Source organism: Sminthopsis crassicaudata, chromosome 4 (genome assembly GCF_048593235.1).
Source record: "Sminthopsis crassicaudata isolate SCR6 chromosome 4, ASM4859323v1, whole genome shotgun sequence".
Classification (NCBI taxonomy): Eukaryota; Metazoa; Chordata; class Mammalia; order Dasyuromorphia; family Dasyuridae; genus Sminthopsis; species Sminthopsis crassicaudata.
Genome location: NC_133620.1, coordinates 279736946 through 279881124, shown reverse-complemented (window position 1 = coordinate 279881124; position 144179 = coordinate 279736946).

Here is a 144179-nt window from a genome sequence, read left to right as displayed (position 1 = left end):
AGCTTAGAGATTGTAAGGGAATTGAACAACTGTTTATAAAGAGATTACAGAGGATGCTTTGTTGACAGTGGCTACAGGTGCTGACTGGCAATTCTATTGCCCATATGTAGTTCTGGATCCCAGTTCCAGGGTAGAGAGGAGCATAGGGCCCTGGCCATAATACCAAAGTAGAAAAGAGAGCTGGCATGTATAGCTGCAGGGGAGCAGGAGTCTTTCCTTGTTAAAAACCAGGATAGTGGTGACCATACCTCTCCCAGGATCACACTGCCTTGGAAGTACTAAAAACTTGCAGACCTCCAAAACTAGCTCTGAGAACAGTAATACCAAAAAAAAAAAAAAAAAAAAAAAAAAAAAAAAAAAAACCTGCTGCTCATCATGTTGTCTTTCCTCTCCCAAGTAAGCAGAACTCAACTTTAATATGATGTTCAAAGTCAAGAAATAGACTGGGAAAATGAAGAACAAAAACTAAAAGAAAAAGAATTTTACAATAAAAAGCTACTACAGTTTAAGGGAAAACTAAGATCAAACTCAGAAGACAATGAAAAAAAGTTGCAAAAAAAGCCTCAAAGACAAATTCTTATCAGATTCAAGCCTAACAAGAATTTCTGAAAGAGTAAAGAGACAAGAATGATTAAAGAAAAATGAGAAAAGAATCAAAGTGATGCCCTTCCCCGCCCCTCAAAATGAAAAGAGAATTAATTAATAGCTTGGGAAAAAAAGGCCAAAAAAATCACTGAAGATAATAGCACTTTAAAAATTGACCCAATAATAAAAGAAGTACTAAAATTAAGTCAACAAAAGAACTCCTTAAAAAGTAGAATGAATCAAATAGAAAGTAGGCACAAAAATTCATTAAAGAAAAGAATTCCTTAAAAAAGCAAAATTGCCAAATGGAAGAAGAAATACAAAATCTCACTGAATAAAATAATTCCCTAAAAATTAGAAAAAGGAAAGAGAAAGCTAATGAATCTATGAGATATAAAGAAACAATAAAATACAGTCAAATATATTTTTAAATGGAAAAAATGTGAAATATCTTATTGGAAAAAACAACTGACCTGGAAAATAGATTGAGGAGAACAAATTTAAGAATTGTTGGACTAACTGAAATTCACAATCAAAGAAATAGCCTAGATTTATCTCCTGAAAAAATCCCCAAATGAAAACTTTCAGGAATATTATCAACAAATTCAAGAGCTTCCAGGCAAAAGAGAAAATACTTCAAGCAGCCAGAAAAAAGAATGTAAATATTCTGAAGTCAACACTCAAGATTTAGTGACTTTCATGTTAAAGGATTAGAGGACTCCAGACATGATATTTCGGAAGGCAAAGGAGCTTTGATTGCAGTCAAGAATAACTTACCTGAATATAACTCTTTAAAAGGGAAAGTGGATATTTAATGAAATAGAAAATTTTCAAGCATTTCTGAAGAAAAGACCAAAGCTAAATAGAAAATTTGACATTTAAACACAAAATTCAGGAGAAGAATTAAAAGGTAAACATAAAAGAGTAATCATGAGGTGGCAGCTAGGTGGTGCAGTGGATAGAGCACCAGCCCTGAATTCAGGAGGACCTGAGTTCAAATATGGTCTCAGACACTTAACACTTCCTAGCTGTGTGACCCTGGGCAAGTCACTTAACCCCAGCCTCAGAAAAGGGAAAAAAAAAAGTAATCATGAGAAACTTAATAAAGTTAAACTATTTACATTTCTATATAGAAGAATAATATTTGTAAAACCTAAGAACTTATTATTTTTAGGGTAGTTAAAAAGAGGTATAGACATAAAGAGCATGGATATATCAATTGTTTGGTAATTATGTCAGCAAAAGTAAATGGATAAGAAAGAAGGATTCACTAGGAGAAGTGGGAAGGTAGAGATAGAACAGGGGAAATTTTTCTCATATAAAAAGAGTTGCATAAGAAATACTTTTACCACTTAGGGTACATACACACAACACAAATTACATATATATATATATGTACACATCTGATTGCAGAGATTATTTTCACTAAACACTGTGTGGTTATATCCAAAACCTAAAAATGAAGGATGAATGAAGAGTTTGCTGATAGGCCTAGAAATAGAATAGACAAATGGAAAAAGTGTTAGTTCTGAAGACAAAGGACTTGGCTTCCATTCTCATCTCTGACACTACCTGTGTCATTTAGCCTTAAATTCTTTATTTGATTAGAAGAGATGGCCTTCGGAGTACCTTCCTACTTTAATCTGTGATTCCTTCTTCTTTCCTTCCTCCCTCCCAGCCTTCCTCCTTCTCTACTTTCTCCCTCCCTCCTTGCTACCTTATTTCTTCCCTCTCTCCTTCTTCCCTTTTTCTTCCCTCCCTCCCTTTTCCCCTTCCTCTTTTCTTACCTTTTTTCCTTCTTTTCTCCCTCCCTCCCTCCCTTCCTCCCTCCCTTTCTTTTTAATTTATGAAATAAAATGAGCATCTCCATAACATAGTATAATTTTAAAATTGCCTATGAAACTGCAAATCTATTATGTCTAATTTGCTATTCCTTTTAAATACATAATTAAGATATCATGCAAATTTCTTTTTCCTCTTTGTTTTCTTTCCTCCTCTTTCCTATAGATGGCTACCATTATGCATATATATCTGTGTACACACTCCCACACACATACACAATAAGTGCATAGATATATATATACACAAACATGTAAAATCATCCTATACATAATTCTATTTATTAGTTTTTCTCTGAATTCAGAGAGTGTTTACATCCTTCATAGCTCCTCTGCAACTAATTTAAGTATTTATTATCAAAATGACTTAGTCTCTCAAAATTTTTCTTAAAACAATATTGTTATCACTATATGTAACCTCTTGGTTCTGCTCATTTCATTCTTCATTATTTTAAGTTTATCTATGTCTTTCTAAATTCAATGTGCTCATCATTTCTTATAGCACAGCAGTATTCCATCACAATTATAAAACTACAGCTTATTCAGTCATACAACTTTTATCCTATGATTCTACAATCCTTATCTTTATGTTAAGCTGGGTCAAGGCTGATAAAAGTATGAGACTGAGTAGCTATAATTTATCTGTTTTTACATAGTTCCTTTCCTAAGCTACATTCACACTGTAGTATGGTAATTTTGTAGCCTAACTAGTTAGCTGTGTAAAATTTGCATGAACCATTAGCAAGGAGAAGTCTATAGAAAAGGTCTCAGCCCTAGGATTAGGGCCTCAGGAGGAACAGGGTTTGATCCATTAGGTGAAAAGTTCTCTGCATGGAGTACCTTAAGAACCTTCTGTTTGGGGATCCCCAGTTCCATTTGTCCCAGCCTGAGGTTATTTATGCAGCTCCTTAGCTGTTTCTAGTCTTTACTGTAAGTTGACAAAGGCTTTGGTGAATAAATACAGAAAGGATTTTTGGATTTTCACAGTTGTTTATAGGGCTCATTGACTTATGTTTTTAAAACTCATGGATATTTGTGCATTTTGCAAAGACTAAGGTTTTTGAAGTTAATATACTTCATGGAGTATGCTGTGGTACTTAGCACAGTATCAGGTACATTATGGGTGATTAATAAATGATTGTTGACTTGGACCACATATATGCAATATTTATCCCTAGGGAAAATATTTAGAGACAACATGGAATAGTGGAAAGAGATATGGGTTATATATGCAGAATGAAGTTTGGGCAGAAAAATATGGGGTTAATGAGTTAGTTCATTGTATTATACTTTTTGTTATGAAGAAAGGCCTAAAGGTAAGGCTATTGAACTGGAAAATGGCAGCCACTTTATAAAAGGAATAAATAAAACATCTATTTTTAATAAAAAAAATACTGTGCATGCACCAAGTGGTATAGCATCTAACTTTCTAAAGGAAAAGTTAGGAGAACTGCAAGAAGAAATAGACAGTAAAACTATAATAGTGGGAGATCTCAACCTTGCACTCTCAGATTTAGACAAATCAAACCACAAAACAAACAAGAAAGAAATTAAAAAAGTAAATAGAACATTAGAAAAACTAGGTATGATAGACCTTTGGAGAAAACTGAATGGCAATAGGAAGGAATATACTTTCTTCTCAGCAGTTCATGGATCCTATACAAAAATTGACCATATACTAGGACATAAAGATCTCAAAATTAAATGTAGGAAGGCAGAAATAATAAATGCCTTCTTCTCAGATCACAATGCAATAAAAGCTACATTCAGTAAAAAGTTAGGGGTAAATAGACCAAAAAGTAATTGGAAACTGAATAATCTCATCTTAAAGAATGACTGGGTGAAAGAGCAAATTATAGAAACAATTAATAATTTCACCCAAGATAATGATAATGATGAGACATCATATCAAAATCTTTGGGATGTAGCTAAAGCAGTAATAAGGGGAAATTTTATATCTTTAGAGGCTTATTTGAAGAAAATTGAGAAAGAGAAGATTAACGAATTGGGCTTACAACTTAAAAGGCTAGAAAAAGACCAAATTATAAACCCCCAACCAAAAATTAAACTCGAAATACAAAAATTAAAAGGAGAAATCAATAAAATTGAAAGTAAAAAAACTATTGAATTAATAAATAAAACCAAGAGTTGGTTTTATGAAAAAGCCAATAAAATAGATAAACCTTTGGTAAATTTGATCAAAAAAAAGAAAGAGGAAAATCAAATTGATAGTCTTACAAATGAAAAGGGGGATCTTTCCACCAATGAAGAGGAAATTAGAGAAATAATAAGGAGTTACTTTGCCCAACTTTATGCCAATAAATTTGATAACTTAAGTGAAATGGATGACTTCCTCCAAAAATATAGGCTCCCTAGATTAACAGAGGAGGAGATAAATTGCTTAAATAGTCCCATTTCAGAAAAAGAAATAGAACAAGCTATTAATCAACTCCCTAGGAAAAAATCCCCAGGGCCAGATGGATTCACATGTGAATTCTACCAAACATTTAAAGAACAATTAGCCCCAATGTTATATAAATTATTTGAAAAAATAGGGGATGAAGGAGTCCTACCAAATTCCTTTTATGACACAGACATGGTACTGATACCTAAACCTGGTAGATCGAAAACTGAGAAAGAAAATTATAGACCAATCTCCTTAATGAATATTGATGCTAAAATCTTAAATAAGATATTAGCAAAAAGACTTCAGAAAATCATCTCCAAGATAATACACTATGATCAAGTAGGATTTATTCCAGGAATGCAGGGCTGGTTTAATATTAGGAAAACTATTAATATAATTGACCATATTAATAATCAAATTAATAAGAACCATATGATCATCTCAATAGATGCAGAAAAAGCATTTGACAAAATCCAACATCCATTCCTACTAAAAACTCTTGAGAGTATAGGAATAAATGGATTATTCCTTAGAATAATCAGGAGTATATATTTAAGACCGTCAGTAAGCATAATATGCAATAGAAATAAACTGCAACCTTTCCCAGTAAGATCAGGAGTGAAACAAGGTTGCCCACTATCACCATTACTATTCAATATAGTACTAGAAACGCTAGCCTCGGCAATAAGAGCCGAGAAAGAGATTCAAGGAATTAGAGTAGGAAATGAGGAAATTAAACTATCACTTTTTGCAGATGACATGATGGTATACTTAGAGAACCCCAAAGACTCTGCTAAAAAGCTACTAGAAATAATTCAAAATTTCAGCAAAGTGGCAGGATACAAAATAAATCCACATAAATCCTCGGCATTTTTATATATCACTAACAAAATGCAACAGCAAGAGATACAAAGAGAAATTCCATTCCAAACAAATGTTGAGAGTATAAAATATTTGGGAATCCATCTACCAAAGAAAAGTCAGGAATTATATGAGAAAAATTACAAAACACTTGCCACAAAAATAAAATCAGATTTAAATAATTGGAAAGACATTCAGTGCTCTTGGATAGGCCGAGCGAATATAATAAAGATGACAATACTCCCCAAACTAATCTATTTATTTAGTGCTATACCAATCAGACTCCCAAGAAACTATTTTAATGACCTAGAAAAAATAACAACAAAATTCATATGGAAGAATAAAAGGTCAAGAATTGCAAGGGAACTAATGAAAAAAAACTCAGAGGAAGGTGGTCTAAGTGTACCTGATCTAAAGCTATATTATATAGCAGCAGTCACCAAAACCATTTGGTATTGGCTAAGAAATAGACCGGTAGATCAGTGGAACAGATTAGATACAAAGGACAAAAAAGGGTACATCTATAGCAATATAATCTTTGACAAACCCAAAGATTCCAACATTAGGGATAAAAATTCATTATTCGGAAGAAATTGTTGTGAAAATTGGAAATTAGTATGGCAGAAATTAGATATGGATCCACACTTAACACCATATACCAAGATAAGATCAAAATGGGTCCATGATTTAGGCATAAAGAGGGAGATAATAAATAGATTAGAGGAACAGAGGATAATCTACCTCTCAGACTTGTGGAGGAGGAAGGAATTTATGACCAGAGGAGAACTAGAGATCATTATTGATCACAAAATAGAAGATTTTGATTACATCAAACTAAAAAGTTTCTGTACAAATAATACTAATGCAAACAAGATTAGAAGGGAAGTAACAAATTGGGAAAATATTTTTAAAAACAAAGGTTCTGACAAAGGTCTCATTTCCAAAATATATAGAGAACTGACCATAATTTATAAGAAACCGAACCATTCTCCAATTGATAAATGGTCAAAGGATATGAACAGACAATTCTCAGAGGAAGAAATTGAAACTATATCCACTCACATGAAAGAGTGTTCCAAATCACTACTGATCAGAGAAATGCAAATTAAGACCACTCTGAGATACCACTACACACCTGTCAGATTGGCTAAGATGACAGGAACAAATAATGACAAATGTTGGAGGGGATGTGGGGAAATTGGGACACTGATACATTGCTGGTGGAGTTGTGAAAGAATCCAGCCATTCTGGAGAGCAATCTGGAATTATGCCCAAAAAGTTATCAAACTGTGCATACCCTTTGACCCAGAAGCGCTACTACTGGGATTATATCCCAAAGAAATACTAAAGAGCGGAAAGAAACATATATGTGCCAAAATGTTTGTGGCAGCTCTTTTTGTTGTAGCTAGAAACTGGAAGATGAATGGATGTCCATCAGTTGGAGAATGGTTGGGTAAATTGTGGTATATGAAGGTTATGGAATATTATTGCTCTGTAAGAAATGACCAGCAGGAGGAATACAGAGAGGGTTGGAGAGACTTAAATCAACTGATGCTGAGTGAAATGAGCAGAACCAGAAGATCACTGTATACTTCAACAACAATACTGTATGAGGATGTATTCTGATGGAAGTGGAAATCTTCAACATAAAGAAGATCCAACTCACTTCCAGTTGATCAATGATGGACAGAAATAACTATACCCAGAGAAGGAACACTGGGAAGCGAATGTAAATTGTTAGCACTAATATCTGTCTGCCCAGGTTGCATGTACCTTAGGATTCTAATGTTTATTGTGCAACAAGAAAATGATATTCACACACATGTATTGCACTTAGACTATATTGTAACACATGTAAAATGTATGGTATTGCCTGTCGTCGGGGGGAGGGAATAGAGGGAGGGGGGGGGGTAATTTGGAAAAATGAATACAAGGGATAATATTATAAAATATATATATAATAAAAAAAAACTTAATTGTTATTTGATTGAAACATTAAAAATCTGACTTTAAAAAAAAAAAAAATACTGTGCTAGAAAGCAAAAGATCTGGGTTCTAGTTTCAGCCATTTCTCTACCTAGCTCCAAAGACCATTAGCAAGTGAAAATTTTTAGAGACTCAGTTTCTTCCTCTGTAAAATGAGGGGGCTGATCTTTAAGGTCTTGTTTATTTCTGACATTCTACACTCTGCACTCCAACTGTTCTAATTGTTCTAATATCACTACCAGGCCTGACATTCCATGTTTCTTATCTAGCATTATATGTTATATACTGCCTTCCAACTCTGATAATCTCAGATTCTATGATTTCCCCTCATGCATGTACTATTTATACAGTACAGCCTACAAAGATAGATTAGCTCCAGGTGCAAAGGTTTGTCACTATATTACAATTAAGGAACTAATTTCCTGGTGTTTTTTCAATTGACCATATTGACAGTGTCTTGAAATTTTGGTTTTTCAGTGACACACACATAAAGCTTTTTTCCATAGTTAACCATTTGAGTTTAATTTCAGTAATATTTCCATTAACAACCTGTAATTAAAGCATCTAATAAAGATCAGTAATTCACTTAGTTGGATTTAGGAAAGGGGAAAAAATAACAGAAAGGAAAAGAAAAAAAAAAAGCCCTCATGGAACTCAAATTCAATTCTCCTGTTAAGTGAACATTATGGTTTTTCTAGGTCTCTTAATTGAACCTCATTTTTTAAAACAGGAATATTAAACAAATTAAATTAAGCAAGTAATTTCCCTTTTTGGGATAAAAAAAAGCACTGGAGTGGAAAAGTGCCTCCAAAATATCCATTAATGTAATGGGGGTGGAGGTTGTGATGTTTTAAAAGGCGTTCCTTGTTTCTGCTTAAACAGCATGATGGTGATAGATACAGCAGGACCCCACATATAACTGAGTAGAGCAAATTCAGGCACTAGGGCAGGAGACAGATGGTCCCTCAATGGCCACAGATCTCAGGGACCACTTAGGGTGAGATGGCAAGGATATCCTAGAATTACTGTAACATCTGTTTCTAAGGCAGCTCAGTAGATAGAATACCAGGCTTGGAGTCAGGAAGACACATTTTCCTAAGTTCAAATCTGGCCTCAGATACTTACCAACTGTGTGTTCCTGGGCAAGTCATTTAACCCTGTTTGCCACAGTTTCCTCATCTGTAAAATCTGTAAAAACTAGAGAAGCAAATGGCAAACTACTCCCAGTATCTTTACCAAGAAAAATCCAAATAGTGTCACAAAGAATCAGACATGACTAGAACAACTCAATAACAATCACAAGGCCCTAAAATGTTAAAGAAAAAATAAGTGACCAAACAAGACAAATATAATACTTCTTCAATCAATCAATAAGTATTTACTGAGCACCTAAATATACTAGGACCTATGTTAACGAGGCTCTGGAGATAGAGATAAAATGAATAAAACAATAACTGGACATGAGAAACTTAAATTGAGTCTTTCACATATTTGAAGTTAACTTACCTTGACCCTTCCTACCTCCCAGTCTTCTCCAGACTAAGTTTTGTTTTGTTTGTTCCCCTCATTAGGCCTCATATCACAATCTTAAGATCTTTCACTAACCTGATTGCCTTAGAATATTCCCATTCTACAGAATAAGAAATTGAGGTAATTAGAGGTCAAATGATTTCTGAAGCTAAATCCATTATTTTTTCCACTATAACACAATTCTTAATCACGGTGTAATATTGGGCACATCAGAAGCAAAGATAGAAAGAAATGAAGGTTGGCTGACTTGGGCCCTTTCCCAAAATGGAGGAAAATAAAATGTTTTGATCATAATGTACTATACAAGTAATTAAGTCCTGATTAACTGGTTGCAGTTGGCAGAGAAAGAATGAAGTATTGATAGAATTGCTTCCTGAGGCAAGCAAGAAGGGCACTTATGGGCATCAATCTAACCTTATGGCCCCATCTTGCTGTGTTCAGCCAAGAAATTCAGGTTATGAAGAATGCTGAGGTCAAATTTCCCCTCTAAATCTGTCCATGGATCACACTATCTTTGCTGAATCCCTCTTGGGGTAATAGCTCACCACAGCACTCTGCTTCATAGTGTCTTTCCCTTCCCTCTCCTCAATGCCATGTGGTGTCTCTCAACTCCAATCATACCTTATGGTTTCTTTCTTCTACTTATAGCTAACTAATTCTTTTAGAATGTTGTCAGCTAAGGGTATACTCCAATTTCATGGAGACTTCCCTTTCTCCTGCCTAATTGTGAGTTCCAATAGGAAAGTTGACTTTTTATCATTTATTATTAAAATCCCTTTCCTCATTAACTATAGTTTCTCCCAATTCTATTTCATATTTATGATTCCTGGTGTCTATTGATATCTCTTCATTTTGTCTGCAACCTCTTCTCCTAAATAAATCTACCTTTTGCCAGAGAGAATGGCCATTGTGAATTCTTCACATGACTGAACCCCAATATTTGGTTTCTCTTCAATATCAACATTTGATGCTTGTGCTTATAATCACATGATAAGTAAAAGCCAAACTTTTTGTTCATACTATTTCATTTCCTCGTCTCAACTTTAAATGTATATAAACCCCTGTTGTGGTACAACAATATAGAGAAATATAGATAATGAGTTTTTGTCTTTATAAAATGTCAAGTGCCAAGAATTATAGAGGAAGTACAGTCTTCATAATAGGTAAACTTTCCCACCTTCAGGAACTCGAAATCTGATAAAAGTAATGGTCTTAGATCTAAGGACCCTACTAGTTTGATAAGGGAGACATATCTATACATTGTTCTCATTGTTACTACATAGCTCCTCTTGTCCCATGCTATATGACTATATATAGTTGGCTCCCACCTGAAGCACATATGTTCCTCTGTGGAAATGTGTCAGTATTTCATTGCCTCTTAGAGATGGATTGGATAAAGTTTGGGGATAAAGAAAAGGGACAAAGAAGGATAGTTTATGTCTTCCCCAATAGGCTCATCATTTCAAGAGAAGAATGTTAGGGACATTCTACTCTTCTGTGCCACAAGTTGATCTTTTTTTCTTCTCTCTCTTTAACATAAAATAATATATGTAGCTAAGTTTTATCCTTTTCCTGCCTATGTTCACATTTCTACTTCTGCAAGCAGCTCTGGGAAGGCATAATAACTCAGTTCAGCTTCTGAGTCTCTATAATCTCTTGTCAACCACTAGGCCCATTGATTATTACCCTTTTATCACAGGCTCGTAAAGTTCCCATATCCCCATGAATCATGGCAACTACACAAAAAGAACAAGGGAAGCTCAACCAACTCTGGAGTATCATCAGGAAAAGCAGCTAACATAGTAAGGTAATGATAGCAAAGGAGTCATTCTTCTCTCTTGCAGTTAGAAAACAATGCCCACCTCTGCCTAATAGAAAAGAAATACTAAAAGACCTTGTATATAGAAATCATATTCTGTTCTTCAGGGAGTACTTGGTTAGTGACTTGATCTTGTATATTATATGTGCAGAGATCCCAGAATTTTGGAGCAGTAAAGAACCATAGATTTTAGTGGATTCAAATCTCTTATTTGACATATGAGGAAAGAAAACATGTCCAAGATCACACTGACAATTCATGATGAAGCCAGAATTAGAACCAGCATCTCCTAATTTTCTGGAATAATAAAAAAAACAAGGTCAAGTTTGCAGTAATATTAAAGGCAAAGTTGATCAAAAGATCTTTGCAGATAGTTCAAAGCCAATTAAAAGAAAATCAAAAGTGAATAGTTAGAAATCAGCAGAAGCTACAATCCAGACCAAGGTCAGACATTTATGAGTCAAGGAGTAATTGAACATGGTAGTTTAACAGGAAGCAGTGAGTCAAAGCCAGATAAGCAGTTGGGAACTCAGGGGTTCACACAGAAACTGGAGGCCAAGACAGAGAAGTGAATCAAGACTTGGAAAGCAGTCAGGTAAGCAGAAATAGAATGGATGTGCCAGACATGATAGAACTTTGAAACTGAAAAAAAGTCAGTCTCAGATAGGAAGGCTTTTATATTTTGCCTGTCATAGAAGAAGCCAGAGACTAATCAGGGTTAGGGCAGAGAAGCTAGGGCTGTCATGATGATGCAAAAACCATATAGGCTTGATAGGTCCATATAGGCCTTTGTTAAGCAAGTAACTGATTGATTCAAGTGTGTGCACACTACCATAAATGGCTTTTAGTGCAAGTTATTTCCACTGAGCAATAAGAGATGTATATCTATAGCTATCATAGACCAACTACAAAAATTATTTATTAGGGTAATTCCAAAGCAAATAGATATAGCAACAGTTCTATTCTATGGCTTAGGGGAAAGATTAATCAATCACTAAACATTGAACTGTTCCCAGTTGGGATACAAAAAGGGGCAAAAGAAAACTAGACTAGCAGTCAAGACAACCAAGTTCTGGTGCTGATACTAACTACCTGCATGACTTTGGGCAAGCCATTTTTTTTTGGGGGGGAGCCTCAGTTTATTTCTCTGTAAAAATGATGCAGAGAATTATATAGCATTATATGATCATTATCCTGATCATATGTTTAAGTTTTTTAGTATTAAAAGAAGCATTTTACAGATGGAACCAAGATGTAAGAGAGTAAGTAGATCTTCCTTTAAGCTTTCCTTGGCTTTCTTCAGAATCAACACCAGATCAAGCCTCTGAATGAGTTTTTCAGCGACAGAGCCCATAAATATTTGGAATATAACAAATTTCTAGCAGAAGATATCTCAGAAGAATTTCAGGAAAGGTCTGTCTCAATTGGACAAGGAAAAAGGTGGCTCAGTTCAGGAAAAGTGCAGGGAAGGCCAGGGAAGCCCAGGGTGGAGAGGCCTCCATGCTGGGGGAATCTACTGGGAGGTTCTTAGTCAAAATACAGCAGCATTGGCAATTCTGTCCTGGTTTAGAAGCTGGTAGATCAGCAGACTAGCTGTCAGTGCAACTACAGAAGGCAAATAGTGAGCCTCTGAACTCCCAATTAACAAGTAGGATTTGCCCAGTCCACCCAGGAGAAGAAGGAAGCCAGCAGCACTATCCCAGGGCAGCATGAAGCCATTGTTGCCTATAGAGAAAGCTTAGGAAAATCTCTCCTTTGCCCTAAGAGGAGACTTCAACTTTTAGATATGAGCAAAAAAGCAAAAAAGAGCTCTTACCATAGATAGCAATCATGGAGACAGGGAAGAATAGACCTCAAATCCTGAGAACACTGAAGTAAAAATGTCTCCAGAAGAAGCCTCTAACTCAAAAAGTTCTCTTAGAAGAATTCAAAAAAGATCTTCAAAGAGAGTTTAGAAGAAAAATGGGGAAAGGAAATGAGAGCTCTAGAAAAGGAAATAGAAATTATCTGAAGAAAATCACTCCTTAAAAAATAGATTTGGTGAAATGGAAAAAGAAAATAACTTTTTAAAAATAGATTTGGTGAAATGGAAAAAGAAAACAATTCCTTAAAAATGGAATTTGCAAAATGGAAGCAGAGAACAACTTCCTAAAAGAAATAGAATTGTTGAAATGGTAAAATAAAATAAAATAAAATAAAATAATCCAACGAACAAAACAACTCATTTAAAAGTTAAATTAGCCAAATGCAAAAGGTGATTTTAAAAAAAGCTAATTAAAGAAAATAATTCATTAAAAATTAGAATTGAACAAATTGAAGTGAATGACTCAGTGAAATATCAAGAAGCAGTCAAATAATCCCCACCACCACCACCATGAAAAAAATAGAAGAAAATATAAAACACCTCATTGTAAAAATAAAATAACTCATGGAAAAACAATAGATCCAGTAGAGACAATCTAAGGATTATTAAACTCCCTGAAAACCATGATGAAAAAAAAAAAAAAAAAAAGAGTCTAGACAACATCTTTCAGGAAATCATCAAGGAAAACTGTTCTGATGTCCTAGTACCCAGAGGGTAAAAAAGCCATTGAAAGAATCCACTGATCGCTTCCTAAAAGAGACCCTAAAGGAAATTGGATTGCAGCCAAAAATCAGCTATCCAACAAAATTAAGCATTATCTTTTAGAGGAAGAGGTGGACATTTAATGAAATATGGGATTTTCATTTATTTTTAATGAAAAAAGCAGAGCTGAACAGAAAATTTGAACTTCAAATACAGAACTCAAGAGGAGCATAAAAGATTAAGAGGAAAGAAAAAAAACTGTTTTTTAAAAATGTTAAAATGTTTATATGTTTATATGAGAAGATGTTGTGTTCAATTCTTGAGAATAGTATCTTTGTTAGAGGTATACTTAAAGAGTATAGCTATAATTTGACTTTATTATGATGATATAAAAAAGAAACTAGGAGTAGAAAAGGGGTTGTACTGAAAGAAAAGGAAAGAAGAGGTAAAATAGAGTAAATTATAGCACATGAAGAAGCAAAAAAGACCTATTACAATTGAGGGAAAGAAGGGAGAGTACTGTGTGAACCTTAATCTCATTGGATTTGGCTCAGAAAAAGAATATCAGACATTTAGTTTGATAGAGAAATTTTCTCACTCTGTAGAGGAATATAAGAGGAAAGGAGAAAGAAAAAAGGGAAGTTAATAAAAAGGAAAACAGAAGTAGAAGGGGAAAGAGTAAAGAAAGGGGGAGGGATTGTAGATTGAGGGAGTTGGTGGTCAGAAGCAAAACATTGAGGAAGAAAGAAAAGGAGAAAGGAAAGAGAAAGGATAACATGGGCAAAATACAGAGCTAGTAATTTTGACTATGAATGTGAATGGGATGAACTTTTTCATAAAATAGAAATGGATAGCAGATTGAATTAAAAGCCAGAATCCTAAAATATGTTGTTTATAAGAAATATATGTAAAGCAGAGTGATACACACAGAGTAAAGGTAAAAAGCTGGAGCAGAATCTATTATGCTTCAGCTGATGTAAAAAAAGCAGGGATAATGATCCTGATTTCAGATAAAGCAAAAGCAAAAATAGATTCAAATAAAAGACATAAGGAATGAAATTAAATTTTGCTAAAGGTTACTGTAGATAATGAAGTAATATCAATACTAAACATATATGCAACAAGTCGTATAGCATCCAAATTCTTAGAGGAAAAGTTAAGAGAAGCTGAAAGAAGGATTATGCTGGAACTCTTATCTTCCCAGAAATCAGCTGTAGTCAGGATCACTAAATGTCTTTATTCTTGATCTTTACCGTCCCCTCCAACGCCAGGTCACGAGTGCAAGAGAGTGTGTTCCACCACCCAAATTTCTCCTCCTACTCCTCCTACTCCTCTCACACCAGTCACTTCCCCCTCTTTGTCCCACCAATCAAGTCAGCACAGAACAGCTGGAGAGGGTCAACTTTCAAACAAGTTAATAGGGAACCATTCAATTGGCAATTGAATGTGCTTCATTATCCAAGTGCATTGCTCAGTTCTAGTCCTTTACAGGATTAGATAGCAAAACTATACTAGTTGGGGAGCTCAATCTTTTCTATCAGAACTAGATAAATCAAACCACAAAATAAGCAAAAAAGAAGCTAAGGAGGTAAATATAATTTTTAAAAAGTTTGGTATGATAGACCTTTGCAGAAAATTGAATGGGGACAGAAAGGAATATACTTTTTTCTCAATAATACATGGAAACTAAACAAAAATTGACCATGTATTAGAGCACTAAAAACCTCACATTCAAATGCAGAATGGTAGAAATAGTACATTTCTTTTCCAAGTCATGATGTAATAGAAATTACATGTAATAAAGAACTAGGGAAAAATAGACCAAAAATTAATTAGAAAGTAAATAAATCTAATTCTAAAGAATGAGTGAGTGAAACAATGAATGATAGACACAATTGATAATTTCAACCAAGTGAATGACAATAATGAGACAACATACCAAAATTTATGCAAAGTAGTTGAAGCAGTTCTTAGGGGAAATTTTATATCTCTAGATACTTACTTGAATCAAAGAGAGAATGAGAAGATTAATGAATTGAGCATTCAACTAAAAAAAAAAAAAGCTAGGGGAAAAAAATTTAAAAACCCCCAATTAAATATCAAATTTGAAATTCTTAAAATAAAAGGAGAGATTAATAAAATTAAAAGAAAGAAAGCTATTGAACTAATAAATAAAATAAAAAAATTACTTAATTTGATTTTAAAAAGGAAAGAAAAAAATGAAATTCCTAGTATCAAAAATGAAAAGGGTGGACTTTCCACTAATGAAAATGAAATTAGTGAGATAATTAAGAAGTATTTTGTCCAACTGTATGCCAATAAATTTGATAATCTAAGTAAAATGGATATATACTTAAAAAAATATACATTGCCCAGATTAACAGAGGAGGAAATAAATTACTTAAATAGTCCCATTTTAGAAAAAGAAATTGAACAAGGTATTAATCAATTCCCTAAGAAAAAATCTTTAGGCCTAGATGGATTTACAAGTGAACTCTACCAAGAATTTAAAGAACATTTAATTCCAATACTATGCAAACCATTTGGGAAAATAGGGAAAGGAGTCCTACCAAAATCCTTTTATGACATAGATATATGGTGCTGATACCTAAACCAGGTAGGGTCGAAAGACAGGAAATTATAGACCAATTTCCTTAATGAATATTAATGCAAAAATCTTAAATTAAATATTAGCAAAGAGATTATAGCAAGTTATCACCAGGATAATACACCATGACCAAGTAGGATTTATTTCAGCAATGCAGGGCTAGTTCAATATTAGAAATGCTATTAACACAATGGACTATGTCAATAACCAAACTAGCAGAAATCATATGATTATCTCAATATATGTAGAAAAAACATTTGACAAAATCCAACACCCATTCCTATTTAAAACACTAGAGAGCATAGGAATAAATGAAGTTTTCCTTAAAATAATCACGAGCATCTATTTAAAGCCATTAGCATGCATCTTATGTAATGGAATACTAATTTCCCAATTGACTCATTCCCAGTAAAATCAGGGATGAAACAAGGTTGCCCACTATCACTATTAGTATTCAATATTGTATCAGAAATGTTAGCTTTAGGAATAAGTTAAACAAATAATAAAGAAATTAAAGGAATTAGAGTAGGTAATGAAACAAAATTATTAATTCTTATATATGATATGATGGTATGCTGAGAGAATCCACTAAAAATCTACTAGAAACAATTTACAAGTTTAGCAAAGTTGCAGGATACAAAATAAATTCACATAAATCATCAGCATTTTTATATGTTACCTGTAAAGTCTGGGCTAGCTCCTCTGAAGGGCTTAGAATCAGTCCTAGTCAGAATAAGCAAAAGTATTTGCCGCACATTGTGGGCACCAAATTGTAATGTACTGTTGTCTCTCAATTGTAATCCTTCTCTTGGAGGAGGTTTCTTTTCTGTATAATCTCTTTCTCTGTGAGCAGGTTTCTTAGGAGGCTTCTAGAGCCTCCAGCCAGAGCGAAGGTAGAATCTTGAATCCTCTTCTTCCTGAATCCTGGCTCTGAATCTCCTCGAGCTTCCTTGAAGTTCTCTGGGGAAGTCTTGTTCTTATCCAAATCTAGACTGACTCTCCAGGCTCAATGTTCCTCTTTTTATCCTCCCAGAGAATGGGCATGTGGGTATTCCAGGGGCTTGTGGGAACTCCTTACTGACCAATGAGCAAGCTCCTTTAAAGTATTCCTTCAAAGATGTAAACTCCCTTAAAGATTTGAACTAAAGGTGTGAACTCTGAGCTAGAGAATTGCCAAGTACCGACTTACCACCTAGTTAGAACCTAACAATTACCAACAAAAGCCAGTAGCAAGAGATACAAAGAGAAATTTCATTTAGGAACAATTGTAGATATAGTAAAATTTTGGTTAGTATACCTGCCAAGAAAAAGTCAGGGCCTATATGAACACAATTACAAAACACTTTTCAAACAAATAAAGTCAAATGCAAACAACTGGAAGAATATCAAGTATTCATAGGTAGGCCAAACTAATATAATAAAAATGACAATTTTACTTAAATTAATCAACTTATTCAGTGCCATATCAATCAAATTGCCAAAAAATTACTTTATTGAGCTTGAAAAAAATAATAATAAAGTCCATATGAAAGAACAAAAGGCCAGGAATTCTAAGGGAATTAATGAAAAAAAGGCAAATGAAGGTGGTATAGTTGTACCAAATCTAAAACTGTATTATAAAGCAGTGGTCATCAAAACCGTTTGATACTGGCTCAGAAATAGCGCAGTTAATCAGTGGAATAGATTAGGCTCACAACACAATAGTCAATGACTATTATAATCTTGTGTTTGATAAACCCAAAGGCTTTCTGGGAGAAGAATTCACTATTTGATAAAAATTATTAGAAAATAGTATGGCAGACACTAGGCAATGACCATCATCTAATACTCTATACTAAGATAAGGTAAAAATGGATTCATGATTTAGACATAAAGAGTGATACTATAAGTGAATTAGAACTACAAAGAATAACCTACTTCTCAGATCTGTGAAGAAGGAAGAAATTTGTGACAGAAGAAGATCTAGAGTAAATTATGAAATGTAAAATGGATAATTTTAATTATGTTAAGTTAAAAAGGTTTTGTACAACAAAGCCAATAAAGCCAATTTTAGAAGGGAAGTAGAAAAGTAGAAAATTATTTTTATATGCAAGAGTTTTGATAAAGGCCACATTTCTAAAATATATAAAGAACTGACTCAAATTTATAAGAATACAAACCATTCTCCAATTGATAAATGGCCAAAAAATATGAACAGACAATTTTCAGATGAAGAAATTAAAACCATCTCTAGTCATATGAAAAAATGTTCCAAATCATTATTGATCAGAGAAATGCAAATTAAGACAACTCTGAGGTACCACTACACACCTCTCAGATTGGCTAATATACAGGAAAAAATAATGATGAATGTTGGAGGTGATGTGGGAAAACTGGGACATTAATACATTGTTGGTGGGGTTGTGAATGAATCCATACATTCTGGAGAGCAATATGGAACTATACACAAAAGTTTATCAAACTATGCATACCCTTTGATCCAGCAGTGTCTCTACTGGGCCTGTATCCCAAAGAAATCATAAAAGAAGGAAAAGGACCCACATGTGCAAAACTGTTTGTGGCACCATCTTTGTAGTGTCAAGGAACTGGAGACTGAGTGGTTGTCTAGCAGTTAGAGAGTGGCTGAATAAGTTATGGTTTATGAATGTTATGGAATATTATTGTTCTGTAAGAAATGACCAGCAGAATGATTTCAGAGAGGCCTGCAGAGACTTACATGAACTGATACTAAGTGAGGTGAGTAGAACCAAGAGAACTTGAGATAAGCAACAAAATTCTGTGATAATTCTGATGGATATGGCTCTTTTCAACAATGACCTGATTCAAGCCAATTCCAGTAAGCTTGTGATGGAGAAAATCATCTGAATCTAGAAAGAGGACTGTGGGTACTGAATGTGGATTACAGCATAGTATTTTCACCTTTGTTGGTTTTTTGCTTGCATTTTTTTTCTTATTTTTTCCCGTTTTATCTGATTTTTCTTTTGCTGCATGATAATTGTGGAAATATGTATAGAAGTATTTCACTTGTTTAACATATATGGAAGGTATGGGAGGGAAGTGAGGGAGAAAAAAAATTAATACACGATTTTGCAAGGGTGAATATTAAAAACTATCTTTTCATATATAGAAAAAGCTATTATTAAAAAAATTTTAAAAAATAAAACAAACCTTTTGGCCTCTTGCCAGTATATTTTCCTTCATTTGTCCTTTTTTCTCAGTAGGACTAGCACTTCTGGGGTAAGGACTTGCTGAGCCCTGAAAGCTGCTCATCTACCTGCGGTGATCACCTGTCACTCAACTACAGCTCAAAGAAGCTGTAGCATGAACAGTGGCTATCCCCCTTAGTCTCAGATGTGCTAAACCAGGTAGAGGGTAACTGACAGGACTTAAACTCATTGGTGAGTTAAGGGGAGTGTCTATTCCAAGCACATGAATACTTTCCTCAACTAAATCAGTGAATGAGAAAAAAATTGTTCCAACAATCATGAAGGCAGCTGAAGCAGGAATTGTGGAGGGATTGAGGCTTGGTCAGACATCAAAGATGACAAGGTCATCCATTGCATCCTGGTCCATTAACAGTCATCATGACTTTTCTCTTGCTCCTGAACTTTGATGATTCTGATAGAGAGAGTGAAGCTAATGACAACTCTGCCTCACTGAAATTCAATTCCCATGCAATTCAAGATATCACCTGTAATATTATTAGTCCTCTTTTTTAAAAATTTTATTTATTTATAATTTTTTGACAGTATATATGCATGAGTAATTTTTTTTGTAACATTATCCCTTGTATTCATTTTTCAAATTATCCCCTTTCTCCCTCAACTCCCTCCCCTTGATGACAGGCAATCCCATACATTTAACATGTGTCACAATTTAACCTAGATACAATATATGTGTGTAAATACCATTTTCTTGTTGCAGATAAGTATTAGATTCCGAAGATATGAGTAACCTGAGTAGATAGACAGTAGTGCTAACAATTTACATTCACTTCCCAGTGTTCCTTCTCTGGGTGTAGTTGTTTCTGTCCATCATTGATCAACTGGAAGTGAGTTGTTTCTTCTTTATTTTGAAGATATCCACTTCCATCAGAATACCTCTTCATACAGCATTGAAGTGTACAGCGATCTTCTGGTTCTATTCATTTCACTTAGCATCAGTTGATGTAAGACTCTCCAAGCCTCTCTGTATTCCTCCTGCTGGTCAATTCTTACAGAGCAATAATATTCCATAACCTTCATAGACCATAATTTACCCAACCATTCTCCAATTGATGGACATCCATTCACCTTCCAGGTTCTAGCCACTACGAAAAGAGCTGCTACAAACATTTTGGCATATACAGGTCCCTTTCCCCTCCTCAGTATTTCTTTGGGATATAAACCCAATAGCAGCAATGCTGGATCAAAGGGTATGCACAGTTTGATAACTTTTGGGGCATAGTTCCAAATTACTCTCCAGAATGGCTGGATTCTTTCACAACTCCACCAACAATATATTAATGTCCCAGTTTTCCCACATCCCCTCCAACATTCATCATTATTTGTTCCTGTCATCTTAGCCAATCTGATAGGTGTGTAGTGGTATCTCAGCGTTGTCTTAATTTGCATTTCTCTGATCAATAGTGATTTGGAACACTCTTTCATATGAGTGGATATAGTTTCAATTTCATCATCTGAGAATTGTCTGTTCATATCCTTTGACCATTTATCAACTGGAGAATAGTTTGATTTCTTATAAATTAGGGTCAGTTCTCTATATATTTTGGAAATGAGACCTTTATCAGAACCTTTAACTATAAAAATATTTTCCCAATTTATTACTTCCCTTCTAATCTTGTTTGCATTAGTATTGTTTGTACAGAAACTTTTTAGTTTGATGTAATCGAAATTTTCTATTTTGTGATCAATAATGAACTCTAGTTCTCCTCTGATCATAAAATTCCTTCCTCCTCCACAGATCTGAGAGGTAGACTATTCTCTGTTCCTCTAATCTATTTATGATCTCATTCTTTATGCCTAAATCATGGACCCATTTTGATCTTACCTTGGTATATGGTGTTAAGTGTGGATCCATATCTAATTTCTGCCATACTAATTTCCAGTTTTCCCAATAGTTTTTTTCCAAATAATGAATTTTTATACCTAATGTTGGTATCTTTGGGTTTGTCAAAGACTAGATTGCTATAGATGTACCATTTTTTGTCCATTGTATCTAATCTGTTCCATTGATCGACTGGTCTATTTCTTAGCCAGTACCAAATGATTTTGGTGACTGCTGCTATATAATATAGCTTTAGATCAGGTACACCTAGACCACCTTCATCTGACTTTTTTTTTTCATTAGTTCCCTTGCAATTCTCGACCTTTTATTCTTCCATATGAATTTTGTTGTTATATTTTTCTAGATCATTAAAATAGTTTCTTGGGAGTCTGATTGGTATAGCACTAAATAAATAGATTAGTTTGGGGAGTAGTCTTTCCAATTATTTAAATCTGATTTTATTTTTGTGGAAAGTGTTTTGTAATTTTTCTCATATAATCCCTGACTTTTCTTTGGTAGATGGATTCCCAAATACTTTATACTCTCAACATTTGTTTGGAATGGAATTTCTCTTTGTATCTCTTGCTGTTGCATTTTGTTGGTGATATATAAAAATGCTGAGGATTTATGTGGATTTATTTTGTATCCTGCAACTTTGCTAAAGTTCTGAATTATTTCTAATAGCTTTTTAGCAGAGTCTTTGGGGTTCTCTAAGTACACCATCATGTCATCTGCAAAGAGTGATAGTTTGATTTCCTCATTTCCTACTCTAAATCCTTGAATCTCTTTCTCGGCTCTTATTGCCGAGGCTAGCGTTTCTAGTACTATATTGAATAGTAATGGTGATAGCAGGCAACCTTGTTTCACTCCTGATCTTACTGGGAAAGTTTATTTCCCAGTTTATTTCTATTGCATATTATGCTTACTGACGGTCGTAAATATATGCTCCTGATTATTCTAAGGAATAGTCCATTTATTCCTATACTCTCAAGCATTTTTAGTAGGAATGGATGTTGGATTTTATCAAATGCTTTTTCTGCATCTATTGAGATGATCATATGGTTTTTATTAATTTGATTATTAATATGGTCAATTATACTAATAGTTTTCCTAATATTAAACCAGCCCTGCATTCCTGGTATAAATCCTACTTGATCATAGTGTATTATACTGGGGATGATTTTCTAAAGTCTTTTTGCTAATATATTATTTAAGATTTTAGCATCAATATTCATTAAGGAAATGGGTCTATAATTTTCTTTCTCAGTTTTCGATCGACCTGGTTTAGGTATCAGTACCATGTCTGTGTCATAAAAGGAGTTTGGTAGGATTCCTTCATCCCCTATTTTTTCAAATAGTTTATATAACATTGGGGCTAATTGTTCTTTAAATGTTTGGTAGAATTCACATGTAAATCCATCTGGTCCTGGGGATTTTTTCCTGGGGAGTTGATTAATAGCTTGTTCTAGTTCTTTTTCTGAAACGGGTCTATTTAAGCAACTTATCTCCTCCTCTGTTAATCTAGGAAGCCTATATTTTTGGAGAAAATCATCCATTTTGCTTAAGTTATCAAATTTATTGGCATAAAGTTGGGCAAAGTAACTCCTTATTATTTCTCTAATTTCCTTTTCATTGGTGGAAAGATCCCCCTTTTCATTTGTAAGACTAACAATTTGATTTTCCTCTTTCCTTTTTCTGATCAGATTTACCAAAGGTTTATCTATTTTATTGACTTTTTCATAAAACCAACTCTTGGTTTTATTTATTAATTCAATAGTTTTTTTTACTTTCGATATTATTGATTTCTCCTTTTAATTTTTGTATTTCAAGTTTGATTTTTGGTTGGGGGTTTTTAATTTGGTCTTTTTCTAGCTTTTTAAGTTATAGGCCCAATTCGTTAATTTTCTCTTTCTCTATTTTGTTCAAATAAGCCTCTAAAGATATATAATTTCCCCTTATTACTGCTTTAGCTGCATCCCGCAGATTTTGGTATGATGTCTCATCATTGTCATTATCTTGGGTGAAATTATTAATTGTTTCTATAATTTGCTGTTTCACCCAGTCATTCTTTAAGATGAGATTATTCAGTTTCCAATTACTTTTTGGTCTATTTACCCCTAACTTCTTACTGAATGTAGCTTTTATTGCATTGTGATCTAAGAAGAAGGCAGTTATTATTTCTGCCTTCCTACATTTAATTTGAGATCTTTATGTCCTAATATATGGTCAATTTTTGTATAGGATCCATGAACTGCTAAGAAGAAAGTATACTCCTTTCTATCGCCATTCAGTTTTCTCCAAAGGTCTATCATACCTAGTTTTTCTAATGTTCTATTTACTTTTTTAATTTCTTTCTTGTTTTGTGGTTTGATTTGTCTAAATCTGAGAGTTCAAGGTTGAGATCTCCCACTATTATAGTTTTACTGTCTATTTTTTCTCGCAATTCTCTTAACTTTTCCTTTTAGAAAGTTATATGTTATATCATTTAGTGCATATATGTTTAGTATTGATATGGCTTCATTGTTTATGCTACCTTTTAGCAGGATATAGTTTCTTTCCTTATCTCTTTTAATTAGATCCACTTCTGCTTTTGCTTGATCTGAAATAAGGATGGCTACCCCTGTTTTTTTTGGCTTTACCTGAAGCATAATAGATTCTGCTCCAACTTTTTACCTTTCCTCTGTATGTATCTCCCTGCTTTAAGTGTATTTCCTGTAAACAACACATTGTAGGGTTCTGACTTTTGATCCAGTATGCTATCCGTCTCCGTTTGATGGGAGAGTTCATCCCATTCACATTTACAGTTAAAATTACTAATTCTGTATTTCCTGCTATCATATTATCCCCAGATTATGCTTTTTCCCTTGACCCCCCTGAACCCTTTCCCTGATATTTAATTTATAGACCCCACTTGTGATGCGCAGCCCTCCCTTTTATTAGTATCCCTCCCCCCTCCTTCCAAGTCCCTTCCCTTATTCCCCTTTTCCTTTTCCCTTTTCTTCCCCCCCCCCTTTAATGAAGTGAGAGAGAATTCTCTGAAAAATAAATATGTTAATTATTTACTCTTTGAGCCTCTCCTGATGAGAGTAAGAGTCACACAATGTTTCTCCCCCTCTCTAAATTCCCTCAGATATGATATATTTTCTATGTTTCTTCCTGGGATGTAGTTTCCCTCTTTTTATCACTCCTTCCCCTTTTTCTGATACTTCCCTTTACTACTCCCCCCTTTTTTATATCAGTAAAATCAAATTATCCATGTGGACTTTCTATATATCCACAACAAGATACAGTTTTTAAGGGTTCTGTGTACCTTTTTCTGTTTCTCTTCAGTCTTGTGGATGTAGATCAAATTTTTTGTTTTTAAGTCTGGTTTTTTTCTTAGAAACAAATGGAATTCCTCTGTTTTATTGAATGACCATCTTCTTCCATGCAAGAAAATGCTAAACTTGGCTGGGTAGTTTATTCTTGGTTACAATCCTTGATGGAATTCCTCTGTTTCATTGAATGACCATCTTCTTCCATGCAAGAAAATGCTAAACTTGGCTGGGTAGTTTATTCTTGGTTACAATCCTTGATCTTATGCCTTTTGGAATATCAGGTTCCAGGCCCTTCGATCTTTTAATGTGGAAGCAGCCAGATCTTGAGTGACCCTTATTGTGGCCCCTTGATATTTGAATTGCTTTTTTCTAGCTGCTTGTAATATTCTTTCCTTTGTGTGGTAATTCTGCAGCTTAGCCACAATATTCCATGGAGTTTTTTTTTTTTTCCTTTTTTTTTTTTTTTAGGGTCTTTTTCAGAAGGTGTTCGATGAATTCTTTCCATGCCTATTTTCCCTTCTGTTTCTATTATCTCTGGACAGTTCTCTTTGATGATTTCCTGTAAAATAGAATCTAGGCTCTTTTTTTGGTCATAGATTTCAGGAAGTCCAATGATCCTCAGATTATCTGTCCTAGATCTATTTTCCAGGTCTATAGATTTTCCCAGTAAGTATTTGACGTTATTCTTCGGCTTTTCATTTTTTTTGTTTTGTTTGACTGATTCTTGGATTCTCAATGAATCATTCATTTCTATTTGTTCCATACTGATTTTTAAGGAGTTATTGTCTTCATTCACAGTTTTTAGTTCTTTTTGTATATGTCCAATTGAGTTTTTAAATGAATTATTTTGCTCTATTGAATTTTTTTCCATTTCCCTAATTTTTTTTAGAGAATTATTTTCTTTTTCCAATTCAGAAATCCTACTTTCTTGAGACTTTTTTTATCTTTTCCAATTCAGAAATCCTACTTTCCTGTGATATTTTTAACCTTTTCTAATTCACAAATTGTGTTTCCCTGAATCTCCTGTGAATTCTTTATTTTTTCCAACTCAAATTTCAGAACATTGTTATTCTCTACCATAGCTTCTCTTTCCTTTCCCCATTTTTCTTCAAACTCTCTTAATTTTTTAATAGTCTCTTCTAGGAGAGAGTTATGTGATGGGGGGCAGGTATCATTCCCCTTTAGGCTGTTATCTGCTGATTCTCTGCTATTAACTTCTTAGGGGTTGGATACCCGCTCTTTCTCTGTGTAGAAGGAATCAATGGTTCTTTTTAGCTTTTTACTCATGGTTAAAAAATCTTTTGGGATCAGTTCTTGGGGTAAGAAATTATTTATTAATTTCTTTACCAGCTTCCTCCCAGACCAGATGGATGCAGCGGCTCCTGTGCCTTAGCTAAGAGAGAGCTCTGGGAGAGAGTTCCCCTCCCTCTCCCTGGAAGTGTCTCAGAGGTGATTAGTACGGCTGCGGCTGCGCTGAGAGGGTTGCCCAGTGAAGGACCCCTCTGTGTGTCCTAGAGACTTCCCTGAGGTTTAAGACTGAACAGTAAAGGCGACACAAAGCCCAGCCAATCCATCCCATGGGGCGTGGATATCAGCAGCTGACTTGAAAAGTCCCTGCGCTCAAACTGGAAGTGTCTGCCCAGAAACCGTGGTCCCTATTTCAAAGGTTCAGCTTCTCTGGGACTTCCGCAGTTGAGTTCCACAGCCTCCAACCAAGCCAGGCACTATGTGAATTATATGTTGCCTTGGGCTGTGTCCCTGCTTTTCAAGCTCTTAACTACCCCAAGGTGAAGCCCCAGACAGCAGATGGAGGCTTTACAGCCTTGCTGAGATCTGTTAGGTCACTTCCAGATTGAGGTAGTTCTAGGATCTGGCTTTATATTTTAAAGTGGCTTGATTTCTCTTCTGTACTGCTGTTTTATAAGCAGAGAAGAGCTATCAACCTATGCCAGATTCTTCTATTTCAGTGGCTTCTCTGATCCCAGAGTTCTTCCCAGCCTGATCGGCTCAATGTACTAGCACCTAACCCTCTCTGTGCTGGCCTTTTTTTTTTTCCTCCCCTGGGAACCAACCTTTTCTGTTGAAACTCCAGATTCTCTTCAGCTGGTAAGTCGTGCTTCCAGTCCTTGTGGTTTCTATCAGTCCAGCGTTATTTTTGAGGCTGATTTAACTAATTGGTATTGAGGGAAGAAGGGAGCTCACTGAGTCGTGTGTACCTTCTCCGCCATTTTGGCTCCGCCTCCTCATTAGTCCTATTAACAAATGAAAGATAAATGACAGATGCCTCCCTATAGCACTGTGAGGATTCATCACTTCCTCTGTTCCCTGACCTGAAAGTTGGACTAGATAACCTTTTAAAGTCATTTTCAGATCTATATCTATGAACCTATAGACTATGTAGTTCTAACTTCTCATTTTACAAAATAAAAACAAACAAAAAAGGAAACCAAAGTTCAATAAATAGAAATGTATTGTTCAAGTCTTATAAATAGTCAATACCAGGCATTTCTAGTTCTGAAAATTTACCAGAACTCTATTGAGACAGCAAGTCACTCTCCTAGTTCCTCTTGACTGACCTTGGGGTAGGGTCAGATTGAAGATTAATATGACTGAGATTCACAATCTTCAGTTTCTGATAAGTTAGGATAGACAAGGTGGCTTGCTTTGGATCGGACTGGTTTTTTCCTTGACATAAACATGCTTTTACTAATTAATTGTTTTTTTTTCACTATCTCAAGAAGTTGGGGTGCTTTGTAGGGGAAAAAATTCTGGACTAAAAAGATAATTAATTGCTACTGAATTTCCCTAATGGTGAGGAAAACAAACTGAGCTTGGAAGGAACAGGAATACAACTCTTGGCACCTTAGAAATCCTCAGCTCTGTTGAATCATCCCATGACTATAGTATAACTCATCATCCCTTGTGATTCACCAGTCTAAAATTCTCTTTCCTTGCTATTATTCCTCCATTACATATTGTTGTTTCTATTAAGATGTAAGCTCCTTTAGGGAAAAGACTGTCTCTCCTTTGCATTCCTGTTCCCAATTCCTAGCATAGTGTTAGATACATAGTAGATGTTTAATAAAGGCTTCCCCTCCCCCTGTCCCTATTCAATCATTTATTCACAAACTGAAGTAGCTTAGAAGTAAGATATTCTATATCTATAGGTATCAGGATTGGTTGATTTTTAATCAATCAATAAACATTTATTGAGAGTCTACTAGGTTCCAAGCATCCCTGTCTTAGTCATTATTAACAAACTCAGAACACAAGATTTAGAGCCTTATCTAGTAAATACTTCAACCCCCTTTGACTTCTACTAGATAACATAGGTACCACTAAGTCCAGTTCTTTTTGTTTATTTCTTTGTTTTGTTTTGTTTTGTTTTACTTTTTAAATTTTTTTTTAAAGTCCAATTCTTTACACTACAATGTAAAGTTTCTTCTTACTGGGTCGAATATTGACAATAGTAGCCACAAGCTTTTGCCTTTGTAATTTATTAAAAACTATTTCATTTTCCTCTTTGTTAAAATAATCTTTCTTTAGGGGCAGCTAGTTGGTGTAGTGGATAGATTACCAGCCCTGAAGTCAGGAGGACCTGAGTTCAAATCTTAATATTTCTTGGCTATGTGACCCTGGGCAAGTCACTTAACCCAAATTGCCTCAACCAAAAAAAAAAATTAATAATCTTTCTTCTATAAAATTGTGAATTGTAGGGTAATAAATGAAGGAGTCATCCTCCATGCATTAGGCCATGCAAAACTCATGTTTTCTTTTATTTTATGAGTCAGAGACAAAAGTATAAATAATCCCCAAAAGAATACCCCATCCCTGTAAGTCAAAAGAACTTTTGTTCCAAGAGCCATATGTCATATCCATAAGGATATATAAAAATTTAATGCCTCACTTTTCTAATTTTATAAGTCTATATCAATTCATATAGATATAGATTAAATCAATTAATCAATAAGCTTTTATTAATTCTATACTAAACAATGTTCTAGGCTTAAGTGATAGTGAACTATGTAGTCATTAAACATTTATTAAGTACTAATTATGTGCCTAGCACTAACCTCTGCAAAAACAAAAGGGGGCAAAAGAAAGTACCTTCCCTCAAGGAGCTTACAATTTAATGGAGGAGATTATATGCAAAAACTATATTATATACAAGCTCTATAGAATGGAGATAATCAACAGAACAAAGGCGCTCACAGTAAGGGGCATGGAGAAATTAAATGCAATTGCAAAAGGTGGTCCCCACCCTCAAGGAAATACATTTTAGTAGACAATACATCATATTCACAGATGTAGAGTGTGTATGTGTGTGTGTGTATCTATGTGTAGAATATATGCCAAAAAACCCCCTATATATCCTGTACATAGTATATTTCTATACATTTGTTTGCATGTTGTTTCCCCTTACATTGTAAGCTCCTTAAGGAAATTGTGTTTTGATTCTTTTTGTGTCTCTGGAACTTAGAATGTTGCCTGGCACATAGTAGGTGTTCGGTAAATATTTGTTGATTGATTTTTAAGCTTCTACAAACAGGAAGAATCAGGAAGGGTCTCTTGAGGGTAGTAACATTTGATTGGTTTTGAAAGGAGATAGAGGTGCCAAAAGAGTGGTAGAAAAGGAAAGCACTGAAGAAATGGGGGAGCCAATCAGGGCAAAGATAAGGAGGGGAAAAAAGATGGAATGTCCTGTATGGGGAATAGCAAGTCTGCTAGTTTGGGTTTACAATGGATATACATTGCAGCATAGGGTTTACAAGGGGGAGTAATGCTCTATCAGCCTTGAAAAATTGTGGAGTCAGACTATGAAAGGCTTTAAGTGCCATAGAGAAACTAAAATTTTAACTTCAAAGCAATAGGTCACCATTAAAACTAGTTGAGCAAATTAATGACAAAGGAAACTCTATGTTTTAAGCATATCAGTTTGGCTTCTGAGGAGGACAGATTGGAGAAAGGAAAGATAAGGGATTCAGGGAGACCAATTGGGAAGCTTTTGGAATAGCCAGGAAGTGATAAGGGGTTGGATGAGGGTGGTTATTATAGGAATGGAGAGGAGACAGACTTATGAGATATTGAGGAAATAGAATCAATAAAACTTGGTAACAGATTGCATATGGGGAGGTGAATGAAATTGAAGTGTTGAAACTGACTTCTAGATTGTATACCTGGGTGATGGAAAGAATGATGTTATGCTCAACAAAAATAAATGAACTAGGAAGAAGAGTGGGTTTAAGAGGGAAGACAATAAGTTCTCTTTTGAACATATTGAGTTTGAAATGTCTAGGGAAAATTTCAGGAGAGATATCCATAAGGTAGTTGATGATGCAGAACTGAAGCAGAGAAGATAGTGAGGTTATCCAGCACTGTGTTTGATTTTTCTTTCATCTCCCTTTCTCTCATTCCACTATTCCATCCCCCATGCCCTGCAGCTACTCAGCAGTTTGAATTCTGAGCCTTTGAGGAATTTATATGCCAATTTTCATAGTAAGAGTATTTTAGTATTATTTTTTATTGTTGCACTTCTAATGCAAATGTCAGTGAACTCTTTCATATTCTAACACAATAAGCAAATGTTTACAATGCATGTGGGGCCAGCTAGGTGGCACAGTGAATAGAGTGCCTGTCTTGGAGTCTGCAAGATTTCTTTTCCTGAGTTCAAATCTGGCTTTAGACAATTGTACTTGGCACTTCTCTTGTCTGTTAGGAGTTGCCCTTTCTTGTGAGATCCTAATAAATCCTTTTTGTTTTTTACTTTGAGAGTCTCTGATTTTAATTTGCATAAGGGTCATTGTTCCACATGTTTATATGTAAAATGATCTAGAAAGGAAATGGCAAACTCTTCCAGTATTTTTGCTTAAAAAAACAAAAACCAAATGGGATCATGAAGAGTTAGACATGACTAAAAATGACTGAATTATTTGGCATATGGAAGACTAAAGGACACAGATGATATAATGCCAGGAGGGAGCAGAAAGGCTTCATGGATGGGGTGGTACTTAAGATAAATCCTTGAAGGAAGATAAGGATAGAGATGAAGAGATCTTGTGAATTCCTGAAGGCAAGAGATTATAGAAAATAGTAGTCAAATGTTAGTAGTCAAGGTTGGTTGGGACTACGACTATATGAGGAGAAATAATATTAATTAATGATAGAAAGATAAACTGTAACCAGATTTGTAAGTGATGGGGTGCTGCTTCTAGGGGAGATGTGACAGTATCCTTCGGCCACCTAGTCAGTAGTTCCACAAAGAATGCTGGTTATCAGACAACAATTTGTTGGTCAGTAATAACAAAGTTTCTGAGACAATAATGAGGTACATACCAGACCACTCCTCAATTTCATTTCTAAGTCATACAATTCAATAATGAGGTGCATACCAAACCATCCTTCAGCCTCACCTCTAAGACCGCTTCTTAATTCTACCTTTAACCATAAAATTAGCATTTCGATGACATGAAGCACCTGATCTCTCTCTCTCTTTTTCCTATAAATTTATTTTCTTTATCCTGGTTCTTTGCTAAAATTTTTTTTATAACTTAGTTCACTTCAATTGGTGTTACAATCATAAGAAACTTGGATAATAAACTCCTTTATTTGGAGATGGGTTTAAGCCTGCAAATTCTTTTGAGATATCTCATGACACTGGTCTGAAAACTCAGCCTTTTGGGATCTTCTTTGAATTTCAACATGCAGATTTTAAATACTAGAGTAAGAAATTTGTATTTATTTGGTTGGTAATTAGAAGTCCCTGAATATTTTTGAAGAAGATAATATGATCAGTTATGGAAGGATACATTGTAATGAGGAACAGAAAGAGAAAGTTAGAGACTGTTTCAGTAATCCAGATGAGAGGACTGATTAAACCTGAATGAGGATTGAGAAAGTATGAGTAAAGAAGGAAAGGATGAAAGTGCTATTGCAGGGTAGCGATAATAGAGTTTGGTAACTTATTAAATATAGAGCATGAGGGAGAAATTAAGAATCAAAGACTCCTTTAAAACCTACGAAGTTTAAAATCTTAGTAACTGAAAGGGTAGTGCTATCATTCACATACATATAGTGATGATGAATAGAAAAATACATTTAGAGGGGAAGATGATGAATTTAGCTTTAAAATGTTAAGTTTGAGGTTCTGACTAGTTGACAGAACTAGTTGAGGTATTGACTAGTAGACAAATGGAAAAATGGAACTGGAATTCAAGAAAACTGGAGATGGAAAACTGTATAATCATAGTTGGTAGCACATACATACAAACACACATATTTGTCATGGAGATTTCAGAGGCTCTTTGAATCGAAGACAGAGGTTTGCTGAACCAGAATATATGCCTTCATATACAATTTGAATATATGCTTTCAATATAAGGACTTCAAGAAACATCTTCATGCTTCTCCTTGCTAGGCAGAGAGTGTGTAGAGAAGAGAAGAGGAGAGTAAGAGAGAAACAGACCTATGTACTGAGCAAACAGCAGCTGAACCTGAGGGGATTGCAACTAAGATCATATCAGGGTGAGCAAGCTGTAGCAATTGATGAGAGTGAACAACATCCAGCTCAAACCTTATTTTTCCTTGTTTTCCCTGAGCACAATGCTGGGAAAAGTTCTGTTCAGAGTTTAAATCTCCATCTGTTCTCTTTGCTTTATTCTGACCAAGTGGGAGGAAGGATAGGAAGAAAAAAAAATTCTATCTTTACTTCACTCCTTTTTTTATAGCACTCTATACACTGTTTTAATCTCTATTTAAATTTTTCAAATTTATTTGATACTGCTAATTAATTACATGATCATTAGCATTAGTCCTATAAATTTTTAGGGTATAAGATTGAGAGAGAAAACCAATCCATCAGGGGAAATATGAGCTTAAGTCAATTATAGAGAGAAAGAACGAAAAGACAAGGAATGAGAAAAGAGGGGACAAGTGAAAGAGAGAAAGAGAGAGAGAGAAAGATGAGATATTTTCATTTTTGGTAATTTGAGTGTATTTCAAAGAATTCTCATTAGGAAAAGTTAATAAGAAGGTGAGCCTACAGGTAGTGTGTGTGTGTGTGTGTGTGTGTGTGTGTGTGTGTGTGTGTGTGTGTGTGTTGAAGATGGAAAGGATTGTCCCCAAATGCCATTGCTCTTAGTCTGATATCAAATGACTTTGTTCTATCCACATTCATATTTCATAATTTCATAAAAATTCAGGATTCATCTGCATACATAATAAGTTAGTTTTTGAGACCACCAGGAGAAAGAGCACAAAGAGAAAGAAGAGAGGAAGATGATGACAATGACTTGAAGGATACTATATTTAAGAGATGATGCAAAGAAGAGGCTTTGAAGGATCAGAATGACAGAGAGGAAGAAAACCAGGAAGCAGGAGTATCAAAGGTCAAGTGGAGAAACAGCATCTAAGAAAGGCATAGTCAACAGTATTAAATATTATAATAAGTTTTGAGAGCATAAGACTTAACAGGAAGGTTATTGGATTTGCAATGTGAATCCTTTGGTTACAAGAAATGAGGGGAAAAAATGGTTGGTGAAAAAGTGGATATTGACAGTGTAGATGATTCTTTTGAGAAGTTTTAACTGTGAAAAGAGGTGAAAATAGGATAATACTTTAAAAAGGAAACTTGGAAGATTGTCCTTTTTCTTTTTTTTCAAATGAAGGAACATAAAAATGCAGACAGAGGGGAGAGGTTAAACATATAAAAGTGAGAGATGAGAAGAGAGGATAGAAGAAAAAAAGAGAAAATAGGAGAGGAAAAGAGAAGAGAGAAAAGAGGAAAGGAGAAGAGAAAGAAAATGAGAGAAAAAGAAAGGATAGGAGAGAAGGAGGAGAGGGAGAGAGGGAAAGGAACAGAGAAAGAGTATGCTAGATTGAGTCAGATTCTGGAAAAGATGAGAAGAGATGTGATCAAGAAAATTTAGCATAGGAGGACAGAGCCAAGATGGCAGAGAGAGGCAAGGAAATTTTATGAATTCTCTTCAGTTTCCCTCAGAAATAACATTAAGTCAAGCCTCCAGAGAATTCTAGGATTACAGAATCCACAGAAAAGATGGAATGATACAATTTTCCAGTCCAAGATAACTTAGAAATATTTCAGAAAAGATATGTCTTACTTGGGTACAAAAAGGAGTCCAGCCTAGTGTAGGTATGTTTGGGAAAGCCAAATGGAGGTTTGTAGTCACAGCACAGATCAATAGTCAAAGGCCTGTAGTTAGGGCAGTGACACAGCAGGTCAGCTGTGAGGCCTCCTGCCCTAATGCAGCAGGAAAACTGACAATTCTGAAATCAGGGACATAACAGACACAATTAAGCTGGGACATTCTAGAAAAGTGAGAAAGCCACAAACACCAGAGGTCTTGGTGGTCCAGAAAGCCAATTACCAGGCCCATGGCCCCAAGTGAAAGTTGCCCTAATTACATGCCAAATTAGAAATTGTGAAAATCAAAGGATTTTTGTGAATTTATGAAAACTATTAAAATAATAATAAAAACTGATAGTTGGTTTTATGGAGGAAGAAAGAATGAAATAGATAAACTTTTGGTTAAATCATTTTTTTAAAAGAAAAAACCAAATTATCAGTAAATTCTACCAAACATTTAAGAACAATTAATTTCAATACTGTGTAAACTATTTGGAAAAATAGGTGAAGGAACTTTATCAACTCCTTTTATAACACAATTATGGAGCTGATACTTAAAACAGTAAGAGCCAAAACAGAGAAATAAGATCATAGAGCAATTATTTTAGTGAATATTACTTCAAAATTTTTAAAGAAAATATTAACAAAAAGATTATCAGAATTTTTTATGAGGATAATATGGCAGGTGAGATTTATGCCAGGAATATAGGGCCAGTTCAGTATTAGAAAAACTATTAGCATAATTGCCATATCAATAAAAAAACAACATAAACCATGATTATCTCAAATGATGCTAAAGCCTCTTTACAAAATACAGTACTCATTCCCATTAAAAACACTAGATAGTATAGGAATAATTGGGGCTTTGCTTAAAATGGTAAGTAGTAGCTACCTAAAACCATCAGCAAACATTATCTATAATAAGGATAATCCCAATGAATTGGAGTGAAAAAAAAATGCCATTACTACCACTATTATTCAATATTGTGCTAGAAATGTTAGCTTTAGAAGTAAGAGAATAAAAAGAATTTGAACAAATTAGACTAGGCAATGAGTAAAGAAAACCATTATTCTTTGCATATGATATGAATGATAAGAATCAATTAAAAAACCTACTTGAAATAATTAACAACTTAAGCAAAGTTGCAGGATATATAAAATATAATTACATAAATCATCAGAATTTCTCTATGTTATCAACAAAGCTCAGCAAAAAGAGATAGAAAGAGAAATTCAATTTAAAATAAATGTAGACTATAAAAATTTGGGGAGTCTATTTGCCAAGACAAACCCAAGAACTATATGAATACAAAATATTTTTCATACAAAGAGAATCAGATCTAAACAACTGGAAAAATATCATGGGTAGGCTGAGTTAATATAACAAAAAATGATGAAATCTAATAATAAAATACCACATAAATTAATTTATTCATTCAGTGCCATACCAATCAAAATGCCAAAAATTAAAAAAAACTTATTTTATAGAGATAGAAAATAACAATAAAATTCATCTGGAAGAACAAAAGGTTAAGAATAATAAGGGAAGCACCAGCCCTAAAGTCAGAAGAACATAAATTCTAATCTGGCCTCAGACACTTGACGTTTCCTAGCTTTGTAATCCTGGGCAAGTCACTTAACCCTAGTTGCCTCAGCAAAATAAGTAAATAAGTAAATAAATAAATAAATTATTTTTTAGAATAACAAGGGAGTTAATAGGGGGAAATGCCAAGGAAGGTAGCCTATTCATGCCAGGTATAAAACTATATTATAAATCAGCAATCATCAAAACTATTTGACTCTAATGAAGAAATACAGTGGAAGATCAGTGGAATTAGATTAGGTAGTCAACACACAATAAATGATTGTAGTAATCTACTGTTTGATAATCCCAAAGACTCTAATTTCTGGGATAAGAACTCACTCATTATTTGACAAAAACTACTGGGAAAACTGAAAAACAGTATGTCAGAAACTATGCATAGACCAAAAATCTCACATTCTATATCAATATTAGGTCAAATTTCTTTAAACATAAAGAGTGATACCATAAGCAAATTAGGAAAAAAGGAATAAATTGCCTGTCAGATCTACAGAGAAAAGAAGAATTTATGACCAAACAGGAGATAGAGAACTTTATGAAATGCAGAATGAATAATTTCAATTACATTAAATTTAAAAGCTTTTGCATAAGCAAAACCAACATAACCAACTTTAGAAGGAAAATAGAAATATGAGACAATTTTTACTACCAGTGTTTCTGAGTCAAATTTATAAGAATTACAAGTTCAAATTGCAAATGATCAAAGTATATGAACAAAAAGGTGTTAGATGAAGAAATTGAAGCTATTTGCAGTCATATGAAAAATGCTCTAAATCATAATTCACTAGAGAAATGCAAATTAAATGAACTCTCAGGAACCAGTTCATATCTAACAGATTTACTGATACGACAGAAAAGATGCATTGTTGGTAGAGTTCTGAACTGATCCAAGCATTTTGAAAAGCAAATTGAAACTATGGCATAAGAGAACAAGGTAGTAAACAAGTTGTATTATATTAATGTAGTGGAATACAATTGTTTTAAGAAATGATTAGTAGGCAGGTTTCAGAGAAGCTTTGAAAGATTTACACGAATTGATGCTGAAGCGATAGAAGCCAGGAGAGCATAGTATATAGTAACGACAACATTGTGCAATGATCAACTATGACTTAGCTCTCCTCAGCAATTCAACAATGCAAGACAATTCCAAATGACCCATAATGGAAAATATTATACACGTTCAGAAAAAGAACTATGGAGTCTGAATGCAGATCAAAACAAACTATTTTCATTTGGGGTGGAGAGCTTTTTTGTGGCTTTTACCTTTTTTCTATTTTTTCTTTTACAACTTATATGATAATGTGTAATGTGAAATGTGGAAATGTGTTTACGTGATTGCACATGTACAACCTGTATCAGACTGTTTACCTTCTTGGGGAGGGGGAAGAGAAAGAGGGAGAAAGAAAAAAGCTTGAAACTCAAAATCATATTTAAAAAATTGTTGAAAAAAAAGTTTAGCATCTGCCTTGTTTGTATCAGGAGCCAAACACCAGGCCTAAGTACACCTTGGGAGACTAGAAAATTTCTCACCAGCTGTTAACACAGCTGTCTCTTTAGGTCTCAGGATGCCTCAGGTTAGGAAATAGAAGGGGGAGGAGGTGGGCCAAGCAGAGATAGAGCTAAGGAAAATAGAGATTGCTTACTTAGTACTGAGTTCCTTCATTCATCATTAATTCATTCATTTACCCTTTATTAAATACCTGCTATGTGCAATTCATTATGTTACTCTTGGGGTGTGAAGAGATACAAAAGCATAAATAAGACATAGCCCCTATTCTTCATATGCTTTCTTTTTAAAATATGGACATCCTTTGCTTTTATATCACCTTTATTTTCAAATACATTTCTCCCCTCTTCCCAAAAATTAAAAAGAAAAAAAATTTATTAAAACAAGCCTGGTGGCTGTGTATATACAACATAGCACTTCCATGGTCTTTCCTCCTCCCCCTTCAAAAAAAAAACAAAGGAAGGGAATGCATTTTCACAACTCTACTCCAAGGTCAAGCTTGGTTATTATAAATATATAGCATTCTGTTTGCATGTATGTGTTTAAATTATTTCCATTTATGTTGCAGTTGTGTGAATTTCCTGATTATGATTACTTTACTTTGAATCAATCTATATGTCTTCCTACACTTCCCCAGAATCTTTCTATTTATTGTCTCTTGCAGAGCAGTAATACTCCACTGTTGAGATGTTTCAGTCCCATCCACCAACCTGTAACCCCATTTGGAGTTTTCTTGGTAAAGATACTAGAGTGGTTTGCCATTTCCTTCTCCAGATCAAGAGGCAAAGAAGATGAAGTGACTTGCCTAGGATCATACAGCTAGTGTAACTGAGACTGGATTTGAATTTAGAAAGATACTATTCAATGTGTCATCTAACTGGTTCATTATTTCATGTTCCATTATATTCAAAAAACATAATTTTCTTAGTTCTATGGCTCCTAACCTCCTCTCTGTGAACTTCTTGCTTTCCTCAATATTTTGATAACTATATCTCAATGTAATTGACTTCCTTTGTAAATCCTATGTATTTTATTTTATACATTTAAAAATATTATTCTGAAAAGGGGTCCATGAATTTCCTTTGACTGCCAAAGGGCAGTCACAAAAATGTTTAAACCACTGGTTTAGGTCCCCAAACAAAAGGTATTTATTTTCCCTTGGCTACTACAAAAATTGCCATTCTCAAGATTTCAAGGCATATAGACCTTTCTATCATTAACTTCCTTTAGCTAGCTTTATGACTAGGAATTGGATGCCTGGATCAAAGACTATGAGTATTTCACTAGTTTTTTTGTTTGTTTGTTTGTTTTTGTATAGAATGTTGTGGGATGATCAGCTGTGAATTACTTTGCTATTCTCAGCAATACAATGATACACGATTACTCTGAAGAACTTAAGATGAAAAATGTTATCCATACCTAGAGAAAGAACTAATTGTGTCTGAATACAGATTAAAGCACATTCTTATTATTTACTTTATTCTTCTTGAGTATTTTTTGGGGGGGAGGAGAAATCTATGTTTTCTTTTGCAACATGACTTTTATGGAAATGTTTTGCCTAACTTCACATGAATCTTCTTAAGGGGAGATGGGAGTGGGAGAAAGGGAGAGAATCTGGAACTCAACATTTTAAAAACAAATGTAAAAAATTGTTTTACATGTAAGTGGGGAAAATAAAAATATTAAATTTAAAAAAATAAAAAACATAATTACAAATTGTTCCTCACAATGGTTGGATCAGTTCTGCAAACTGTTAAGTCTTCCTCTCCAAAGGGCTGAAACCAAAGGAATAGTTGAGGCAATTAGACATAGGCAGCTAGGTGATGCAGTAGATAGAACATGGGGCATAGAATCAGAAAAGCTGAGTTCAGATACAAGATGCCTCTGATACTAGCTGTGTGACTCTGAACAATTCACTTCACTTGTTCTATGTCTGTTTCCTCATCTGTAAGATGGGCGCAGCAATATCACCTACCTCTCAGAACTATTTTAAAGATTAAATAATATAAAGGTGATTAGCACAGTATTTGGAATTTAATAACCCTTTATTACTTTCCTTCCTTTCTTCACAGAGGATTAGTCAGGCATGATTCATGGTCTCTGTAACTGAGGACTTGCAAGTGAAAAATGAGTTGGAACTTCTTGAATTTAGTGGAATGTCAGTGACTAGTAGCCCTACTATCTTGAGGAATCGGAAAAACCTTTACAATACCCTTCATTTCTAACCTTACCAGCAACCCTTTACCAAGTAAAAATTCTCAATTAAAGATAGTCAGATCTCTGATATTTTCAGGTTTTTATTCAATGGAAAGGAAGATCTAATTTGATCTACATAAACTTGTCTTCATGTCAGAATGGATGGGTAGGGGAATGTTGGGAAGGAAAAAAAGACATGGTGGCTATTTTAAATTCTCTGAAAGGCTATTGTTTAGAAATGTGTTTTGTTTGTTTGTTCATTCCAAGAGGATATGATGAGGAACAATTTATGGGGATTACAGAAAGGCATATTTTTACTTAATGCCCAGAAAACTTCTGAACAGTTAAAGTCATCCCCAAGTGATATGAGCTGCCTCCAGGGGCAGAATTTTCTCTTGTTATTGAGTCTGTAACAATAGGTTGAATGGTCACTTGGTATAGACTAGGGATTCTGGTTCCTGTATTTGTTGAACTAGAGAATCCTAAGATTCTATAATTCTTGAAGGGCAGGGCAGGAGAAAACAAGTGGCTCCTTATGAGAAGAACCTGGTTTAGAAGCAAGCTAGCTTACTTTGTTGTAGTCCAGCATTTCATGCCCTAGGCTTACATTAACTAGGATCAATCTTGGGGGTAGACTCCCCTCCATAAATTATTTTGATGTGGGTAAAAGGATCCCCACCTTGTGAAGATGCTAAAGGTAAAAAAAGTCACAAAAATAAAAGACAACTTTTATTTTACTTCAATCCTTAGAAAAGGCAGAATATACGTACATAAATAACTCACAATAGTTCCAAAATAATGAAAAATGTCTCCTTTTGAGTCCTATATTCCTCCCTTATACCAGAGCCTTTTATAGATCTCTAGGTTCATTGAATCACCATGATATTTAGATTATCTTTTGTGGCAAGTGTAAGATAAAATGGCTGAGGAAATAAAAGATCAACCTTCCAAGCACATCTATTTATTAAGCAATGTATGCTAATTGCATAAAAAACCAGAACTAATCCTCCTCAACTTTGGCACTGGAACTTCAGTACAGATGAATTCATATTTTTATGCATTACAGACAATTATATTCAATCAATTGATTAAAAGAAAACAGCTAACTAGGATACAAAACTAAGTAATCTGATTTCTAATTGAAGGAAAGATTAGAGACTTTCCAAGATGGGAGGGGGAAAGTAGACAGGTACAATTCCCTGGAATCCAAAAAAGAAATGCTCCCCAAGTGTTTGTATTCATTCAAAGGAACATGGAAACAAAAATGAATTAACCACTATTGGGCCAATTTTTAGATAAAATCTGAGAGTTGTTTGAGATGTATAATTGGGATAAAAATCCTTGTATCAATCTGTGAATCTGACTAGGTTTCTGGTCAGCATAAACTAAGTTCTCTAAAGTCTCTAAACAGCAAGGAGAGGTGGTCCAGCTTTCCAGCCATGCAGGACTAGGTTCAAAAAATGCAATAAATTTTTTTTCTCAATTGAATACATTTTTCTCACAAGACAGAAATTGGACTGGACTCATAATTGAATAGAAAGGGAACTGAGCTAGCTGTAGAACTAAGGCACAATTGAGTCAGTGTGATTCACTCAATTCCCAATATCACTTGCTGTTTTAATTCCCTCACCTTGGAGGGGAAAGAAGCAGCACTACTGGAGAAGTAATCCTCCAATATTCTGGTTAGTTCCACTTTCACCCAAGGGATGGATAAAAGCTTTTAAGCATTATGATAAATCCTAATGGTTCAGACTAATGAAATAAAATGAACTTGGCATTTCAAGAGAGGCACCTTCTCCACCCCCACTTCCCAGCACCCCTTCCCATCTGGCCTACACTGTCTGAATTACAGTGATAGAAAGAGACAAAATGAAGGTCTTTTCTCCCTTCATTGCGACTTAGTTTCTTGTGTTTTTCCACCTCTGGGTCAATCACATCATCTCTTTGCTACCCAGGAACTCCCTCTACACTTTTCTTAAGAAGGTTGGATCCTAGAACTCTTGAAGTATGAGTCTTGAAGATGTAATTTCAAAGTTGGTGGCACTCAGAAATTCCTGTTTCTCTTTCTAGAAAGTTAGTTACATGGAATTTTCTTGGCAAAAATGCTGTAGTGATTTGCCATTTCTATCTCAACCTTTCTTTGTTTTTTTGTTTTGTTTTGTTTTGTTTTGTTTTGGTTGATTTTTATTTTGTTTTGCTTTGATATTTTTTATTTTATTTTATTTTGTGAGGCAATTGGGGCTAAGTAGCTTGTCCAGGATCATACAGTTGGTAAGTGTTAAGTATATGAGGCTGGATTTGAATAGCTGCCTCTATTATGATTATCGTTTTTTAATAAATGAAGAAGGAAAGCTGGATGGTACCATGCATAGAGCACTAACTGTGGAGACCTGAGTTCAAGTCTAGCTTCAGACACTTGACACTTACAGATGTGTGACCCTGAGCAATTCATTTGATTCAAATTCTCTGGGGGAGGGTGTAGATGAAGAACAAGGGCAAATAGGATTAAGTGGCTTGCCCAGGGTCATATACTAGTAAGTGTCTGAGGTCAAATTTGACTGGGGGTAGGGTGGGGTGGGGTGGGGAAATGAGTCTTCTTGACTTAAGACTTTGTACTCTTATCTACTGAATCACCTAATTATCCCTTATTTCATCTATAACATTAAAAACTGCTATTAGAACTAACAAGCTGGATACTGCATTACCTTTCTCTAAGCTCTGCCAATATCCAGGTAGCCTGGAATGGGGTTAGTTTTGGAAGATCCTGGTTTTTACTGAGAGAGGGGCTAGGTTCCCTTTCCTCACACTATTTGACTCATTAAATCCTCAGTCTGGCCCCTGGGGTAGAAATTATTTAAAACTTAGGACTCATGTGCAAGTCTCTCTTAAGGAAGAGAGGAGGTGAGTAAAAAGATGGGCAATATGTAATGTTATTCAGGTAAGGCAGAGGTACTTATTTCTTACACACAAAAGAAATGCTAAATGACAGAAAAATCACAGCGCATATTGACAGATGACAGGATAGGATTCAATAACAATTTATAACTACTATTACAATATGCTGAGAAACTGATTCTTAAATTCTTAAAGCTCCTCAAGTCCTTGAAAATAAAAAGTTGTTTTTTTCCTTGTCTTTCTCAGTTATCTCTATCTCTTACCTTGAAACACAGTCAATACTTAACAAATGCTGGTTGAGGACTTTATTCATCTATAAATGAAGTGTTTGCAGGACTGTTGATTAAGCATTTTATATTATAATTTTACTTAGTACTATCTCTCAAAGTCCATATCTTCAGTTAATCTAGACCATAGGTTTGAGTTCTTCAGCTTATTGGTGGTTGTATTCTTTATAACAGAAGCTTATCTTGCTTCTTTCCACTAGTCACCTTCGTTCATTGATCAGAGAATTTCCAGACTTCACAAAGTCACTTCTAAACATAAACACATCCAGCTCCAGAATGTTGTCTCATCCCCTAGTCAAGGTTATTCAAAGTGAAAAAGGTAAATAGGGGCACAAGCACAAGCTTGTTTAGCTGAATTTACATGCTATATGAAAGAGATCATAGTGTTGTGCCACAGTTTTCTTTTATTGTCCTGCCTTAGATACCCTAAATGGTCCTGCCTCAGTTTCCCTGAATTGTCCTGCTTAGTTCCTTGAATTGTTCTGCCTCAATCCCCCTGATTTCAACCCCCCTTTCCTGATCATTAGGACTGAGATAATTAGGGTTGTAGAGAGCTGGTATTCCAAAAGATAAAACTCCAGATGTTCTATCTCAGATACCTAATTAGTATCCTCTATCTCTAAGTTCCAGACTTTCTGTCTCTAACTAACTACTCCCAGTTTATCAGAATTTGTAGTTCTCACCCCCGCCCCCCACCCTGTCAGAACCAGATTGATGATCTGTCCTTGGAAATTCCAGCTCACCAGAGTTTGGACTCCACCCCTGCCTTTGGCTACCCTGATTGCTTAGAGCCACATATATAAAAAGCATTGGAATTGTGTGCCAATCCACAGCCTGATCTATCTGCCCATCTTTCAATGGCCACAATTAGACCAACTCACCTGCCTTGGGGCTCCAACCTAGATCACAGAGACAGACTGACCAGGAGGTTGCAAACATTCTGTCTTTATTCAGTCATCCTCTCAGTGGGGGTAGCAGAAGAGTGCAAGAACAAGAGAGTGAATTCTGCTCAGGACTGACTATTTGTGCTGCTTCTCCTGCAGGATTGCCCGTGCCCTGCTCACTCAGAACTGCATAGGTGAAGCCCTCAGAGGGGAGGCTTCTGGAGTTAGTGCTGCGTCCCAGAAGGAGATCTAGCAAGAGGACAAGCTCCTCGCCATCTCAAGAAACCTATTAGCAGTTTCTTAACTCCTGCCTCAGAGGCCAAGCCCCTTTTTACCTCCTGTGCCCACCAGACCAGCTGATGTGGGTACAGGCTCTATGACACATCACAAAGAGAGAGCAGTGCTCATTGCCCCTAATAACTCCCCCTTTTTATTATTAAGACTGAATGTTCTCATGTTGACCAATGTGATGCTCTTCTGATCAGGTGTTCACAAGGGAACCAACAAGTCAGGGCATCAATCAGGGCATTATGTGAGTAGGTATAATAAAGGCTTTTAAGATTACACATGGCTGTTTTTGAATGCGCGACTGGTTATTAAATTATAGATTCAAGAGATAGTGGCCAGAGACCTTTGAAGCCTCAGAGGAGGTGAGCCAGGTAGAGTTGGCACTGCAAAAGTCAGTGGTCAAAGGTGCTCTGTTGGGCCTAGGACAGACTAGTAATTGTAACTGCCAGGTGTGCATGTTACAAATGTAAGCACCTCGATATAATTTCTAAGAATACATATAAAGTATCCTAGCAAAGTAGGCAAAAGCAAAAGAAGCAACAATACAAAAATGGCTGCATAGAGCCCATGATCGGATACAATAGAAAGGGATGGGAAAGGAAGTATGTTGGATCCAATCACTAAGCCCATCCGGCAAGGGTGGTCATCTCTCCTCTATGGCGCTGTCTTGGGCGTTTCCTGGGTCATCTTCTCTTCTTTTTTGGTCCCTGTTTTAACAGGGGCAACTTTCCTTGTTCTTCTTTCTGGAATCCAGTGGCCTTCCCCATTAGGGCTTGCAAGATATAAATATCTCGGCCCTCTCCAAAGTACTAAGCATGGACCTTGCCAATGTCCTTCCTCATCCTTCCAAAGGACCTTTTGTGTGTTCTCTGGCACTTGAAGTACTGTTTTCATGGGGCCTAGTTTTCTGTCCTGTCTATAAAATTGTGCCAAATGTATCATTCCTGGAGAGAGGCCAGTATCCCAGGCACAAAAATTGTAAGTGTATAAGGCCTTATCCACATCTGCCTGTATGAGTCATCGAGGATTCTGTCTGCTTCCTCCCCTTTCTGTTTAATAAGAGTGGCCTTCAGAGTATGATGGGCCCATTCCACTAGGGCCTGACCCTGTGGATTATAGAGAATCCCTGTAACATGTTTAATGGCAAATGTGGCGAGGAAGGTGGCCATCTGCTTAGAGGTATAAGCTGGACCATTGTCGGTCTTTATGGTATTAGGAACTCCATGAGAGGAGAAGCAACTATACAAATATTTAATAACCAAAGGAATGTTCTCACAGGAGGCCACTGTGGTCCAAAGGAATCTAGAAAAGGCGTCAATACAGACAGGGATGGCCACATGGTTCACATGTGTAATATCCGTTTGCCACAAATCATTGGGGAACAAACCCTGGGGATTTACTAGGTGGAGGAGGGAGAAATGGAACACACTGAACACACTGCTTCATTATCTGTTGGGCTTGTTCCCTTGTGAGGCCCTAAAGGCTATGTAGAGAATCAGTGGGTAAGTAGAGAAAGTCACCGTCATGTTTGGGGGTGTGGCGACCCTGAGAAGGGAGCATTGTAAGCATGATCTGCCACCTCATTACCCGAAAATATGCCTCCTGAACTGCACTGGTGAGAGTATGCATGCAGGACATAAATGGGATGTTCCCTAGTCTGTAAAATCAGCTGCAATTAAGCAAGAAGATTAACAACTGAAGAATTCTGAGGTTGTAGGATGTCATCCTCAATGCCTCTGAACACTCGGACTGCATATAAGCTGTCTGACATGATGTTAATGGGCTAAGTGTATCTCTTACAGGCCTGGAGGATAGCAAAGAACTCATTTTTTCTGGGTAGATTCATAAGGAGTCTCTAACACCAGAATCTCTTTTAAGCTCTCATGATAAATTAAGACTTTGCAATTCTTAGTGGTATCAGTAAAAACATTTGCACCTTGCACAGGCTCATCAACAATTGTCTTATGAGGAGGCTGTACCATAATGTGGGACCTCAAAGGAAAAAAGGAGCATGTAAAATGGGGGTTAGCGTAGCCCACTGAGCACAATATGCCCATGGCCAATAAGTTTGCATCATGACTTCTCTAGCTCTAGCAATAAAGGTCTTTTCCCTGATAGATGAAAAGCTCTTTTTACTGCCTCAAGGGCAAGTTCTCCCAGCATTTCAACATGATTTGGTAATACTCTCTGTGGTCTTCTCATGTACACATGTTCCAAAATTTTACTACCTTGATGTAGTACAGTGAAAGGACTTTTTTTGTCTACCAAACAAGACTTCTACAGGACACATGGGGTCCCACCTTGCTATTCCAAATATAGCAGCAAGAGCAATGATCTTATAAATTGCTTCCTTCATGGAGGAGGTCCATTTATGAGGGGAGTTTAGATCAGATTCTCCTTTCAAGATGTCATATAAAAGCTGAATCAAAGAAATAGGAATAGGGGCACAAGCCCTTAAGCATTGAATTTGTCTAACCAGTTTCTGAAATTAGTTCAGAGTATTTACCTTGTCTAATTGTAAGTTAGGTACTGAGTAGTACTGCAGTACTGAGTAGGTAACTGCAGAATTCCCCATGCAAAGTCCCAGGTAAATGATGGGATAGTTATGTTGGATCTTTTCTGCGGCTACCAACAGTCCATGCCATGGTCTCCTTCAGCAGGGCAGAGAGAGCTTTCCCACTGCTTGTTGATAACAGTATATCATCCATGTAATGCAGGATCATGGCACAGAGTCACACCTTCCTTATTGGCTCTAGCACTTTCACTACTATACCTGACACAAAGTAAGGTTACAACATATCCCTTGAGGGAGAACTTTCCATTGGTAGTGAAGATCAGGCCCTGCATTGTTTATAGATTGAATGGTAAAAGCAAATCTTTCTTATCCTCTGGGACCAGAGAGATAGAGAAGAAACAATCTTGTATGTCTATTAATGTAACTGGCTAGCCACTGGGTACTAGGTTAAGAGGTGGCATGCCAGGCTGTAGGGCTCCCATAGGTTCAATAGTAGCATTAATAGCCCTAAGGTCCACTAGCATTCTGAATTTCCCAGATTTCTTCTTTATGATAATACAAGGCTATTCCATGGGCTGGATGTTGGTTCTATACGTCTAGTCTTTGTTGCACAATTTCACATAAGGCTTGGGCTTCCCCTTTACCCATGGACTTCTCAACAGCCTCCTGTAGGTGAGCCACAAAATAAGGAAAATGTTCATCTTGGCCCTGTTTAATTTTAGTCTTTGAAGGCCTCTGCTTTCTAGAACAATGAATTTTACTAAATGCTCATTGGGCACATTGGGGCACAGCTGCATATACTGCAGCATCATATTGCACTTGATCCTCATTTCTTTTATACCTTCCAGCCCCTACTATTTTTTTGGAAATCATCTTGAGGGGTACAGCTCTGCATATCCCTCACAAAGTTTTTTGCCAAATCTGCAAACAGAGCCTCCCCAGGTTTAAGGCAGACTTTAGCAATAGTCTTCTAATCATTCAGGGTTAGCATATTGCTGGAGGCTAGGAGAGCCAACAGCTCCTTAACATATGGAGAGTCAAACCCGTAAGTATTCACTGCCTCTTTCAGTTCTTTAAATTTCCCTGTCCTTCCCTGTTGGCCTTCAAATATGGGGCAAGAATCTAATCAAGTTTTTGCTTCCCCTTCTTCTTCCTCCACGGCTTTCTGTATCATTTGTCCTAAACTTGTCTGAGAATCTCCAAAGCCTCCACAAGGGGGTGGAGAGGAAGTGGACAGGAGACCTATCTCCTCAGAGAGGGCAAGGGATGGGGAAGGATGCCATGCCTCAGAGAAGGAGGTGAACTTCTCTCTGTTCACTTTCTCCTCCCTCATCTTAGCACCGTCTTTTTTCCAAGGTCATATGTCCCTCTGTTTTCTTCCTCATTCCTCATCTTATCCCTGCCTCCTACTATTCAGTCATATCCACTTCTTGCTTCTTGCTCACTACCTCTTCCTTTTTCAACATGTCTACCTTCTTCCTCTTGTTTACTTCTTGATTCTTTACCACAGCAGCTAACTTCTGCCTGCTCCATTTCATGGGCATGGCTGGTCCCAGTGAATGCTGATTTAGGACCTCATTTGTTTTATGACTTTGTTTGTACTTCATTATCTATTTTTAATGGATTGCAACTTGCACCTCTTAAAGTGCCCCCAATCACTTGATAAATGAGGTGATGCCTTTCTGGAATGGCTCCCAGCCTTTCCTTATCATAGGAAGCCATCTGCAGTAGGTAATCACCTACTACCTCCCACTTTTTAAAATCAATTTGCAGTCCTGCTTGCTTTATTATTCTATAGTTGTCTTTCCCTAGAACCTCCCAGTCTGGAACCCTCACTATAGTTTTTCCCATACTGAACATTCTACTCACTAGAGCAGATTTCTGTCTCCCTTCTCACCTTGTAGACCTGCTACACAGTGAAGTCCCTAGTCACATGGTCCCTGTATTGGGCGCCACTTGTCCTGGCCCATAGCCTGATCTATCTGCCCACCCATTGGTTGACAAGACTAGGCCAGCTCACCTGTCTTTGGGCTCCAATCCAGATCACACAAAGACAGACTGACCAGGAGGTCCAAGCATTCTGTCTTTATTCAGTCATCCTCTCAATGGGGGTAGCAGGAAGCAAGAACAGGAGAGAGGAGGGCAAAAGAGCAAGAGAGAGAGAAAGAGAGAGAGAGAGCTCTGCTCAGGACTGACTATGCTGCCTCTCCTCTGGGATTGTCTGTGCCTAGCCCACTCAGAACTGCATAGGCGGAGCCCCAGACTGGAGGCTTCTGGAATTAGTGCTGTGTCCCAGGAGGAAATCTAACAAGAGAACACGCCCCTCACCATCTCAAGAAACTTGTGGCAGTTCCTTAACTCCTGACAGACACGCCCTCCTGCCTCAGAGGCCAAGCTCCTTTTTACCTCCTGGGCCCTCCCTACCAGCTGATGTGGTATACAGGCTCCCTGACACATCTCAGAGAGAGTAATGCTTCATTGCCCCTAACAGAATCTCACATTCGATGCTGCTGCTGCTGTTGAATGCTTTGAGACATCAGCCCTGGGATCAAAATGGAACCTTTGGTCCAAGAAAATCTCTCCCTCTCAGAAATCCAAATAAAATATTAAAAACTTTCTAATCTCTATCTTGCCTCAGTTTCTCTGGCATTATGATAGGATTTGGAATAAGGGATTAGGATTTAAAAAAACAAAAACAAAAACAAAACAAAACTATTTTCTTAAAATGAGTTTCTGAAGCATTTCTCCCTCCCTTCACACAGGCAGTTTAGTGACAGAGACTTGCTATCTACATTGTGGAAGACTAGAAGCAAGAGGAGAATTTGGAAAATGACTCTTCCTTTGACATAGAACCCTGCTTCACTGATGCTGTCATGGAGTGAGAAGAAAGTCATGAAATGATTTGGAGTTTTCTATATCACACCAAAGAGCCAGATGTTTTCAATACTGAGCCACTTCATGGCTAGATATTGCCAGGAACTTAGTCATTCTCAAAATGATCATGACTTTAGCCACCATACCTGTAAGAAGGAATGGAATATCTACCCATACTTTGATCCCTTGCTCACCCCTCCCAGGGAGTCAGGAGTGCTAAAGCTTTTCCTCATTCATCCATTTGGCCCAACTTTTTTGGCTGCAATATGTCAAGCAGAGACTTTAAGCTACTGCCATTGTTTGCTAAAGGAACAGGAATTTACTGTCCAGGAAAGGACAAGAAAACCCTGTGTGCATGCAACAAGGCAAGCTGTTAGCGCTAGTGTGGGGTGAAATGGAAAAGGTGCATATTATATGTTCTTTTGCTCTCTGATCTGTGTCCAAAGCTCTTAAAATCCTTCAGACAATTGTGGGAGGAGGAATAATTCTTCAATTAAGATTCAGCACTCCAGTGCCTTCCACATAGAAGGTACTTAATAATTGTTTATTGATTGATTGATTAACTGATTTACCCCATTTTATAAGCCTATCAACTCAGCATAAGCAAAATGGTGACTCCAAATCATAGCTATCATTGTCAATCAAGTCATTCTCAATTAAAAAAAAAAAAAAAAAAAAACTTAAAAATGTATTCTCACCTTAAATGTATTATTACTGGGGATACCCAAGTACTCTCACCAATCTTACTAACGGGTATGACTAAATCTTCCATTTGAACATTCAAGTAATATTCCAGATTAAGAACTTAGCATCTCAATAGCTCTTCAAGCTAGCCAGGCAACTCCATGATCATGCTGACATCAGAACTAGTCACGGAACAGAACTAGTTAGTGCAAATTTGAACTTGGCTAGAGCAAGCAGCAAAAGTTAATGGTGTGTAATATCAGACTGGATGAATAAGGAAATTTAAACCCAGCAAGCTGAACTGACTTTTTGAAGGTAAAAATGATTATGGGATAATGAGATATTGAGGAAAGGAACTCAGAGATCATTTAGTTTAGCCCCCTCATTTTACAGATGAGGAAACTGAAAATCAGAAAAATTAAAAAACTCATCCAAGATCATATAACTACTAAGCAATTGTGTCAGGATCTTACTCATATCTTCTAACTCAAAACTTCTTAAACTGTGGCTTATAAACACATATGAGGTTGACTGAGTGTAAGGGGTGCAAAATTATGATTTATTATTAGTAAATGTTTGATTCCTATACCTATTTTATATACCTATATATCCAGGTTCATGTAAAAATTTCTCAGGTGAAAAGGAGTCCCAAGCAAAAAAAGCTTAAGAAGCTCTGTTTAACTCTTTCCCCACTACATTGAAGCGTCCTCCCTGAAAAATTGTAAAAGATGATAAGCCAGAGCAGATAACTTGTGTTAGGTATAGGTTCATAATATCTGGAGAAACTATTTGAAAGAAATGAGAATATTTTTCTTGGAAAAGTGACTTCTGAAGGACATAGTAAAATTTCAGGTGTTGGGATAAACTGATGGGAAATATTTTGAGTGGGAAGAATCTGCTGCCAACCCCCAAGCTACACTACATATAGTCAAACCTAATAGATTGGAAAAAACTTTTTTTTTTTTTTTTTTTTTTTTAAGCAGAAGGAAGGACAAGACAGAATGTAGAGGGCCTTGCTTGTTGGGAAAAAAATTTGAGGAAGAATGAAACCCTTGTGGCAACTTAGCCAAAGATAGAATGTTTCCCTGCTCAATATTGATGGTTGCACTCCACATGCTAAGTATTCATTTTAATTTATAACTGAATCTATAAATTTGGGAAAGCACCTGGGAATCCATTTCTATCACTGAAAGGCAAGATCTAAAGATTGGATCACTTTTTTTTTTGTTTCATCTTTTCAAAGATTTTTATGAAACTCATCTTTAAAGGTTGCATACTCATTATGTTTGAAATGTCTTCAAGTATCCTTAATCCAGTGCTAAGAGTCTGGGTTCTTTTTCATAACACTTATAAGAACTTTGCTTTTAAGAGAAATTTAGCAAGCATTGAGGATTGGTTAGCCCAATTTTAGGAAGGCAGAATAAGGAAGGGAGGTGATTCTCATGGGCATGGGTGCCACCCAGGAAAAAGCAGAGCCTTTGGTAGTTTTTTATTGGCATTTACTTTTATTCATTTTTATTCACTCTTTTATTTTTATGCTTTTCAATCTATTCCTCCTAGTTTCCCTTCCCAGAAAGCAATTCCTTACATCAAAGAATAAAGAAAATGGAGGGACAAAAGAGAAAACTAATCAACATATCAAGTGAGCCTAACAGCATATGTAATACTTCCTATTCATAGAGGCCTTAGGGCTAAGAAGACCTCCTGAGTGCAAGTACTATTTCTGCTACATACTGTTTGTGTGACCTTAGGTAAGTCACCCAATAACTCAGTGCTTTAAACCAATGATGTCAAATCCACTTCTGGCAAACAGAAATGAGGGTCACTGAATCATATACAAGAGCATAAAGACTTTGTTGTTGTTGCTGTTTAGTCATGTCTGACTCTAGTTTTCTCGGCAGAGATACTGAATTGGTTTATCATTTCCTTTTCCAGCTCATTTTTTAGATTAAGAAACTGAAGCAAACAGGATTAAGTGACTTGTTCAGGGTCACACTGCTAAATATTTAAGACCAGACTTGAACTCAGGAAGATGAATCTTCTTGACTCTAGGATTAGTGCTCTATCCACTTCATCACCTAGTTACTCACACACCAACTTAGAAAACTACATATTAATATTATCAATATTTTATTGTATTTTTATTTATTTGTTAATTCTCAATTATTTCTTAATCTTATTTGGGTGCATTCAAAAATGTTGGGTGCAATCAAAAGTATATGGTTACATACCACCTTTATTCTAGATGATTCTCCAACACTAGAACTTGTAAAGGAGATGATTGGAATTGGTAGTAGAAGTTCCTTACCAGGAAATTATTACACAATGAAAACACAGACCTTGTTTATTTAAAAAACTGTATGGCTGCTATGTGGTGTAGTAAATAAAGTGCAGACTCTGGAGTCAGGAGGCTGTGTTCAGATTTGGTCACAGACACTATGTGACCCTGGACAAGTCACTTAACCCTGATTGCCTGCAAAAAAAAAAAAAAAAAAAAAAAAAAAATTAAAGGGAACAGTGAAAATGTGAAGCTATATGTCAGAATCTCCATTTTCTCTTCTCTTTTGTACCTCAAATCTCCTCAGTTTCATCCTCAACTGTTCCAATCTCAGGAAAAGTATCTTTTCTTTTTCCTTTCCATTGTCTGTCCCTTGGCCTAATCCTAAATCTTTACTGGAAATATTCTCTTGGCCTTTCTCGGTTCTCATCCATTTTGACTTCTTGGCAGCTTTTGACATTGCTAACATTTTTCTTAAATGAAGGCAGCTAGATGATTCAGTGGATAGAGCATTGAATATAGAGTCAAGAAGACCTGATCTGAGTTCACGTCTAGCCTCAGATGTTTACTAACTATGTGATGCTGGGTGAGTTATTTAATCTCTGTCTACCTTAATCCCCTAGAAAAAGAAATGGCAGACCACTACAATATCTTTGTCAAGAAAACATGGGGTCATGGATTATTGGATGTAACTGAACAATAAGCTATACTTTCTTCTCTGGGTTTTTATGACCCATGAACTCTCCTAGCTCTACTTTTGCCCTCAGTCTCCTTTGCAGATGAGTCCAAAATGCAAGTATTCAGACCTAATTTGCTCAGAAGTTCTGATCCCAAAACACCAACTGCCTTCTGACACTTCCACCCTATAGGAATCTCAGAACAAGAATGTTCAAAAATAGAACTCATTAAATTTCTTGGAAAAACCCACTCCTCTTTCTAACTTCTCTATTTCTGTCAGATTTCTTCATTCCTGCTCACAACCTTGGAGTAAACTCTTTTATCTCTTCATCATCCACTTCCCATATCTAATCAATTGTTAAGTCTTGTTGATTCAACCTCTACAATATCTCTCATGTCACATCCATTCTTAATCTTAATCACCCAATCATCACATCCTCATAACCCTGCATTCAGACTTGTATAAAAATAAAACCCTCCTAGTTATTCTTCATATATGCATTTTTTCCCTTCACCAATCCATTTTTCATTCAGCTACCAAACTATACCAGTAGTCAATAAACATTAAGTTCCTAATATGTACCAGGAATTATGCTAAACTCTGGAGATTAAAAAAAAAAAAAAACCAGTTCCTGCCTTCAAGGAGTTTATGCTCTTACAGGGGAGACAATACACACACACAAAAGTACAAACAAGCTATATACAGGTTATATAGGAGATAATTAATAGAAGAAAGAACTAGAATTAAAAAGAGTTCTCACAGAAGATGAAGGATTTCCCAGGAAGTTTGAGTGGCTCTTTGTTGTATCAAGGCTAAACTGAAAGCTCCTCTGTTGGCATTTAAAATTGTCCTTTCACTTATCTTTCTAGAGCAATTGTACATTCTTCTCCTTTACACTCTTATCTTATAGCACAGAACCTCCTTCCCTCTCTGGGTCTTTGCACAAGTTATTTCCTATGCCTAGAATGCTATCCATTCCTCTTATCTTTACATTTATGAATTTAGCACCCCCCCAGGGAATAGAGTAATGGTGGCTCCTATAAGAGCCTTTTCTGGATTCTCCTAATAGAACTCTCCATTACTTTGCATGCATTCTGCATTTTTTCTATGCATTTGTTGTTTCACCCCAGTAAAATGTAAGCTCCTTGAGAGCATTTTGTTTTGTTTTGTTTTTTGGTCTTTTTATCCTCAGTACCTGGCACATAGTAACTGCTCCATTCATGCTTGCTGAATTTAATTAAATTGAGGAAAGCATTTTATGTGATTTGAGGAGGAAAAGTTATCATTAATAGGAGAATTGGGGAAAGCTTCACCAAGCAGGTAAATTTTAAATTGAGGCCTTAAAAAAATAAGTAATAATCCAACAGGCTATGAAATATAAACTTCTTTCAAATGTATACATCATAGCTTTCCCACTAACAGTCTCCTGAGAACCTCTAAAATTGAACTAAAGATATAAGAGTATCCACCAGAGGCTGAATATCGGGAAGAGAGAGAAGTAATTTGCAGGCATGGGACACTTTGAGGGAGATCAGGTCTGCCTGGGTAGAGCAATTCAATAGAGGATTTCTGACAACTAAAGAGGTAATAAGAGAACTCAGTATGCTTGGGAAATGGAGGAGTGATGTGTTATATTAGGTAAGTCACTTTCCCTTTCTAGGTCTCATTTTTCTCATTTGCAAAATGAAAGTTTTGACCAAATGATCTCTGAAATCCCATATGGTACTGCAAATTCTGGGTGTTAGAAGTAAGAAGAGAATAAAAAAGCAAGTGGGACAGTACCTGGAACACCCTTCACCTACTTCCCAATTTGGTCAGTTTGTCCATGGGTATGAATGATAAGTAAACTTCTCAGCCATGCAGAAAAGTAAATAACAAGCTAAATTACAGCATTACTTGTGTAGTGTTTTTGAAAGTGATCAGGGAATGATATGATTCAATGATCAGTATCTTTCTACATTAGATAAACTATTATAATTCATTTTCCCAATACAATAATTTCAGTTTTTCAGTCATTTTTCAGTTGTGTCTAATTCTTTATTACTCCTTGAGATTTTCTTGGCAGAGATACTGGAGTGGTTTGCCATTTTCATATTGGTCTGATCAACTACAGTCACACTGTAATTTGACCTTAACTCTAATATAGTGATGTCATTCTTATCCTCTTCTAAAACAAAGGACAATAATCAACTACTAACTACTATAGATAATTTTTAGATGTGGTGAAGTGACTTGTTGAGGATCACATAGCTAGTTAGTACCTGAGACCACATTTAAATTTGCATCCCCTTCGCACTAAAGCAACTAACTGGCTCAAAGGATTCATTTTTCCTGAGTTCAAATATGGTTTCAGACACTAGCTGTGTGATCCTGGGAAAGTCCCTTAACCCTGCTTATCTCAGTTTCCTAGTCTGTAAAATGAGTTAGAGAAGGAAGAAGCAACCCCTCTATTTTTGTTTTAATGGAGTTTATTAAACAGCTCAACAACAAAAATAACTACTTTAAATGAAAAATCTCCTCTAAAACTGACCCTGATATGTTTTGCCCTCTCATGTTCTCTGAGCCGTTCCTAAATTCATAGAGAAAAGTGTACAAGAAGAACTGACCATATACAACAATCAATCAATATCTATTTTTAAAGTATCTGCTTTGTTCCAGCCACCATGCTAAGTCTTGGGGTTCCAAAGAAAGATAAAAATAATCTGTGCCTTCCAGAAGCACTTATTTTAATAGGGGAAACAACATGCAAAATATACCAAGTACCTAGAAGATATAGATAAAGTAGATGGAGAGTTATCTGAGTGGGGAAGGCATTAATAAATAGCTTGGGGCTCTGGATAAGGCTTCCTGTAGAAAGTGGGATTTGAGCTGATCCCAAAGGAAGTCAAAACCCCAAAGAAGTAGTAACAAGCTTGAAATAGAAAATGATTTAGAGACTAAGAAGAGATGGAACATTCTTCTTGGTCCCCAAAAATTTGTTCTCCGGATCTCAAAGTCAAAGACAGCAGGGGGAGAGAGGAAGCATCAGGATGATGTAAGTAGAGGTTCTTTCCTGCCCTATCTGGCATTCCTGAGTGATAAACTACCTGTAGGAAGAAGAGGGTGGAGATCTCTGAACAGAAAAGTCTCAGCTACAAAAATCTTCATTTGGTTCTGAATCCCAAATTTTGAGAGGAATTGTATATCTAGAGTTCCAGAGTTTTCACTTAAAGACTGACCCGACTACAAACATGAGCTGAATTATCTGGAGATTGTGTTTTGCTTCTGACCCTCTTCTAACCATTAAAAGAAGGAACAGTCATGAGGGACTAGACAAACCAACTTATGTTTTTCCAAGGACTTCTTGGGTTTGGATAGATCCATCAATTCACTTGCCTAAAGGTTTTCTGGGTTTGGGAGACGCTGCATACATGCAGTCATACAGCAGGTGTTTTATTACATATTATTTTATTACTTTTATTGATTCTATGCCAAGAGTAAAACACCATGTACAGTAAAGCATGTTTTGTTCATTCCTATGGGAAGTTGCATCCATCATGCCAAAGTCAGTCTATCAGGGCTCTGTGAAATTTATTGAATTCAGGGAGAAGGTGGGGTTTGGCTAGTTCAGAGTTGATTTTTGATGGGTTAAATTCAAAATAACCTACCCCCTAAGGCAACTAGGTGGTACATTATTATAGAATGCCATGCCTGGAGTCAGGAAGATTTGAGTTCACATCCATCCTCAGACACTTACTACCTATGTGGCCCTGAGCAAATCACCTAACCTTGTTTGCCTTGATTTGCTGATCTGTAAAATGAACTGGAGAAGGGAATGGCAAAATCACTCAAACATCTTTGCCAAGAAAACCCCAAGGGTGATCATAAAGGGTCAGATATAACTGAACAACAACAACTCTCTTTACTAATGAGTTTGTAAGACTATCCAGAGAAAGACAGAAATGGGAGAGAATGTCAACTACTCCCTGAAAATCATAGAGAGCTCAGTACTTCTGCTTAGTGGATTAAAATCTGCCACAGTGAATCTGGGATTCACCCAGCTTTTTATTCTTGCTTAGGATCAAGATACTAGTTAATACAACCACCTGATGGCTAAATAGTACTTTAAATTTTACAAGGCATATTAGATCCTTTATCTTATTTAATTCCTGGAACAAAAATTTGAGATTAGTAGTACAAGTATTATTATCTTCACTTAATAGATGTGAGGAAACAGGCTTACAGGAACTCATTCAAGATTATACAATAAGTCTGCCTTGAACTTGAAATTTCCAATAAGATTTGTTGCTGTTTTTCAGTCATGTCTAACTCTTCATGATCCTGTGGACCATAGTATGCCAATACTGTTCATGGGATTTTTTTTTTTTTTTTTGGCAAAGATACAAGTATGGTTTGCCATTTCCTTCTCTCTTAAATTAAAGGCAAACAGAAATTAAGTGACTTGCCTAAAGTCATACCACTAATAAGTGTCTGAGGCTGGGATTGAACTCGGATCTTCTGATTCCAGGCACAGTAATCTATTTATTGAACATTCAAGTGTTTCAAGGCAAACAAAGGTGAAATGATCTTGCCAGGGTCACATAGCTAATAATAAACTGAGATCACATTTGAACTCAAGTCTTCTTGACTTCAAATCTGGCACTCTATCTACTGAGCTGAATAGTTGTCTCATAAGTCAACTGGTTGACTTTCCCAACAAGACAAGCTTTTTAAATGATTTATTTCATTCATTTAGTTATATTATATTCAATCTCAACTGATTGTTCATTTCAATCCAATTCTTTAACTGTTATTCTTGTGGCCCTACACTAGGAAATGGGTACACAAAGACAAATATACATACATATATATATGTATTTATGTATTCATATAGCCCTTTACTAAAGGACCTTATATTTTATCTTATTGTATATGTATATTTTTCTTTACCTCCCACATCAAACAGATTGTAGACTCCTCCTTGTGAGGGAGGAATGTGAGAGATTGTGTTCAGTGTTTTCATTTCAATTCAATAATCATTTGTTAAGCATCTAGTATGATTAAGGCATTATACTAGGTTCATAGAAACACAGATATGGAGCTTAATGAAGCTCAAACCATTTAGTCATAGATGAGAAGTAGAGGAAACCTTAAAAGTCATTGAACCCAATAGCCTCATTTTACCAACAAGGAAATTCAGACCTAGAGAGATTTTAAAAAACTAATCCAAGATCACAGTTAGTTAGTGACACCAGTAAGTAAACCTATGTCTTACTGACTCCAGATCCACTCATTTTCCCATTAAATCATGATTCTGGACTTCCACATATACAGATGTTCCAGTGATACAAATTGGAACCTGCCTGTTCTAGGTAATTCCATGTCTTCTCAAAAGTATGCTTCAGGGGGAGCCACCCAATATCCTGGGGGCTCTCCTCAACTTCTTTTGAGATAAAAAAGAGATTACATAGATTATATAGAACACTCAACAGTTATATATCATTCTTACCACAAGATTAGCCTTTTGTTTTTTTGATATGTTTTTACTCTATCACAACCCTAGAAAGAATGGGTTCGAGACATAAAGAGTAACCCAAAATGATCCCTAACTTCAAAGAGCTTACAATCTATAGGTTTGAGTGGGGAAACAGATATGAAAAATCAACAGGTAAATAAATATAGAGTAACTTTAGGGAAGAGAAAATACTAGATATGCGAGGCATTGGGATGAGGTCTTCTAGAGGAAAGAAAGTAGACATTATAATAAACAGAGCTGAAAAGGGAATAGATTCAAGACATAAAAATGTCCCATGCTGAGACACAGAAATAGGGGGTGGAATGTCAGAGGTTAAGGATCGGTAAATAGTTCAATTAGGCTAGCATATAGTGTCTGTGAAGAACAGTAATGAAGTAAGCCTGGAAAATTAATTGAAGTCAAATTGTGGAGGGCTTCAATTGAAAGTATGAGATGTTCGTGTGTTATCCTAGTGGAAATAGGAATCTTCTGAAGATTTTGACTAGAAAGAGTGAGGTAGTTAGATTTGGGTTTATGAAATATTCTTTGACTATGAGATGGATGATAAATAAAATATAGGAGACACTGAAGTAAGGAAATCAATTAGTATTCTGTTATAACAGTCCAGGTAAGAAATGATGAGGGTCTGAACTAGGATAATAAGGCTGTGAATGGAAAGAAGCAGAAAAAGGCAGGAGATATTGTGGACGTGAAATTAACCACTATATATTAAAAAGGGGGAAGTTTGGAGGAGAGATTTGGAGGGGTTGTTGTTATTGTTTTTCTTTTTATAAGTCAATCGGGGTTGTGACAAATTTTGTCTCAGTTACTTATTAGCTATATGATTTAGAGAAAGTTGTATCTCTGTCTACCTCAGTTTCTTCATCTATAAAATGAGGATGAAAAAATTAGCATCTGCCTCTTAGGTTGTAAAACAATGTTGATAAAAGTACTTTGAAAAATTTTAAGTGCTTTAAATTCTATCTATTATTACTGTTCCAATGGGTCCTGCAATTTTCTCCTTTATAGTAAAGGCCTCAGGGACCATTGTAGCAATAGGTTCAATTCTCAGATAGAGGAACACCCTGTCTGACAAGCCAAGTGAGGAAGCAATAGCAACTGAAGATAATAATGCAATCAGGGGTCACTAGAGATAGAATAATTAACATGTGGAGTGTGTCAGTATCTATATATTGCTAGACATTAGAATGGGAAACTGCCATCAGAGAAGGGGAGAGGGGGAGAGAGAAAGAGATGGAGGAGACAGAAATGCTGAGATTGAAAGCATTCCTACACACGCTCCATTTGAAACCCAAAGGAGAATATTATTCCAAGTTAGATATCAGAGTCCAATATCTAACAGGTGAAACCAAAGGTTAGCCAGATCTTGTTTACAAAAGGAAGAGATTCAGTAGTGTTCTTTGTATTTGTTAAATGATTTGGAAATAAGAATGGGAGATAGAGAAGGGGGAAAGGATTTATAAAGTGCCATATAGTGCATACTTGGATAGCCAAGTGACACAGTAGATTGAGTATTGGTCTTGGAGCTAGGGAGACTAAGCTTCCTGAGTTCAAATCTGGCCTCAGACCAGTTTCTTCATCTGTAAAATGAGCTGGAGAAGGAAACAGCGAATCATTGCAGTGTCTTTGTCAAGAAAACCCCAAATGATATCCCAGAGTTTGAACAAATGAAACAATGAAACATAGTTATTATTTGTTTATAGAAACTCTTCTTGTGATGGCAAAAAAATGGAAAATTAATAGATGCCCATTAATTGGGGAATGGCTGAATAAGTTATGGTTTTTGAAAGTAATGGAATATTATTGTTCTATAAAAAATGATGAATAGGCTGATTTTAGAAAGGCCTGAAAAGATTTACGTGAACTAATGCTAAGTGAATCAAACAGAACCAGGAAAATATTGTACATAGCAATAATAAGATTGTGTGATAATCAATTATGATAGACTTGAGTCTTCTCAGCAGTTCAGTGATTCAAGATAATCCCAATAATCTTTGGATGAAAAATGTATTCAAAATCACATCCAGAGAGAGATATATGGAGATTGAATGTGGATCAATTTAAACCATTTTCACTTTTTATTTTCTTCTTCTTTCTCATTTTCGCCCTTTGGTCTGATTTTTTTTTCTCCCAACATGACTCATATGGAAATATGTTTAAAAATGGATATACAAATATCACCTTAAAATTAATTTTAAAAATCTATGGGGGTGTTCAGATCTGGCATCAGATATTTGACATTGTGTACCCTGGGCAAGTCATTTAATCTCTCTTGCCCTCACTAAACAACAAAACAAAACAAAACACCAAAAAAAAAAAAAAACTCTGTGGGCTATAATTAAAGTTATAATATGAAAAATGGACTATTTGTCAATGGTATATTTAATATATCCAGTGTGATGAAAGTGTGGTTTTGTGTGTGAAAATTTTTTTAACTCAGTGCCAAATCATGTAAACAAATGACTATAGCAAAAGGAGAGCATATTACATATTTTTTTTAAAAATTTAAGATATAAAATAAAAAAAAATTATTATTTTGGAGAAAATCTGAAGCTTCTTTAATGTAGAGAGTTCCACAGAGGAAATTTTCTCTATTAAAAAAGAGTAGCAATTATTATGAAACTTTTTGTCTGAGAGAATCTTAAGGTACAAGTAATTGTCCTCGGGTCATAGAGGAATTGTATAAGAGGCAAGACTTGAACTTAGGCTTACTTGTTTCTGAGATCAGTTCTCTATCCATTGTACCACATGGTGGTGATCATGGTCACGTTGATGGTCATCATCATTATCATAGTGTCCACATCCATTGTCCTCACCATAATGGTTTCCTAATCCAGGAGTTCCTTTGGTGAAATCACAGATCTGGAACCCATCCTACTCAAGATTATTGGTTTCATTGTCATTATCATTAATATTAATATCTTTATTATGAGTTAATTTTTCCTTCCTTTTCCAATAGAATTGAGTAAGACTATTCCCAGGGCATATCACTCTACTGCTATTTTCTTTTTAAGTCAATGTTCTGTGACATTGGTGGATAAAATAATTGCTTTTGTTATTTCAACAAAAGTATTGAGGTTATAAGCTCACCTTATCTAGAGTTAATGAAAGCATTTTCTAGACAAAGCTAGTAGCATAGAAGATAACAGTACCTAATTTAGCATGACAATATTTATTAAATGTTGATTCACCTAGAAATAATGCTGATCCATTAAGATTTTATAAATCAATATTATTTCCAGGTAGTTGTGGACCATGACTTATTATAATGATCCAGTTCCCATACATTTAATCATTGAGTTTAAATCTCAATGATATTTTAAGATCTATTTGGGGACTTATCTATCAGTTCACAAAAGACAGTAAACTTCTAATGTAGACTTCTGTCCAGTAGGTTATGTCTTGCTGGGTGTTCAGAAGGTGCTAATTTTTTGCAGTTTCTAATGATGTGTGATATAGTTTCTGCTATTTTTTTGCATAATTTACATCATTTCTAATATTCCTTCAGAATAATCTTTTCATAAATTTTGATGCTGGTGATTTTGGTACTGAACTACTACTATAAAACCTGACTAAGTTCAACACATTTTTAGGACCTGAATTCAACTATCCCCAAAAAGCTATCAAATCCTTTCATCTAGCAGTGTCTCTACTGGGCCTATATTCCAATGAGATCATATCACATGTGCAAAAATGTTTGTAGCAGCCCTTTATATATGGCAAGGAATTGGAAACTGAGGGGATGCCCATCAGTTGGAAAATGGCTGAATAAGCTATGGTATATGAATGTTATTGAATATAATTTTTCCATAAGAAATGATCAGTAGGATGATTTCAGAGAGACCTGGACAGACTTACATGTATTGATGCTAAATGAAGTGAGTAGAACAAAGAGAACATTGTACATGACAAAAAAAGTATGTGATTATCAATTCTGATGGATGTGGCTATTTTCAACAGCAAGATGATTCAGGCCAGTTCCAATAGTCTTATGATGAAGGGAGCCATCTGCACTCAGAGAGGATTGTGAGGACTGAGTGTGGATCAGAACATTGTATTTTCACTTTTTTGTTGTTGTTCCCTTAATATTTTTCTCACTTCCCCCCTTTTTGATTTGGTTTCTCTTGTGCTGCATGTTAATTGTGGAAATATGTATAGAAGAATTGCACATGTTTAACATATATTGGATTATTTGTCATCTAGAGGAGGGGAAGGGGAGAAGGGAGGGAAAAATTGGAACACAAGGTTTTGCAAGGGTGAATGTTGACAACGATCTATGAATATCTATGAATGAAAACACCTATGAATGTATTTTGAAAATAAAACAACTTTATACATATGTGTGTATATATATAGGATCTGAGTTCAAATTTGGCCTCCACTATTTATTAGCTATGTGACTTGGACAAATTATGTAATCTCTGCCTACTTTGGTTTCTCCAGTTGTAAAAGGAGATCATTATAAAAGCATTAACTTACTAAGATTGTGATGAGGATCAAATGAGATATTTGTAAAACACTTAAAACAATGCCTGGCTGGCACTTAATGGGTGCTTAAAAATGCTTGTTCCCTTCCCTATTGACATATTATTGCCTCAGTGTATGTGGATATCAACCATGGAGGATCTTTAAATTCCATTCTTGGATTTTAGTTACATTGGAGATTCCATGTAGAGGAAACCACTTTCAGTTGCATTCAACACACCCAATAGAATATACCTATTATCTGCTTTTGCTATTGCTCACTGAAGTCTAACATTTATTTATACAAAAATATTTATAGCAGCTCTGTGTGTGTGTGTGTTTGTGTGTGTATGTGCTGATAATGAATTGGAAACCAAGAGGGTGTTCATCAATCAGGAAAATGGCTGAGCAAAGTATGAAGTTTATGAATATATGAAGTATATGAAAATAATGGAATACTATTTTGTTTAAGAAGTGATGGAATGGATGATTTCAGATTTCAGAAACACCTGGGAAGATTTATATAAATTATATAGAGTAAAGTGAGCAGAACCAAGTGAATATTTCACATTATAATAACAGCATTATATAAAAAAAAGAATAACTCCGGAAAACTTAAGAACCTTAATCAATACAGTGAACAACCATAATTCCACCGGAATAATATGAAAAATGTTAACTACCTCCTGAATATCTCCCCTAGAGAAGATGGAATACAGAATAAGATATACAGTTAGGGATATAATCAAAGTGAGAATTTCTTTTGCTTAACTGTATAAATTCATTACAAGGAACTCACTTTTTTTTTGTTTTGCTTCCCCCTTCCCCCCCCCCCTGGCAATAAGTAAATTATTGACAGAGCATTATACCAGATTCCTCTCAGATTAAATCTGAGAAATGGGGTTGGGGGAATGAGAGAGAAAATAAATTTTTTATATTTTTAAAGTAAAATCTGTTTGTTCCAAAAATATTTCTGGACATCTTTTACCTCTTTATCATATGTTATGAAAATGTCACATTCCTTCTTCCTTTTTGGCAAAGAATTTTAATGTCTATAACTACCTTATCATGTAGTTTCTGTATTTCATTAATATTGTGTAGGTTTCTTTATATTTTTTAATTTATTATGGTCCACTTCCAAAAAGTGTGTACATTTAAACTAGCATTACACAGGAGTTAATTGCTTTAAATATGTTATTCTCATTAAGCTTTGATTTTAGGAAAACAGTAAGCATCTTAACATATTCAGTAACAGCTTTCTCCTTAATAGCTAAAAGCTCTATATTTCTTGCCTAGAGGAGACCAAAATATTTGTAGGTACCACCTTCTTCTATTCTTTCAACCTGAACTATAGATTAAAGCTCAGAACAATTATTTTTTATGTGTTTCTAGCATGAGTTAAGAATTTTATATTTCTCAAGTCCAAATGACATTTTGATAGCATTAAAGATTCCATTAGATGAAGGAGCTATGTAACATAGTATAGAGAGAAGTATCTTCACTCCATCCAAGTATATCAAGTAATTAATGGGTAGTTTTTGTTCTACTCTAATTTGGAAACCTTAGTTAATTCTCCTGGCAGTGCTTTTGGGGCTGAGCTGATCCATAATAGCTCTGCAAAAAATGTCATATTTCATACCAATTGTTCTTGACATTATTGGGCTGGCATCATGATTTAAGTAGTAAACACTTCTTTACATGGATATGAAACATTCTGAAGTTTATATATATATATGCACACACACACAGGAGAAGTCACCTAATTTTCTATGCTTCTAACCTTCTGCTCTGTAAAATGATGATGATAATTTCCCCTACCTTCCAAGATTGTTATAAAGATTAAATAAAATTTTTATATATAATGCATATAAATACACACACACACACATATATATATGTGTGTGTATATATATATATATATATATATGAAAGTCTATGTAAATAATTTTGCAAATCTTAAAACATTATTTCTTAATTGCCAAATTGCTAATAAGTGTCTTTTTTTTTACACCCATTGTCCTTTATGGCGCATCTTTTTATTCTATAGCCAATACATAGTTTATTGTTGCTGTTTCCTAATATCCAATTCTTCGTGACCCCATTTGGGGTTTTCTTGGCACAGATACTGGAGTGGTTTATCATTTCTTTCTTCAGTTCATTTTATAGATAAGAAAACTGAGGCAAGCAAGGTTAAATGACTTATCCATGGTAACTCAGATAGTATTTGAGGCCAGATTTGAATTCAGGAAGATGAAGCTTCCTAACTCCAAACCCAGCATTTTATCCATTATGCCATCTAACTGCCCAGTAATACATAATTATCTACAAATATTTATGATTTTTTAAGTAATATAAGCTTTGATTGCTTCTATAATATACATAAAAAAAGTGTAATTGGCTTTTATTGAGTGTGCTCACTGATGGCCTTAGATATGGAAAGCTTTCTATTAAACTAAATATATATGTGTGTGTATGTATATATATTCAAAACACATGCATAGTTTTCAATATTCACTCTTGTAAAATCTTGTATTCCATTTTTTTCTCCTTCCCTTCCCTCTACCCCTTCCATAGATGGCAAGTAATCCAATGTATGTTAAATATGTGCAATTCTTCTATACATATTTCCACAATTATCATACTGCACAAGAAAAATCAGATCAAAAAGGAAAAAAATAAGAAAGGAAACAAAATGCAAATGCTTTCTATTAAGAAAAATAGGATGAGAATTTAATGTGAGAGGAATCTAGCAGTGTTTTGCCCACACTGCCTGTATCACTGTGAAATATCTGAGTCAGTAATTATGTATCTTCTCCAGTGCCATCATTTTGTAGCTTTCAAAGAAACTAGTTTCAATCACTTTCCTTGAAATAAATGTTGTGCCATTCATTATGTTAGCAATACTAACATTTTCTGTTTCTCATTTAATTTGACTTTTAATTATGTACAGGTTTTATAAATAATTTAGATGATGATAAATTTTCCATATCTTTCTACTTATTTCTGTTCTCTGCCCTTTCTATAATAAAGATTTTTAATTGATGGTAAATTATTTTGTTTTTTTATACTCTCTTAAACTTTTACTTTCAACTGCTGAGTGAATCACTTTAGAATTTCTAATATAATTCTGTTGTCTGGATTGAATTCTATTTCTTTTAGTTGTCTTCAACTGGATGCTATAGAACTCAAGGTTTTTGTTGTTGTATTGTTGCTGTTATTTTATTACAAATACCAGCAAAATTTTGATGCAATTTCTCAGTGCCTTTGCTTATATTAGTAGGTCCTTCTGCCCATGATAGTGCCACAATTGTGTTTCTTGAAAGCTTTAGTAGTACCATATGGTTTTGGAAAGACAGTTTATAGTTTTTGCCATAATAACTAACACCATAATATATTATGGTGAGTACATCCTAAAATATTTTTAAGCCTTCTGTCAAATATCTGAGAGGTAGAATGTGTTAATTCATAATTTTTATAGTCAATGTCAGGTTTTAATTTCCAGAACACAGACAATCCTTTCAGTCCAAGTAGTCTTCTCATTGGATTCATACCATGAAACGTTAAAATGACTTTTTTTTTTCAAAATTCCAGTCTAAGTATGCCTATCCCCTATTCAAAAATCATCTTTTATTATTAAAAATAATTTCTGAGTATTAAAGGAAGCAATGATCTTCAACAAGCTGAATTTTTTCAACTTTATTGTCTTTGTATTTTATTAATCTTTTGATGCTAATTTTTATTTCATCTCATCTAAAGTCGGGAATCAGGTTATTTCTTGCAATTGTCTTAAATTGGTCTGCAAAACATTGATGAGTTACTGAGTAATTTGGAACTAAGAACACTACGGATCAAAAGCAGTAAGATTTCCTGTAATTGTAGTGGCATATGTTTAAAATATTCATATACTCCACTCTATTTTATGCACACTTGTCTTCTACTTGGTTTCATGATTAGCACCATTAGCAATGAATCATTTTTAGTCAGTGGGGTAATAGTATTTCTCATTTGTTCTTATGTATTTTGCCTCCTTTTGGTCTTGAATCACAAAACAATTACATTTGTTCTCTTATCCTTTGGGCCAAATTGATTATCATAACAGTTTCAAGTAGAAATGTCCATCACTCTATGCTACCCCATTTACTGGCTTCTAGGAGCTGTTGGATTATAATAACCAATTCAATCAATAGTATTGGCAGAGTATAATTTGCCAATATTTCAGGGAATCAAGAGTCACCATTATGTATATTACCTTATCTGGCATTCTCTTACTTTATCTTTGCTCTCTGTCCCCTTCCATTCCTCCTTGGAAAGTATACTGTATTTTGAGATGGAGGTATTATCGTTGCTGCCGTTTGTATTATTATTACTCCATAGGATTGTTATAATGTTTTATACAAGCACCAAGGAATAGTGGAAAGAACTGCTGTCAGAAAGTGTAGGTTCATTATGGTGACTCTGCTACCTATTACCTGTGGATCTTAAGTCATTTAATCTCATTTTCCACATCTGTAAAATTAAGAAGCTGGCCTAGAGGGATCTCTAAAGTTCCTTTCAGCTCTAAATGATCTTTAAATCACTATAGAAATGTGCATTGATATTAGTATTGCTACAAAGAATAAAAATTTGAAAATAATTATTCTAAATGCTCTCATTTCTATAGCACTTATTGATTTACATTCCACTTTCTTCTTAACAACTCATGAAATAGGAATATTAAGTATTCTTATCTCTTTTATAGAGACAATTGAACTAATTGTAAACAGTAATCAAAATAGTAAAGGGACTAACATTAAGGTTACTTATTTACTAATGGTCAGAAATTGGACTCAAGCTCAGTTCTCCTGAATCCAGTCCTGGTGCCAGTTCTATCATACCACCACACCTCTTCACTAAAACTGAAGGAAAAGCCAGGATTGTGTGTCCAAGATTTTAAACCAAATTTAACAGCTGAATTAGGCAAGATGGAATGAAGATGACATATGGAGAAAAAGTAAGGAAAACTAGCACAGTTACCAAGACAATGGATCAAAACAAGGTATATACAAAACTTAAGAGAGCTGGGAAAAAAAGGAAGAAAAATGTTTACCAGCCCATACTTTCTTGAGATTTTTTTCATAGCTATGAATTGATGCATGACAGGCACAAACCCTTTATTCCCTTAAAGCAGATAGGTTTCTGAGATTTAGAAATTGGTTGTATAAAATGATTCATCTATTAAATCCTAGCACACAGATTCTAGGAAACAACTTTTCTTTAAAGGGTTGCTCTCCCCGCCCCCCCCCCCATGCCCAGAAGAAAAGTGACTAAGATGTCCATAGTCTTTGATCTAGCATTGTTACTGCTGGAATAAATTTCAATATGGTTGAATATAAAGGGAAAAGATCCATACAGCATGGAGCAAAGAAAAGAGTTCAAATGGTTTCTCTATATAGAGAAACATGGAAAGATTTAAATGAACTGATGCAAAGGGAAGTAAGTATTGCCTGGGAAACAACATAAACAATGACTATAACTATGTAAATGGAAAGGATGGCCACAAAATCACTAAAAATGAATGTTATAAATTTATAAAGTATAAAAATGACTTGGTATGAGAAAATAGTTCCACTAGATTCTTTTGCAGAAGTGGGAGATACATGGATGTCATACAAAGAATCTATTTTCAGACCTAACATTTTTTCCAGACATTTTCAGTGTGTTGATTAATTTTCCTGAATTTTTTCTATTTTTTTCTTTAAAAACAAAATTAATATTTAATATGATTCTCAAAGAGAGAAAGATGAAAGGATACTAGAAGAAATTTTAATTTTTCTTTGCTGAGGCAATTGGGGTTAAGTGATTTGCCCAGGGTCACACAGATAGGAAGTGTTAAGTGTCTGAGGCTAGATTTGAACCTCAGTTCTTCCTGACTTCAGGGCTGGTGCTCTATCTACTGCACCACCTTGCTTTCCCATTTTAATGATTTTTTAAAAGACAGCAACAAATTTTTATAGAGAGAGACAGAAAGGCAGAAAAAGTGTGTGTGAGAGAGAGAAAGTGAGAGAGAGAATGAGAGAGAGAGAAACTTTCTTCTTCTCACGTTCACTCCCTGCTAGAAAAGCTAACAGAAAAAAAATTTCATACATGGGTAGAAGCTATGGAATTTTGAATCCTTAGTGGTGACCAAATGATGGATACAGATGGGCTCGGCCCATTCTTCTGATGGAATGGACCCTTTCCCATCAGTAGAATGAGTTCTGGCCTCCTATGTAGGTTTGCAGTATCTCTTGGAGCTCATGAGAGTTAGGCTGTGGTGGTGATTGATTGCTTCTGAATGTTGCTTGTGTTGTTGCTCCTTCCAAGTGTGTAATTAGGGGCAGTGGAAGAGAAACAGAATCCTGCTCTCATATTAGCTTTTATGAGTTTCATATTAAAGGAAAAGGGGTGGACATGATGCACAGCTGTTGTTTATAACCTTGAAATTTGGGGACAAAATGAAATGGGGAAGTGACTTAAATGACAAAAGAAGGTATTAAAGCTGGACTTCAGGAAGAACTTTCTTCTTGAAGTTCCAGATCAAAGGATGTAGAATCATATCCTGACTGCTTCTCCTGACTTCTGTGATCTTAGGCAAATCAATTCTCTTCTCTAGTGTGGGGCTTGAAGTCAAGGCTGATGAGTTTAAATCTGGCCTCGGATACTTATTAGGTGTGTCACCTTGTGCAACTCACCTAATCTCTGTTTGCCTCAACTATAAAATGGGGTGATAGTAGCACCTATCTCAGGGTTGTAGTGAGATTCAAATGAGATAATTTTAAAGCATTTAGTACAGTCTGACACATGGTCAGAGGAATGGGGCATGGAGAGAGGCAGTAACAAGAAGGCAGCAAATGTCCCATCAGCTTAAAATCCTGTGACTCAGTGAGCTTGATAGGGCAAATAGGTGGACAGTAGAGCAGAACTACCATATTGAAGTCGGGTAAACCAGAAATAGGGATATGAATTGAATGACTCCTAGAAGGCTGTGTATTCCTAGCTCTAAAAGAAATATGCCTATAGTAAATAGTTTTTTTCCCCCCTTCTTATTATTTGTTTGTTTTTTTCCCCCCTTCTTATTATTTTGTTTGTGTGCTGAGTTTAGCAATAGCATTGCCCCTGTGATTGCAGTAGCAGCGATGGGGGGGGGGGGGGTGCACAAAGGCTCGGTTAATGGCTCCTCCCTCTTGAACTTCAAATACGAACAGTATGGAAGTAGTTTTCAGAGGCATCTGGCTTGACAGAAATGATTCTGCAAATCACTCCCAGCATCCCCAAATCCTATCCTCAAAGCACAGGGTTAACAACTTCTCTCCACCCTCCCCATGCAACCCCCCCACACACACTTTTCTGTCTTAGAATGTTCACATAAGCCATGTGTGTGTGTGTGTGTGTGTGTGTGTGTGTGTGTGTGTGTGTGTGTGTGTGTTTGCTTTGTCAGTTTGTGCATTGGGTAGTAGAACTGTCACTATTCACATGTTTGTATTTAGTTTCTTTGGCCCTCAAAATCCCCTTCCTATATCAGAGCTCAATGAAACCTTTTTCCTGGTCTCTATAGCTCAACTTCGGATACTCATCTCAGCCACAAGGATTTCTTATCCAGACTTATCCAGGCAGAAGTAAAAAAAAAAAAAAAAAAAAAAAAAAAAAAAAAAAGGGGGGGGGATGAGGGAAGGGGTAGGTAGAAATAGGAGAGAAAGAAAAGTAGGGCAAGGAGGAAGAAGAGAAGCTAGCTTTTAAATAATTCTTTAAGATTTGCAAAATGATTAACATATATTATCTCATTTGATCAGGTAAGTGCTATTTTTACCCCAAATTTACAAAGAAACTGATTCTGAAAACAGTTAAGTGACTTGCCCAGAGTCACACTGTCCACAAAGATCTGAAGCAAATTTTAAACTTTCTGATTCTAGATCCTTCACTCTATCCAGGGTGCCACCTAGTTTGCTAACATCTGATAGTTAACTGGATGAACTTGATTTGGGAAAAGAAGGATAGAGAGCCCATAGTGATTATAGCCTCTACCTTTCATCCCATGGACCTGCTATTGGTTCTATCTGAAGGCAGGTCTGCTTTGTAGCTTCTGATCCAGTCTCAAGACTCTTTGAATCCTGCCTGGTGTTCAGTTACAATGAATAATTCTTAAACTTTCCCCTATGCATTAGCTACTAATTGATTCTCACATGCCCAATGGTTTTCCCCAAAGATGCAACTATAAATTATCAGGGAAATCTGATGGTATAGATGGAAGTATAAATTACTCCTTTTATTACTACCTGACATACTGCCTCTCCCAAGGTTACCTAGATTTTTCCCAAAGGAATCTTCTTGCTAATCTTTCCCTTGGTGCTTAGTACTCATCCCCTACTCTTCCCCTACTACTTCTACCTTATAAAATCCCCAATCCCCATCAGCATCAAGAAGCATCATTTTCCTTTCTTTAGATCCTTTATTCTTTCCAAAAATCCCTCAACCTTGACTTTATTCCTTTACAACTCTGGAGTCACAAGCTCACCTAGTCAAGCCCACAAGTTCCATGACATCTCCTTGTCCACATGATCAAACCTATGCAGGATTCGCATAGGTTTAGAAAACTCCCAGTAAAAACACCTGTCAGTATTTACTGTTAAATTTGCCTTGTTGCTTTTGGCCTGTCAAATCTACAGAGGTTTTCAGAGTCAGTTCTAAGACATAACTAATTTTTCTGCTGGAAACTATATTTGGGCACTATTGGCTTCTAATTACTATTTCTTTTTATTTTATTTTATTTTTTTAATTATAGCTTTTTATTTACCAGATAGATGCATGGGTAATTTTACAACATTGACAACTGCCAAACTTTTTGTTCCAATTTTTCCCCTCCTTTCTTCCACTCCCTCCCCAAGATGGCAGGTTGACCAATACATGTTACATATGTTAAAATATAAGTTAAATACAATCTATGTATACATGTCCAAACAGTTATTTTGCTGTACAAAAAGAATCAGACTTTGAAATAGTGTACAATTAGTCTGTGAAGGAAATCCAAAATGCAGGCGGACAAAAATAGGAGTATTGGGAATTCTATGTAATGGTTCATAGTCATCTCCTAGAATTCTTTTGCTGGGTGTAGCTGGTTCAGTTCATTACTGCTCTATTGGAACTGCTGTATCTCATTGTTGAAAATGGCCACATCCATCAGAATTGATCATCATATAGTATTATTGTTGAAGCACACAATGATCTCCTTGTCCTGCTCATTTCACTCAGCATCAGTTCATGTAATTATCTCCAGGCCTTTCTGAAATCATTCTGTTGGTCATTTCTTATAGAACAATAATATTCCATAATATTCATATATCACAATTTATTCAGCCATTCTCCAATTGATGGACATCCACTTTGTTTCCAGTTTCTGGCTACTACAAAGAGGACTGCCACAAACATTCTTGCACATACAGGTCCCTTTTCCCTTCTTTAAGATCTCTTTGGGATATAAGCCCAGTAGTAGCACTGCTGGGTCAAAGGATATGCACATTTTGATAACTTTTTGAGCGTAGTTTCAAATCGCTCTCCAGAATGGCTGGATGTATTCACAGTTCCACCAACAATGCATCAGTGTCCCAGTTTTCCCACATCCCCTCCAACATTCTGCATTATCTTTCCCTGTCATTCTAGCCAATTTGAAAGGTGTGTAGTGGTATCTCAGAGTCATCTTAGTTTGCATTTCTCTGATTAATAATGACTTGGAGCATATTTTCATATGACTAGAAATAGTTTCAATTTCTTCATTTGAGAATTGGCTGTTCATATCCTTTCACCATTTATCAATTGGAGAATGGCTTGATTTCTTATAAATTAGAGTCAATTCTCTGTATATTTTGGAAATGAGGCCTTTATCAGAACCTTTGACTGTAAAAATGTTTTCCCATAATTACTATTTTTTTAAATCAGATTACTGCCACTAGATAGACAGTAGTGTCTTGGTTAGGACCCAATAGGTTAGATACAACACAAAGTATAAAGTAGTTTCTCCATAATCTGCTCTGTCAATATGATCCCAGAAAAGAACTCAGTCAAAATATTAGTTGGCTCATACTATTTCTGGACTATTAGTGCCTCTATGGAACCCCAGGAAAATAAGACCTCAGTGACTGATCACATCAACTAAAGGGACAGTGTGACAATTGCCAGTTACTGATCTCCCATTAGCTAAGACTCAACAACCTTGCCTGGACAAGAGCTTGAACTATCAAAAAAAAAAAAAAAAAAAAAAAGGCTCCACCACTGCAGCATCATAAATTCCATCAGCAAAAGTTCTCTGATTCTCTTGGTACTTTGCATCTTTAGATCTAATGTTATTCAACACAACTGCCTCAATTGACTAGACTCTGTTAACTTACTTAAAGTCACATAGGTAATCAGCAATAAGACCAAAATTAGAATCAAGATCCTTTTTTCTTGATCCAAGATTATTTCCAGGGCACCATACTATCTTTTAAAGTGAAAAATCTCTTTACCAAAACATGAGTGACTCTTCTGATACACAGTCTTAGAGAGCTGCTTCAAAAACTGAAGGATAGCAGAGAAATATTATGGACAATCTGTAACAAAGATGGGATTTGAACTCAGGTCTCTTTACTCCAAGCCCAGATCTCCATCCACTGGGCAATTCTGCTTGACATTATCATTTCCACAACTATTTAAGATATATAAATACTTTTATTAATATTGATATCGTATTTGTAACCTGATGATTATAACATTACTTTAAAAAATCTCTGTAAAGATCTAGGAAATCTTGTGTGGAAGTAGAAAACAGAGTCTGTGAGACACATCACAAGAAATTAAACTGGTCGGACTCATTACAGGATAAAGAAAGGAGAGTGGAATTTCTACTATACCAAGTATACTCAGGTTTGCTAATCAAATATCATGACCTTAAATGGGGTAATAAAGAGTCAGACATGACTGAAAAATGACTGAACAGCAATTATTTTATTAAATTATGTCATGATATATTTAATGTTTTGATGCATATTGTCTAGTTATGTTTTATGATATGTTTGTTATATTATAATTATGTCATTATATTTTGCTTCTGGACTTCCTTAAACTACAGAAGATTAATCCTACAATCCTACTTTCTCTAATATTTCATCATTCCCTATCTATTGTTTCCTTTCCTCCTGCTAACAAACTTATCCTGATCTCTTCCATCTTCTAAAAACAAAAATTTCACTTGACTCTGTCATCTATCATTATCTCTCCCCTAATGCATCTTTGCAATCTCCAAGCCTTGCCTATACTATCTCTGTAACATTTTTCACATCCATCCTCTTCTCTCTATTTACACAGCTGCCACCATAATTTAGGCCTTCATCATCTCTCATCTAGACTATTGCAATAACTAAGATACTCCATCTCCCATTTTCTATTTTTCTTTCCATGCCCTTGCATGAGTCATATTCCATAAACTGTGAAACTGGAGTTTCAGGCTTACAATGAACTCCTTCATTTTTCAAGCTCTAGAATTCTTAATTTCCTTAAAAACTTAGCTCAACTTCTTTTCTGACTTTTCCAGTCTCTGGTGCCTTTCTTCTCTCCCTCTCCCATACCCCCTCCAATCAAAAATTTCCACACTCTATAGATGGAATTTCAGCAAAAGATCCTGTCTTGAACAGGCTTCCCTTGGTATGTTTCTATCTGCTAATCAGAAAGTAGATCTGGTTGATCTAGGACTTAGAACATTGCCATCTCCTATCTTCAGTCCATAGCAATGATTGGATTTACTTATGATACAGTTGGCTGTTGCTACCATTAATATTCTCAGGCAATGTCTCATTAAAATGATTCAGAGTGTCTTTTTTTTTTCCTTTTCATGCATGGTCCATTTAGCATTTCTCAAAATATTACATTTTCCTTTAATTACAAATAAAAACAATTTTTAACATTCATTAAAATTTTTGACTTGTCAGTTCTCTCTCTTCTCCCTTCTCATTGAGAAGGCAAGCAATTTTATATAGGTTATTCATGACAATCATGAAAAAAAAATTTCCATATTAGTCATGTAAAAGAAAAAAGGCCAAAAAATAAAAACAAAGATACAATACAACACAATAACCACAATTCCAAAATAAAAACAATTTTTAAAAAGTTTTCTTCTATCCGCATTCAGACTTCATAAGTTCTTTTTCTGTGGTGGACGACATTTTTCATCATAAGACTTTCCAAACTATCAGGGATCATTGTTTTCTGAGAATAGAAAAGTCATTCACAGATGATCATCCTACAATATTGCTGTCACTATGTATATTGTTATTCTGGTTCTACTAACTTTGCATCAGTATATGTAAGTCTTTCTAAATTTTTCTGAAAATATCCCAGTTAGTTTCTTGTAGCACAATAGTATTTCTTCACAATCATGAAATGTATGTTCAACCCTTCTCCAATTTATGGGCATCCCCTTAGTTTCAATTTTTCCCACCACTTCTGATTTTTGTATGCATGCATCCTTTTTCTTTTTTCTTTTTCATATCTCTTTAATATACAGACCTAGTAGCCCCAAAGTCAAGGGATATTCAAGATTTTATAGTCCTTTGGATATAGTTCTAAATTGTTCTCTAGAATGGTTAGATCAATTCACCACTCCACCAACAGTGTTTTAATGTCCCAACTTTGTCACATCTCCTCCATTATATCTCATATTCTTTTCAGTCATGTTAAACCAATCTGATAAGTATGAGGAAGTATCTCAAAATTGTTTTAAATTTCATTTCTCTAATCAATTGTGTTAGGTATTTTATGATTATAAATAGCTTTGATTTATTCATTTGAAAAAGAAGAGCCTGTTCATATCCTTTAGTCATTTATCAACTAGGAATGACTTATATTTTTAAAAATTTGACTCTGTTGTTTACACATTTGAGAAATGAGGCCTTTCTCACCCTTTTATTTTTTATAGCATCCCACAATCTCATGTCACACTTATATACTCTGTCTATGTATATTGCTTCTAATTGTCTTAGCAGTGATAAAGTTCCTAAGAGTCATAAGTATCATTTCCCTGTGTAGAAATGTAAACAGTTTAACCACACTGGGTCTCTTATGATTTCTCTTTTATATTTACCTTTTTATGCTTCTCTTGAGTCTTTTTTTTTAAATAGTTTTTATTTACCAGATATATGGATGGGTAATTTTACAACATTGACAATTGCCAAACCTTTTGTTCTAATTTTTCCCCTCCTTCCCCCCTCATGGCAGGTTGACCAATGCATGTTAAATATGTTAAAGTATAAATTAAATACAATATATTTATACATGTCCAAACAGTTGTTTTGCTGTACAAAAAGAATCAGACTTTAAAATAGTATACAATTAGCCTGTGAAGGAAATCCAAAATGTAGGCGGACAAAATTAGGGGGATTGGGAATTCTATGTAGTGGTCCATAGTCATCTCCCAGAGTTCTTTCGCTGGGTGTAGCTGGTTCAGTTCATTACTGCTCTATTGGGACTGATGTGGTTCATCTCATTGTTGAAAATGGCCACAGCCATCAGAATTGATCATCATATAGTATTGTTGTTGAAGCACACAACGATCTCCTTGTCCTGTTCATTTCACTCAGCATCAGTTCATGTAAGTCTCTCCAGGCCTTTCTGAAATCATCCTGTTGATCATTTCTTACAGAACAATAATATTCCATAATATTCATATACCACACTTTGTTCAGCCATTCTCCAACTGATGGGCATCCACTCAGTTTCCAGTTTCTGGCCACCACAAAGAGGGCTGCCACAAACATTCTTGCACACACAGGTCCCTTTCCCTTCTTTAAGATCTCTTTGGGATATAAGCCCAGTAGTAACACTGCTAGGTCAAAGGGTATGCACAGTTTTTGAACATAGTTCCAAATTGCTCTCTTGAGTCTTATTTTTGAGAATCAAATTTTCTGTTCAGCTTTTCTGTTTCTCTGATCTTTTCATCAGGAATGCCTAAATGCTCCCATTTCATTAAATGTCTGTTTTACCCCTGAAGGATTATATTTAATTTCACCGAGTAAGTGATTCTTGGTTGTAATCTCTTTTGCCTAACAAAATATCATATTTCAAGCCCACCTAGCTTTTAATGTAGAAGCCACTAAATCCCATATTATCCTGATTGTTGTTCTAAGATACAAGAATTGTTTCTTTCTAGCTGCTTGAATTATTTTCTTCTTATCCTGAGAATGCCAGAATTTGGTTATAATATTCCTGAGAGTTTTCATTTAGAATCTTTTTCTAGAGGTGACTGATAAGTTTTTCAGTTTCTATTTTACCCTCTGGCTTTAGAATATCAGGGCAATTTTTCTTAATATCTTTTTAAAAAATATCTTGATTCAATATTTACTTTTCCACAAATTTCATATAAAAATAATTTTTTACATTCTTTTTATTAAAACTTGAGTTCTAAATTCTCTCCCTTCCTCTCCTCCCCCTCTATTGAGAATGTAAGCAATTTGATGTAGGTAATATATGTGTAGTCATGCAAAACATTTCCATATTAGTTATGTTGTGAAAGAAAACACCGACCAAAAAACAAACAAAAAAGCAAATTAAGGATTTTTTGAAAAGTATGTTTCAGTCTATATTTAGACTTCAGCAATTCTTTCTTTAGAGACAGATAGTATTTTTCATCATAATTCATGAATCCTTCATGATTGTCTTGGATCATTGTATTGATGAGAAAAGCTAAGTGATTCACACAGTTGATCATCATATAAGACTGCTGTTACTGTGTATAATTTCTCTTTGTTCTGGTCACTGCATTTTGTCTTTCTAGTTATTTTGTTTCGTTTTGTTTTGTTTTTTCCTGGCAGCATCCTGCTCATTACTTTTTATAATACAATAGTATTATTGTGCTATATTAGTATATCAACTACAACACCTTCAGCCATTCTCTAATTGATGTAAATCCCCTCATCTTTCAATTCTTTTTGATCACAAAAAGAGTTGCTATAAATATTTTTGTAATATATGTTATTTTTCATTTGTTTTTTTTTTTTTTGGTTTATAGATGTAGTAGTTATGGCACCAGATCAAAATGTATTCAAGGTTTTATACCCCTTTGCACAAAGTTCCAAATTGCTCTCCAGAATGGTTGGATCAATTCAATTTTTTCACCTTACTACCAGCATTTGTAATTTTCCATTTGTAACGTGGGAAAGTACCTCAGAGTTATTTTAATTTGCATTTATCCTATCTATAATTATTTAGAGCATTTTTATGTGACTATAGCCACTTTCAATTTCTTCAGTTGAAAACTATTTGTTGATAATACTTTTACCATTTATCAATTAGAAAATGGCTATTTTTTTTTACAAATTTGATACAGTTCTCTCTCTCTCTCTCTCTCTCTCTCTCTCTCTCTCTCTCTCTCTCTCTCTCTCTCTCTCTCTCTCTCTCTCTCTCTCTCTCTCTCTCACCACTTCTCCCACTGCATTTCCCTCTCATCTCTTAATTTTATTTTTTGAAAATCATCCCATTATATTCAACTCACTCTCATGCCCTCTGTCGATATACACTCCTTCTAACTGCCCTAATAAAGAAAAAAAATTCTTAGAAGTTACAAATATCATCTTCCCATGTATGAATGTATATTTTAACTCTATTGAATTCCTTATGATTACTTTTTGATTTTTACCTTTTTCTGCCTCTCTTGGGTCTTCTGTTTAAATGTCAACATTTCTATTCAGCTCTGGTCTTTTGATTAGGAATTTTGAAAGTCCTCCTGTGTATACCCCTGAAGTGGGGTATACTGAATACTCAGTTTTGTGGGGTAGATAATTATTGGTTGTAATCAAAGCTCCTTTGCTTTTTGAAATATCATATTCCAAACTCTCTGATTCTTTGATATGGAAGCTGCTAAATCTTGACCTTGGCCCTTGAATTATTTCTTTCTCACTACTTGCATTATTTTCTCCTTGGCCCGAAGACACTGTAATTTAACGATAATGTTCCTGGAAGTTTTCATTTTAGAATTTCTAATGTACCTAACCACTCCATCCCCCAATATGCCCTCCTTTTTTTAATCACCCTCTCCCCTTCACATTTCTCTCTTCTTTTCCTGCAAGGTAAATTAGATTTCTATGTCCTTTTTGAGTATGTATGTTATTTCTTCTTCAAGCCAATTCTAATGATGATAAGGTTCACACACTTTCCCTGTTCTCCCCCTCTACCTCTCCATTGTAAAAACTTTATTCTTGCTTCTTTTTTAATGGCAGATAATTTGCACCATTACCTTTTTCCCTTTCCCTTTCTCCCAATACCTTCCTTTCTCACACCTTAATTTCATCTTTTTAAAAAGACACTTGGATCTCTGTCTATATATACTCTTTCTAATTGCCACAATAATGAGAAAGTTCTAATGAGTTATAAATATCATTCTCCCATGTAGGAATGTGAATAGATAAACCTTATTAAATCCCTTATAATATCAGTTTCCTGATTATCTCCTTATGCTTTTCCAGAGACCTGTATTTGAAAATCAGATTTTTCATTCAGCTCTGCTTTTTTCAATCCAAATGCTTGAAAATCCTTTATTTCTTTAAATGATCACCTTTTCCTCTGAAGTATTATATACAGTTTTGCTGAGTAGGTGATTCTTAGTTGTAATCCTAACTCTATTACTCATCAGAATATATATTTCCAAGTCTTACAGTCCTTTAAGGTAGAAGCTGATAAATGTTGTGTTATTTTGACTATAGCTCCAATATACTTGAACTGCTCCTTTCTGGATGATTTGCAATATTTTCTCCTTGACCTGGGAGTTCTGGAATTTGGCTATAATATTCCTGGGGGTTTTCATTTTGGAATCTCTTTCAGGAGGTGATTGGTGGATTCTTTCACATTCTATTTTACCTTCCAGTTCTAGAATATCAAGACAGTTTTCCTTGATAATTTCTTAAAAGATGATGTCCAGATTATTTTTGATAATGACTTTCAGGTAGATCAATAAATGTAAAATAAATTTTCCTGCATCTCTTTTCTGGGTATTGTTTTTCCAATGAGATATTTCACATTTTTTCTATATCTTTTTTTTTCATAAAGTCATTAGGACATATTTGCTGAATTATGTTTTTTAAGGAATTATTTTCCTCAGTGAGCTACTGTACCTCCTTTCCTAATTGACCAATATTATTTTTAAATCATTCTTCTCATTAGCTTTTTGTATTTCCTTTTGCACTACTCTCCATTATTTTCCTAATTTTTCCTCTATCTCTTTTACTTGATTTTCAAAGTCCCTTTTAAGCTTTTCAGTGACCTGAGCTCAATTCTCATTTTTTCTTGAAGGCTTTGGATAGAGGAGCTTTGACTTTGTTATCATCTTTTGGATGTATGTTTTGATCTTCCTTGTCAGCATAATAACTTTGAATATTCAGAAATTTTCTGTTGTCTGCTCATTCATCTAGCTTATTACTTGGCTTTTAACTCTTTGTTAAAATAGGGCTCTGTTTCCAGGGTGGACAGTGCACTATCCCAAGCTTCAGGGATTTTGTGCAGCTGTTTTCAGAGATCCTCTTAAGGACCTGACCATAAGCATTCTTTTCTGTCCTGGCGCTATTAGAGGTGTCTCTGCCTCATTGTAGCTGTAAAATCTAGTGTGCTAAAGCAACAGAGACCTGCTTTGCTGACACTGGGGTCAGGGGTGGAGCAACCAGAGCTGGGGCAGCTGGGGCTGAGGCTGCATTGTCATGGCTTATGCTGATATCATAAATTGGGCGCATAGTCTTTTTCTGTTGACCTTTCAAGTTCTCTTTGGTGTCTCTGGGCTGAGAGGTTTGGAAGCCACCAGCACTGCCATTGATTCAGAGGTGAGCTGGGGCAGGCTGGGTCTGGTCCAGGGCTGGGTCTGGATCCAGGATTTCTCTGGTGTGGCTTGCACTGGGCTCCCACCCTGTTTCCACAGACATTTGCTGCTGACTTTCTAAGTTGCCCTCAGCTGGAAAATGTACTCTGCCTTTTTGTGTGTGTGTTCAAATGCTCTAAAATTTGTTTAGAGTCATTATTTAAAGGAGTTTAGGGGAGAGGTTGGGTGAGGTCCTGCCTTTACTCCACCATTTTTGCTCTGCCTCCCTTTTTTTCTCTTTTTAAAAATCTCTTTGGGATACAGATTCTATAGAGACATTCTGGAATTAAAGGTTATTCAAGTTTTTATAGCCCTTTGGGCATAGTTCCAAATTGCTCTCCAGAATAGTTGGACAGTTCACAACTTCACCAATGATGTATTAGTTTCCCAGTTTTCCCACATCCCTTCCAACATTTATCACTATTTTTTCCTGTCATCTGAACCAGTATGAGAGGTAAGAGGTACTTTCCAGTTGTCTTAATTTGCATTTCTCTAATCAAGAATGACTTAGAGAATTCTTTCACATTACTAAAAATGGCTTTAATTTTTTCAATCAACTTTACTTTTTAAGGCATTTTTTCCTCGTTAAATTTTGGTGACTTTTACCTTTTGGCATATTTTGTTTTTTATGATGTTATTTTCTTTTATTTTTTTGTGCCTCCTTTTCCAAGCTATTGATTTTTTTCATTATTCTTTTGCATCACTCTCATTTTTTTTTGAATTTTCCTCTACCTCTGTTATTTGAGTTTTAAAATCTTTTTTGAGCACTTTCAGGAACTCTAGTTGGGCCTGATATCAATTTATATTTTTCTGTGAGGTTTTGTTATGTAGCTATTTTGACTTTTTTTTCTTCTGCCTTTGTGTTTTGAGCTTTCCTGTTACCATAGTAACTTTCTATGGTCAGTTTCTTTCTCTTTTTAAAATTTGTTCTTTTTTTAGCCATTTCTTAACTTTTACTTTTATGCTAAAATTGGGTTATGCTCCTTAATTGTAGAGTACACTGTAAACAAAGTTTCAGGAGTTTTTGTGCTTCTATTTTCATAACTAGTAAATGGGATCTGTAAATTTTTAGTTTTCCCAAGTGGTATGATCTAAGTAGAGGTGTGGCCAGGGCTTTACTGGCCTGTACTCTTGTCTGTGAGTAACCATGAGCACTGTTTTTTACCTATAAATTATGACCAGGGTCCCTACTTTCCTCCAGTTACAGATTCTAGTGTGCACTTAGTGCTCCTCCTCACTCTGGAACTGAGTATCAGCAATGTAATGCACCCAGTGTGTTTCCTGTAATCTCCTTATGAACAATTGTCTTATCCTTGTATCATCTGTGGGCTGAAAGCTCTACTGACTATTCAATAATTTCCAATACATACTCTTGGTTTGCTAGTACAGAGACTATTCTGAACTATGCGCCATTCCCAACCCAGTAAGACAGACCTTTCCTGCTGACTTTCTAAGTTGCCTTAGACTTGAAAATAATTTCATCCCATCTTTTGGTTGTTTCCGCTGTTCCAGAATTCATTTTGAAACTATTTTAAAGTTTTTTGTTAAAAATTTTGGGAAATCTCAAGTGTCTTTTCTCTACCATCTAAGATCATGGTCTTGAAGAAAGAAACAACCAATGTTCTAGTTTCTTCATTTGGCAGAATAGGCTTCTGTCCTGTGTTTCAAAGACTTTCTCAGAGCTCAATATCTTCCTTCTCAGCCACAGCTCTCATAAAATAGCCTATTTGCTATAATGGTTGTTACGATTTTATTTATTAAACTAATAACATGATAATAACTCTTTTTGGCCACAAAATGTTTTGTTGGCATTTCTGGAGAATTAAAGATGTATCTCCACTTTGAGGGACATATAAATAAATTGAAGAGATACACCATTCAGTGAGCTGAAGGAATCACAACTCTCTTTAGATTTTTTGCCTTTGTATTAAGAATGTTGTCACAAGTAGTTTGGATGGGAGAATGAAATTATAGCCTGCCAAATGTTGATTAATTAAACTGATGTTTGGATTAGTTCTGCCAGAGAGTTTCATTAGGGAAAAATGAGTGAAAATGTAGAAGAAAAGGAGTAAGGAGGAATATAACAGGATTTTCACTTTAAAAAGGTCAGAGAAACAAAAGCTGAACTTAAATTCATAGCTCTGCACTTATTACATGTGTCTGAGTATGCATACATCTGTGTGAAATTGCCCGTCAGTTTTAGGATATGTGTGTGTGCCTATATGTGTATGTTTGTATGTGCATTGATTTGATACATTCATATGTGTTTTGTTGGGGCTTTGGTTATCTCAAGCCAACATTACAGCAAAATCAGACTATACCTGATATGATAGAATGCTATTGTACCTTAAGAAATGATGAAGGGGAGGAGCGAGCTAGGTGGTGCAGTGTGCACTAGTCCTGAAGTCAGGAGGACCTGAGTTCAAATCTGGTCTCAAACACTTACTTCCTAGCTGCGTGATCCTGGGCAAGTCATTTAACCCTAATTGCCTCAGCAAAAATAAAAAGAAAGAAAGAAAGAAAGAAAGAAAGAAAGAAAGAAAGAAAGAAAGAAAGAAAGAAAGAAAGAAAGAAAGAAAGAAAGAAAGAAAGAAAGAAAGAAAGAAAGAAAGAAAGAAAGAAAGAAAGGAAGGAAGGAAGGAAGGAAGGAAGGAAGGAAGGAAGGAAGGAAGGAAGGAAGGAAGGAAGGAAGGAAGGAAGGAAGGAAGGAAGGAAGGAAGGAAGGAAGGAAATGATGAAGGGGAAGATTTCAGAGAACCTTGGGATGACTTCTATGAATTGATGCAATGTGAGGTGAGTAGAATCTGCAGAATAATTTATACAATGAGACATCGAAAAACTTAGCAAGTATTGTAATGCTGGAGAAACTCAGGCAAAATAGAGATTAGAGAGTATTTAATAATTTATTAAATGGGAGAGATTTACTAGAACCAAATGGATCCATGGTTGGTCCCAGGGCTGAATCTGACTATCATTTCCAGACAACAATGTGAACTCTCAATGACCTATATACACATGGCTCAGACTCAGGAAGTAGATTGAGGCAAGGTCAGAATCTGGGTGCTGAGAGCAGGAAAGGGATTCTGACAGGGTAGGGTGAGTCACTAGAGATGGGGATGACATAATGGGGGGAGGCACCCTGGACATGGGGGGAGACATCTTGATAAGACAGCATCTGACATTCCGATAGCTTGGGATGGGGAGAGGCATTCTGATATTCTAAAACATAAGATTTTTAATCATTATCAAATATTCTGATAAAGAGGGAAGGGAGGCTTTTCAGGACTGAGCTTTGGGCTGATAAACTGAAGCAGAACAATTAGAGAAACTGAGTCAGGACTGAGTCAGAATAATTAGAGAAAGTGAGTCAGGACAATAAAAGAGAACTGCAGCATAATATTCCACATTCTCTTTCTTCTGAATTATTCAAATCATTTCTCTAGAAGATCTTAGCACTATAATTTTGACCAACCCTATGTAAAGCAAATAAACCAAAATAAAACTTAGAAAAATGCAAAGACAAATCTCTCCCTGATAACCCCAGAGTTATTAGCATAAAAACAGCATTCTTCATTTAGGGAGACACACAGGCCTCTCTGTTGCAGAAATAGCAGATCCTCTGCAGCTGGGGAGCATCTCAGCTTGAGATGGACAGTTCACTTTGAGTTAGGTCTGTGGTCATTTGTGCATTTAACTCAGCTTCTGCTTATATAAGGAGTGGCAGTGCTCAGGACATTCCTGCTGCCCATCCTAAGAGGGCATCCCAAGTCTATCAAGGACTCCAAATGGGGAAAAAGTGGGGCCTGGAGTAGCTCCACCTGTTCTCTCTGATAGAACAGGAGCTGCTACTTAGGAAACAGATTTCTGAGCAAATTATGCAGTTAGACCAAGGCAGGCAACCTCGAACTATTAGAGGCCTGATACCAATACTGCAAGGTCTTTTTAAGTATGCTGAAATAGTAATTAAGGAACTGGAGTAATAGGAATGGAGAAACAGATCAGAGAGCCAACCTGGGACTCCACCCATAAGCCCCGTCAGCTTGTCCAAACCCCATAATAAACCTCTTTTATCAATCTAGGTTTTCGGGTCTGTAAATTCCTTTACAGAGGACTCTTGTGCTTCAACTCGACATCATTTAACTCTGTATCCTTGCACCGAATCCAAAGGGTTGCAGGGGAGCTCTATTTGACTCCCTGTACCCCAAACCTGCCACTAGAACTCAATTAATCCTAATTTCATTTAGGTACCCCTTATCTAGTTCTCATCATTAGCAGATTGGAAATAGCAAGGTATGACATAATTGAATTGCATTAACAGTTTCTTATTGACCATTGCTGTGATCATAGAAATTAGTTACAGAAGGAAAAAATGCAAGGACATAACTATAACATAAGCAGTTAAGTTTTAACTTAGCAAAACAGGATAAAATAGCTTTAATTCATTTTTACTCCAGTTAATTGTCCCACTAACTGGGGATAGTTAACTGTGGAGCTTTGAAATTCCCAAATAGTATTAACTATAAGCTCAAAGAATTTTACTTCTAATAACAAATTCTATTAACCAAGTTTCAGACAAGTCCTAAACAGATATTGACCATAACCTTATATTTATAACAGCAAGAATTTGTCTCAGTATGTTCCCTTCTTTCCTATCTAAGTAGATGTTTCCAAAAGTGAACATTATACAAACAAATCAGTTTGCTTTTAAAAATACCCAATACATAGACAAATATTTCAAATTATATATTTTCCATAAAAGAAACATTTTCAAAAGGACAAAAAAATTATTTTCAGAGGTTCTTCAAATGACCTTAGGACGACCCAATACAATTATTAAAACTTAGAATATCTTATACAGAATATCCTAATATCATATAAAAGAATCCAAGAGGTTCTTAAAAATATTAAACTTTTAGAAATACCATAACCTCATATTGATAATAAATTGGTTTCAGTAAGTTCACAAATTATCTTTCATATTTAACAGAAACATTTTCAAAAGGACAAGGAAAACTATTACTTTCAGAAGTCCCTTAAATTATGGGCATAACCTTAATATACAATCAATTAAACTTATACAGAATACCCAATTCTACAGAAAAGAATCTGAAAGATTCTTAAAAACATCATTTAAATCTTTAGAAATAGCCCTACCAAATTATACATTACTCAATTAACTTAAAATCAGGCCTTTCTCTTGAAATCTTTTGCCAAAGCCAATCCTCTGCAGAAAGAGGCTAGAACACACTTAGTGGGGAGGGAGAGAAATTCCTCAAAAGAGGCAGGGGGGAGGGAAGGCAAAGCTAACTAGGCGGTCAGTAGCTGGAGTAGCAGAGAGCAATGGGGGGGTGAGTTTAATCTTCACCTTTGAAGACAAAAGATCCCTACTCCACCCATCCTTTAAAGTAGCAGAAAGTAGTGGGGTGGGGTGGGGGAGGCCACCCTTCCCAATGGACTTTTCCTAAGCTCCAACTTTGGCCAGAGTTGGAGCCTTTAGAAAAGTCAGACCCTTCTTTACTTAATTAGAGGCACATTACCCCTTTCAGGTAAGTTAACAGAACTTCACTCCAACAAGTTATTAAGATCTTACATTCAAAGATAACTAAATCTAACCTGCATAGGCAACAGTAAAATTATTTCCCACAATTTCAGAATCAACCTAAGATTCCTAATCAGATGTTTTCTCCAGCCTGAGTTTCAATCAGATAAGATTTTATTGCCATTTACTCTAGCAGGCTCTGAAAACTTGTTTCAAGGAAAAACCATCTGCCTTTTTCTTCCTTTTACTCACAAATTAGTACAACAGGTTAAAAAGTTTAAAATCACAAACAAATTTTAACCAATTCCCAAATTTCTTAATTTAGCAGAGCTCTGAACCAAACAAGTCATAAACAAGTGACAGAGACAAATAAGTTACACAAAACACACTGACATGACTGCACAGTCAAAAACATATAACACACAAATCAAGAGCTATATGGAAATCTTAGAATAGCCCTGAGGGAAGTTGTCAGCTCCAGAGTCTTCCCTCCCAGTTTCCAAATGGAGCCTTTTTTTTTTAGCCAGATGGTGTCTTTAAAAAAAGACACCCAGATTTATACTATGGAATGCCCAGAGTTGTGCCAACTGGCACACAGAAACAGATGTGTCTTAGACGCCAGATAGTAACCCCTGCGTCCAGAATACACCACTCCCAGAATTTATGTCCGTCAGTATTTCATTATTCTGGGAATTCAGATGCTAGCACAGACAGAACAGAACAGAACAGGTCTTAAGACATCCAGACTTACTCTCCCGTGGCCAAAATGGAGTTTCCACCATTGGGCTTCAGGCACAGTTGTGGCTGGAAACTGTTCTTTCCTGAAGGCTCTGGGAAAAAATCCAGAGGGCTGTATCCCAGATCCCTAGCTGCCCTGAGGCCACAGGGAGACCCAAATGTCTAATCCTCTAATCCTGTTCATTTTCTAACATCTCGGTGGGACCTCCAAAATGTAATGCTGGAGAAACTAAGGCAAGACAGACATTAGAGAGTATTTAATAATTTATTAAATGGGAGAGACTTACTGGAATAGTTAATATTTTATTCGAAAGGGAGAGATTTACTGGGACCAAATGGATCCATGGTTTGGTCCCAGGACTGAATGAGACTATCATCTCCAAGAATCCAGCCAACAATGTGAGTTCTCAATGACATATATACACATGGCTCAGACTCAGGGAGCAGATTGAGGGAGGGGTGGAGAGCAGGAATGGGACTCTGAGAGGGTGGAGGCATCTTGATAAGACAATATCTGACATTCTGAGAGCTTGGGATAGGGAGAGGCATTCTGATATTGTAAAACATAGTATTCTGATAAAGAGGGAAGGGAGGTTTTGCAGGACTGAGCTTTGAATGAAGCAGAGAAACTTGAGACAGGACTGGGTCAGGATAACTAGGGAAACTGAGTCAGGACAATAAAAGAGAGCTGTGGCATAACCTTATGATCAATGCAATGACCATCCATAACTCAAGAAGTTTCATGATGAAACATCCTGCTCACCTCCTGAAAGAGAAGTTATTGACTCAGAATGCAGATAGAGGCATATTTGTTTCTAGGCATGGATAATGTGGGAATTTGTTTTGCTTGACTATACATGTTTGTAATGGGTTTTGCTTTTCTTTTTCTTTGCCAAATGTTTGTGGACTGATTGAGTTTGGAAGAAAATTTGGAGTAAAAAATAAAATAAAATAAAATTGAATTTTTAAAAAGAAAGAAATTTACCTTCTAAATTCAGGAACTTAAGAGTGAAAAATTCTAAAATAAACAAGTTTTGTGATGGTGAGAAAACCACTAAGGACTTCTTAAAGGACTTTTCAAGGTAAAGAAGAATAAAACGGGAATAGACCTTGCCTGGAGGCACATAGTGTAATATTTACAGATAAAAGAGAAAAACAGAGCTATTCAATTCTGATTTTTCTTCCATTTTCTCTATCAAGGAGAGTGATCTTTAGACTGGAAAAGATAGAATAAACTTGGTTAAGATAAAGAGCAAACATCTAGCTAAGCTAAATATATTCTAGTCTCCAGGCCCATACAAATTGTACCTGAGAGAAATTGCTGATACAATTACTGAAACATGATATATAATCTTCTAAATATCCCAGAGAATAAAAAAGATGCTGGAAATCTAGAGATGAACAAATATTAGAGCAGATTTTTGAAACAATAGGACTTGGGGTTTTGTCTTTCCAAAGTTTTTAGAATGTTTTAAAGTGATGACTTGGGGTCACTTAGAAAGAGAAGTGGTGAGTACTAGAAGCCAATATTGACTCATTAGAAATATGGCTTAAAATGTTATTGTAGAAAGATTTAATGTATAAATTGCATAGATATAATGCATGTTAACTTTAGCAAATTAGTTAATAATTTTTTATGATATCCTGTTGATTTTTCTTTATCTTGTTCAAAAAATAAATGGATTCATTATTAGCTGAATCTCCAGATTCAAGGAGTGATCCTTTGTTTGCTAGTGTCATCAGGAATACTTAGGAGTGACTCAAAGAATTTTAGCTCACTTAATATCAATGATCTGTATGAAGATATATAAAGCAAATTATATATGAATAAAATGGAATCTTAGAATATATTACAATGATGGAGAGAATATAGCTAAATTAATAATTTTTATCATCTAGGAAATGCTTTAAAGTTTGTAAAGCTATCTCAGTAATGTACAAAAATACTTTCATGTGAGCCCTCAATACATTCTGTGAGGTCAAAACTATTTTCATATTACTATTAAAATATTTTAATTGGGGTCAGGGGATGGAGCCAAGTGGCAACCATCCAGCTGAACTCTCCCAATATTACCCTCCAATTTAAAAAATAACACCTAAAATCAAATTTTGAAGCAACAGAGCTAACAAAAAGGCAGGGTGAGAATTTTTACAGCCTAAGACAACTTAGGAGATCAGTAGGAGAAATCTATAGCATCAGGGTGAAGCTCTGTCCACAGTCAACACATGCAATTTGGCAATAGCATGCAGAAGCAGAAACAACAGAAGCAGCAGAAACTTTGGGAACTCCCAGCCAGAGATGATAAGGGAGTTAGACAACTGTTCATAAAGAGATTACAGAGGAACTTTTGCTGGCTCTGGTACATTTGGTACCAACTGGCAACTCTATTGTCCATACTTCTGAGTCAAAGTTTCAGGACAGAGAGGAGCATTGTTGGTCACTCACAAGAAATCATGGACCGTGGTCACAGTAACAAAGCAAAGAAGAGCTCTAGCACTTGTGGCTATAGGGTAGCAGATAAAATACCAGAGTACAGAATAGGAAAGCAAAGACCATCCCTCTCCCAGGATTATGCTACCCAAAAATTTGTAGGCTCCCAGAAATAGTTCTGAAAATAACATCACAAAAATATTCAAGTGTGGGACAGTACCTCCTCAGTTCAAGTGAGTAAAGGCCAAGTTTAACATAAAGTTCAAGTCAAGTAACAGTCTGGATTAATGGCTGGCTTCTCATTTGTATCTATTTATTTTGTCCCCTAAAAAATGCAAACTTCTTTTTTTAAATTTTTTTTATTAATTTTACAATTATAACATTTTTGACAGTACATATGCATAGTAATTTTTTACAACATTATCCCTTGTACTCTCTTCTGTTTGGAATTTTCCCCTCCTTCCCTCCACCCCCTCCCCTAGATGGCAGGCATTCCCAAACATATTAAATATGTTATAGTATATCCTAGGTACAATATATATGTGCAGAACCAAATTTTATTGTTGTTGTTGTTGCAAAAGAAGAATTGGATTCGGAAGGTAAAAATAACCTGGGAAGAAAAACAAAAAATGCTCACAGTTTACACTCATTTCCCAGTGTTCCTTCTCTGGGTGTAGCTGATTCTGTCCATCATTGATCAATTAGAATTGGATTAGATCTTCTCTTTGTTGAAGATATCCACTTCCATCAGAATACATCCTCATAGAGTATTGTTGTTGAAGTGTATGATCTCCTGGTTCTGCTCATTTCACTCAGCATCAGTTGATGTAAGTCTCTCCAACCCTCTCTGTATTCATCCTGCTGGTCATTTCTTACAGAACAATAATATTCCATAACCTTCATATACCATAATTTACCCAACCATTCTCCAATTGATGGGCATCCATTCATTTTCCAGTTTCTAGCCACTACAAAAAGGGCTGCCACAAACATTTTGGCACATACAGGTCCCTTTCCCTTCCTTAGTATTTCCTTGGGATATGAGCCCAGTAGTAACACTGCTGTATCAAAGGGTATGCACAGTTTGATAATTTTGGGGGCATAATTCCAGATTGCTCTCCAGAATGGTTGGATTCTTTCTCAACTCCACCAACAATAAAATGCAAACTTCTTTAAAAGATTTCTGGGACAGATAATTGACCTCACAATCAGGAAGACTTGAGTTCAAGTCCCACTTCTTACCTATGTTAACTGTGAAAGCCTGTTTTGTTTAACTTTTCAGAAAGGAAAGAAAAAAATCTTTACTAAGCATTTATTATGTGCCAGGTGCTTTATAGATATTATCTCATTGGATCTTCACAAGAATCCTGGGAGGTAGACACAATTATTATTTCCATTTTGAAGTTGAAAAACTGAAGCAGACAGAGGTTTGGTGACATTCAGAGTCACATAAACATTGAGCATTTGACGTGGTCCATGAACTCAAATCTTTCTGACTCCAGATCTAGTATTCTATCTACTAGATTACCTAACAGCATAGATGCTTCAGGATCCGTGGCAAGTCTTTTAAGAATTATTAGTTGCCATGAACAGAGTAGGAAAAGATATGAAAGTGATAAAAGAAAATTATGAAAGATAAGTTAGCAGCTTGATGAAGGATATATACATACATGTACACATGTACATGCACACACACACAAGCTGAAGAAAATAACATCTAGCAAACATAATTGGTCAAATGGTAAAAGACACAAAAATCCATTGAACAGAACACTTTAAAAACAAAATTAGTCAAATAGAAAAAGAAGTATGAAAATTAACCGAAAAAGAGAACTCTTTAAAAAGTTACAGTTGGTTAAGTGAAAAATAATGACTACTGGGGCATCAAGAAAGAAAAAAACAAAGTCAAAAGAATGAAAAAAATTTGAAGAAAATGTGAAATATTTCAGTTTTCGAGTGTGTCTGAAAAACAGATCAAAGAGAGAAAATTAAAGATTAGATTACCTGAAATTCATGATCAAAAAAAGTCTAGACATCATATTTCAAGAAATTATCGAGGAAAATACCCTGATATTTTAGATCCAGAGGGTAAAATTAAAATTGGAAGAATCTACCAACCACCTACTGAAAAAGATCTCAAAATCAAAACTTCAAGGAATATTAGAGCCAAATTCTAGAGCTTGCAAGTCAAGAGAAAATACTTCAAACAGTCATAAAGAATTCAGCATAATGGAATCACAGAATAAGATGAAATTTAGTGACTTCCATGGTAAAGGAGAGGAAGGCATTACAAAAAACAAAGGAGCTATCATTGCAACCAAGAATCTTCTAATCAGCAAAACTGAGTGTAATCCTTCCAGGAGAAAATGGATATTTAATGAAATAGAGAAATTTTAAGCATTCTTGATGAAAAGACCAAAAATAATTAGAAAATTTGATATTTAAACATAAGACTTAAGAGAAGCAAAGAAAGTATATATGAAAGAACAATCATAAGGGACTTAATAAAGTTAAACTATTTATATTCCTATATGGGAAAATGATACTTATAACTCCTAAGAACTTTATCATTATTAGGACAGGTAAAGAAAATTTACATAGATAGAGAACTTGGCTGTGAGTCAATTATATGGGAATTATCTTTCCCACAAAAAAAAATTAAGAAATGAGAAAGAGAGGTACACTGCTAAAAAGGGAAAGGAAGAAATAAAATGGGGAAATTTTTACCACATGAAAGAGCTGCATAAGAAAGAACTTTTATAACAAAGGGGAAAAAGTAAGGTGGTGACAAGAAATGCTTGAATCTCACTCTCAAATCTCAATCTCAAATCTCAAATCACAATCTCAAAGATGAAAGAATATATATATATATATATATATATATATTTATGTATATATGTGTGTATGTATATGTATACATATATGTGTGTATATATATGTATATATGTGTATGTATATGTATACATATATATGTGTATATATATGTATATATGTGTGTACGTATATGTATACATATATATGTGTGTATATATATATATATATATATATATATATATATCTTTATATATATATATATATATGTATATATATATATATATATATATATGTATTACCCAAAAGAAGAATAGGAAGGGAAAGGCATAAAAAAGGAGGATAAAGGAGAGGGCAGATTAAAGGAAGTGTTGATTAGCAACAAAATAGAGGAAAAATTGAGGAAGGACAGGAAAAAATGGGAGAGAGAGAAAGAAATAAAAGATAAGAGTATGAAGGGAAATACACAGATGGCGATCATATGTATGAATGTGAATGGGATGAGTTACTCAAAAAATGAAATAAGAAAAAAGGGAAAAGGACCACATGCACTAAAAATGTTTATGGCAGCCTTTTTTGTAATAGTAAGGATTTGGATGTTCATCATTTCAGGAATGGCTGAATAAGTTATGCATATGAATGTAATAGAATATTATTACTCTATAAGAAATGATGGGCAAACTGACTTCAAGAAGCCTGGAAAGAGCAGTACCAAGAGAACATTATATGCAATCACGACAAGATTATGTGATGATCAACTGTGATAGACTTGACTCTTTTTTAAACAATGAGGCAACTCTAATAGGCTTGGATGAAAAATACCATTGGCACCCAGAGAGAAAACTATGGAGATTGAATATCAATCAAAGCATAGAATTTTCAAATTGTTGTCATAGTTATTTGTTTGATTATTTTTCTCATGTTTTTCCCCTTTTGATCTGATACTATTTTTCTTATGAAGCATGAAAAATATGGAGCTATGTCTAGAAAAATTGCACATGTTTAACCTATATTGGATTGCTTGCTGTCTTGGGATAAAGAGATGAAGAGAAAAAATTGCAACAGAAGATTTTGCAAGAATTAATGTTGAAACTATCTTTGCATGTATTTGGAACAATTAAATACTATTTTTTCAGTGGAAGCAGATAAAAGAATGGATTAAAAGCCTGAATCCCACTATACATTGCCTATAAGAGGCACACTTGAAACAGAAAGCCACACAAGGAATTAAGATAAAAGACTAGAGCAGACTCTAATTTGCTTCAGCTGAAGTAAAAAAGGCAGGGATAGCAATCATTCTCTCAGATTAAAACAAAATCAAAAAAGCTAATTAAAAGAGAGATCAGGGAAACTACATTTTGCTTAAAAAAATAAAAAAACACCAAAGATGTAGAAGTAACATGAAAAGATTTTATATAAAGTTTCTTTGAGAAAGACCTCACTTTTCAAATATATACTATTTCCTAATTGATAAGTGGTCAAAGGATATAAATAGGCAGTTTTCAAAAGAATAAATCAAAACTACAGTTATATGACAGAAATGCTTTATATCGTATATATATATATATATATATATATATATAATTATAGTAATAAATTCATTTTATTTTGTTTTTAATATATGCATACATATAATATGGAAATATGTCTTGTATTATTTCACATGTGTAATTGATTTCATATTGCTTGACTTTTCAGTGGATGAAGGAAGGGTATAAAGGAAAGAGAGAATTTGAAACTCAAAATTGAAAAAGAAAAGATTATTAAAAATAAATAATAAATTGAAATGTTTTTAAATTTCCCAAAAACATTTTAATTTAAATACTATAATAACTATAAGTATGATCCACATATACCAAGAGTTTTTGAAAGAGTCACCAATAAGATTATAAAGAGATCCCAGAATAAAGCATTTCAAATACCCTATGAAGTAGGTGCTATTATTATTTCCATTTTATATGTGAGAAAACTGAGGCTGAGAGACTGAAGTTCCCAGCATCATACAAGCAGCAATTAAGTATCCAAAAAAAAGTTTTGAACTCATCTCTTGCTAACTTTTCATCTAATGCATTAACAGTAGCAGGATACAAAGAATATGGCCAGTTTGGAAGGATTATTCAAAGCTGATAAGATAAAATTTAATAGCATAGAATCTCTCTGGTAGAAATAACCTTGGAGGTCCTGTAGTCCAAAGTGTCATGCAAAGTAGGAATTGATTCTTCAATCTTCTGGTTGTCAAACATTCAGCTTTTATTTGAACATTTCCAGTGACAAAGGCTACTATGTCTCTCAATGCAGCCTATTTTATTTCTGGACAATTCTAATTTCTATATAGAGCTGAGAAAACAATGTCCTTTACATTTATACAAATTGGTCTTAGTCATACCTTCTTTACAAAACAAATTTATTACAAAATAAATAAAATGTCCCCTTTAAGAGATAATCTTCAAATATTTGAGGATGACCATCAATCATGCTAAATATATTCATTTATAAATTAAATCTTGTTAGTTTCTTCAAATATTCCTTGTGATATAGTTTTCAAGCACCTCACCTTATACACCTTATACCTATAATCCTAGTCATTCTCTCTATTTCAGATGGTTCTAAGCTGAAGAATTTTCACATAACTATCCCAGACTCTATTTTGACTGCTCTTAGAAATTCAGTCAGTTTGGATTCAAGATCCAATATCACAAAAGTCTGTAACAGCTGGAAGAATAGTTTCACCAGATTGAAAATTAAATTAGTTTTATAACATAACTTTTTGAAGGCAACCAATTTGTTGACACAGTTCACTCTTTTAAAAAAAAAATTCTTATTAGTGCAGTGCATCTGGGTGAATGACTGTCCAGTGATAAACTCTAATCAATAAATTATTTGCAAAGAAGCAAGGTAAAATCCCCCCTTAAGTAAAATTGCATACCTGAATGTTACAAGCCAAGGCAACAATAGAATCTAAGTTATGAACATTAAAGTAAATGAAATTGAATTGAAAATATTGAAATTGAAATATATTTCTAATAAATAACTAAGCTATCCTTAATTAATTCAAGTCAATCAGTTTTGAGAGAATTCTACCAAGATATTGAAAAGAATTGGCAGATATGTTTGCTAAAGCATAGTCAGTGATTGTTGCAAGACAGGGAAAAGGAGAGATATCACATGACTGAAAATGGATGAATGTATCAATTTCCAAACAAGCAAAAAGGGTCCCAAATTATAGACCAATGAATTTGACTTTAGGGTATGACAAAGTTCTAACTTGCATTGTCAAAGAGATGATGACAAAGCTGTCTCTTTGACAAAATTGTCAAAGAGATGAAGATGTTAGTGAGCATGTAGAAATGGAAGTGGTGACCGCAAAGATGATTTCATAAAGAACAGGTCACGTCAGATTAACCTCACTTCTTTTTATTTCCTTTTTTTGACAGAATTGTTAACCTGTCAGCACTGTAGAAAGTTATAAAGAAAGCTCACCTAGGTTTTTCCAAGTATTGGATAAAAATTTCTTCTGCTAGTCTTATGAAAAGAATGTGTAGACAGGCTACTAAATGGGACAATTAGGTGGATTCAGAAATAGTAAGAACAAAGAATAGTCATTGAAAACCCAATGTCATATTGGAAAAAATACTCAGAGAGCACTACTCAGGGAGAGCCCTTTCTTACTATTTCCTTTCTTACTATTTAATATTAGATAAATGGTTTTAGTAAAGGCATAGAATTTATGCTAAATTTTATGTTTACTAAAATGTAAATGGCACAAACTTAGAGGACACAGCTTGTGTGTTGGATGACAGCATCCAAAAAGATTTTGGCAGGATAAAACATTGGGCAAAATTTAATACAGCAAACTTTAATAGGGACAAATGTAAAGTTCCTTACTTAGATTAAAAAAAATTACTTCACAAGTATAGAATGAAAAGAATGAAAGAAGGAAGGAAGACAGGAAAGAAGCAAAAAAGGAAGGAAGCAAGAAAGGAAGGAAGGCAGGGAGAGATAAAGAAAAGGTGGAAGGGAAAGAGGGAGGGAGAAAGAATTTACTAAGTGTTTACTAAGTGCCTGTTTTGTGCCAAATACTGTGCTAAACATTTAACAAATAACAATTTAGGTCTTTCAAAGTTCCTTCCTTCCTTCCTTTCATTCCAATCTTATTCTGAAGTAAGATTTTTATCTACTCATGCTTCCTCTCAGACTCAGGGATAAATCTATCTATCATCTCTCTCTCTCTCTCTCTCTCTCTCTCTCTCTCTCTCTCTCTCTCTCTCTCTCTCTCTCTCTCTCTTCTCTCTCTCTCTCTCTCTCTCTCTCTCTCTCTCTCTCTCTCTCTCTCTCTCTCTCTCTCTCTCCCTATCTATTTAGTCATTCATGTATTTACATGTTTGTCTATTTGTTAATTAATTCATTTACTTCTACTTATTTACTCCTATGCTTTTGTCTATTTTAATTCATTCATTTGTTTATAAACCCATTTATTTATTTACTTGTCTTTATGTATTTACTTACATGTTTAAGTATGTATTCATTCATGTTTATATATTCATTCTTTCATTTATTTATATTTGTCTTTACCAATTCATTTATTTACTTAATATTTCTTTACACTTGTATATATGTATTCATTCTCTTTTTTCTCCATTTATTTTAATTAATTCATTTATTTGTTTACATTTTGTCTATTTATTTGTTCATTTATATGAGTTATTCTTATTTACTTGTGTATTTGTCCATTTATCTATCTACTGTTTTTTCATATATTATGACTTTGGATTGAAGTTACTATTGATGAAAAACAATATGAAGTTCTTGCCTATAACTAATAAGATATGTTTCCAGTTTCATTACAAAGCATTGACACACAATAAAAATATTCACATCTTCAGTTCATTTCATATATACTTAGGGTGTGGTCCATTCCAATGCTTTATAACATCTATCTGCATTGAGCCCAGTAAATGGGATATTGATACTTCTTATTTGTTTTAATATCTTGCCTTTGTGTAGAAAGAGGAAAACAGTGGATAAAGTAATGGGGGTGAAGTTAGAAAGACTCATGTTTATAAGTTCAAATCTGACCTGAGACATATCTTAATTATGTGACCTTGAGAAAGTCATTTAACTCTATTTCCCTCAGCTTCCTCACCTGTAAAATGGAATGGAGAAGGAAATGGCAAATCATTTTAGTATCTTTGCCAAGAAAACTCCAAATGGGGGTCACAAAGAATCAGGTACAACTCAAACAACGATAAGAAGAAAAGAAAGAGAAGGCCCAGAGCTGCCTTTCTTTCCTCTGCTTTCTGTCAGCTGTTCCTCACAGTGATTTTGAGGAGAGCCATCCTGTAATACCATGTTACTCCATATATTTCTTAGATTCATGGTAGTGGTGTCATTTCACTGCCTGGGATGCTAAATCCAATCAGTGGCATTGCCAGAGATTTACTGGCAAGGTCCCCACCAAGTCTTCGTAGCAACTATCATTGTCTCTGAGCACAGAAAGTCTTCACTATACATCACTCTGCATAGAGTTCCTTCATTTTTTTCATTACCCTGTCTTGCAAGTCCCATGACATGGAAAATGGGCTGTATTTTAAGAGAAATTATTATTATTATTATCATTGCTTTCATGATTATTAGAAGTCCATCAAATACACAAATACTTAATCATCATGTACCATGAACATACCCACCTCTCAGTTGCTTCATTGTGACAATGTCAATTCATGGGAGAGAAGGGAGTATGCTCTCCATAAATTCCAGAATGTCACAGAAATGCCAAGCAAGCAAGAAGATTTTTAGAGTTACATGAAGCCATTTCTCCAACTTCCAGTGAACCAATGTTGGTGTAAATATAAGTTTATTTCAAATGTCATACACTTTTGAAAAATTGGCTTTTGATAATACATATTATAAGCAATAAAAAATTCCTTCTTTATTTTTATTTGTAAAAAAATATCTTGGATTTTTAAACTCACAAAGATATTCATTCAGTTAAGTAATAATAACTACCCACATTACTACTCTGAGATTTGACTTTAAGATTGGTAAAACATTTTCAGTGTAATTTCAACTAAATGCTTTTAGATAGTAAAAATGTCATTATTCTCTTTTTAGAAACCAGAAAACTGAAGTTAATAGAAATAGTGTGACTTATTTGGGATTATACAGCAAGAATTTGAAACCAAGTTTCCTAATATCAAATCCACAATTATGTCACGTATTTTCTGTACTTATCAGTGTTCTAGGCACTGAGGGGAGGTAGTAGACACTGGGGAGGCAGTGCAGAGAGCATTGAGCTAGGGATAAGGACTCATCTCCCTGAGTTCCTATCTGGCTTCAGATACTTAATATCTGTGTAACCTTGGTCAAGTCATTTAATCCTGTTTGCTTCCATTTCCACATCTGTAAAACATGCTGGAGAAGGAATTGGCAAACCACTTCAGCATCTTTGCCAAGAAAACTTCAAAATGAGGTCCCAAAAAACAGACAAATAGATGCTATGGAAGACAGAACAGAAACAAAAAATAAGGTCTTTGGCCTCAATGACTTTGCAACCTACCAGATATGACAGTACATATTAATTTGGCATTGTGGAAAAAGCATTTGCAAATTATCAGAATACAAAGGAATTTGAGATGAAAAAATAAAGCAATACAGAATAAAGAAAGCTGAATCAGGACAAAAATAAGCATAGACTCAACTATATAAAATAATAATGGAAATGATATATAAAAAAGATTATATATAAAAGAAAATAATTCAGAATGGACTTTTCTTGCTGACATTCTAAATTATCTTCAACTGGAAAAGGTTCCACTCCACCTTTCTGTGTGTTCTAATGTTCTAAAATTTATTTAGAGTCATTATTAAAAGGAACTTGGAGAACATGGATAAGTCCCTGCCTTTATGTTACCATCTTGACTCCACCTATACTAAATATTAATTTAAATTGAAATTTAAATTCTGATAATTTTATCTCAGTATCATTGTTTTTCTTTGTAATTGTATGTATGCTATCTTATGCATTTAAAAACATTATTCTGAGAAAGGGTCCATAGGAATAGAACAAGCTATTAATCAACTCCCCAGGAAAAAATCCCCAGGGCCAGATGGATTCACATGTGAATTCTACCAAACATTTAAAGAACAATTAGCCCCAATGTTATATAAATTATTTGAAAAAATAGGGGATGAAGGAGTCCTACCAAATTCCTTTTATGACACAGACATGGTACTGATACCTAAACCTGGTAGATCGAAAACTGAGAAAGAAAATTATAGACCAATCTCCTTAATGAATATTGATGCTAAAATCTTAAATAAGATATTAGCAAAAAGACTTCAGAAAATCATCTCCAAGATAATACACTATGATCAAGTAGGATTTATTCCAGGAATGCAGGGCTGGTTTAATATTAGGAAAACTATTAATATAATTGACCATATTAATAATCAAATTAATAAGAACCATATGATCATCTCAATAGATGCAGAAAAAGCATTTGACAAAATCCAACATCCATTCCTACTAAAAACTCTTGAGAGTATAGGAATAAATGGATTATTCCTTAGAATAATCAGGAGTATATATTTAAGACCGTCAGTAAGCATAATATGCAATAGAAATAAACTGCAACCTTTCCCAGTAAGATCAGGAGTGAAACAAGGTTGCCCACTATCACCATTACTATTCAATATAGTACTAGAAACGCTAGCCTCGGCAATAAGAGCCGAGAAAGAGATTCAAGGAATTAGAGTAGGAAATGAGGAAATTAAACTATCACTTTTTGCAGATGACATGATGGTATACTTAGAGAACCCCAAAGACTCTGCTAAAAAGCTACTAGAAATAATTCAAAATTTCAGCAAAGTGGCAGGATACAAAATAAATCCACATAAATCCTCGGCATTTTTATATATCACTAACAAAATGCAACAGCAAGAGATACAAAGAGAAATTCCATTCCAAACAAATGTTGATAGTATAAAATATTTGGGAATCCATCTACCAAAGAAAAGTCAGGAATTATATGAGAAAAATTACAAAACACTTGCCACAAAAATAAAATCAGATTTAAATAATTGGAAAGACATTCAGTGCTCTTGGATAGGCCGAGCGAATATAATAAAGATGACAATACTCCCCAAACTAATCTATTTATTTAGTGCTATACCAATCAGACTCCCAAGAAACTATTTTAATGACCTAGAAAAAATAACAACAAAATTCATATGGAAGAATAAAAGGTCAAGAATTGCAAGGGAACTAATGAAAAAAAACTCAGAGGAAGGTGGTCTAAGTGTACCTGATCTAAAGCTATATTATATAGCAGCAGTCACCAAAACCATTTGGTATTGGCTAAGAAATAGACCGGTAGATCAGTGGAACAGATTAGATACAAAGGACAAAAAAGGGTACATCTATAGCAATCTAATCTTTGACAAACCCAAAGATTCCAACATTAGGGATAAAAATTCATTATTCGGAAAAAACTGTTGGGAAAACTGGAAATTAGTATGGCAGAAATTAGATATGGATCCACACTTAACACCATATACCAAGATAAGATCAAAATGGGTCCATGATTTAGGCATAAAGAGGGAGATAATAAATAGATTAGAGGAACAGAGGATAATCCACCTCTCAGACTTGTGGAGGAGGAAGGAATTTATGACCAGAGGAGAACTAGAGATCATTATTGATCACAAAATAGAAGATTTTGATTACATCAAACTAAAAAGTTTCTGTACAAATAATACTAATGCAAACAAGATTAGAAGGGAAGTAACAAATTGGGAAAATATTTTTAAAAACAAAGGTTCTGACAAAGGTCTCATTTCCAAAATATATAGAGAACTGACCATAATTTATAAGAAACCAAACCATTCTCCAATTGATAAATGGTCAAAGGATATGAACAGACAATTCTCAGAGGAAGAAATTGAAACTATATCCACTCACATGAAAGAGTGTTCCAAATCACTACTGATCAGAGAAATGCAAATTAAGACCACTCTGAGATACCACTACACACCTGTCAGATTGGCTAAGATGACAGGAACAAATAATGACAAATGTTGGAGGGGATGTGGGGAAATTGGGACACTAATACATTGCTGGTGGAGTTGTGAAAGAATCCAGCCATTCTGGAGAGCAATCTGGAATTATGCCCAAAAAGTTATCAAACTGTGCATACCCTTTGACCCAGCAGCGCTACTACTGGGATTATATCCCAAAGAAATACTAAAGAGCGGAAAGAGACATATATGTGCCAAAATGTTTGTGGCAGCTCTTTTTGTTGTGGCTAGAAACTGGAAGATGAATGGATGTCCATCAGTTGGAGAATGGTTGGGTAAATTGTGGTATATGAAGGTTATGGAATATTATTGCTCAGTAAGAAATGACCAGCAGGAGGAATACAGAGAGGGTTGGAGAGACTTAAATCAACTGATGCTGAGTGAAATGAGCAGAACCAGAAGATCACTGTATACTTCAACAACGATACTGTATGAGGATGTATTCTGATGGAAGTGGAAATCTTCAACATAAAGAAGATCCAACTCACTTCCAGTTGATCAATGATACACCCAGAGAAGAAACACTGGGAGGGGAATGTAAATTGTTAGCACTAATATCTGTCTGCCCAGGTTGCATGTACCTTCGGATTCTAATGTTTATTGTGCAACAAGAAAATGATATTCACACACATGTATTGTACTTAGACTATATTGTAACACATGTAGAATGTATGGGATTGCCTGTCATCGGGGGGAGGGAATAAGGGAGGGGGGGTAATTTGGAAAAATGAATACAAGGGATAATATTATAAAATATATATATATATAATAAAAAAAATTTAAAAAAAAAAAATGTTAAAACACTTTAACTTAAGGGGAAGGAAGGATTAATGCCAAGTAGCTCTTACTAAGACATACACACTATAAAAGTCAATTTAAAAAATATATACTTTGACCTAACTTCTCACCCTACTACAATCTCATGGAGACTTCCTGATCAACATTTTTTTCCCAAAATAAATAAATAAATAGATACATGATAGATAGATAGATAGATGATAGATAGATAGATTAGATTCTTGTCCATATTCCTTCAGTCCACTTGATGCAGTGCTAGTGGTAATTGAGATGTGAGAATTGAGATGGGGAATCTTCTAGTTGGCACAGGTCCAATGTAAAGGAATCACAAATCTGAAAAGTCTGAGTGGCAGAAAAGAGATTTATTGTTCACTTAAGAAGGAGGCTTTCTTAGTGGGCAAATTCATCATTAGGAATTTGGCAAAGTGGGCCAACAAACCCCTAATTATAATGGGCAAATGTTGGCCTGGGTTTAGGAGCTGTCTGGACTAATCAATAAAGAACCATCAAACAGACCAACTGAATAAAATCGCTTCACTGGGAATCTGGAAGGCTTTTCCCAGGCAGAGTCTGGGAACCCCTGAAGGGGATTCGGGCCACTCCCAAAATATCTGCTTCAATGAGGGTGATTTAATCAAGATCTCCAATTGAATGAAGCCACTTAACTTGGGAAGGGCTGTCTGGGAAGGGATGCTTTCCCAAGGTTTGGGAGTATCCACCCACCCACCAAAAGTTACATCATTTTCCCCAAAAAGATCTCAATTTACATCACTTATAAATAAGCATCCACCTGAGTATATAAAAAAAGCTTTACTAATTGTCAATTATAACATGTAAAATACACATACAAGCATTTCTATAGCACTTTAAGGCTTTATAGAGTACTTTACACAGATTCTCATTTCATCCTCAAAAAAATAAATAAAACACTACTAAGTAGCTGCAGCATCATCTCCCATTTTACAGATGAAGAAACTGAGGCTCATCAATAAGTTTAAGGCCTGTTGATTACCCTCAAACTGGTTTAGCTTGTCTGCCAAGGGGATTTTAGCAGGGTGTGGCCTCTGCACCTGCTACAGCTTCTTACAATCACAAGTGAAAGTTGGGTGGCTATTTGGTTACCAAGAGTGGATGAGGAGTCCTGAAAAGGATTCAGGGAGCCCTCACTACCAGAGGTACTAGTACTCCATTAACATCCCATATTTGCTGCTCTTTCTGAACATATAAAAATATTCCCTGCTTAGTTCCAATTTAGTACATGGAACTTTGGGGAGACATTTCTGGTTGTAATTGAGGGACTGATGTAGTATAATAAATCTATTGACCAGAGAGACAAAATAACTACTTACAGATTGAGTAGGTATTGAACCTGAACTAAGTTCACATATAAATGGGACACAATCATGATTTCCCAATATCTTTTCCTTCCTGGAGATGTGAGGAAGAATTGCTTTGTATTTCTGAGTGGGAAAGTTACAGTAAAATGCATTTATATCCACCCAGATACCATGTGTTCATGTTCTTCCCTGATCCCACACCAAGTATCTAGAGATTGAATTGGAGCTAGTAGCAGTGACTGAAGATAGAAAGACAGATGTGAAAGCATAATCACTCAGGAATAGCAATAAATCCAGGAATCACGATCATGCGACTGAAACGGGATCAACACAGGTAATGGGTCCAGCAGAGAACTACTCCCAAGAAGACTCATAATGATTCCATAAAATAAGAAAAAGACTTCCAGGACCTCTATCTTTGACCTCTATCTGTTTTAGAGACACAACTGGGTAGTACAGTGGACATAGCATTGGCCCTAAAATCAGAGACATGAGTTCAAATTTAGCCTCTGAAATTAGCTTGTGTAATCCTAGCTATGTGAACCAGGGGAAATTCATTCAACAGCTGTCTGCTAAAGTTTCCCCCACCGTAAAATAGTGATGATAATAGCATGCATCTCACAGGGTTGTTGTGAAAAATCTAGCAACATATTTATAAAGTACTTAGCACAGTTCCTGGCATTTATAAAGGTTTGTTCCTTTCCCCTTTTCCCAACATACTTCACTATGCTTATATTTTGATTTTTATCCCACTCTCCTTATTTATATTACTTTCTCACTGATTATCTCATTTGTTACAACAATTCTTTCTTAGGAAAGTAGTGAATAAATGTGAAATCTGAGAACCTGAACAGTTAATGGTACTCAACCACTTACTGCTACTTACTCAAATGAGTAAGTGATAGAACAGGGACTAATAGTATGCTTGACCTGAAAAAAAACATAAGAAATCACCTTATCCACATCCTTCATTTTACATGTAAATATCTACTTGATCCAGGGGTCTGGAATATCACTTTCTTTCTTTTTTTAAACCTTTTTATTTTCAAAATATAGCATAGATAATTTTTCAACATTAAACCTTGCAAACCTTTGTGTTCCAATTTTTCCCTCCCTTCTTTCCTACTCCTTCCCCTAGATGACAAGTAATCCAATATATGTTAAACATGTCAAAATATATGTTAAATCCAATATATGCACACATATTTATACAATTGTCTTACTGTATAAGAAAAATTAAATCAAAAAGGAAAAAATGAGAAAGAAAATAAAATGCAAGCAAACAACAACAAAAAGATTAAAAATGCTATGTTATGATCTATACTCAGTTCTCAAAGTTCTCTCTCTGCATGTAGGTGACTTTCTTCATCACAAGATCATTGGAATTGACCTGAATCATCTCATTGTTGAAAAAGAATCAGATCCATCAGAATTGATCATCATATAATCTTCTTGTTTCCATGTACAATGATCTCCTAGTTCTGCTCATTTCACTTAGCATCAGTTCATGTAAGTCTCTCCAGACCTCTCTGAAATCATCCTGCTGATTGTTTCTTATAGAACAATAATATTCCATAACATTCATATACCATAATTTATTCAACCATTCTCCAACTGATGGGCAACCATCCAGTTTCCAGGTTCTTGCCACTACAAAAAGGGCTGCCACAAATAGTTTTGCACATGTGGGTTCCTTCCCCTCCTTTAAGATCTCTTTGGAATATAAGTCTAGTAGGAATTTTGATAGCCCTTTGGATATAGTTCCAAGTTGCTCTCCAGAATGGGTGGATTCTTTCACAACTCCACCAACAATGTATTAGTGTCCCAGGTTTCCCACATCCCCTCCAACATTCTGCATTATCTTTTCCTGTCATCTTAGCCAATCTGAGAGGTGTGTAGTGGTACCTCAGAGTTGTCTTAATTTGCATTTCTCTGATCAATAGTGATTTAGATCACCTTTTCATATGACTAGAAATGGTTTTAATTTCTTCATCTGAAAATTGTCTGTTCATATCCTTTGATAATATCTTGAATTCTTATAAAGTTGAGTCAATTCTCTATAAAATTTAGAAATGAGGCCTTTATCAGAACCTTTGAATATAAAAATATTTTCCCAGTTTCTTAGTAATTTGGCAATTCCAATAAACTTTTGATGAAAGACACTATCCTCATCTAGAGAGAGTAAACTATGGAGACTGAAGGTAGATCAACACAGACTATTTTCACCCTTTTCTTTGATTTTTTTTCTCAGGTTTTTTTCTTTTTGTTCTAATTTTTCTTTCCATATGACTCATATGGAAATATGTAAAAAATGAATGTACATGCAAAGCTAAAATAAGTTTTAAAATGGATGAAATTTTAAATTAAATTAAAAGTAATATGTCAATAACTTAACATAGATCTACATCTTATATCCATACCAAAATAAGGTCAAAATGGGTACATGATTTAGGCATAAAAAGTGATACTATAAGTGAATTAGGAGAACAAAATTAGTTTGCATATCAGATTAAAAAAAAAAGAAAGAAGAAAAAAAAAGTATATGACATACTTTTCTTTTTATGACCAATATAGGATTTTACCACTTCAAGAAAAGAGGGGAGGTGGTGAGGAGACAATATGAAAGGACCCAGAGTTGGACACAGGTATAATTAAACTGATAGGAAATGAGGCCTTTAATGATATATAAAAGAACATTAGATTTGATACTTTAGTGATGAAAAATTCTGAGAACACACACACAAGCACACACAGATTTTTTTAAATGTCAGGATTTATAATATGACTAAGCAAGCCACTTATTTTTTGTGTATATAACATATTATATACATATATATATATATATATATATATATATATATATATATATATACATAAATATACATATATATCTGTGTGTATATATATATATATATGTATATATATATACATATATATATATATTGCTGGTACATAGAAAGTACTTAATAAATGCTCTTTGAGATGATTAAATTAATCCCCCATGGGATTAATTTAGTTTCCTCTGCTATAAAAAGAGGTAGATGGATTACATGATTTTAACGTTCTCTTTCAGCTCAAACCTATTAGTCTATGATACTATGACCTATCTCTCAGAGAAACAAAGACAAACCTATAGTATGAGGAAGATAGTATAGTTTAGTGAGAAGAATCAGGAGTCAGGGAAAAGGAAGATATAATGGAAAGTATACTATCTCTGAAATGAGAAAACTTTAATTGAAATCCAACAGTGACATTCACTACCTTGAGCGAATCATTTCACTTTTTCTGAACCTCAGTTTCCTCATCCATAAATGAGGGAGTTCAATTAGATAACCTCTAAAGTCCCTTCTAGTTCCACATCTATGAATCTATGAGTTCTGGAACTAGAGTCAAGAGATCTGGGTTCAAATGTCCTTTAAGACATTAATAGATGGGTAATTGATTTTAAAAAATCATTAAGCACTTATTTTGTGACAAATACTATAGTAAGTTTCAGAAATACAAAGATTTTTTTAAAGTCCTCATTCTAAAGGAGCTCACAAGCTAATTGGGAAAATAAAATAGAAATAATGAGGTACATACAATATATATATGGAATGGATGAGAGGCAATGTCACACATGGGCAAGTCACTCAACTTCTCAAGACACTCAGCTTCCTTACCTGTAATAGGATATATTACCTACCTTGCTGGGTGGGTGGGTAATATATCTATGTATTTACATTTAATATATAAAATTATAAACAACAAAATTGAATTTATATAATTTTATATACATTTTCTATATCCTCAATAAATGTTTGTAAATTAAATAATATTCCACAAACATGAATTATTCTTCTTAGCAGAAGGTTAGATATCAGGGAAAACTTCCTGACAGTGCAAGATATGAAGCACTGAGACTTGGAAGCATGTGTGATAAGAATCTCCTTCCCTGACATTCTGGAGAATAGGAGGAACACATAAATCTTCCATCCAAACTGACTCACAAAGGCACCCAACCCATAATATGTTGAAACAGTTTTCTTTCCTTTACTCCCTTACTCATCATTCTAAGACATTATCCTTTGACTGCCACCTGCTGTCTTGATATTCTTGCCTAGTCCTAGCAACAAGTGCAAATCAAATCCTCAGTAGGAAGGCACAGAGACCCCCATGTGTCCTCATGCAAGGTGACAAACTGCCAATTATCCAAGTGTCTGTGGATTCCTGAGAACAACCCTGCCAGGGAGCCAAGCAACCAAGCATGATAAATGACAGAGCTCAGGGCAGGGACATTTGGGGACTGCTCTAGCAGAGCAGTGTCAAGCTGAGGAAGTCATCAGGACGATGTGTCTCTGGGGCTCTGCCTTGTGTCATTTGCCTTCCGTGTTTTCATTCTCAGAGAGAGCTAAATCATGCCCAGTAGTAACCTGCAAAGATCTGGTATCCAAGAGATATACTAGGACTGGGAGTTGGAACTTCTTACTTTTCATCACTGAATAAACCACCTCCCTCCAAGTCCTCCCCAAATGCTGCTTAGCACATCATCCAGACATCTCCTTTGCATCACTTCATTCTTCCCTATATCCCCATTATTTTCATACATATCTTTCCCCTGATATTAGAGACCAAAGAAGTTCCATAAAAACAAGGTCTGTGTATTTATCCCTGAACAAAAGAGAATGTAAATTCTTTATCCCCAGTAAATGGCCATGCAGGGCTGTATACTTGGTTTCCTCCGCCTATCTTTCTACCCAGAATGTTCCAGATAGCAGTCTAAAGGCAATTTCAATAGCTCATCAAGTTGATTCCAGTGAAAAATGGGGGATTCAAGGGACAACTGGAAAAATTGAAGGTTTTTGTTGTTTTCTTTTGTTTTAAAGTTTCCACCCTATGGAACTGGCAACACCAATGGAAACATTCCATCCTAGAAGTAATAAGACAGAAAATTTTGAATTTCCCCTATCCAACCTGGTATCAGTGAAGGATACCTGCAAAAGAATAAGAATAATTTTTGTTCTTAGCTTTTGGGAACATTTTTGGAAAGTGTAAACCCAGAGAGCAAGGGAGACACTTCTATCTCTGCCATTTATAAGTTCTATGCTTTCAGGTAGACTACAAAAATTATTGGGCCCTTTTTATTATCTGTTTCTTATTCTGTTAAATGGGAATAATAATATTTGCCCTATTTATTCCCAAGGTCATTATGAAAATTGAATGAGATAGTGTATTTAAAGCATTTTGAAATACTTAAGAATTAATTAGAACATTAGCAGTGACTATTATTATAATATCTCTTTATGTCTCTTGCAGGTTTAATATACATATCATCTCAATAAAAATTCTCTAGTTATTTTTTCATCTTCTGTCTTTAGTCCCTTAAGTGATATGTTGATGTAATTTTGTTTCTTTTCTAAAAAAATCTTTTTATATTAAAATCAATTCAAGTATAAATTATGCTTTCATCATGAGAGCCTTTAATATCTTATCATGGGAGTAGAGATGACACTGAATACTCAAAGGCTATATTAATGATGTAACAAGCTCTAGAAGGTTCTACCATGCAAGAAAGTCTTCAATAATAGTTTTGTTACCAAAATATAATTGCATTCCAAGAACAAGGGTAATGGAGTAGAGAGGTTCAGCAGCTCTAGACTAACCATTTGATAATGACATCTTTAGACTCAAATTCGTGGAATTTAGAAAATAAAAATGGCTCTCCATCATTTGATACCATTTTTATAATGTTAATAAAGATAGCCTAGCAATTATTATTCTGTATATGAGACCTTTGACAATGATTGATGTATATTATTCATGGAAAAGAATTATATAAATTTTTATATACTTGCTATAAACAAAACTAGAAAATAGAAAGAAGAGGCAACTAAGTTTGAAGGATGGCTCACAAATTTCTCCTGAAGATGCAAATGAAAGGTTTTATGGAATTAGCTATATTGTCCATAACATTTAACCACTTTACATGACTCTGTTCAGAATAAGCATTTTTATAATGCTTAAAGGTTTCCTATAAAGATAATTGCACTTTTTGAATCAGCATATATTGTAGAGAAAAAAAAGTTAAAGAACATAATAAGTAAGTCAACATCTATGTTTGATGTGTTAAATGAATGCATATCTTAGAAAAGAGGAAGATAGAGAAATGTGTATTGGAAAATGGTTCAGAGGTAAATAACATGAGCAAGGATAAAGACATGTAGATTACACAAACATATATATTAATGACAACTTGGACCAACTTATGAGAGCCAGTTGTTCAGTTTTCCATGTGGGCATTCATATCTCTGAAATAGACAAATGCTACCAATAATGGCTTAATATATTGTTTTGTTGGTTTCTAGATTTTAGAAATTTATGGAGAAAATGTTAATAATGCTGATTAAACTAAAAATTGTATTGTGCATATATTTTTCTTAGACGGCTGGCTGTTAAACCTTTACCATCACATCTCTGCATAGAAGTCTAAGAGAAAAAAAAAGGTCAAGTATTAAATACAGTGAGCACTATAGTATTAGATAACCTCATTAAAAAAGTAAAACTAATTACAATTTCTATAATTTAAAATATATAACAAAATTTATATACCATAAATCTATAAATTTATATTCATATTAAAATATATAAAACTTTATTAAATGTAATAAACACAATAAAATTTATATAATTTAAATTATATAATAAATCTATTACTTAATAGATTATCTGGATGCAATCAGACTACTGAAAGTAAAGATCAATATTTCATAAAAAGTTAGAAAAGAGAATAAAAATGAGAAAACTGTATGGCATCCAATGAACATAACTTCAAAAAGACCTATTTAAATAAGTCATTGATGACCTTGAAATAGGAAATGGACAGAGGAAAGGACATCAACCCATTTGCAAATAACTTTATAAAGAAGTTTGATCAATTTAAATCAAGTGCCATCAGGAGATTAGGAGAGCCTACAAGCACTCCATTGAACAAAGCTTTGACCCACCTGCCAAACTGAAAGTGAAGGCAGTCAAGTTGAAGTCAAATTGAATAATGTCTCATCAGTTGTATCCTTCACAGAAGAATGGCAGGAGATTATGAGCATTATCATCTCATAAAACAGAATGGAGCAAATCAAGGAGAAAATCAAGTTTCAAGAAAGCTTAATAAGAGATTAATAAGTTATCAAAATCACCCTGAACCCATTTAAAAATAAAATAGAAAAAAAAATCAAAATGTAAAAAAAAAATATATATATATATATGTATATATATATATATATATATATATATATATATATATATATATATATATATATATAAATATTTTGTAACAAACTTTTTTCACAATAGAAATGCTATATTAGGATGCCACTATTTGGTATAGTGGAAAGAATATTGGTTTTTGATCTCAGGTCTTGCTGACTCTAGGTCCAGTGCTTTAGCCACTGTGTTATCTGGATGGCTGTTTATGTCTGTCCCAGATTTAAAATTGTCATTTCATAGTAAGCTGAAGTAATGGAAAGAGGAGCTAACAGAAAAGAATCAAGGAAAAAAAAAACTTCAAGTCTTCTTGACCTGAATTTAAATTTTACTTCTGATCTATTTTTTCTGTGTGACTCTGTGCCAGTCTCTTAATTACTCTGTGTGATTCCTGGCAACTGATTTTTAAACAATGCTGAGTTTGAAGAAACTCAAAACATATACACATAATTCTCTTTTCATGCTAGTCATAGATTCAGAGCTCCCTACATAAGTGAAGTCACGAATCCAGAAAAGAAAAAAAAAAAAGATATAATACAAGATGAGGACCTCTCTGCCTCACTGCTGCTACTTATTGTCTGTGGAATTGGAGAAAAATGATTTAATCTCTCTCTCAATCTCACTTTCATAATCTGTAAAGCATCAGGTTTGAACTAAATGCTTCCAAGGTGCCTTCCAACTCTAAATCTGTTATCCTCTGATGGTGTTTTCCATCATGGTATGCTTTTACCCATGACTCCAATAGACTTCCCTCTGTCCCCCCTACCTCTGAACCATTGATAACTTTCCCCTTTAAGGTTTAGCTGGATGCCCACATTCTCAAATAAGTTTTTCCTGATCCTTCCCAGGAAGAAGTGTTTGAGCCGCTTCCTTTCTTTTAATTCTCAGATAACTCTATTTGATTTCTCTTTTATCCTCAATCATTTTCTAGTTTGTATTATAGACATTAATATTCCCATGGAAGGGAGAAGGGGATGAAATAATTCTATCTTGCCTAGGATGTACAAGTGCCTTCCTTGACCCAGCTCAGCCTGTTGGGAAGAAAGTTCCACTTAGGCTATTCCAATGACTGACAACTCACACTTTTATCTCATTGTTGGAAAGAGCCATGTCCATCAGAATTTATCATTGTATAGTCTTGTTACCGTGTATTGTGATCTCCTGGTTCTGCTCATTTCACTTAACTTCAATACACATAAGTCTCCCTAGGCCTCTCTGAAATCAGCCTGTTAGTCATTTCTTACAGAACAATAATATTCTATAACATTCATATACCATAATTTATTCAGCCATTCTCCAATTGATGGGCATCCATTCAGTTTCCAGTTTCTATCCACTACAAAAAAGGCTGCCACAAATATTTGTGCACATGTGGGTCCCTTTCCCTCCTTTAAGATCTCTTTGGGATCTTGCTTTCATTTTTAAAACAATAAAAAGATATCAAACAATTAAGTGCATCTCTTGATTTGAGAGATTGTTGTTCATTTGTTCAAATGTTACAATTTCAGGAGGTTGCTCTAGTAGGTTGAAATAATAAAAACAACAATGTTAATTATGTCTGTGTCACATTTTTAGTTTACAAATAATTTTTCTACATCTATTATCTCATTTGAGTCTCTCAACAACCATGTGAATTAAGCAGGTTGGCTAAGGATCATTGTCCCTTTCATAGAAATGGACAAACTGAGGCTCTTAATGAGATTAAATAATCCATCAAAGATTAAACAATCCAACTAGTGAATAGAGAGCTAGGATTCCAGTCCAGGTTTTGATTCCTAAGCCCAAGATCTTCTTGTGAATCAATTAAAGAATGTATTAAGTACTTACTGTATACCACTCACTCTGTTAAGTTCTTGTGTTATAAATATAAAAATAAGATATGTTCTTCTTTCAAGGTGATTTTGTTTTAATTGAAGAAGATTTATAAATATATACTCATAAGTATATTTTAATTGAAGAAGATTTATAAATATATACTCATAAGAATGATGAATGGAGTCACACCAATTAATATATCTCTTTAAGGAAGAATAGTGTTGATTTGATTTCTCTTTCCAGAGCAGGAGATACAAATTTGTTTTAATCTGCACTATTCCTCTATGGAAGCCAATTTACCCAGCAGACTAGATTTTTAAAATGTTCTCCCATTCATTTATTTATACAGGCCAAAAAGATGCTGGGATAATAGACATCATCAATCTCTACAACATAATTTATATATCATTATATTAAAATCATGGGAGGAGGTCATTGAATTGTCTCCATTATCACCATCATCATCATTATCATCATCATTTGTGACTTAAAAGCATTCCATTGTAATCACCCTATAAGAATGCAATGAATACATATTATCTCAACATGATGATCAATATTGATATTATTTTATAGATGAGAAAACTGTGGCTCAGAAAGGAGTCAAGTGATCTGCCCACAGTAATCTTGCTAATAAGTGATGGAAATTAGATTATAATAAAAATTCTTTCATCAGTAAGTTCATTGCTTCTTTCACATCAAGAAGATGCCTTTCTTTGAATCATAGAATTGTAGAGATAGAAGAGAACTTTGACATTATCCCGTCCAACCTCCCATCCAACACAGGAATCCCCTCTATACACTATCAACCCTGGGTTTGTCGTAACACTATGCCTGGATCCAGATGAATCTAATTATATTATTTTATACTTGCCATTCAGGAGGTAAGAATGCTGTTAAAGTCATTTTAGTCATGTTAGGACAACTTTCTATCCACCCTACTATAGTGTTTCCTTCCCTATATGAAAATGCAACATTTGAGCCAAAGATTAAGCCTCCCTTCTTTGCTGGCTCTAAGTTATATGCATCACGTTCTTCTACTTCAGACACCATGAGACATTTTATCACTCATCCTAATTTGGCAGAACAAATCTTTCTCCTAGAAACTCCCTCCCCCCCCCCCCTCTCTCTCTCTCTCTCTCTCTCTCTCTCTCTGCTTCTTCCTATTTCTCTATCTCTCTCATTGTGTATTGCTCGCTCTTTCTGTGTCTATCTCTGTCTCTATGTAACTCACTGTCTCCTTCTCTGTCTCTATTTCTGTCTATCTCTGTCTCTCTCTTTCTCTATCTCTCTTTCTCTGTCTCTCTCTGTGTCTGTCTCTGTGTGTGTCTCCCTCCCTTCCCCTCTTTCTCTCTCTCGCTCTTTCTCTCTCTGTCTCTCATCTCTTGCTTTGGGAACAATAATCAAATTGTTTATTTTACATGATTCCATTCATCATTCCTATTATCTAGACAAACACCTCCCCACACACACTTCTCATCATCACTACCTTGGTAGTGGTAGATAACAGGGAGGTGGGAAAAAGTCATGTTAGAACTCCACTTGTGCTGATGATTGTCTAAAATTGCCACACTTTTTCTGAAAAGGGTATATTTTGTGGATAATAGGTTGATATGAAGCTGAAGGACTAGCCTAGCTTCCAGTGCCTTGGTGGTTTGAGCCTCCATTCCTTTTTTAGTGGTGATGATGGTGCTTTCCTGTTTCTATCTATAAAATTAATTGAACAGGGTAAGTACTTTTAAAATTTTTCTCTAAGAGACTAAAGGTCTCAAAGGAGACTCAAAATGTCATCTTCTCTTCAGCTGCAATCCATACTTTTTCTACCATGCTATTGTATATCACTACCTCCTCAAAACCCCATTTTTCACATTTCCTGGAGGTGTTGTTTTAGAATGTAAGCTTCTTTAGGGAGCAATTGTCTTTCTTTCTACTTGTACTAATATTTCCAGTGTTTGGTAGAATTTGGTACAGTTTGACACATACTAATGCTTAATAAATACTTGTCAACTGATTGGCTGTCTGAACACCAGTCAAAGATTTAAGCTGGGGACTTAACTTTCTTTCTTGTTGTTTTGTTTTCAGGTAAAATATCAATGAAATTCATATAAGAGGATATTTGAATCTAGGCTTCGTTGGTTAGAGAGTCCTTGTGGGAGTCATCTGACTCACTTCCTCTAGGTAAAAGAATAATAACATGAAAAAGAATTTCTCAGCTCATGCAGTATTCCTAATAGCAGATCCTTGACAGGTGCCAGGGCAGGCATCTCCTCCCATTTATAACCTATTGTCATAGTCGAGCTATTAGTCAGGAAAATTCATCATCTTGAGTTCAAATCTAACTTCAAATACTTTCTAATTGTTTGACCCTCAGCAAGTCACTTCCCCTGTTTACTTCAGTTTCCTCAATTACAAAGTGTATTGGAGAAGGAAATGGCCAGTATCCTTGACAAGAAAATCCAAAATAGGATCATGAAGAGACTGACATGACTAAACAACAACAATAACTCATTATACTAGTTCTTTACAGAGCTCTCAAACTCCTAAGAAAATCCCATACATAATGGCAAATACCCAAAATGACTGAAAAGCCACCTCGGGTCTTATGGTTTGAAGCTATCTTTATATTACTTAAAGTGCTTTTGGTGACCCTAACAAGATAAAACTGGACTCTTTAACCATTCTAGGCAACTTTTTAAAAGACAGCACAATGTATGTTAGAGTTCTGGACTTGGCGTAAAGAAGATGGAGGCTCATTCAAATCCTACATGAGACACTTCCTAGCTGTGTGGCTAGTTAAGTCATTAACCTTTCTTGGCCTCAGTCCCTCATTTGTCAAATTGGGAGAGAGAATTCGATGTTCTCTTCTAAAAATAAGGTCCTGTGGCCATACCCTATTCCAAAATCTTACAGCAACTTGTGCATTTCAGCATTCATCACAGGGTACTGTAATGCTATTTCTGTTCATTTGTATAGCTCTCCCATATTAAACTATAATTCTTTCAAGGGAAGGGATTCAATCTTGTAATGTTTGCCATAGTTCAGTCATGTCCAACTCTTTGTGACCACATTTTTGGGTTTTTTTAGAAGAGAAGTAGAATAATTTGTCATTTCCTTCTCGAACTCATTTTTTTAACAGATGAGAAAACTGAGGCAGATTCTGAAGAGCAATCTGGAACTATGCCCAAAGAGCTATCAAACTGTGCATACCCTTTGATGTAGTAGTGTCTCTATTGGGTTTATATCCCAAAGATACATTAAAAGGGAAAAGCACTCATATGCAAAAAATGTTTGTAGAAGCCCTTTTTGTAGTGGCAAGGAACTAGAAACCGAGTGAATGTCCATCAATTGTGCAATGGCTGACTAAGTTATGGGATATATATATATATATATATATATATATATATATATATATATACATATATATATATATATTATATATATATTATATATATATATATGTTATAAAATATTGTTGTTATATAAGAAATGATCAGCAAGATGATTTCAGAAAGGCCTGGAAATACATATGAATTGATGCTAAGTGAAGTGAGTAGAACCCCCCCAAAAAAAACATTGTACATATCAACAAGATTATGTGATGATCAACTTTGGACCATGTGACAGTTTTCAATGAGGTGATTTGGGCCAATTCCAATAGATTTAGATAGAAAGAGACATCTGCATTCAGAAAGAGGACTGTGAGAACTGAATGTGGATCACAACATAGTATTTTCATCTTTTTATTGTTGTTTGCTTGTGTTTTGTTTTCTTTCTCATTTTTTTCCCTTTTTGATTTGGTTTTTCCTTGTGTAGCATGATAAATATGGATATCTATCTACATATATGTAGATAGATAGATAGATAGATAGATAGATAGATAGATGAATTGCACATGTTTGACATGTATTGGATTACTTGCTGTATGGGAGAGAGAGAAGGAAGGGAGAAAATTTTGGAACATGGAGTTTTGCAGGGATAAATGTCAAAAATTATCTGCATATATTTTGAAAATAAAAAGCAATTTTTTTTTTAAAAAGAGAGAAAACTGAGGCAGACAGGGTGACTTGTACAAGATGATACAGCTAGTAAATGTCTAAAACCAGATTTAAACACATGAAGATGAGTCTTCCTGATTCCAATCTTAGTGTTATATCTACTTTGCCTCCTTCTTATAATATACTTTTTTTTTCTGAACTTGTGACTTCATCCTTACAGAAAATTCCCTCTACTAAAGCAGGCTTGCTCCTTGCAATTATGGCTAGGGTGCAGAGGGAATGATATGTATATTTCTTAAAGTCCTTCAAACTGAGCATTGTTTAAAAACCTCATAGTTGCCTAGAGTTGCACAGAGTGGTTAATAGACTTGCCTGAAGGCACACACAATAGTTAAGAGACTTGACCAGAGTTCACAATAAAACCACATCAGAGGTGAAACTTCAATCCAGCTCTTCTTGACTTCAAGATTTGAAGTGTCTTTTTGATTCTCCTATATTTCCTGGTTCCTCAAGATGTTAGCCCCTCTTTCCCTTGATAGTTTTAGAACTAGAAGAGACTGAAGAGCCCATCTAGATAGTACCGTGGCTAAAGTGCTGGACCAAGAGTTGGAAGACCTGAGTTCAAATCTCAGCTTTTGACAAACCCTAGTTTTGTGACCCTGAGAGAACCATGTAACCTTTGTCTACTTCAGTTTTCCCCCCTTTTCTAAAAAAAGTGTAAGCTTCTTGTAGACTTTTTATAATTGTCAGTATCTTACACAGTTTCCTGCACACCAAAATAATTTAATTAATATTTGTTGAAGAAATGAAAAAATGAATCCTGCCCTCAAAAAGGAGGCAGTGTGGTATAGGGAAAAGGTGCAATAGATAGAGCACTGGGCTTGGAGTCTGGAAGACTCATCTTTGTTAGTTCAAATCTGACCCCAGATGTTTCCCAGCCCTGTGAGCCTGATCAGTCAACCTTGTTTAACTCAGTTTCCTTATATACAAAATGAGCTGGAGAAGGAAATGGCAAACCACTGCAGTATCTCTGCCAAGAAAACCCCAAAAGGGCTCACAAAGACTCAGACATTAATTGAAAGGATTGAACTACAACAATAACAATGAAATTTGGTTTAGAGACTCTAGAGTTAGAGGACTTGGGCTCAAATCCTACTTCTGGAATTTCCTACCTTATGTAACTTTGGTCAGGTCATTTAAATCCCTGGATCTTAATTTTTTCATCTGAAAAAGGAGACAGTTGGATGAAATTATTGAGATTGGGAAAGAGGGACTGGTGTTGGAAGGTGACTCAAAAGAATTTGTACGCTTGAAACCATCTCCTTAGCCAAGGAGCAAAGTTTAATTGTAATTGTAACACCATTACAAAGTGAACTGAATTGTAAGGGAATTCAGCAGAGAAACAGAAGCAAGGAGATATATTTATGCAGCTTTCAATCATAGATATGCTAATTCCATGGCTCATAGGTAGGAAGGAGTGATCTCCAGAATTTGGTTCTTGGTTGGCCAGATTATTACTGACAAGACTACCAGTCAGCAATGAACTGAGGAGTGGTCTCCAGAATCAGGTAGACTTTAGAACAATAGCATTCCTAGATTGGGTGGGGTGGGGAACAAAGCCAGAGGATTTTGTAATTAGATAGATTGCCAGAATAGAAGCACTAAGGTCAAGGGATCCCAAAATCACTACTATATATACATACATATATATATATATATATATGTATGTATATCATATTGAAATGTCTTCAGAGATCTTTTCCAGTTTTAAATGTACTGATGTCAGGGTGTTTGGGGATTATTATGATTCAGAAAGGAAAAAATAATAAAATATAAAGGGAAGATTCTATTATTAGCTTAGAAGTCTCAGAAAAGAGCTCCAAGCTTTCTGATTGTGGCAGAAAAACTGACCCTCCAAGTTCTTCCATTTCTAGACTTCCCTACCTTCCTCACAGGAAATTCAACCTTTTGTAACAGATCATTGGAGTGGGAGGATTGGGCACTGGAAGGGAATCAAGCAACAGTCTTTTCACATAGGAATTTTCTGGCCAGACTGGAGGAGTTGGAGCCCAGGCTCACCAAGCAGGGAACCAACTGACTAGGGGTGATGTGTGGTGAAGGAGGGGTGGTCTGTCATCCTGCCTTCTGTGATGTACTAGGGCTGCCTGAGGGTGAGATGTGTCACTTCCCCATATCTACAGCCAGGCTGCAGAGGAAATGATCTGTGGATCTCATGAGGCTCCCCACATACAGTAGTGTTTAAAAGCCTTAAATAAATTCCCATCTAATTTCAACTGGTTCTCATTTCTTGTTTGAGTTCTCAGTCAGGGCATGAAATGAACAGGCGGAGCTGCTCCTGTTGCTTTTCCTCTATGGGCCTCAGGGGACACACTAGATGACCTAATGGATCTCTTCCATCTCTGATATCTATGACTGGAGCTCCCTCCCTCTTCTTTCCATAGCCCCCTGTATTTCCTGACTCTCAGGTAAGATCATTCTGTCACTGCCCCAAATCTCCCTTGGGCTTTCCACCCCCTTGGGCCTCTCCCCACAAATATGAAAATATTTCAAAGTAAGAGACAGTTTTAAAAATATTGGTCAGCTTCATATTGCAGCTACAACCAAATTGAATGTTTGATATTCATTCTAATGTGCTTTCAAGATGGGAAAAAACCCTAGAAAGCATCTAAACCAAAATCTTCATTTACACATGAGAAAACTGAGGACTCAGATAGGACAAATAGCTTGCCTAAGGTCACACAGGTAGTTTCGTACCTGGGAGTAAGAATTTGACCCCAGGTCTTTGTATTTGTTTATGCATTTATAAAATTATCATTTGAACTACAAGGTTTCCAAGGTTTCTCTGATTTCAGAGTCACTATTCCTCCTAATAGGCCACATCACTTCTGCTATCTTTGACTTAAACTATTCAAAATCCTCTTAATAGAATCAGAGGAAAATAGACTCTCAAAGAGGGAAAGGACCTTCTTTACAGGACACCTATTGCAACCTCATGGCCTTGCCCTTGAGTGGTTACAAGGGAAAATCTTCTATGGGACTTGAAGTCCAGGTTCATTACCAGAAATGAGTTACAGATGGGAGGCAGTGGAAGAGTAAGGATTAGTCTTCAATTTCCTAGGAGAATGAGGAAAACATAATACCAAAGTTGTAATTATCAAAGAAGACATTTAGTCTTTGCTTCGGGACACTTTGAGGAGAGTTGAAAAGTAAGCTCCCTGAGGAGAGAGATTGTTTTAATCTTTTTGTTTGTATTCACACACAGTTAAGCACAAGGTCTGTCAGTAAGCATTTAATAAATAATATTTTTAATATTCAATATTTTATTTTAATAATAAATTTATTAATTGATTTTTGTAGAGGGACACTTCCTTTCTGCAGTGACTATTACCCCTACATTTTAGCTTATGGTTCTTGATCATTCCCCTGCCAAACAATCAGCAAACATTTGTCAAGCACCTATTTGTGCCAGATGTTATGTTTAGCTTTAGGGATACAAAGAAAGGTAAATTCCTATCCTCAGGGAGCTCACAAACAAAAAGTAGAAAAACTGTGCAGGCGGTCCAGGAGGTGCCCAGTGTGGAAGCATCTGTATATAGATGTAAAGCAGTGTGGGAAGTGAAGAAACCATAATAACAATAGTTAGTATTTATCCAATACTTTAAGGTTTGTAAAACACCCTATATATGAAACCTTCTTTGAGCTTCACAACAATTTTGTGAGGTGGGTGCTATTATTGTCCTCATTTTACAGGTGAAAAACTGAGATGAGACTAAAAGTGTAGGAGGCAGGATTCAAAGTCACATCTTCCTGATTCCAAACTCTAGCATTGCACCCAGTTTACTACCTAACTGACAGCCAGTCTACCATCTAACCTACCCTAGATTCTCATTACTTTATCCATCCTCTCTAAAAGTGTCTTCATAGTGATGAGGACTGGATTGTGCCCCTCTTTAAATGTGAGTGCACCTCTAGTAGATCTCTAGTCTGTTTATTACCCAAGTCTCTCTTTCAAAAAATGTTCCAGAATTCCAACCTACAATTCTTCATGATATAAAAAAAAAAAAAAAGCCTGCATGAAGCAAATCATCATTTAGCTTTGCTTCCTGTTACTCTCTGATATCATGCTTTGAACACTAACCTTTCTCCCCAGGAAGATTCTTTTCCCAAGCTTCATTTTAACCATCTTTAATCACCACTTTCTTTAATCCTTTTAGGAGATAAGAATATAACAGATTATAGGCCACTAGCCTACTGGCTGACATGGACCAGAAGTGGGTAGAGTGTAAAAAGCTGATACAGTTTGCTAGCTTTAGTGTAGAATAATCTAAAGGAGGCAATGCTAATTAGCATTTTTTAAAAAAAAAGAATCAAGCAGTTATCTCAGGAAATAGCTATCTTAAAGCAGGACTATATTCATTTTTAAAGATTTATTTTTTTTATTTGACTTCCTCAGTTCATAGAGACAGTCCTCCATTCTATTACTGGGCCATAATTTTAGAGTTGCAAGCAATCTTAAATATCATTTAGTCCAACCTCCTTATTATATAAAAGACTAAAATGAGACACAGCAAATTTAAGTGACTTGCCCAAAATCACATAGGTGGTAAGTAGCAAAACTGGGATTTGGATCAGGTTTTCTAAATCCAAATCCTATGCCCTATTCCCTGTATCACACTTCCTTTTCATTCCCTTAGAATGTATAACATGATAGGATATGGAACATAAAACATCAGTTGTTGTTTTTTGTCCATTGTTCTCAAAGAGGACTTCAGGAAGGTGAGTCCATGACCTGCAACTAAACTGTATTTGAGTGAGACAGGGCTCTGCAAAGTCACCAGCCTCACTTTCTCTTCCAGGGCCACTTGGGTCCAAGGGCAAGATATAGATAAGAATGACTCGAAATGGACTGAATAGTAGGAGACCTTGGTTTTTTAAGCAAACAGGTACAATCAGTGATTAACACTAAGTAAGAATTGAGGCACAGAGGCAAAGAATAGCCTGTTAAAATAAAAAAAAAATAAATTTAGGAGGAAAATACCTTCAAATTTTCTGGCCAAAACCAGAAATAATTGCTATTTATATTTGCTCTGAGCCAATTAGAATCCAGATAATGACCAAATGGAGCTTGGCTTCAGACCTATTGTTGGTCAATCAATGAAAGTCAGAGTGATTTTGATTCAAGTCATGGTCCTTTAGAAATTTGCAGAGAAAGGGAAAAATAAAGAACTTATAAGAGAAGTGGGGAAATAGAGAGCTCTTGGCCAGTGTTTTCCATTTTCTCATTACTCTTAGATAAGTTCCTTCACCGGGAGGATAAAGAGAGGAGCAAGGTTCAGTGGGAGTCAGAATGATTTGGATTAAAGGCATAGCCAAATAATTCCATTTGAATCCCAATGGGCTTTATTAAATAATTAATTGTCTTAGAGGCAGAGCCAAGATGGTAGAGTAAGGGCAGCCTCTATCTCAAACTGCTCTAAATTCCTTTAAACAAAATTGAGAGCATCAGAAAACTCAAAAAGATGAAATAAAACAATTGTCAGCTGAAGGTAACTTTTAAAAATCAGCAGAAAAAGTCTGTGACACCAGGGTGGTAGTCCAGCATGCAGTCCCAAGTGCAGGCCACATCATGGCAGCCCCAGCCCCAAACAAGCATCAACAAAGCAAAAGTCTGTTGATTTAGCATACAAGATCTTACAGCACCAGTGAAGGAGGAATATTCCTAATACCTCCAGGGCAGAAAAGAGTGTGCTTGGAGTCAGGTTCCCAGAAGGATCTTTGAAAACAGATGCACAAAGAATGCTTGTGGCAGTCCTCTTTGTAGTGGCCAGAAACTGGAAACTGAGTGGATACCAATCAATTGAAGAATGGCTGAATAAATTGTGGTATATGAATGTTATGGAATATTATTGTTCTGTAAGAAATGACCAGCAGGATGATTTCAGAAAGGCCTGGAAAGATTTGCGTAAACTGATGCTGAGTGAAATGAACATGATCAGGAGATCATTATATACTTTAACAACAATACTATATGATGATCAATTCTGATGGACATGGCCATCTTCAACAATGAGATGAACCAAATCAGTTCCAATAGAGCAGTAATGAACTGAACCAGTTACACCCAGCAAAAAAACTCTGGGAGATGACTATGAATCATTACATAAAATTCCCAATACTTCTATTTTTGTCCGCCTGCATTTTTGATTTCCTTCACAGGCTACTGGTACACTATTTCAAAAGTTGATTCTTTTTATACAGCAAAATAACTGTTTGGACATGTGTACATATATGGCATTTAATTTATACTTTAACCTATGTAACATGTATTTGTCAACCTGTTTCAGAGGGAGGGGGATGAGGGGAAGGAGGGGAAAAATTGGAACAAAAGGCTTGGCAATTGTCAGTGCTATAAAATTACCCATGCATATATCTTGTAAATAAAAAGCTATAATAAAAAAAGAAAAAAAAAAAGAAAGAAAGAAAACAGATGCATAGAGCCCTACTTTAACAGAGTTAAAATCTGAGTGATAAGCTAGGAAAATAAACAGACAACAAAAAAGTTTCTGAACATTGAAAATTATTATGGTGACAAGGAAGATCAAAATGCACACTCAGAAGATGATAATAAAGTCAAAGCTCCTACATCCAAAGCCTCCAAGAAAAATAAGAATTGGGCTCAAAACATGGAAGAACTCAAAAGGGATTTCGAAAATCAATTAAGAGAGACAGAGGAAAAATTAGGAAAAGAATTGAAAATGGTACAAAATGAAATACAAAAAGCTAATGAGGAGAAGAATGCCTTAAAAAGCAAAATTGGCCAAATGGGAAAAGAGCTCACTGAGGAAAATAATTCCTTAAAAAATAGAACTGAGCAAATAGAAGCTAATGACTTTATGAAGAACTGAAATGCAATAAAGCAAAAACAAAAAAAAAAGTGGAAAAGAATTTTCAAAATGTGAAATATTTCATTGGAAAAACAACCAATCTGGAAAATAGATCCAAGAAAGATCAATGCCTGAAAATCATGATCAAAAAAAGTGCCTATATATCATTTTTCAAGAAATTATAAAAGAAATTGTTCTGATATTATACAACCAGAGGATAAAATAGAAATGGAAAGAATCTGATGATTACCTACTAAAAGAAATCCCAAAATCTGAACTCTCAGGAATAGTGTAGCCAAATTCCAGAACTCCAACGTCAAGGAGAAAATATTGCAAGCATACAGAAAGAAACAATTCAAGTACACTATAGCCAAAGTCAGTATAACACAAAATGTATCAGCTTCTACATTAAAGGAGAGTAATGGAGCTAGGATTACAACCAAGAATTACCTACCTGCAAAACTGAATATAATCCTTCAGAGGAAAAGGTGGTCATTCAATGAAATAGAAGATTTTCAGACATTTGTGATGAAAAGACTAGAGCTGAATGGAAAATATGATTTTCAAATACAGGACTCTGGAGAAGCATAAGGAAATTGATAACATAAGGGACTTACTAAGATTTATCTATTTACATTCCTACATAGGAGGAGGATACTTGTAACTCATTAGAACTTTCTCATTATTATGGCAGTTAAAAGGAATATAAAAAGGCAAAGGGCACATGTTGAATATGAAGGGCTAATTTTTTTTTTAAAGATGAAAGAGAAAGGAATGTATAGTGAAAGAGAAAGAGAGAAGTAGAATGGTGCAAATTATCTGTCATAATGGAGGGGAAGACGAGGAAGAGATGATGAGGGAGTGAACTTAACCATCCTCAGAACAGGCTCAAAGAGAAAAAAACATACATACTCAATAGGATAGAGAAATCTATCTCACTCTGCAGGAAAATAAGAAGGGTATAAGACATGGGAAAGGGGGAAGGTGATAAAAGAAAGGCCATATAGGGAAAAAGAGTGGTCAGTACCAAAACATTTTTGAGTAGGGACAGGGTGAAAGGAGAGAATAAATGGGGGGGGGGGAATACAGTGAGCAATAATAAGTATAAAAAAATTTTTCAAGCAAGTTTCTCTGGTAAGGCCTCATTTCTCAAACATACCAGGGAACTGAGTCAAATTTATAAAAATAAGAGATATGCCCAAATTGATAAATGATAAAACTATATGATGTGTCAAAAAGGCTATAAATTTAAATATATCATTTGACCTAATAATACCACTATTTGGCATGATTTCTAAAAGTGATATAGAAAAAAAAACAGGAAATGACCTATATGAACAAAAAATATGCATAGCAACTCTCTTTTCAGGGCAAAAAAATTGAAAATTGAGGGAATGTTCATTAATTGGGGAATAACTCAATAAACTGTGATGTGTGTTTATGAAAAAATATTGTTATTCTATGGGGAATCCTGAGCAGGATGCTCTCAGGGGGAAAAAAAAAACAAAAAAACAAAAAAAACCTTGGGAGTCTTCCATGAACTCAAGCAAAGTGAAATGTAATAGCAATGTTCTGGGATTACTAACTGTGAATGACTTTGGTAATATCAATGGTACAATTATCTACAACTTTCTCTCTCTCTCTCTCTCTCTCTCTCTCTCTCTCTCTCTCTCTCTCTCTCTCTCTCTCTCTCTTCTCTCTCTCTCTCTCTCTCTCTCTCTCTCTCTCTCTCTCTCTCTCTCTCTCTCTCTCTCTTTTTCCCTCTCTCTCTCTTCTAAATTTTCCTTAAGGATTTTATCATTTTAGGATGTAAGATCTATATATATTTTTTACAACATGACTTTTATGGAAATGTTTAACATAACTACTGGTTTCTTAATTGTGAATGGGGATAAGGAAAAGAATCTAGAATTTGAAAATTTTAAAAACAAAATTAAAAAAATTTCTTTTCAATATAACTGGAGAAAAATATGTTAAATAAATAAAATAAAGCAGAAAAAAGGAGTTAATTGTCCCATCAATCCTAGAACATGAGATGTTAAAACACAACACAGGTTGGAACTTTAGATGCTAACTAAGCAGAGGTCACCAAATTATAGCCTATCAGCCAAATCCAGTCTATTGTTCTTGTATGGACTGGTGGCTAAGAATGGTAGAAACTGCTTCTGTCTGACCCCTTCATTTTACAGATAAAGAAATTAATACATTAGTAAGAGTAATAAGAGTTAGTGAAGTGAGCAGAAGCAATAGAACACTGTACACAGTAACAGCAAGATTGTGTGATGAGCAACTATTATAGACTTATCTCTTCTCATCATTATATGCTCCAAGACAATTCCAATAGATGGAAAATGTCATCTGCATCCAGAGAATGAACTATGGAGACTGAATGTGGACCTAAGCATACTATTTTTGTATATATATAACCTATATCAGATTGCTTACTATCTTGGGGAGGGAAGAGGTAAGAGAGGAGAGAGATAAAAAATTAGAACTTAAAATCTTACAAAAATGAATGTTGAAAACTATTTTTACATGTAATTGGGAACAATAAAATTTTGTTAAATGAAAAAAATGTTATATGTATACAAAAAAGAACTACAAGTACAAAAAGAAACAAACCCTTCTCAAAAAGCTTATTTATCTTCTTATGGGGGAAACACAAAGTATATACATATATGCACAAAATAAATAGAAATATATATGTGTATTATGGATATATATACTACTTATATATAAGCTAATTTGAAAGGAAGAATAATTTCATTTGAAGAGTTCAAGAAAGGCTTCGTGGGAAAGATGGTGCTTAAGCTACTTTTTTGCTCTTTATCCCCCCACTCCATCCTTCAAAAAAAGTGAGATAATATAGGGAAGAATTTGCTTTAGAGGGGTTAGGGAGAATGTATATTCTTAACATGCTTTGAAGTAAATCTACTTTTATAAAAGATTTAATGTTGCCATTAAAAAGCATTAGGGTGCTAGTCACTGCCTTATAATTGAGGCAACATAGCTAGTAAGTGCTCATTTGTTGTCAATAGAAAGAAGATATATCCCCAGTCCCTCAGAGAACTTGAGAATCTTGAGGGTGAGGTCTAGTAAGCCTGGCTCTAGGAAAGAGAGTGAAGGCATTTATGTTACACAGAAGAAACCAGAGTTCATAGATGTGCAGAATTTTACTTACGATCATATAATTCATTAGTGATCAAATGAATCATAGAACTCATGCTACTCATTATTTGTCCCATTATCTTGGCTCTACACAATAAGTATTATGTACTACTTGTTCAACCCTGATGATATTCCCCAAAACTCACTGTTGATTAATTCTAAACTGAAACAGTGGGAAATGTAAATATCAACCTTAAAGAAGGAAATATTATAACTTCAAATATTATATTTGTTATAATTTTCAAATATTATAACTTCAATTTTAGAATATTCCCAAATAGGATATATGAATTAAATGCATTTCTTAGCATATTAATCTGCTTTTCACATATGAGATAGGTACCATACAAAGAGAATGGAGATCCATGGTGGAAATTCTAAAGATCCAAGCTACCATTCAGGTGGGTTAGTGAGCCAGAAGTCTGTAATTGTAAGTAGGATTGAATTATTCTGTACTACTATAGGGTAAAGATGAGTTGAGTAAGAATGTAGACTTATCTCTGGAAAAGTGAGAAAGGTGCTGAAAGTAAAGTTTGATTGGGGAATTTCTATGAGTGGTATAGTATGAGTGGAAGTATAGATGATGTGGCTATTGGTGATTACAATTTTTATGTATGGTATGGTAATGATGAAAGATTCATATTCCAATTCTGTGTCATCTTATTTGTATAAAGTTGAGTGACTTCATCTCACTCTCCCTATCTGTAAAATGGGGATAATTGTACTTATACCACCCATCTCATTAGTTGGTTGATTGGTTATTGTCCTTCACTTTCAAAGAGGACCAAAACAGCATCACTATGCTGGGGTCAAGGTATAGTGTGTCTGACTGTGGTTGATCAGAATAATGAACTCAGAGGGCTCTACCAAAGATCAGGCACAAATAGTCTATGTAAACATTTGGAGTAAATTTATATATCTCATCTACTTTGTCATATACTACAAATAACTCCAAAGGTCTTAAAGTTCTATGACAATGTAAGTCTTGGTATGGTTATCTTTTAGTAGTAGTGGTGAAACTGATCCTGGAATTTCTGGTGCATATGTCAGCCTTTCAATTGTTATTCAGTCAGACAAAAAAGTATTTATTTATTGAGCCCTTGTTGTGAACCAGGCACTGTGCTAAGTGCTGAAGATACTATGAAAAGTACTGTCCTTAAAGTGTTCATATTTCAGTAAGAGAGACAACAAGCAAATAGCTATGAGTATATAAGATATATTCAATGTATTTGAGAAGGTAATTTTATAGGGAAGACAATGGGAGAGGATGGAGGAAGGGAGAAAGGAACAACTGTCAAAGACCTCTGGTAATTTTACTCTAAAGCTATAAAATAAATCTTTGACGCACATAGATGAAGACAAAGCTTCCCCAATAATCAAGAGAGCCAAGACATGGAATCAGAAACAATTCAAAGAGACAGAATGAGTATTCATTCTTAGTTTAGGCTTACAGGAATGAAATTAGAAGTCATAAGAAAGAACAAGGACTGCGAAAGTTAGGGTTAGAGAAGTCAGATTCTGGTAGGGAGCTAAAAGCAAGAAGAGCAGGAAAAGTGTTGATTAACATTTTCATTAAAATTAATAGGATTAAAGAAACCTATTCCAAGTTGAGTAGTGTGAAATTATGCATGTATTACATATTCTACTGTATGAAACTTTTTGGTTTGTTTGTTTTTTTACCATATGACTTCCCCCTACCTCCCATTAATAAAAAAGATTTGTGGATTAACAAGAGCTGACCATGTGCCCATAGTAGGGGAAAGCATTTACAAAACAAGGAAAAGGAAATCAAATTAGGAATCTCATGGACCTGAGATTTGGGATCCTACAATCCTTTGAGTTGTATCAAAAAAAGAAAAAAATATATATATGTTTTTTTTAAATCACAGAATTTCAGACTTGTAGTGGATTTCAGCATCCAACAAATCCAACCAACCCTTACCTCCCCCTTCAAAAGCCAACCTGGCAAGTGATCTTCCATCCATGAAACTAGCATTAATTAAATGTCTATTATTCCCAGAATAATAGAGAACAACTGAACAATTGATGATATATGACTATGATGAAAGACTATTATGCTTTAAGAAATGATGGAGATATTTCCAGAAATGTCTGGGAAGCCTTTATAAACTGATTAAGAATGAAATGAACACAACCAGAAGGACAATTTCTATAATAAGAACAACACTATAAAGACAATTTTGAACAATATAAGAAATTTGATCAAGGCAGTAACTAACCATGATTCCAAAGGATTGTAGATGAAGAATGATCCTCAACTACCTCCTGACAGAAATATGATGGACTCAGGGCACAAATGTATATGCGCATGTGCATGCACACACACTATATATCTACGCATGCATGTTTATGTGTATGCATGCATTTGAGTATCTATATTTATAAGCATTTATACATGCATATATAGGTGAATATATATATATGCATATTGCATATATATTCTGGATTTACACATACATATACAATCCATATATGTATATGTGTGTGAATATAAATTTTATCTGTGTGTATGCATATATATAGTATATATTTATCTATGAACATAAACACATATATTCCTTAACACACATACACACATACACACACACACACACACACACACACACACACACACACACACACCATTTCTCTCAACACTTCCAGGGCATGCTGTCACCTAAATTGCCTCAATCCTTTTTCTTTGTATTATAGCTCAATTCCTATATGGCATTGGTCCCACTAGGTTCATGTCCAAAAGCAGCACCTTTTTTTTCTTTTAGTTTCTACTGTACTAGAAATCCAAAGGCCTTCTCAAAGATTACTTCTTAATCCTCAAAATATTAATGCTATTTTCCAGAAGTATAGATAGATTGATAGGTAGACAAATAGGCACATGTATGTGTGTGTATACACATCATATATATTTATATGTGTGTATATATATGCCTGTGTGTATGTATAATTTATGTAATGGCTTAGATGACAGCATGGCCTGGAAATGTGAAGAATATTTATTTTATATATACATACAGACATAATACATACATACACAAATGTATAGATACTTAGATATAGATATATATGAAGACATGAAGACATAGATATATATTTACTTCTATATGTAATTCATATGCATGTGTTTATATGTATGTATATACATACATACATACACTATGTTGGATATAACCAATATGGGGGTTGCTTGATTTTTCATATTTGTTTAAAAAAAATTTGTTTTTCTTTTCCCAGATACCTAAGTGGTAAAATGGATAAAATAGAAGACTTGGATTTAGTAAGAACTAAGTTAAATATTGCCTCACATACTTCTATGTGACCTGAGGCAAATCACTTAATTTCCTTTTCAGTTTCCTCCTGATACATTCTCCTAGGGCTATTGTGAGGAACATCAAAAAGAGCTTTGGAAGCTAGCTATTATTATTAATTAGGGAGGCAAGAGGGAAACAAAGAATTTTTGTTCATTGAAAAACTGAAATTCAGGTTAAAAATTCAAAACAACACAAAAAATAATGACCTCTCAGCTACTGTGGGTACAAAAATAACATGAAATAGTCCCTGCCTTTAAGAAGCTTACATTCCATTGCAGAAAAACAGCAGAGGCAGAGATAAGTAAATGCATGCAAACTAAATGTAAAGTTATTTCTGAAGGAGAGAGTACTTACATCTGGAGACATCAGACAAGACCTCCTGTTGAAGAAAGCACTTGAGCTGGCCCTTGAAGGAAGCTCAGGATTCTGAGAAACAGGTGAGGAGGGACCACATACAGGTTAAAAGATTATCTGAAGGGGGAAAAAAGGCATATTGGTAGGAGGAGGCATATTTTGTATAGAAAACAGAAAGTAGGTTAAAGGAATAAAGTATATAAACAAATATAATGTGCAATAAAACTGGAAAGGCTGGCAGGGGCCAGACTGAAAAGAGTTTTAAAAATCAAGTCAAAATAACATTTATTAAGTTCCTATTATGTTAAGGACTTGTAATACAAAGAAGAAAGAAAGAAAGAAAGAAAGAAAGAAAGAAAGAAAGAAAGAAAGAAAGAAAGAAAGAAAGAGAAAGAAAGAAAGAAAGAAAGAAAGAGAGAGAGAGAGAGAGAGAGAGAGAGAGAGAGAGAGAGAGAGAGAGAGAGAGAGAGAGAGGGAGGGAGGGAGGGAGGGAGGGAGGGAGGGAGGGAGGGAGGGAGGGAGGAAGGAAGGAAGGAAGGAAGGAAGGAAGGAAGGAAGGAAGGAAGGAAGGAAGGAAGGAAGGAAGGAAGGAAGGAAGGAAGGAAGGAAGGAAGGAAGGAAGGAAGGAAGGAAGGAAGGAAGGAAGGAAGGAAGGAAAATAGAAAGATAAAGATAGCCTTTGCTTTCAAAAGAATTTATATTTAATGGGAGGAGAGGAATAAGATAATATACAAAAAGAAACTGAAAAGCCAGGAGGAAGGTACCCTATCTAGGGGCAAAGAAAAGAAATCAAAGAAGTTCCAAGTCATTCAAAAGGTGAAACTAGATGTCTTTATTGAGCTCCCTCCTTAAATGGAAATTTGGCAGTAGATGGCTCTGTCCTTCAATCAGAGGGGCAGACAGTAGTGATGAAGTATAAGTACCAAGGCTGATTGAATTTCAGAAGAGAATAAGGTTTTTCCCAATGATGAGATTCCTGAGGCATGGTGGGAAATCAGAGAAATACCAAACTAGTGGTCAAGTGGGAAATGAGTCTAACAAAGGAACCTGGAGGCAAGTGAAAGTCATTGGAGCTTTTGAGCAGGGGCAGAGCTGTGGAAGGTGATATTAGACCTCTGTTTTAGGACAATCAATATGTCAGATATGTGGTAGATGGATGAAAAGGGGGGAGGGATTTGATACATGGATGCTAAATAGGAAGATATTGCAATAGTCCAGTTGGGATGTGATGAAGGCCTGAAGGAGGATAGTGACTATATACCTGAAGATAAGGAGATGGAAAAGAGAAATGATGAAGCTCTAAGTTTGATAAGAGAGTGGCTAAATGGATTACTGAGAGGTGAGAGAGAGAAAAAATGTCAAGGATGATTCCTAGATTAATGTTAATAACCTCAATGAGGGGAGGGGGGTAAAGGGGGGAGAGGGAGAAAAACAAATTGGAATACAAGGTTTTGTAAGGATGAAAACTATCTAAGTATATGTTTTGAAAATAAAAAGCTTTAAAAATTAATTTCGATGATAGGAAGGAAAGTTATAGAACAACATGAAAGTTATGTAGAGGAGAAGGGATTTTTTTGGACTGAAAGATAACAAGGTCTTCTTTTGGAAAATTGAATTTGAGGTACCTGAAATTTATTATTGGAATATTATTATTGGAAATGTCCAGGAAGCAGTCAATGATGAGGGACTGACACACAACCCTGAAACTAGAATTGAATAAATAAACCTGTAAATCATCTGCCCAGACATGGTAGTTAAACCCAGGACTCTGAAGAAGTCATTGAGAGAATATAGGGAGAGATGAGACGAGGACCTAGGAGAGCGTGTAACCTAGGTTACACTCCCACAGAGAAGTCAGGACAAGAATGACAATCCAGGAAAGGAGTCTGATAAGGAGTACCCAGATGGGGAGAAGGAGGAGCAAGAAAGAGCAGTGTCATGAAAATCCAAGTGTACACACACATCAAATACCAAGATAAACTCAAAATTGATATGTGATTTAGATATAAAAGGTCACATCATTAAAAAATTAGAGGATCATTTTTCTTTAAAAAAAAAAAACCAAACACCTTTTATAACTATGGATAGGGAAAGAGTTCATGACCAAATAAAAGAGGGAAGATCATGAAGATAAAATGAACAATTTTGATTATTTAGGACCTTTTTTGTACAAAGAAAACCAATGCAATTAAAATGAAAAAAGTGACAGTTACTCAAAAAAATCATTGTAGCAACATTCACTAATAAAATTCTTATGTTGAAAATATATTTTAAAAATTCAAATTTATTAGATTAAAGTACATTCCTAAATTGATAAATGATTAAAGAATATAAGCAGGGAGTTTAAAAGGAAGAAACCTAAGTTATCAACTATATGAAAAAATTTTCCAAATAACTTGTAATTAGAAAAATTAAAATTAAAATAACTAAAGTTAAACTCACATCTATCAGATTTCCAAATGTGATAAAAAGGGAAAATTACTATTGTTCAATAGACTATCAGAATATAAGCACATTCTTGGTGAATTTGTTCAGTCTTTCTGATTGAACTTCAGCACTTTGCACCCCAAGTCATTTAAGTTTAACTGTGCATACTCAAGCAATACCACTACTAAGGCAAAGAGAATAAAGGAAGAAGAAAAAGATCATATGTACAAGAATAGTTACACCAGCTTTTTGTGACAGGAAAAACCTGGAAACTAGAGGGGTATCCATCATTTGGGAAATGTATGAACAAATAATGTCATACTAATTCTATATAATATTTACCATTGTCTAAGAAATGATAAAAGTGGTGGCCAGATAAACCTGGAAAGATTTATGTGATTTAATGTAGAATGAAGCAGCTGAACAATTTCTATAATAAAATTATATAGATAAAAGACATAAGAACTTTGATCAATGCAATGACCAGCTATAATTCTACAGGGATGATAATGAAAAAATGCAGCCTACATACTGGAAAAAAGATGATGGATTAAGAGCAGATTGAGATATATGTGTTGTTTTTTTTTGGGGGGGGTGAGGTGGGGTAGTATATAACCCATATGGGAATTTTGTTTTGCCTGACTATGAATATTTAATACAAGATTTTTTTCTCTTTTCTTTTCAGTTTGGTTGTACATGGAGAGTCAGAATAGGACTAAGAATAAGGTATCCCCCAAAAGAAAGCAAGAGAATCATCGTAAATAAGCAAGATGGTTTTAAAAGTCACATATTGTATTTATTACATATTGGAGGAAACAATATTTATGTTATACAGATTCCCAGTTTCATGTGCAATTGTATTTTTCTTCTACTATGTATATGGAAATGTTCTTTCTATTTAATATTAAGTTCAGAATACAAAATGAAAAAAATTCTAAACCAATCCAAAGAGAGAGTTTACAAAAAGCCCCCAGCCCTTGAATCTCCAGAAAACAGCTGTCAGCTGAGGAGGGAGGAGCTGTTCAGCTAACACAGGCAGGAAACTAACTGTGTCTGGATGAATTGTTGGTCGATACTGAGCCTCCAAGAACAAGAGGAGAGACAGCCTATGAGACAGCAGGATACCCAGGCGGGATGCATTTGCTCAGGAGATCAATATGTAATTCAAACCAGATTGTTCCCTCCCTCTCTCTTTCTCTTCAGAGAATTTGAAGGAGAGAAAAAAGAAATCTACAGTGTGAGTGAAACTAAAGGTCAAAGCTGTGCATCTGAAAATCCTCCATCAAGGGAGGGAGTGGAGCCAGAAATCTGGAGTGGAGACAGAGGGTTGATGAAGAAAGGTTAAGGGACATCAGATAAAGAAAGGGAGGACAAACAGAAGTGGTGGGAGAGAGTATACATCATAAGAAGATCATAGATCTCTTAAAAGATCTGTGAAAAGAGCACTAGACTTTTGTCATAAAACCTGTATTTGAATTCCACAGTACTTCACACTACTTATGTGACCTCAGGAAGGTCAATTTAACCTCTAGGAACATCAATTGCTTTATCTATAAAATGATTAGACTAGATTGGAGGGTTTTAACCTGATAGATTTTGGGGGGGTCTATGAATGGGGAAAAATATATTTCTATTTCAACATAAACATTTCAATATAAAATATATCTTTATTTCAATATAAACAGTTTCCTTTGTAATTGTTTGTATTTTATTTTATGCATTACATGATTCTCAGAATGGGTTCTGAGGTTTCACAGAAAAACCTCTGAAAAGAGAGAAAGAACTCCAGAGCCAATTGGAATCTCCTTCAGTCACTTTTAGCTTAAAATCCATAATCCCAGGATCCTATCCCAATCCCTTTCCTATTGCATATGAATCAGATGCCTACTTTTGGCTAAAAACAGAAAGACAGTATTTGATTGACTTGCCAAGAATTCTGTAGGAGGGATATTCATTTTAATGTGAGTTCTTTATGGAAAGGGACTGTCCTGTTGTTATTGTTCTATCATTAATGCCTTGCATATAGTAATTGTTTATAAATGTTTGTTGGATGAAATTGGCTTTTTTCATAGAAGTTTTTTGGTGTTTTTTTGTTTGTTTGTTTGTTTGTTTGTTTGTTTAATAAAGATAAATGGAGTAAATAATGTGTGGGCTGAGGGGATATCTAAACAATGCACCATGTTAGATGGGGAGTGGAGAGAGAATGGGTAAAAATGCTACTCTTTGTCATGCTGTGGGCAGTTTGCTTACCCCAAGTTTTGCTATAATGCTGGGTCCTTGAAAACTAAGAAGTCTTGCTCTTTAGCCTCTTGCTACTTTTATTAAATTCAGTATAAATTTCACTAACTAATCAGTTCTATAAATTATGGCCTGAATCACCATAAATGAAATATTATCTGTTTACAGATTGTGTAAGCCATAAATCTAGTAGCAATTATATTTAATTAAGCTATCAAAGCAATGTAAATAATAAAAAGTAATCAAGTAACAAAATCAGTTTATTCCCATCTATAAGTGGGTTTGATTGTTTATACAAGGGAATTATAACTACACAACTACTAAATGTTTAATGCAAATTTTGAACACAGTCTTTTTGACTATAAGTCCAGTGCTGTACCAACTACATTATACTTCTTTCACCAAATCCCTGTCCTATCCCCATGAAGCACAAAATATATTTGGTTAAGGATTGGATAAGGAATACTAGCCTCAGAACTCATAGTCCACTCACCAAAGCTTGAAGTTTCAGTGCTGTATGACTTTTGGAAATCTTCAGAAGCCTTTTTGGGATAGGATGCCATGTATTGAAACCTCTCTAACTCAATTCTAAGATATCTTTTTTTTCCCCAATACTCCTAAATTTCTACTTATGCCTCTGTCTCTCTCTAGCAAATTGGCTTTTGATACCACCATCTGTTTCTCCCTCTCTTCTTTCTTTTCCAAGTATGTTCCATTGATTCAATTCTTCATTCTAGAGATTTTGATGAAATTCATCAATAAACAGGAATGCCTTTGTCTCAGCATTGTGAGGACCTAAAATCAAGTTGGTCAGCTCCACTATGAAGAAAAAGTAATTCTTGAGTGTATTACATTGATTTAGGTAATCCTACTTAGGAGACTGACTTCTTACCTGAGGAAATAATTTCTCTCTGAAACCCAGTTATTTCATCTGTAAAATAAGAAAGTTGAACTAGATAATTTCTAAATGTTCTTCTATTTCTAATATTCTATGATCTGGATTCAATTCAGTTAAAAAAAATTGATTGTAAGAATCGTTGATGTAGTTCTATTTCTTTCTCTGAGATTGCATTATTTAAGCTTCTTTTTGGTGTTCTGTTAGCCAGGATATTTTACATTGTTGATCTATTTTATGTGTAGGTTCCAACTTTTTAAAAATTTCTTCTGGTTTCATTGTGATTTTGCCTTTTTAAAAATGTTTATTAATTTTTCTGCTCTCTTTTAACAGGTTTAATAAAAGAGCTTAATTTTGTCTTTTTTAAAAAAAGCATTGATTGCACTCAGTATGTGTTAGCAACTATGTCGTGTGTTTGGTAAATATAAAGATAAACATGTAATAGGATCTGCCCTCAAGTTGTTTTGATTCTAAGGGAAGGATACAACATATACACCGAGAAAACTGAGGATGGAGAATGGATTAAAGCTACAGCATGAAGTTTGTGGATGTAAAAAATAGATTCATGCCTTTGAACTGAGCATATAAAGAAGCTAAGGATTCTAAGACTTCTGAGACACTTAGTGGAGAGAGTTGTACCTGACGTCACAAAGCCCTGAATTTGAATCTTGTCTCAGACATTTATTAGACATGATGTGCTAGGTTAGTCACTTAATCTTCTTTAGCTTCAGTTTGTTCTCCTTTAAAATGAGAATAATAATAGTACCTATCTCCCAGGGTTGTAATAAAGATCAAGTGAGAGAATAATAGTAACAATAACTAGCATTTATATAGCACTTCAGGGTTTGCCAAGTACTTTACAAATATCATTTCCTTTATGTTCACCATAACCCTGAGACATAGGCACTATTATTATTTCAATAATGAGGAAACTGAGGCAGAGAAGTCTTAAGTGACTTGTTCAGGTTCACATATTAAATATTTAATCTCATATCTTTTTTTTTACTTCGGGTCCAGAGATTTATTCACTCCATCTCCTAGATGCTTAATAGTAGTAAAGCACTGTGCAATCTTTAAAGTGCTATATAAATGTAGCTATTATTGTTATATTTAAGAGGCAAGGGCAATACTCATTTCAGGCATGAGAGCAGCTTGATATGAAAAAAAATAGGTGAAAAAATTAAAAGGGGAGAGAGAAGAAGCTGTGGCAATTTTAAGCAAATGCAAAAAAATTCTTGCTAGGTGCTTCTGATTTCCTTAAAGTAGTTCTGACCAAGTATAGGATGGATTGGATTGGAGAAAATTTGAAAGCACTGATATTATTAATGAATCTGTTGTAATACTCCAAATAAAGGATAATGAGAGGCTGAACCAGGAAAGTAGAAGTTTAAATGGGGGGAAAAGAGGTTATATTGGGAGATAATACATTACAGAATTGACAGGCCTCGAAACTGATTGGGAAGGCTGATACAAAGAAGAAGATTCATAAATTACACAGAGATTTTAAATTGGGATAGCTGGGAGAAGGGTTGTATTATTAGCAGAAATGGGGAAATTTGGAGGAGAATATGACTTTGGGGAGGGGGTGATAAGTTCTGTATGAAACATGTTGAGTTCAAAGTGTTAGTAGGATAAAGGCAGTTGAAAATGCAGTCAAGAAGATCATAAATTTAGAGCTAAAAGAGATTTTAGTGGTACTCCTTCATTTTACAGATAAAGAAACTGAGATACAGAAATATTATATAAATTCCCCCAAATCATATAGATACAAAAAGTTGATACAAGGATTGAACCAAGTCTTCTGCCTCTAAATCCATTGGTTTTCCCACTACAATATAGTGCCTTACTGAGAAAATAATACTGAAGATATGAATTTCAAAGTCATCTCCAGAGAGGAGATTTTTGAAGTTGTGAGGATGAATAATATTTTTACAGAAGAAAGTTCAGGGAGAAGAGAAAAAATGTATGAAAAAGAAAGTTTGGAGGATATCTGAGAATTCAGAGAAATGAGAACCAGAGAGGATGAATATGATTTCTTCAAAAAGACAAAAAGATCAGTCAATGAAATGAATAATCTTAATTCTAGAACAGTCAAATTCAAATAGAAAGGGAGGGCACTAATCCCTGTATAAGGATCTCTGCCAGACTACATATTGACTTAGATTTAAAATGTAATGTTCTTGAAGAAAACCAAAATGTCAGTATCAAAAATGAAAAGGGTAAACTCACCATCAAGAAGAGAAAATTAAAGCAATAATTAGGAGCTATTTTGCCCAACTGTATGTCAATAAATCTGACAATCTAATTGAAATTAATGAATATTTGCAAAAATATAAATTGCTCAGATTAACAAAAGAGGAAATATGGTACTTAAACAGCCCTAATTTAGAAAAAAGAAATTGAAGAAATCATCAATGAACTCTCTAAGAAAAAAAAATCTCCAGGACCAAATGGATTTGTAAGTGAATTCTAACAATATGTAAAGAACAATTAATTTGAATACTATATAAACTATTTGGGAAAATGGTAGAAGGAACCCTAAAAAAATTCCTTTTATGATAGATATGATACTAATACTTAAACCAGGAGGAGCCAAAACAGAGAAAGAAAATTATGCACCAATTTTTCTTAATGAATATTGGTGCAAAATTCTCTATATTGCATTGTATTTTAAAAATTTTTGTTAAATATTTCCCAATACCTTTTAAGTTGTGAAGTCTCATGGGCTATTTGGGGATAGGTAGTTGAAAGTTTTACCTTTCTATTTTAGAGGACTCTTCTGACCATAGAAGTAATAGACTATAGATGCAGAATAAGAACATACTATGTTAGACATGGTCAATTGTTTTTTTTTTTTTTGTCTTAATGTTTATTTTTTCTCAATTACATGTAAAAACAATTTTGACTTTTTTTGTACTTTGAGTTCTAAATTCTCTCCCCACCTTTTCTCCCCCTTTCATTGAGAAAGCAAACAATTTGACAAAGGTTATATATGTGTGGTCATGCAAAACACCTTTCCAAGTAAGTTATTCTGTGAAAGAAAATATAGGTACCAACCATAGCTATGTCTCTCTCTATATATTATGTATATAAATAAAAATATTTTTGATCTTCATTCATGTGACAACACTTCTTTCTCTGGTGATAGACAACACCTTTCATATAAATTGTGACTAATTTGTTGATCTATTTTGTTTATTTGTGTTCCTTTGTTACAAAGAAGGACTTTTACTCTGTACTTGAATGTTCTACATGCTTCATTGTGAGCTGACAATCTTTAAAAAATTTTTATATTATTTCTTAAAAAGAGGGAAAGTTATTGTAGAGAAAAGCGAACAGTTATAACAGAAAAGTGAAATGGTATAGATTTAGAGCTATAAAATAATTTAATTATGATTGAACCTCCTAATTTCAGAAAAGCAGAAAATGAGGCATAGAATGGTATGACTTGCCCAAGGTCACACAGCTAGGGTATGGTAAAGGTGAGAGTTGAACCAACACTCTGTAAGTCCAGATCCACTACTGTTTCCCTATATTACAGCTGTCCCAAAAGCTATAGAAAGAAAGGGTAACCAGAAAAAAGGAAGGAAATATCCAGTAACATCAAATGCTTTGAGGGGGTTAAGGAAAATTTTAAAAACTGGAACCCAGCCAAGGTAGATAATCTGAGAATCAACAGAGTTCTTGGGTATATATACTCTGTAACTCAAGATCGCTTCAGAAAAATGAAGAATATATATAGCAGAAACTTCTGTAGGGATAAATTAACTAAGAAGACATGGTGTTTTAAGGTTCCAAGGCCTCCAGGCAATGATAAAGGGAGAGGAGAGGGGAATTATAATCCATCAGGAAGGCCCCTTTGATCTTACCAGAGAGGATTAAAATTCATTAAACTAACAAGTTACAATTTTCTTATGATTATTTGTACATCTGTCATGTCCTTCCCCAGTTTCACAGTAGATGACTATTAGGACCAGCAGCTGGGATGCTGAAGCTGCGATTGATAAGAGGAGTCTCAGTTTTCTTGGAGAACAAAATCCATTATAGCTCCCTAAGCAACTACCATGGACAGTACCATTGATGCAGTCTGCCGGTATCAGAGCTACAGTAAGAGTGTATAGTAAAGTTTATAGAACTCGTCTGTAAGTCTTGATTTGAGAATTGGTGAAATGTGCTGTATGCTTTGAACTGTAGTTTAAAAACCTACCTTGTAGAGTAGTGAGAAAAATAATTTGTAAACATAAAGAATAAAGAGTAGAACAGTGATTTCATTAAATAGGGACATGGTGGATTATTATTTTTTTTTTATCAATGCAGATCATCTTCAAAAGTTTCTGAAGACATTGAGAGGTCAAATGAATTGTTCTAAGCCTCACAGCCTGTATTATTCTCACAGTTAGAATAAGGATGTAAACCTAGATAATCCTAGCTCCAACATCTACTCACTATCTACTATGTTATGCTGCATCAGAAAAATATTATTTACTATTGTCCCCCACAGGACTGAATGAACAAAAGCTCACATTTCTATAGTGCTCTAATGTTTAAAGAGAGCTTTCTTCACACTGGTCCTTTAAGATGGAAAGTGTTATTATCCCAATTAAATAGATGAAGAAACGGGCTCAGAGAGAATGAAGAGATTATCATGTTAAAGGGGGATTGCAAATATCCTCTTTGATACTAGACGTCAGGATCAGGAGCATTGTGTGGAAGTGACAAAGGAAAATTTAGGTTTGATGTGAGGAAAACTTTCTAATAATTAGGGCTATCCCAAAGTATAATGTGTTGCCCCAAGAGGTAATGAGTTGCTTTTCCTTGGGGGTATCAAAGCAATGTCTGTATGACTCCTTGTGGGGTATGCTATGATAGGAACTCCTTTTCAGGTATGTGTTGGACTTGATGGCCTCTTGGGGACTTTTCCAACTTTCAAATCTTGTGACTCTGAAGTTTGGTTCCATATCATGAAGCTTGTCTATCATAGAGCTGGAGCTCAAACCCAAAGTATCAATGTATAAATACACTGCTCTTTCCTTTGGATGATGATTGCTACCTCCCTCCATTATATTCATTCTGGAAGATTTTTCTGAATAGTTTCCTGAAAGACAAGACATTAGCATTTTTCTTTGTTCTTTGCATATTTAAACATTTGTTCTCTGATCATTATTACAATCATAATAAAAAAAGAAAAATTAAAAATGTCTAATTTGTTCATTTGCTACCTTTCAGAGAGTAAGACTAAGACAATAGGACTTGGGTCTTTTTAGTGAGAGGAGAATCAGGGTCTGAGGGTATTGCCTTAGGGAAAGCAGGCCTTGGGAGAGGAAAGAAGAGATTTGGCTTCAGTGGGAGAGTGTTGAAAGCACAGTGGCATCAGGAGAGCATTGGAATTCTGGGGAAACTTCAACAAAATGATTAAGAAATTATAAGATGCTGGCATAAAGTCAGAGAGACACTGAAAATATACATTTTTTCCTAGAGACTACCTGAAAGAAAATAGCCTTTCCTGTATTGATGTTCAAAAATTCAACTGCATGGGAATAAGAAAGAGACAATATAACTAAAAATAATTACAAAAACTGTCAAGTGGTAAAGACTTTAGCAATCACCTAGTCCAGTCTATGTATAAAAAGAATCTCCAGTTAAACATACTCCAACAAATAGTCATTCTGGTAGAGGGAACCCATAACCTCTAAAGATTAAGTCATGAAATCTTTAATTATTAGTAAGTTTTCCTGACATAAAGCTTTAATGGAGCTCTTTATAACTTCTACCATTTTACCCAATTCAGTCTTTTGGAGCTAAGAATCCCTCCTCCAAATGATAAAAACTTATCTTTCATGTATTTCCACAGACTTCTATTCTCTAGGCTAAATAGGCCCAGTTGCTTCAACAGATATAACATAAACTCACTCAAGACTTTTTACTATCCTGGTTACAAGCACACTCTCTAGCTTGCAAATGTCCATCTTAAACTGCAGGGACCATAACTAAACACATGTGAGCTAGGGTTCAACCTCATTTGCATAAGACTTTCTTCATTGGTGGAGAATGATTACTCAAGTCCTCTAAACCCATGGAAGGAAGGAGCAGAGCTGGGCAAGAACTTGAAAAAGGAGAGATCTTGGGTCTTCTGGTTTCGGAATTCAAGAGGGCGCATATGGTTTAGGGATCTGAAAGGAGATTTCAAGAAAAAGCATTTGAGATAGAAGTGTTTGAGCCTATCCCTAGTTTGCCACAATAAAAATTTCAAGGAATTTCCTCTTAGGTGAGATGAGGGACATTCTCTTGTTTGAGCAGTGATATCATGCCCTTAATGGGAGAAGTCATTCCTTCTGTGTTTAGTATATCCTTTTTATAGATTTTTGCTATTTTCTGTTTTTTATATCACCATGGTATCCCATTTATCTTTTTCCTTCCACCTTCCACAGAGCCATGTGACAAATATCATTTTTAGAGAAGAAAAAAATTCACCACAACTAATTGATGCATTGAAACAGTTAAAAAAAAATATGTAATGTTTAATATCTGTGAACCTCTTACCTTCAAAAAGGAGTAGTTTTGAGGTTTCTTTTCTTATTTCTTCATTCCAGTTCCACTTGTATTTTTATTACATTTACTTTTTCAAGATTTATCAGAATTTTAAACTTATTTTACCCCATGAATTTATTTATTTTCATTTAATAATATTTTTCCAATTATGTATGTATGTATAGAGAGATTCAACATTCATTTTTCTAAGATGTTGAGTTCCAGTTTTTTTCTTTCTTCTCTTATCTTCTCCCTCCTAAGAGGGCAAGTAATTCAATATAGGTTATACATGTACAATCATTTTAAACATATTTACATATTAGTCATGTTGTAAAAGAAATATCAGAACAAAATTTTAAAAACATGAAAAAAAAAAATAAAGTGGAAATAGTATGCTTTGATTTGCATGCAGTCTCCATAGCTCTTCCTGATTTTTATTTGCTTTTGGGTTTTTTGGTATATCATTCTTTCTATTTATATTGTTGTAGTTGCTATATTATTATTATATAGAAATAATGTTTATTTTTGAAGATTTACTTTATAGTCTGAAACTTTACTAAAACTAATTAATTGTGTCTTGGTATATTTGTTGATTCCCTGAAGTTTGTCAAGTGAACCATTATGTCATCAATAGAGGTAGTTTTATCTCCTCTTTACTTATATTTATATCTTGAAATTCTTTCTATCTTCTCAACACTGTTGCTAAAATTTGACTGGTATATTTTAACTTCTCTAATTTCCCTTACTATCAGCTTGGATAAATGGATAAATTTGTACCAATTTACTTTGTGATGATTTTGTGAAACTGTCATTTGATAAGTGGAAAGTCAAGTCTTTGAGTATATACCTTAAGATATCCTTACCCTGTTAAAGAATAGAAATTGTGAGAGTGTCAGTCAATAAATATTAAGCATCACAATAGGCCAGGCATTGTTCTAAGCACTAGCAGCAGCTTGAACTTAAAAATTATTTCCCCTAGACTAACAATATGTAAGGATATGAATAAATACAATTCTTGCTCCACACCTTTTCTCTGAGAAAAGAAAAATTACCAGCCTTATAGTTTCAATGTCCTGCTCCTCTCTAAGGAAGAATTAGTCTCCTTGTAGAAGGATGAGATTATAGAAATAGCTATTCACATTTTTCTTCAAGATAAATCTAGATCGATCCATATAGACATGGGACTTTTATGGAAGCATGTAACCTACAAAGGCAACAGAAACACACTTTCCATACAATACATAGAAGAGTTTTTTTAAAGAGGATATAATACAATGAGACTATTATTTCCTTATTCTTGGATACCATATGGCTTTTAATGTATTACAATACTGCATAAGCATTTTTGACTGCTATGTCACTTTACTTGTTGTTCACCAAAACACATGGATCCTTTTCAAAACAACTGGTGTCTAACCATGTCTTCTCATCTTACATTTGTGAAGTTGATTGTTTTTACATTCAAATGCAAAATTTTGCATTTATTTCTATTGAATTTTATCTTATTAGATTCAGCCTAATACTTTAGCCTGTCACACTCTTTTTGGATCTTTCCTTAGTCATTCAATGTGTTAGCTATCCCGCCCAGCTTGTTGTCATCTACAAATCTAATGAGCATGCCATCTGTGCATTTATTCAAGTCATTGATAAAAATGTCAAGTAACATACAGCCAAGCATAGATCCCTGCAATAGTCTATGGCAGGCCTATTACAAGACAACAATTATATGCAGAAAGTCTTGGGTTTGCGCTACAAGTTCCCTATGACAATAGTATGGCTACTCTCTAGTTCGAAAAAAAAGCCAAGGTGATTTTAAACTATATTAATATGATTATTTTTTTCCCTCTAGTTAAATTCCATCTCAAATACTACGTCCAGCTTTGGACATTATATTTTAGGAAGTATGTTGACAAACTGGAATGTGTGCAGAGAGAAATCACCATAATGGTAAACATATTTGCAATCATGCCAAAAAAAGAATAAATCACAGAACATAAGCGACATTTCATTCAGTAAAACAGTTAATTGTTCCCGGGCTTTGGCCTTCTACTTCCTACCTCTGTGCCTTTGCAAAAACAGGGAAAGCACTTTTTCCTTTCCTTTTTCTTCTTAGAACATGACTTACTTTGAAGCTCAACTCATTGAGCATTTCCTCTGGGAAATTTCCTAGTGCTCCTACCTGTTAGTTCTCCCTCTATCCTCAAATGATCACTTTTATAGTTATCATTACCTGTGTTTTCATGTTATGTTTTCCCAGTAGGATAAGTAGTTCTTAAGGAATAGGATGCTATTACTATTGTTGTTGTTT